General features: G+C 43.3%; 3 protein-coding genes across 4 annotated transcripts in view; 2 read left to right on the forward strand and 1 right to left on the reverse strand.

Annotated features, from left to right (window-relative positions):
• The first annotated feature begins 3,297 nt into the window (after positions 1-3,297).
• On the forward strand, positions 3,298-82,988 carry PDGFRB (platelet derived growth factor receptor beta). 2 transcript variants are annotated; one of them, XM_081180740.1, is made up of 23 exons: positions 3,298-4,022; positions 37,067-37,149; positions 48,349-48,621; positions 49,653-49,919; positions 50,443-50,585; positions 51,398-51,572; positions 52,544-52,736; positions 54,026-54,141; positions 58,998-59,124; positions 59,453-59,658; positions 62,135-62,229; positions 63,228-63,360; positions 64,229-64,333; positions 64,954-65,064; positions 66,438-66,591; positions 67,241-67,419; positions 67,688-67,797; positions 72,178-72,300; positions 75,649-75,760; positions 77,120-77,219; positions 77,598-77,703; positions 78,145-78,392; positions 78,975-82,988. In XM_081180740.1, the coding sequence occupies exons 2-23, from the start codon at positions 37,095-37,097 to the stop codon at positions 79,102-79,104; spliced, it is 3,261 nt and encodes a 1,086-aa protein (XP_081036866.1). In that variant the 5' UTR covers positions 3,298-4,022; positions 37,067-37,094; the 3' UTR covers positions 79,105-82,988. The 2 variants fall into 2 exon arrangements, with proteins under 2 accessions (XP_081036866.1, XP_081036865.1); XM_081180739.1 differs by lacking the exon at positions 3,298-4,022 and adding an exon at positions 36,688-36,826.
• A 10,430-nt stretch (positions 82,989-93,418) lies between these two features.
• On the forward strand, positions 93,419-139,914 carry CSF1R (colony stimulating factor 1 receptor). The gene is made up of 21 exons (XM_081180744.1): positions 93,419-93,661; positions 107,539-107,790; positions 109,123-109,395; positions 110,187-110,320; positions 112,085-112,250; positions 119,782-119,971; positions 120,306-120,421; positions 121,933-122,050; positions 122,367-122,557; positions 123,190-123,296; positions 123,836-123,962; positions 124,474-124,578; positions 125,149-125,259; positions 126,400-126,565; positions 127,503-127,585; positions 128,730-128,842; positions 131,099-131,221; positions 131,535-131,646; positions 132,537-132,636; positions 135,550-135,655; positions 137,083-139,914. The coding sequence occupies exons 1-21, from the start codon at positions 93,589-93,591 to the stop codon at positions 137,215-137,217; spliced, it is 2,901 nt and encodes a 966-aa protein (XP_081036870.1). The 5' UTR covers positions 93,419-93,588; the 3' UTR covers positions 137,218-139,914.
• A 2,203-nt stretch (positions 139,915-142,117) lies between these two features.
• HMGXB3 (HMG-box containing 3) overlaps positions 142,118-144,179 on the reverse strand; it is a 22,472-nt gene continuing 20,410 nt past the window's right edge. The window contains exon 20 of the mRNA XM_081180732.1: positions 142,118-144,003. Within this exon, the coding sequence (XP_081036858.1) occupies positions 143,536-144,003 (468 nt within the window). The 3' untranslated portion in view covers positions 142,118-143,535. The remainder of the gene's footprint in view (positions 144,004-144,179) is intronic.

Genomic DNA, 144,179 nt, shown 5'->3' on the forward strand with positions numbered 1-144,179 from the left:
TCCTTAAAGAGCTCTCTAGGGATTAGAAGGATCGCCTCCCCCGAACAAGCAAATTTATAGCACTGCTTTTGCTATAAAAAGACTCAAGTTCAGTAGAACTCCACATCTTCAAATACTGATATTTTAGTGTTCACTGTTTTTGACATCTGCTAAAAACCTTTTTGTCTAGGCAAGACATATAATTGTATTACGTACCTGTTTTTAAAATTCATTGGTTGTCTCTAATTGCAATATACCTATGCAGTGCTTGGAATGAATTAGTTCAGTTTAAGAAATTTAACTGCATTGGTTCAAAAATTAGTTCAAAAATATACTACACCTGATAATTGCCTGGTGAACTGAACAAGTTTGTCTGGGGGTAAAACTTTGACAAACTTCATAAAATTATTGGCCTAAAGCCTGGATAAATGAAAAAAGGCTTTACAAATTTCCTGAGTGCAGGTAAAGAGGAGAACATCCTGATTTCCCCTGAGAGAGAGTTCCATAGCCACACTACCACCACTGAGAACGTCCTATCTTAGGTCCCCATTCTTCATCCTACAGCTGTTGAGAAGAACATGTGCAGTCCTCAAACTGCAAATTTCTGACCAGTACCTTCTTTTAAGTACCTGGATTGCAAGATATTTAGGGCTTTGTTAACTGGGCTTGGTAGCTCACAGGCAGCCAGTGCAAAGTTGAAATATATATACATCAAGGAAGATATATGCTGGAGAAGTGAAGAGCTAGAGAATGCAGCCTTCAATAAGGCTAAAACAACCAAAAACAACCAAGAAGATCCATAAATGGAATTGTGTTGCAGATAGCATTTGATGGGATGGGGCATGTCGTTCTCCATAAATGATGTCAAGTACTGTCATGAGACGATTGTGACCTTTGCCCAACCACATTACATATAGTACTTGAAGCTGCAGTGGTCCCTCAGCATTTCCCCAGAACAATATATTGTGAGTCAAGTGCTCAGAGAATGCAATACCCACCAGATGGCCATGCTTCTTCAAAGGAAAACATGCAACAATTGAGCAATGACACTCCTTTTAAAAAAGGACCAACTCAAGAAGCTCTTTGACAGTTTTTATAAGCAAGCAGCTCAGCTGATTAGCATCTCAAATGCACAGTGCAGTGACTAGAATGTCAGGAAGGAAGTCTTGAGAAACTTTTGAAACAGCTGATAAATTTTCCCAAACCTTAAGATTTGCCTGCTTTCCTTATGAAAAACCAACAAGGGTGTGGCATGGCAAGAACTGTTTGCAAATTCTAGTTCCAAATCCAGAGTTCAACACAAGTACCTCAGGTATGGATGACATTGATGCTTTCCGTCATCCATCACCATATAAAGAGTCTTCAGAAAAGCTTGCTCGCTATATTGTGACATTTTGGTCTTAATTCCCAAGTATTGGCTGACTATGAGTTTTGGAATTTCACAGGATTATTTCATACATTATGCATATCTGAGTCAGCCATTGAGCCAGCCAAACCTGGGCTGTACCGGTAAAGAATGTACTTGTATGATATGTGTGTGTTTGTTGCATTCACAGGACCACTGGCATTCCAGTACACCAATGCCAGTGTACTGGAAGAAGCAAAGATCACCCGTGTCAAAGCAATGATTCTTCAACATCAACTTCGTTGGACTGGTCATGTTGTGTTGATGCCTGATTAATGTCTTCCATTAATGAAGGAGCGTCTCCACCCCCATCGTTCTGCCCGGACACTGAGGTCCAGCGCCGAGGGCCTTCTGGCGGTTCCCTCATTGCGAGAAGCGAAGCTACAGGGAACCAAGGAGAGGGCCTTCTCGGTAGTGGCGCCCGCCCTGTGGAACGCCCTTCCAGCAGATGTCAAAGCGATAAACAACTACCTGACATTCAGAAGACATCTTAAGGCGGCCCTATTCAGGGAAGCTTTTAATGTATGATATTTTAGTGTTTTTTGGTTTCTGTGGAAGCCGCCCAGAGTGGCTGGGGAAACCCAGCCAGATGGGCAGGGTACAAATAATAAATTATTATTATTATTATTATTCCAAAGCAACTACTGTACTCTATTCAGAACTTAAAAATGGAAAGCATAATGCTGGTGGTCAACAAAAGAGGTTTAAAGACTATCTCAAGGCAAATCTTTAAAAATGTAGTATAAACACTGACAACTGGGAAACACTGGCCTGCGAGAACAGTCTTTACCAAAGGTGTCATGGGCTTTGAAGACGCTCGAACTCAGGACGAAAGGGAGAAATGAGCTAAGAGGAAGGCACGCTTGGCAAACCCTCACCATGATCAGCTCCCACCCGGAAACCTACGTCCCCACTGTGGAAGGACGTGTGGATCCAGAACTGGCCTCCACAGTCACTTAGGACTCACTGTTTAAACTGTGTTTATGGAAAACAATCTTACTCGGCTACGAGTGATTGCCAAAGAAGAAGAAAGCAAGCAAAAATCACAGTGGTGTGTGCATATTGATAAATCTTGCACATTCTTCAGGTAGGGGAATAATGCACATCCTCAATATCCAGCAATGAATGTGCTTCGTTTCTCTTCCAGGCAACGCTGGCCCACCCATGAGGCAACATGAGGCGACTGCCTCAGGTGGCACAGTATCTACAGGGGCAGCAGACCCCGATATTGTAGATCTTTATTCCCCTCCCTTGTTCCTGGTGTAGCTCTTCAGTTACCCCTTCTTCACCTCAGATGCCGAATTCTCTTGCTTCCAGGCCTCCATCAGAAAAGAGAACCGCACAGTATGCTAATTTGCGGAGGGGCCTGAAGATGGATGGCTAAGCGGCCTCCTCTTGGCCCGCTATCAATCGGAAGCAGACGATGCTGAGGCACATGAGTCCCACTCGGGCCTGTGAACCATTCCACAAGCTCTATTGTTCGGCAGAAAAAGGAAAAAAGAAAAGCCTTTCAAAGGAGCTTGTAAACAGCGGCTCCGCCCAGCAAACAAAGCCGCCCTGTAGCAAAACGTTATCTCGGCGATAAGGAGCTGGTCGCCCCCGTCAGAAGCCCCCACCCCGCACGGCCCTTCCCGGGAAGGCTAGGTGCCAGCGAGCGCGGGGTAGGGGGGCCAAGGGAGGACTGGCGCGCGCAGGGATTTTAAGACGTGGAGGCAATTTTAAGGCACAGGCCTCTCTCTTCTTTAATAAAAACATGAGTCAGCGGCTGGCGTGGGCAGCGGATTTTCTAAACATCCCCTCATATCCTGAGAAAGGGGAGAGCAGAGAGAGGAGGGAAAAGGCGGGAGGGGCGGAGAGGGGAGAGAGAGGCCAGAATCGAAAGGAGGCGCGTTCACACGCACACACAAACAGCAGCGTGTGAGGGAAGTTTCACGGTCTAATTCGTAGAAAGTCCAGTCATGAATTAAAACGCGCACGCTTTTGGCTCCTCTTGTTTTTATTTTGCTTGGCGCCTGGAGCTTTCCCAGAGGCTCCCCTCGCCCTCTCCCGCCCAAATTCGGCGACTGAAGTTCTGCTGGTGTCTGTCTCCTCGTACCCCACCTTGGGGCCGACGGAGGTGTTTGTTGAAGCTTCTTTGCGTCTTCCCTCTGTCTTTCCCAACAAGAAAGAAGACTCAGCCTTATTCCCCTGCCCTACATCTTTCTTTGCGAGAGTGGACCCAAAAGTTTGAGCCAAGTAGAAGTTCAAACACGCGCGCACACCATTCGTGGCATCTTTTTTCTGAAGGAAAAGAGAAAAAAGGCTCCGGAGCTGCGAGAAAGCCGCGGAGCCTTGGATGCTGGCGAATGCTCTGGCGGGTAATAAAATGCGCTAGAGGCACCAGCAAGGCAGCCGGCGCGCTGGACAGCGGGGACACCCCACCCCCACCATCGCCCAGTCCCGCCTCTCCGGGCTGCAGACGACTCTCCCTCCCCTCAGGCTCTGCAAAGGGCTGCGCAGCTCAGCCGAAGGAAGCTGGGGTCGCGTACTCAAAGCAACGGGGGGAACTTCAGGAGAAGGATAAAAGAGAGAGGTGAAAGTCCCCGCAAGTTCTGGGCGCGATCTGGCGAAAGCCGTCCTGCCCCCTCTGCGAAGTAAGGTAAGCGCTAAGCGGTCTCTCTCCTTCGCTCCCAGCAGCTCGCCTCCTTTTCGCTTTTCCAGTCTGCGAATGGAAACTCTCCTTTAACAAATCCAGATGTGGAGAGCCCGCAGCCTTGTTCCTTTTCCCCATGACAAGTTTCCAAAAGGCCAAACCCAGCCAGTTTCCTTTGCAGACGCCTGGATCCTTCGCCTGCATCTTCCGCTTTCTTTCTCCGCTGCTTTCCCAAGGCGCCGGGCAGAGGGGATGCGGTGCAGGACCTCCCCACCGCCCCCTTTGCTGCTTCAGGGGGGCTGCCTCTTGCAAGAGGGCCGGAAAGGAGCTGAACCCCTCAGCCCAGCCGTCACAAGGAAGACGGTTCCGGGGATTGAAATGGGGCTGTCTCCTTGCCTAGCCTCCTCCTTCCCACCCCAAACTCCTGGGATGCCCCTCTATGGACGAACTGTTCTCAGCATCCTGCAGGCTCCAGAGTAGAGCCGGGTGGGGAGGAGGAAGCCTGTTGCTTCTTGCAAGGTCTGGTAAGGAGAGGCAGCAGTGCTCCTGCATCTCCCTCGCTGTGCTGTGTGTTGCCCATCTATCTATCTGTGCAAAGGATCTAAGTTAGTTCTAAGCTATGGGATGCACAAAGTGCTATTATTGGGTCTGTCTTTTTTCTTTAATCAGCAGAAAGAGAATGCCTGTGATCCTGATGCCTGAAAATAACTTTCTGATGCTCAAAACTTCTTGGAGCTTAGATTCCTGGGGTGGATGATGGATTGATTGGACAGAGAAGGAGAATCTTTCCCCATGACTGCCACTCTAACATTCACAAGGAACATCTGTCTTGCATCAGAAGAGGCTGTTTGTCTGTTGAAAGATTAGATTCTAACCCATGTCTGGGGTTAGAACTGTTTATCATTGAAGAGTTGCAGAGGGGCTGCAGCTCACCATTGGCAGGAACTCCCCAAAACCTGTAGGTGGGAGGGTCAGCAGATGTCAGTTGGACTAGTAGTGCACAATCAAAACGTGGTTAAGTGCTGATTTGGACACTTTGTTTACTAGCTGGAAAGATAACAAACAAATTTCTTACACACCCTTTCACACAAGAGCAAAAGCACCAAGCACTTTAAAAGATCTTAAGCAAAGTAGAAAGGAGGGACTCTGCTGCGCTTGATGTTACCTGCATTGGCAGAGAGTTTGCCTGGATGTTCCAATGCTGCACCAAATGTTACTATTACCTTTATGCTAAAAGCTGGCAAAGCCATTGGTCAATAACATTCCCCTCCCCAAATAACAATAGGTTGTTTCAATCAGTAGAAGAGCTCCTTTGGGAGGAAGGGTGGGAAACAAATTTAATAAATAAATGGATAGGTTTCCTTCACTATATCCTGCTTTTGGTGACTTTTCATAACCACAAGTCTACCTGAAACTGATTGGCACCTCCTTCGTAACCACAAAATGTTCTATCACGCTTTGTGTCTGTCTTGTTTTCTGTTCTAGCAACAGCTAAAATACTTCTAAAAGCCTCTCACTTATGCCAATATGATTTTCTATGCCTACAAAATCTAATAAACTTATATATAGGCATATATGTTGGTGCAAAATGAATAAAACCCATTCTTGTGCACTCTGGAAGTATCTCGCCATGGTCTCTAGGCAGAAAAGTATTCCATGTTACTTGCTTCTTAAGCTTTCCTTCCTTCCTTCTCTATTTTCAGAGGAACCATGACTCTATCTATGGTTCCTTCCAGACAGTTCTTATACATGGGACTAAAATTCCACTAAATGAACTCACACACTGGTGCTTATTAAGGTGTAAAACAGATATACTGTGCAGTAAGAGACATCACCTGTTGCTGTCATACCTTGCATCTCTGTGCCAGGAACTAAACTACTTTAAGTTTTAGGGGATAGGCTGTAGCTCGGTGGTACAGCACACGTTTTAAATGTGAAAGGCGTCAGGATCAGTTCCTGATATCTTTAGATAGTGCTGGACTCCTGACCCCAAACCCTGCTTTCCAAAGGGCCAGTGAGCGTTGTCGAAACTGAGCTAGATGGACCAATAGCCTGACTTGCTGTATAAGGCAGCTTCCTATGCCCTTTTGCGAGTCCCCCTTCTTATTTATTTCTGCTGCAGCCACTAGAAAAATGCCATATACTTCTTATATTATTGTTACTCAAAAGAAGGTTTGGACTAGAGTTCTAATAATTCGCAATTGCGCATCTCTACAACCCAACACTGATGTAGATACTGTAGACAACTTGCTTCTGCTTAGCGTGATCATTTTTACTGTTTTCACAGTCAACAATCCAAAAGCTATGTTTTTACTGAGCACCGGTAAATTGACCGACGATTTGCAACTATTGTTACCACATATGCTTATCACTGTTTGATAAGCGCGTTCATTGTGATCCTTACTGGAAGCAGAGTTTCTGTTGTGACTTTCTTGAGTGCCTACACTGTCATTTCATTATACAGTAATGTTACAATCATAACAATATGGTGAGGTTCTCTACTTAAAAAATAATTTTGGAAGGGACAGTAAGGACCATCTAGTCCAACTCCCTGTGATGTAAAGATATGCAGCTGTCTCATGTGGGGATCAAACCTACAACCTTGCTGTTATCAGCACCACACTCTAACCAACTGAGCTATCCACTTGGATTGGGCTATTCCCATCCAGCAGTGCTGTGCCCTTGACAAAATATCATGCAAGTATGTTAATACTACTCATGCTAAGGACCCAGCATATGTTTTGCCAACTACCCATATTATATATTTACATGCATAGAGAGTCACGTCTCTGAATACTAGCTACTGGGGATCCTAAATGGAGAGTGCTGGAGGAGATGAAGAGCGCCAGATCTATTCATTGATGAACCTCTTGTCTATCTATTGAGAAACAACAGAGAAGCAGACCTGGAATATTAGTTTCTCAGAGGCCAAGCTTACCCAGGACTCATTGCTGCTCAGTCGACTGAGCTACGAGAAATGGTTAACCCATTCTCTGATACTACTTGTATACATTTATTTATTCATTTGGAGTATTTAATTTGCCCCTCCTGGAAAAATTCATGTGTATGCCCATGAATGGTATGTATGTGGATGCATTTTAAATTGGACTTCTTGTGTGAAAGGTATGTAGCATGGACAAAAAATGCACAACTAACACATATTTGCATACACAAAACCTTTGCTGTATCAGAACCCAATCAATCTATATACAGATGATCAGCACTATCAACTGACAGTGATTATCACAAGTTTTGAGGATGGAGAGAAAAACTGATTGTAGCATCTGTTTCCCATTTTACACTTAAGGACAACCATCACAGACAGTGCTATACATCTGTTCAAAGGGCAGATCTTCATGCATAGCAACATCTCTGGATGATGACCTGAGTGATCAAAGTACTGAAACAGCCTCTAGTATTAATGTTTCAGCATGTTTATCACTCTCTTCAGAAATGGCATCTTTCTTTCTTTTTTAAAAAAGGTTTCTTTTAAAAATAATACTTCAAAACTGCTTGCCACATTTCAAATGAAAAACTGCCCACCACTATATGCTGTTGTATGATAGTATCAGCACATTCAGTACCATTTTGTTCTTGCATCAATAATTCATTAGTTCGTAAAACGTGTATCCTACTTTTTTCTGACTATATCACAACCAAGAAATACCATAATAGTGCCATCTGTGACAATGGCTGTCAATCACAATAATAATACCAGCAATGACAGCACAATGCAGTGAAAATTGGAATAGATATTCACACTTAATGGCTTTTTTAAAAAATAAAAGGGTGTTTCACCCTACTCTTCCAGCACATGAGTTATTCCAGATTAATTAGCGCAAAATTTTAGGATGTGGATTTGTGTGTGGTGTGGGGCTGTTTATTAGTATTCACACAATGCTTTTCTTCTATATGTGAACCATCTTGACCCAAATGCCCAAGCTGTAATAGGAAAACTCATGATAATAGATATGGCCAGAAACATTACCTGTGGCAATACAGTTTTCTGCCATGCTGACAGCAGGATGTGCCACAGTTGCTGAGTGATAGGACAGTTTACACATTACTTTTCTCCATGCAAATATGTTTTCTTCACAACAAGAAGAAAATTATTTGTTTCCAAGAGTTGTTTCCCAAATGAATAGATTGTACACTGTAGTACCATTGACTTCTTCCATTTCCTTTGACTCTGGTGTAAAAGGACATGTGGTTCCCACTAACCCCCCCCCCTTTCACAAAACATCCAGGGCGAGCTGTGACTCTGTGACCTGGGAATTGCGGTTTGTGTCCTTTATTCCTGTTACAGTTTCTCAGAATGTTCTCATTGATTTTAATGGAAGAAGGCTTTGTTAAAACTTTGGAATTATTTTGGGTTAACTTATTCCAACTCAAAAAAGTGAGGCAGAGGTTGGAGTTAAAATGCTGCTGGGAGTTTAATTCCATTTAAAGAGAGAGAAATCCCAAACAGAATATTTTTGATAGGAACATCATGAGCTGTGCATTGTTTCCTGAGATGCTGAAACAGCTCTAGAGAACCTTTTTGAACTGATGGATAAACAGGGCATAGTCTCCAAATATATATATCAGTGTAGCAATTGTTGCAATTGATAGACTTATCTTAGTAGAACTCATAAATCATAGGCCTCTTCTCTTATTCTCCTCTTCCTCACATTGCTAACCTCTCTGCTGACACTAAGCAATCCAAAGAGCCATTTCTAAAAGTCTACCACCACCCAGACATCTGGTATAGTGCAAGTAGCTGGTAGCTAGAAGAGAACATTGCAAAAGCTCTTCTGCATAATTTGAAATGCTTATGGGTGGGCATGGGGACTTGAATCCCATCCATTGTTTACACATGTCTGTTCAAGATGCAATAGTGCTGAAAGGTGTTCAGGGGTCTCTGGTAGTAATGCTCCTGGGATATAAAGCTCCATTTCAATGTCAATCTTCTAATCAGGCCTTGATTTGTGTCCCTACTCCATGTGAACTACTGTCACAACTAGAAGTAAAGCCTCTGTATCAGTTGCTTGAAGGTAATGGGGGAAAACTCTGTCCAGAAGTGTGTAGTGCCTTCTCACGGGCCTTTTGGGGTGGGGGGTGGGGGTGGGGTTGCAATACATATCATTTTCATGGACATATAGTCTTGTTTGTTCATTTTTTTAATTGGGCACTATTTTATGCTTGTTTTTTGGGGGGAGGGGTGGAAGCCACTTTGGAAACACAGCATTCAAATGTTTGGAATGAATAGGTAAAGGTAAAGGGACCCCTGACCATTTGGTCCAGTTGTGACCGACTCTGGGGTTGCGGCACTCATCTCGCTTTATTGGCCGAGGGAGCCAGCGTACAGCTTCCAGGTCATGTGGCCAGCATGACTAAGCCGCTTCTGGCAAACCAGAACAGCACACGGAAACGCCGTTTACCTTCCCGCCGGAGCGGTACCTATTTATCTACTTGCACTTTGATGTGCTTTCGAACTGCTAGGTTGGAATGAATAAACAACCATCTTTCTTTCAAATATGTTTTATTTTTATTTGTTGTAAACTGCTTAGAGGTTTTTTTTTTATTACAATCAAGCAGTGTTTCAATTTTGTGAAATGAAATGAACATGAAACAACTAGCTATATAGATAAATTGCTCTCACTGTGGCCCCATGACATGTTTTTTTTTGGGGGGGGGAAATAGAGCAAGGGAAACAATAGTTTCATTACAAACAAAGGAAGAACCTTTTCAAGAACTGATCTTTTCATTAGAGAAAAAAAAGCAGAATAGATAGCAAACATCATCCTAACAATGCAGTTATCTTCTACTCTCCTCAAATTTCCTGGACTAGGATAAGAGATCAGGATGACTCAAAAAAGTTTTCTGTCAGCATTGTTTACATCATTTGCTCCAATAAAGAACTGTCCTACTTGCTCAGTGTTTGTAGTGAAAGTTTGCATTCATAAAAAATCTAATAATAAAATGCCACAGAAGCTGCCTAGTCATAGGATCAGTGCTCTTGCAAACCATCCAAAGAAAAATGGCAAATTCATAATACATTTCAAAATAGCACAGGGCCATAATTCTAAAATACATTTTATTATCTGTATCTCACACTGTGATGTTAACAAGCAGGTTTTCAATTTAATAATAATAATAATAATAATAATAATAATAATAATAATAATAATAATACCCCACCCATGTGGCTGGGTTGCCCCACTGTTCTAATTCATCCTCAAGAGCCACACACACACACACTTATTTATAATATTGTTTTAAAGTTATATTTATTTGCACTTGAAAGCTAAAGTAAAAGTTGTGCATTTCACGAAACATGTTTAGTTTGCACAGTTTGGCCAAATACAGATTTTTATGGACGGCCTTTTTTATTCTTTCCAAGAACGCATAATATTTTTGCAAGGTCTGAGATGGTAAAGGAGAAAACCAAACTGAAACATCCATTGGACTGGGAAATGGTAGTGACAAAGGAGCAATGAATGAAGGAATGTGTGCTATTTTTCCATATTTGAATATTATTATACTTGAGGAACATGTATGGAGGATGATCTTGCAAGTAATGGGACAATAAGATCACAAGATTCCATAGGGCAGCATCCAAGTAATTTGTCTCATCAATGCAAGGATTTCTCCTTGTGCAAAGAAACCCTTCCCTTTGTGTGCCCCCCACACAACACAAATCTTCTCTGAGCAGTACAGCTTCCCTCCTGCACTCCACTCCATCCCCATGTATGCTGCTTACTTCGCCCCTGGCATCAGTGCCAGCTTCACCTTCCATCCTGGTGCCACCTCCCTTGTTGGATCAATGTCTTAGCTTGCTTAGCCATGTATGGCACCTGCTGCAAAAGAGAAGACCTGAGTTTGAGGCTATCACCCAGGGGAAACCAGGGCATTTCTGTCCCTAGGAGAAAAATAATTCTGGAAGATAATCCTAGAAGTTCCCAGTGGGATGGAATAGGTACTAATTGCTGATTTTTTTTCAATACCTCACCATAACCTGGCTTCCATGCTTGGATAAGCCTTTCTTGCATCTGCTTGTTTAGCAGAAAACTATGGCCAGCAGATAGACTGCAAGCTCAACAGGGCTAGTCATTGGTACAGGGCCACTTTTCTGAGCACTACCTTCTTTTTCTTGGTGTTTGCAGTATTTTAAGGAGCTGTGACTAAATTCTTAATGCTACCGAGAAACAGTAATTGGCACCAATTAAATTGCTACATTCATGTTTGAATTGCTTTAACTGGCGAGACACACTGTCTTATTTATACTGAAAGTATGTTTGCTTTGTGGTTTGCTCTGAATCAGGACCAGGAGAAACTAAACCATCTTGAGCCTCTTTCTCTGAAGGCATATTCTCCCTTTGCAAGCTGGATGCCACCTCAGTTCCAGAGTACTGATTTATTCATTTATTTTTGCCTCCAACAAGCTGTAAAATAGAATACCTGCTTGTCTGAGGCTTGTGCATTCTCTCTCTCTCTCTCTCTCTCTCTCTCTGTGTGTGTGTGTGTGTGTGTGTGCTGTCCCTCTTTCTTAAAGTACTGCAGATTTCCCCCTTCCAAACTTGGGAATTTTCCAATACATAGTTGCAGCTAAGAGAAGAATTCTTTCAAGATGGGGAAATCAGGGCATTAACTCTTCAGTACTCATAGATCCAAAAATCAGATCTTGATTCAAATGCTCAAAGTACAAGTACATGAGAAGAGCCCCGCCAGATCAGACCAAAGCCCAATCTAGCCCAGTATTCTGTCCCCACAATAGCACACCAAATGCCTATGGGAAACTCCCATGCTGTTTAATAGTTGGGATTGTGTACTAGGAGATTTGTGTCATCATTATGAGACCCAGTTCTGTTTCACTGTGATATCTGAATCAGGACTGGGCCAGTGTCTGCATGCAGTGCAGGCCTGGATGTGGGCTGAAACTGAAACTGAAATCTGATATGACAGAGGTCCTGCAACCAGTGGTTCTACTTTCCAGGGCAAAGGTCAGTTACCTGTTCTGGATGGGGTTGCATTCCCTCTGAAGGAATAGGTATGTATTCTGGAAGCACTATGTTGGGCTGCTTGGTCCAGAAGCAGTAGCTAGTGCAAAATGCAGCAACATGGCTTGTGGCCAGGATTGCCTTGTTATGTATCAGCACATAACATCATTGCTGAGGGAACTGCTAAAATGCTATTGCTCCAAGCCTAAGATTGGTCTGAGCTTAATATTTTATTGTTCGTGTACATAAAGCCCTAAAGAACTTTGGGCCAAGATAGCTGAGGTACCATGATACAGTGGTGCCCTGCAAGACAAATGCCTCGCAAGACGGAAAACTCGCTAGACGAAAGAGTTTTCCGTTTTGGAGGTGCTTCGCAAAATGAATCTCCTATGGGCTTGCTTCGCAAGACGAAAATGTCTTGCGAGTTCCTGCGGGTTTTTTTTTCTTCCCCCCCTTTTTCTAAGCCGCTAAGCCGCTTATCAGCTGATCCGATAAGCTGATAAGATGCTAAAAGCCGCTAATAGCGCTAATCCACTAATCTGTCAATGGGCTTGCTTCGCAAGACGAAAAAACCGCTAGACGAAGAGAATCACAGAATGGATTCTTTTCGTCTTGCGAGGCACCACTGTATACCTGCCTGTTCAATGCAGTTACATGTGCAGGTCTTTCTTGAAGTGCTGCATGAGGCCAGAGGTACATTCCATGGCAGTTTAGACTAGGGCCTTTAACACAGCAGTACCTGCCCTGCGCAACACACAGCCCATTGCAACTCCAATAATATTGATAACAGTTTGTCAGGTGCTAAAAAGTGCATTATTTTTACAGGCTTCCCCACAAGGATGTTTATTCGCATGAAGTAGCTGGATGCTTTTTAAGAACAGTTTCACCTGTTTCTAGTTGTTCTGTTTTTATTGTTGTATGCTGATGTACTATGATGATGATGCAAAGTGGGCTTATAAATATACCTAATAAACAAACAAGACCACAATTTATGAGTGCAACTTGAGCACAAGAGCACTCGCTCCACTTGCACTCCCCTGTAGCTGGTATTCAGAGACATACTGCTCTCTGACTGTAAGTATATACTAGAGGTAGTTGGTAAAGATGCACTTTTTTAGTGTTGAGAAAGAAAGGAGACTTGAGATTTGGTAAGCACTGAGAGTTAGATTTGTTTGTTTGTTTGCTTGCTTGCTTGCTTGTTTACTCCAAGGATGTCAGATTAGGAGGTCAAAAATAAGATATATTGCAGGGCTATGATGTCTGTGCTACCAGCTGAAGAAGAATGCAAATCACAGTGGTCTAGCTTTTTTCCTTATTATTATTTCCATACTGAGACAGTTAAGAAAAAGACTATAAGACACTAAAGCACAACACACCAAGCTTCTAGTTCCATGCTAGATGACAGAATGACTGTGACCTGATTCAGTAACTATGCCTATTAGCACAGAAAAAAAGAGTATTTCCCCAGTTTAAAGGACGTACTGTCTGATGGACCATTTGCTAATTATTTTGCTAACTTCATGTTTCACACCATTTTCTATTTCTGTCTGTTTTCATTCCTTTTTGGCTAGAATCTGCTGGAAGTTGGTGTCATGTTGCCTTCTGCTGTTTCACTGTAGGTTTTTCCCATGACACCCCTGGTGCATTTTCTCCCTGGAAGAATAGGTATTCATATCAATGCAGAGCACGCCATGAAACAGTGGCAGCCCTGTTTGAATTAGCATCCAAGCATTCACACCTGGGATTTCCTTTCTGTATCAGTTTGAACGATCCCCTCTCTTTCTTTCGTTTGCATTGATTTGAACAATGTTTGGGTGCATTTTAGTAAATCCCAAGCTGCCTTCACAATGGCATCATTACTATAAGGGAATTGTGAGTATGTGTGAAATGCACACTCTTCCTCTCTCCCCCTTCCCCCCCCCTCTCTCACACACACAACACATGGCTCAGGTCCAAACTAGATGCGACATGAAGGCATGGGAATCTTTCCCCTGGCTCTAAAACAACTAACCAACCAACAAAACCTTAAAAGACTGAGTTTAAATGGAAAAATAGAAGGTGGTGGGGCTGATTAACCCTTCCTTGGACGGCTAGTTTTCCACTCAAAATCACTACCCAAACTTCCAGGGCCAATCCCTGTTAGGTAGAGTGAAGTGGCCACCTCAGGTGTTAGATGCTGGGTGGTGGGGGGAGGCAGTGGTGAAGCCCCTTCAGCCATCCACCTGAACCCACTGACTGTTGAAGGTCGGAGCCATGTGTGCTTATGTGGTCTGAGCTCTTCCCCATCTTGTCCATTTCCTCAGGCAGCAAAGTATATTGGGCTGACCCTGAAAACAGCTTTTATATCTGAATTGGGGTGGGTGGGGAGGCACAGCTAACATCCAGTAACTATATCCCATCTGTCTGACTGAAGCGTCCTGCAAAAACTAGCAGCAAGTTTGCTGCTTGGCATTGTGCAAAAAAGCTGGAATTTCTGTGTGTGGCTGTGGCTGATGGTATGCCAGGCCTGGAATGAGTATATCTTGGCTTGTTTCCCCCTTTTCCTTCTTGTGGCTTTCGTATCCCTGAGAGATGGAGAGGCTCATGGAACTAACAGAATGTTCTCTGTGTACCAGGCCTCCTCCTGCTGCTACAGAGGGCTGAGCTTTGCTGAGGATGGGGCGGCTAACAAGCCAGTCATTTCAGTAGCATTTGCATTTTCTGTGCCACATAAGAAAAGGGGCACTTGTTGAATTGTTTCAGTAAGCAAGGCAGATGAGATGGTCTGTGAGCTGCATGCATGGTGAATAATATCCTTTTCCCTGTGGTGGCTAGTGGGGCGTGTGAAGAGGGTTGTATTGCTCTCCTGCATTCCCATTCACATTGCTGTTGCTTACTGAAAGGAGAAGGGGTGAGGCATAGGGAGCTTGGTGTCCAGACTGGCTTCACCACCATGCTCCATGCTGAGCTCCCCGTGCCTTGCGTCTCCTCTCAGTTAAGTTGCAACAATGCAGCTCTGTTGTGAAGGCAGAGGAGCAAGGCATTCTCACCCACCCCACAAGGCACTACTACACCTTTCTAGGAGATCAGTACCGAGGAGGACTGATAGAAGAAAGAGACAAGGATCAAGCAAGGTCTCCCAGTCAACTGCAAAAGCCATGGCAGAAACAGTGCCCTGCTTACTAGGTGGGTGCAAGCGTAGATGGCTGCATTGGCTCTACCAGTGCACCCATGCAGCTCCAACCTCCTCCCACCATCTCCAAGTAAGCAGCAGTGATGTCAAAGCCAGAAAGCTAGTGTCACTTGCTTCCACCCTACCAGGCAAGCAGCTACACACACACACACACACACACACACACACACACACACACACACACACACACCACTCCATCCTTCATACAGGCAAGCAAGAAGCATTATTACACTTCAAGGACACATTCCAGTTGGGCAAAACTCAACGAGAGTGCAGAGCAGGGCAGGTGATGGGTACGGCCTGAGGAGAGAATGTGGCTGGGGCAGATAGAGAGGCCTGGAGGGCCACACTTGGTCCCCAGAGCTGAGGTGCCACTCTGACCCTTGATGTAGAAGAGTGGTTTTGCTTATTTATTATAAGTATTTTTATTCCACCCTTCAATTGTATTTGCAGGGAGGCTTACAGAAATACCTTGTTCATACATAATTTGCATGCTAGTTGGGTCTGCACACCTTAAGTGAAGAGAAGGGGTACATTGTGCTAGGCCCTGTGCATATGCATATTTACTCGAAGATTTACTCTGTAGAGAAATTTAAAGTGGCATGGGGTTTTTTAAAGATTTAATGTGGAAAAGAACGAGTCACCGAAACACCTTCTTTTCAACCAAAAAGTTAGAAGCAGACCAGGAAATTAGGCCAGGCTGACACCTGACCCATTGCTTTTCCACTGAATAAAATATCATTGAAAATAATATATCCATGAATGTGTGGATTTGGGACATTGGGATCATGCTTGGTGATTGCTTGTACAGAGCCGAATGCTTGAATAGGGCCTACGTGTACATGATCAAGTTGCATGATCAAGAATCCTGGGAAAGGCAAACATCCTGTTCAGTTGCACAGCTCTAGGCTTTGGTCGGACCTGCGGCTGAACTCTCAGAGGTCAGGGGCAAGTCAGGGGCAGCAGGAGTGACCGCGCATCCTCCAGTAAATACATTAGTGCTTGCAGATATGTTCCATGCACAGGGCTCAGGGTTCTCCTAACTGGAAGCTGCTCATACATCAGCTCATCATATTGTTACATTATTGTTAGATATACAGTGGTACCCTGGTTGTCGAATGTAATCCATTCCGGAAGACCGTTCAACTTCCAAAATGTTCAAAAACTGAGGCGCAATGGGCTGTCAGTAGTTCAATGGAGAAAATTGAGAGATGCGCCTTGGAAGCTGTTTGACTTCTGAGGTGTGTTCAAAAATGGAAGCGGTTACTTCTGGGTTTTCGGCATTTGGGTTCCAAATCATTCAGCTTCTGAGACACTAAAAAACTGAGGTTCCACTGTACTTCCTTTTTCATCCATGTTCCACATTCCCAGGCTTTGTTCTGCATGGAAGACAAAGGGCACCTTAGCCATGCAGGAGACTTCATGGAACTTACGATCCTGCTTTTCTATTATTCTCATTTATACAGACAGAGTCTATGTGCATCTTGTACCCATGTAGGCTCTGTTTTGCTTTTATCTAATGGCGGGAGATCCAAGTTCCACCCACTCTCTGCACAGCCCTTCTGAATGCTAATCTGGATTCCTTTTAACCACTTAAAATACACTTCTTAACCTGAATGAAATGGGAACCCTGGTTAGTGTTAGTAATTGTTAGTGCACTGTCCACATAAACATAATGTTCAACCATGGTTAAGTTCAACAAGGAAAGTGAGCAGGGGAGTTCATATTGGTGAGTGCAAAATAGAAGGTGAGGCAGTGTATGTTCCTGGTGTTGGCTTCATGCCTTCCCCTGGGAAGCAGCATGAAGACATAGGGCTTTTCCAGATGACCTGTTCATTGAACATTCATCCTGATTTGTTTGTTGAAAAATTATGCTGAGGTTATATGACATCACTGTTTATTGAGCCTTCATTCTGATTTGTTTGCGTGGAACTTATATGTTGTTGCCATTATCCCACATTTCCACAGCACTTTCCTGCCCCCTTTCTTACCACAAAAATGCAGGGTTTCATTGGAAGCAGGTTTGTTTGCAAGAGCGCTAAATCCATTTTAACTGCGCAAACAAAATTTGCTGGGTTTTGATTGACTCATACGTGCAAAATAGTGACACTCTGGAAACAGCCACAGCACATAGCCTAACACGGGGTAGGCAACCTAAGACCCAGGGGCCGGATGCAGCCCAATCACCTTCTCAATCCGACCCACGGACAGCCTGCGAATCAGTCTGTTTTTGCATGAGTAGAATGTGGCCTTTTATTTAAAATGCATCTCTGCGTTATTTGTGGGGCATAGGAATTATTCTCCCCCCCCCCTTTTCTTTCCAAAATATAGTCCAGCCCACCACATGGTCTGAGAGACGGTGGACCGGCCCACAGCTGAAAAAGGTTGCTGACTCCTGGCCTAACACAAAGTATCCAGAAGGACTTTGGGCAGCAACTTGAAAGGGTCATGTTACGCAGAAGTTCTCCTATGGTACTCAGATTAGGTGAACAATTCATGCTGGGAACATACATTAATTTGAGTCTGTATATTCAGGTCAATTAGCGAGACTATAAGATCCTTTTTACTGCCTATATTTGTTTTCTTCACAGCACCCTCATCCTTGTTATTCTTAATGATGAGGATTCAAGGGAGGGTGGATGTTTCCTGACTTTCAAATTAGCTCCCTTCCTCTTTTCCTCTTCATCTGGTCTATCATTAAAGAACGACTGCAGCTGGTCGATACATGGGAGGATGTCTGAATCTGCTCCTAGTTTAGTTTTTACCACAGTGACAAAGTTGAAGTGATTGTAACTAAGCAGCTGAAGGATGTATCCCTCCCACACACCAGTAGCATATTGGTCTTTCTTCCTTTTTGTTCTTTCCTCATGTACTCCTTAGAAAAAACATTTTTCTTTAATTAATAAAAGCTGATGATGGATCACAGTTTCCTAGCAGTTTTGAATTTGTCTGACAACACAAAAACTTCTCTGTTCATTTAAAGGGAGTCTTCTTCTCACAACCAGATAATTTTTCTATCCTGTTCTCTGGTGTTTTGTTTTTTAAAGCTTTTTCTCACCCACTTGAATTTAAACCAGTAGTGCAGTATGGTAATTTTAGATTCTGGTTTAATAGACACTCCACACCCTTAGACTGCTCTTTAGACAGCAATGTGTATTAACTTCACTTGATCCAAAGTATATTTTGGATATACCAGCCAGCCCATCTGTGCTTGAACACACAGCCATGCCCATTCTGCTGATCTAGGTCCCACCCATAAGTCCTGATCTGATGGCATCATTGACCTAGGTTTCTTGCTCACCAAGGGTGAGCTGGTCCCAGAAACACAAGGGATGTCCTCATCACTCAGGATAGTTCCAAACTGCTTGCATTTATAGAGAAAGTGACTTTGCGAACCCAGGCAAACCTTATGTCCTAATTCCTGATGCCAAATATGCAGCGGGTGGGGGAGAGACAGTTGCAGTCTGGAGGGCAGACTCTGCAGATGCTGCCATGAGAAAGTGCTCCGTGCCATTAGAAGTGACAACACATTTCAAATGAAGTAGACATGCAAAATCAGCAGAATCAGAGACACGGACCAGCACTGATCTTTAAGGGCCAGTGAATGGGAACTTAGGAACCAGTTGGAGTAGTTTCATCTATAGAGACGGCAAATCTGGAATTACGGGATAGGAGAAGAGGGTTGTGATAAACTACAGAAGTAATCAAGTGGTTGCATGTAATTGCATCTATATGTGTGCGTTTCTCTAAAATGGACTAATAGCAATGGCTACAAAGTTGTGTGCAGGTATAACTAGTCCTTCCTCACTGTTTTTTTTGCTCCTAGCGCTATCTTCAGGAAAGCCATTATGCATCCTCTGTGCCTGCCCCATCTATATACATTAAGATATTTTCCCATGAACAGTTCCAAGATTTCTCGTTTTTCAGAAGCAAGCGAATGCACTGTGGGGCTGTTCTTTTAACATGAAGCTGGGGGCAGAGGAAGCATACACAGTGAGCGGGGTGAATAATATCAATGCTCCAAGACTGAGGAATTATTTATAACACTGGCAGCTTGCCAAACAGATGTTCCATTTTATTTTAAACTTAAACAACGCAGGCTCCCATTTCTACTGCCCCCATAGACCCGAATGGGGTCGGGGAGCATACTATGACTTGATCCCGCATCCCCTGGAAAGCTTAGAATAGGGATGCTTTGTGCTCTCCTAAGAAATGTGGTGAATAGACTCAGAGCAGCACTTTAGTATGGGATCACACATAACATATCATTCACGTGCCTGGCTTTACACTCAGACACACTTCCAGATTGGTGAGGCTGACCCACACACGTATGCACAAAAATGCAGAAAACCTTCACACACAAACTAATACTGAACACTTGTGAACCTCAGAGGCAGTCTGGTTTTGTTATGAGAAAATAACTAAGATCAGAAATGCTGAGTCACACAACTGGGTCACTCACTGCATAACACAAAAAAGTACCCATCATTGTTTCCAATAGTCATTTCCTCTATTGTAACTGTGTTTCTCATTACTAGCCCTTGCCAAGTGTTTTGAAAGGTCAAGCCCTGCACTTAGCAATAAACATTCGGAAACTTGGGCTTGTTTCACATGGCTGTCACTGCATATAATTACAGACAAATGCATGTGCCCACCTTGGTCTCACTTAAGAGCATGTGAATATAGGCAAACACCCCTTCTTTGACTTACTTTTGCCTCCTGTCAGGGACAGGCCATTGTAACCAAAGCTCAGTGTGAACTGCTATCCTTCACGGCTCTAAATATAGCATGGCTGTCAGTCAAAGCTCCTGAATCCCAGAATGTGGCTTTTCATCAAGGTGGAGCCTTGAGACTCCACGAGGCATGGGGACGGTGTGGTTCTTTTCCCAGAGTGGAGAGCAAGGACTGAGCCAGCCTAATGTGAAATCAGTCTTGGTCACAGATCCCTGTATCAGTAAGGGGCATGGATCATACTGTTTAAAGAAAAGAGCTATCTGTGTCCATGTGGAGTATTCCACTCGTTCTGACATGGAAGGAGGGAATGGCAGTAGAGGATAAACTGACACACCAGCGACCTGATCCACAACCCGTTGCTGTTAGCAGCAAGCCTGCTATGGGCGCTCTACCAGAGATTATCCATCAGCAAGCACATTCCAGCACAGTATGAAAGCTGCTCAGCCCTCATGATTCATGACCACATTTAGCCCATGAAACAAAGCTGTTTCTTTTCTTTGTTTCCACTGCTAGTCTTTGTGTACAGGCTGATGCTACTATTTTATATTCTAGGCATCAGTATCCTTGCCTTGGTTTTTAGTTCTCCATTACAATTACCCAAATTAAAGGAGGGTGAGTAGTGTCAGACTAGAGCCAGATTCAGCATGGTGCTGGACAGCAACAGGATCAGCTCCCCCAACACACGCATTATATATGTTTTCATTGGCATTTGAGAAAGCCTGCATTAATAAAGCAGCTCCCACACCTACATCAGCCTTTATGTGCATACTGTTGTGCTTCCCCTTTCCACAGGATGACAAATGGAGTCTCTTTAACAGGTTCATAATACAGGGCTGGTCCTGTACAGTCAGTGAGATAGGAGGTCTTCCTGAATTTCTTCCTGTAATTCAGCTTGCTGCAATTCAGCATAATCAGCAGAGGTGGAAACAGCCCTAAATGCCTAGATCCAGGCAGTGGCGTAGCGTGGGGGGTGCAGGGGGGGCCGGCCGCACCAGGTGCAACATCTGGGGGTTAGGGTTAGGGGGCGCAAATCCACGGGTTAGGGGGCGCAAATCACTTGCCTTGCCCCGGGTGCTGACAACCCACGCTATGCCACTGGATCCAGGATATATTAGGGACCTCCTTATTCCCTGCTATCGAACCTGCTCCCTTCAATCAGAAGGAGAGACTGTCCCTTGTGTCCCACCTAGGGTGGAACCATGTATGACTGGGACAAGAGAGAGGGCCTTCACAGTGGCTGAACCCAGATGATGGAACATCTTGCCCTGAGAAGTATGGTTGGCCCCTTCCTTCCTGTTTTTTGTATGTTCCTAAAGATTGTTTTTTTCTTGCAGGTTTTTTGTTGTATGTGGCAGTTAAGGCTTTTATGCTTGATCTTTTATACTGCTGATCTTGTCTCCCTGGCTGGCTGTTGTACATTGTTGCTTTTTGGGGGGTGGGGGAATCTATATTTAAATGTTGTAAACTTTTCTGAGTCATGCTTGTGCATCAGAATGGTGAGACATAAATGTTTTATAGAAATAAACAGTGTTTTTTTTCTAAAAAAAAATGTTTAGGAGTATTCTCATTTTCCTACTCATGTTAATAGTCATAATAATAATAATTTATTATTTGTACCCCGCCCATCTGGCTGGGTTTCCCCAGCCACTCTGGGCGGTTTCCAACAAAGATTAAAAATACATTATAATATCACACATTAAAAAGTTCCCTGAACAGGGCTGCCTTCAGATGTCTTCTAAATGTCAGGTAGTTGTTTTTCTCTTTGACATCTGGTGGGAGGGCGTTCCACAGGGCGGGCGCCACTACCGAGAAGGCCCTCTGCCTGGTTCCCTGTAGCTTTGCTTCTCACAGTGAGGGAACTGCCAGAAGGCCCTCAGAGCTGGACCTCAGCATCCGGGCAGAACGATGGGGGTGGAGACACTCCTTCAGGTATACTGGGCCGAGGCCGTTTAGGGCTTTAAAGGTCAACACCAACACTTTGAATTGTGCTCAGAAATACTGCCCCTCAATGAGGCCAAACTTAGATTCACAAAATGTTTAGGGTTATGTGTATCCCTGCGTACCCCCAGAAAAAAGCACTGGTCATAAATAACATTGGGTGAGGGAGGGGGGGTCTGTTTCCCTTTCCTCTGCTGTTAGCCTCACAATTTTACCAATTGCTTATACTATGGGCCAAGATTCTGACCCAAATTGCAGAATCTTCCTCACTTTGATTGTACAGGTTAGATAAGGTGGAAGTTTTTATCATTCTAAGTGGAAGTTATCCAGAAGCTGTATGCATGTTTTAAAAATCCACACAAAACCTGAAGCTGTTTATTTTGGTTTTTAAAAAATTGTTTTATTGTAATTGGCTTTCTGTTGTTCTGTTAGTTGCTTTGAGTCATTTCCATGAGTAAAGTGACTAATTAATAATCATAACAACAATAATAGAAATAGAAGATCCCTGAGACTTTGTACATACATGCACAGAGACCACCAGCCTCCTGAGGCCATCAGTCCCAGCTTAGTTTCAGTTTTCAGACATCTGCGTTTTATCATAAATTGTTTATGCACTTTCAAAGGCTCCCCACATGTGTCTGCTCTTCTGGATTTCAATGAGGGGATGGGAAAATGGCTTTCTCGTGATAATCTGGACTATGAGTAAACATGGTGTCATGGGACTCTGAAGACCCCAGAGGACAGATGTTGCAATAATGGATGTTTAAAAAACACACACACAACAGCCATAAAATGCTTTGATTTATTTAGATTATAGAGTGGGAAAGAAATGGACTTGGAGAGGAGGCCAGGTTGACAGGAAGAAGGAGGGTTAGTGCTTATTGCAAAGGCAGATCCACATGTTAGATGGGTTGTGTGTTTTTTTACAGTTTACCTTGGCTTGTCCCGGGAAGAATAATTGGTTGCCAAAAAGTGTGAAATGCTCAGAACTTTTTAATCAAACCAGAACCTTGCTTGAGACATTGGTACGTGCCAGAATAGTATTAGGGCTCTGACAGTGCTTCCTCGTTACACATGGGCATGTATGATCTCACTTAATGACTCAGATACATTTTTAAAAGCAAAAATAAAATGTATTTTATTTTCTTCTAATTTGTAACAGCTGTGCTCTGCTTGCTTGGCAGAGTCTCAGTCTAGCAAGGCATTATGGGAAATCCTGAAAGTGCAGGCAGTTAAGCAGCAGTTTCTAAAATAGACATTGTTTCCAGTAGATTAGAAGAAGGCAGGATCCAGGTCCAAATTCATAATTTTTAAATGGAGTTTAATGAAGTTTTAACTTGTAGCCTTTAGTGATATAGAATCATAGAATCATAGAATCATAGAGTTGGAAGAGACCACAAGGGCCATCGAGTCCAACCCCCTGCCAAGCAGGAAACACCATCAGAGCACTCCTGACATATGGTTGTCAAGCCTCTGCTTAAAGACCTCCAAAGGAGGAGACTCCACCACACTCCTTGGCAGCAAATTCCACTGTCGAACAGCTCTTATTGTCAGGAAGTTCTTCCTAATGTTTAGGTGGAATCTTCTTTCTTGTAGTTTGGATCCATTGCTCCGTGTCCGCTTCTCTGGAGCAGCAGAAAACAACCTTTCTCCCTCCTCTATATGACATCCTTTTATAGATTTGAACATGGCTATCATATCACCCCTTAACCTCCTCTTCTCCAGTCTAAACATGCCAAGCTCCCTTAGCCATTCCTCATAAGGTATCGTTTCCAGGCCTTTGACCATTTTGGTTGCCCTCCTCTGGACACGTTCCAGTTTGTCAGTGTCCTTCTTGAACTGTGGTGCCCAGAACTGGACACAGTACTCCAGGTGAGGTCTGACCAGAGCAGAATACAGTGGCACTATTACTTCCCTTGATCTAGATGCTATGCTCCTATTGATGCAGCCCAGAATTGCATTGGCTTTTTTAGCTGCCGCGTCACACTGTTGGCTCATGTCAAGTTTGTGGTCAACCAAGACTCCTAGATCCTTTTCACATGTACTGCTCTCAAGCCAGGTGTTTTCTTTTTTTCTATTGTGCATTAATGTAGTTATGATTTTAACTTATTGCTGTTTTAATCTGATTTGTAAACCACTCTGGGATTTGATAATAAATATTCTAAATAATAAATAAATAAGATGTTGTTTTAGGTCAAGTAAAACATTCTGCTGGTCCGTGAGCTTCCCAAATAAGAGAGAAATAGAGAGTGGCTATTCATAGACTCATTGGTTGTAGAGAGTGCATGTGGATCAAAGTTCTACATTTCCCCCCACCGTCTTCCCTTTGCTCTTGGATCCACTTAGCTGGAATAAGGGGTCATCTTAACCTTTGTAATGAGCACATACAAAGAGTTATAGAGTTGGAAACTGATACTTTGAGGGGGGGTTAATTATTTTTTTTATGACCATTGCCTAAGTTGTGAGAGAACTTGTTTGGTTGTTTTTCTTTATATGTATTTTCATCTTCCCTTTCAGACAGACTCTCGAGGTGCCTAACAAAATTTTGAAAGAAAAGACATATTGGAACTGCCAAAACATTTACAACTAGTTCAGTCAGTAACCAGTAACAAAACAACAATAAAATCAAATTATATTAAAAGTCAGAGACCATAAAAACATCTTTATCACTCAATTAAATGTATTGAATGTAGGTGCCTGAGAAATTGTCAGGGAGTTCCAGTCCCGCATAAGATTGTGAGGCTGTATTGGTGGCTGCAGTGGGGAGGAGAGGAACCCCATTGCATGAGCAGAAATCTTCGAAATGAAAAGCTGCATAGCTTTGGAGGTATCTTTTGGTGTTTGAGTAGGGATTTCAAAGGCAGAAGCTCAACAATTTTAGGGTCTTCCTAAACAACAACTTTCGTGAGTATCCAACAGTTTCTTCTGCAGATAGCATTGTTCGTTATGCTAGCTGGTTCTGGTTGGTAGTAATGGTTAGGGGGCCCTGCAGAGCAGATTTTGCAGGCATAGAAGGGCGCCTGCAGGGGATGGGAAGGGGAAGTACTAAATATTACCTTCCTGTTCCATTGACAGATGCCTTCTATTAACAAAGTGGCACCCATTGGATTTTACTCTTTTTGTGGTAATACTAACCCAGGAGTAGAAGAAAAGAGGCCACAGGAAAGAATTAAGCACTACATTAGGGTTTGTGTGTGCACATGTGCACATCTGGGTGAAACAGCTGCAGTCGAGAGATTTATCATTCATGTTGATCCTACTAATCCTCAGTCTGCCTTTTAGATAGCTGGGAGAAGTACAGGATTTGGCTAGCAAAGGATAAACATGGTGGTTGGCGTAGTTTCTACGTGGCTTAGAGGTGTTGGGCATGCTGAATCAGCATACCTGCTATTAAGAGAGGAAGAAAAACAACCTTTTGCCTCGAAGTGCCCTCCAAGTGGATTAACGTATTTCCCCCTCCATTTCAAGTTAACCTTTTCATTAAGCCCATATCTCATCATATTGATAGGTGCTGCAGACTAGAGGTTCAATAAATGCCACAACAATGGATGAACCCATGGTGGTTGTTGTTGTTGTTGTTGTTAACAATGGCCTAAAATTTGAACACACACTGGCTCGTTCAGGAAATTGAGATATGGATGATATCCATCATAAGATCATTTTTTAAAAAAATGGCCTTGCAATGGGGAAAAAGGGTCAGACCTGATCAGTGGATTAATCTACCCCGTATAATTCATGGCTCAGATTTCCGCATTTGTATATATAGACTAGCAGGGTCTAATAACTTAGAGTTGGATTTGTACCTGTTAGATTCAGTCCTGACATCAGATGGCGACTTACACATTGGCCTTGGGTAAATCATGACCTTTCAAATCATGACCTTTCAGGATAAGTGAGACAGAAATAACAATGAAGAACCTCATTGAACTGTGTCTAGGAAGGAGCTGGAAAAGAGGCATATTTAAAATTTTAGCCATATGGATAAAAATTTAACATAATAAATCCTGATCTGCATGTTTGCAGCACAGCGTCATTCATTATTGTCCATTATCATGTATTGAAGTGTTTTGCTGTTTTTATTAAACAGAAAATAAGTGTCGCCAGAGGCGCAACAAAATCAAAGTTGTTGCATTAACATAGCCCATAATACTATTTGGACTGTTGTGCCTAAACCCACGTAGCCTGTTTTGTGCATCAGCATGGACCTCATACAAGATCATGGCACACAGCAAGAGTAATAAATATGTCAAGCTGTGCACGCAATTAATCAATATGATTTAGGAACAATAATATTTTATAATTCAGTGGTGGGTTCAGAAAAAATTCTCATGGAAAAAGAGGCTTTTGCTTGAACATATGGAGAGAAAGATCCTAAATTACTGCAATACGTAAAATTATAAAGTTGAACTGTAATGTGAATGGCTAAGTGAAGTGTGCCACATAAACACATAATAAAATGTAAAAAATGAGCTGTATGTGCCCAGCATCTGCCCACACTTTGCCTACATTGAGGCCAGAATAATCTGCTCTTTGTTTATATTAATACTGAAAAAGGTCCGCCCGGCCCCCCCCCCGCTTTTTTGCAAGCTAAACTAGTCACACATCTCCCTCCTCTCTGGATACTAGTGACCATAAGCTGCAAACTGACATCTTCCATCAAAGGAAACTACCAAGTGGTTTATCTGTTGAGATGCAAGCATTTCTAAACTATGCAAGGCAGAGTGATAACGAGATTGGAAGAAAGGCAAGGCATTACAGTTTGGGCACAATGCGAAGTCATGCGTAGTAGTAGCTTGTACCCATATTCTTTTCCTAGTGCTGATAATTATTCAGTGCAGCGCCCGAGGGCTGGAATGAGCTCTGTGGCTACCCCTAACTCTTCCAATTAATTTTAGTGAATGATATGAAGGATTTTAATAATTTCCTTTAATTTAAGGGAAAGGGGTAGGTTTTTGACATTCATTGACCCATGGATATCCTTGAAAACATATTATAAAAATAAATAAATCTGAAACCAAGTTTTTAAAAAAGAGTAGTTTTCAGCTATCTTGGTTTCTTAGTCCTATCTCAAGATGGAATCCATTCTCTCTCTCCCTCCCCCCCCCCCAGTGCCGAACAAGTTGACATCACAGAAATAACCAGTCCCTTTCAGTTGGTCTGTTCTTTTTGATACAAGCAAAGAAACTCTACTAGCTTGATGACTGCCAGGGTAAGTGTTCAGGAGCTGTACATGTGTATGGTTATGCTGTGGGAAATCCTGTCTGACACTACTGTTGAGATAGTCCAAAACTGATTTGAGCTGTTCACTACATCTGGCACTGTGCTTTTCAGGGACTGAAGTGCCTGTTTCCCATTCAGAACAGACTGTACCCCAGAGTGAAGTGACCTCTCGTCTCCTCTTCCAGCCACATTCCTTTTTTACAATAACAAATCATTCCCATGATAGGCTCCCAACTATTTCCTGTTGAGCAGTTCTGTGGTAGGGGCAAAAAGGGTGACCAGAATCATTTCTGTTGCTACAGTATAAATCCTAAAGGAATAGTGGTGGTTGAGAGAGAGAGAAAATAAACAACTGGCAATGGAGAAAGATAAGGGCTGTATAAACATAATGAGGTTTTTTCTTGGTTTATTTGGACCTCACCATAGCTGGCACTTGGATGGATTATGAACGTATGCATATATTCTTACATTCCGAATATGTAGGGGGCTAAGGAGGGTACTGTGCAATCAGCTTGTCAGAGGATGCTCACTTGAGCTCCTTTCTTCAGTTCTGGAACAGTACTTTTCTAGTTCTTCTCATCCTTTAATTACATGGGGATGAGCAGTAACTGCATCATATTATACTTGACTGACTTGACTGCTACATTGTTAAGCTGTGTGTGAAAAAGACATTGTGCCTCTGCCTATTTCCTTGAAGTGAGGAGTAAAGAGGTGAGGTGTACCCAGTCCATGGGGCACAGAGACAGTCAATCTGCCACTGTACAGTGCCTACTGTTGATGCAACCTGCTGATGAGCTATGATAGAAATTATTCTGACAAAGGACCAGTTACACCTGCCAAGATCCCCTCGTCTACAGAGCAACAGTGTAAGATCCTCATTCTCAGTCGATTGCATATGGTCTGAAACTCTCCAGATGTTTTGTACTACAACTCCCGGCTCTGATTGGAGTTGTGGCCCACAGAAGCCAAAGGGCACTACACTGAGAAAGGCTGACGCAAATGTCACCCTTTAGTAATAACAGCTGCTGCAAAATGGGTTTTCTCTGTTAGAGTCTTAACAATGCAAGTTGAAAGGGCAGAAACACAAATACACAACACAGAGTCTGGATTCTTGAGGGTCACGTATGAGTCTGGATCACAGATCTTGCTGGTCACACATAAGAGATTCACAACTTCCATACGACAGATTTACAGCCAACTATTTGACCATTAAAGAAGGTGGACATTATTTTCCTCTTTTCTTACTTGCCTCTTGATGTAAGCAGGGAAAGGTAACATGTAAAGAGGTTCAAAAAGATAAAAAGGGCACACTCACTTTTGCAGTTCTGCTACAAACACTAACATGTTTTTTATTGCAGCCCCTCTCTTCCAGCCTAACCCAACTACAGCTTATCCTTTTAACCCTTTCTATCACCTCTTACTCATCCACCCCAACTTCTTGATATGCCTTCCTATCTCCAGATGCAAATGCATGGCGTTCATTATTTGTATTCCATCTGGTAAGTCAAATGTGTGGCATTTGATGGAATCCACATGGATTTTAAATGAAATGTAGTCTTTGAGTCAGCATGAAAGCCCTTTCTAGGAGTATGAGAACAGCTTTAGTGAGCAACAGAAAGATTTGTTCTCCAGTGTAGTACATTGAACCCTTCTGGAAAAGGGCCACGTTGAATAAACAGGAGTGCCCCCCCCTCTTATTTTCCTTTTATCTCTTCCAGTCACGAAGTCACAATTTGAAAGAAAAAGAGCTAGGAATGATGAACATTTTCACAGAGATAGGAAATCCCCAATATTTTCTTGAGGTATTCATGTTTAATCATTCCACCAAGGCAGATATACAAATGTAAAGACACCATTATAAGCACTACTTCATACACTCCAACATTTCTCAAATGAAAATCGGGATGTCCCATTCCATAATGATAATTTTACTATTTATACCCCACACATCTTACTGGGTTTCCCCAGCCACTCTGGGCAGCTTTCAACATATATAAAAACATCATTAAACATTAAAAAAAAATCCCTATACAGGATTGCCTTCATACAGGTCGAGTCAAATAACTCCATACCCTCCGACATTACTCCAATGAAAATAGGGACATCCAACCATACCCTCAAACATTTCTCCAATGAAAATAGGGACATCCTAATGAAAAGTGGAACATTCCAGGATCAAATCAGAAACCAGGATGGCTTCTCTAAATCAGAGACGTCCCTAGAAAATAGGGACACTTGGAGGGTCTGCTACTTTACTGCAAATTGTTCTATTAAAATGAGCTATGAACACAGATGTGAGAAGGTTGTCCGAAATAACACTATAGCAATTGCCTCTCACACTGCTGTTGATTCTAGGCTTCATTTTAAATGATGTTTTCACATGTGATGCTAAAATAAAAGTATATTTAAGCCTCTTTGGCTTCACAATGCAAAATGTGAATCTTGTTAATATGAACAGTTTAGGCAACATTGGCTCTGCATGCACATTATTAGATAGATTTAGAGCAATCAATTTCAGCCTTATTTATAAAATCTCTCTAAATTGGGATCAGTGCTGATTCCTGCTAATCAACAGGTCCTGAAAATTCCCTTAAAGGTTCATTTACATCAAGCAGCACTCTACTTTCTTCACTTTTCTCATTTCACATCATTTTCCTTTTCATGCTGTGTCCTACTTTATTCTGAAATAGATTTTATTCTCACAGACAAACCCCTTCTACCAAGATTGTATGTATAGGTTTTGTTGTCTTTCGGGGTTTTTTTTAAAGGGCTGGTATAATTTTAGAGAAGTTGTGTTCAACCTGTTCTGGGTGGAGTCACACTCCCCTTAAAGGATCAGATTCAGTTTGGTGGTACTGATACAACCATACCTCACTGTGCCTACAGGGGCTGCATGAACCACAGCCCCTCCTGGATAGAGATAGCCAACATGGCCACTCCAAAACATTGTACATGGAACTGCCTTTGAAGACTTCTATGGAACTTCAGTTAGTACAAACGCAGTGACTAGTTTGCTAAATGGTTTGGGAGCTGACTGCCTGAAGAACTGCCTTCTTCCACACAAGCCTGCCTGAACCCTCTGTTTTTCACTGGATAACATTCTTGGTGTGAGATTAGACAGAGGTGACTGGACAGAGACAGGCTCTTTGGTGCAATGAATGCCCTTCCTATGAAATGCAATCTGGCATCAATTCTGCTGTCCCTTTGGTATCAGAGAAGACATTTTTATACTCCCAGGAATGTAGTATAGTATAGCTCTGATAGATTTTACTGTTTTATGGCCTCTGTTTACCGGTATATGCTTTTATTTTTGGTTTCGTGCTTTTTTATTCAGAGCCGATCAGTTGTATGCTGTGCTAGAATTTTTATGCTGAGAGTGATCGAGAAATTATATTAGCTAAATAGGTCTAATTAATTATTTTTATTTTTATTTAGAATGTAGAGGTTGGCACTAGTGAAAACCATGTCTCTTTAATCTATAAATAGTCTTCATTCATAAACATAGAGTAAGAAACGTCACACTCCAGCAAAAATATTCAAATTATTTTATTTTTTATGTACAGTAATATGAAATAATTGCCAGATCTCCTGGCATACCAGCTCCAGTTTAAATCTATGTTCTTCACATGTAATTGGAAATTGTGACAATATATATAGAATTGGTTTAAAATTCAGATTACAATTAAAATAAATCTGAGCTTCCCTAGAAGAAAATCCTTACTTTCCATCAGGGTTGTTTTACAATGGAGATGGATATAAATGCAACTAGGCTGCTTAGATGGCATATGACTGTCTAAAAAGCTAAGTAAACAGGAAGTAAATTCTTCCATGTGAACAAGACCTGGGAAAGCAGGGGGGAAATCACAAGACATTGGGAAAAGTTGATGAATAAATCAGAAACACATTAAGATTTGCTGGTAAATCAATTAATTCAAGCTGAAGTGATGGAATAAGAAAAATATCTGGTGACCACACATAATTTAATAACTCATTTCCCCTTCAAAGCTGAGCAGGCAACCAGGAGGCCAAGACACAACGTCCTGGTTCAACAGCAGTTCTTGCAGCCAGACCTGGCACAATCTTTAGGAGCTCTGCTGATGCAGTGTAAGATTTTGGCATGACTTCTGGTTTAGTTTTTGCTTCTCATGCCATCATGGGAAGAAAGCTGTCTTTTTGCATTATTCTGTCCAGTAAATCCGGATTAGTGCTGACACTAGTGCTACTTCTCTTTATGTTGGATATGATGCTGCTGCTGCTGCTGCTACTACAACTACTACTTATAATTATTATTTCTTCATCAAGTTTAACAGCAGCTGCAGATAGCAGCTTCCCTCATGTGCCAAACAGTTTCAGCAGGGGCACGTTTCACACTGGAAAGTTTTACACTCCTATCCTTTTGCACCATAGTCTAGATCATGGGTAAGCAAACTAAGGCCTGGGGGCTGGATCCGGCCCAATCGCCTTCTAAATCTGGCCCACGAACGGTCTGGGAATCAGCGTGTTTTTACATGAGTATAATGTGTCCTTTTATTTAAAATGCATCTCTGGGTTATTTGTGGGGCATAGGAATTCATTCATTCCCCCCCCCCAATATAGTCCAGCCCCCCCCCCCACAAGGTCTGAGGGACAGTGGACTGGCCCCCTGCTGAAAACGTTTGCTGACCCCAGGGTCTGGATCCTGATCCCCACCACCAATGGCTACAATTTAACTTAAAAATGTGGAAACATTTATCACCAAACAGTATGCTTAACATAAAGTTTGGCCTGTAGTTGGGTTGGTATTACTATCTAGATATTATAAAATGGGATTTCTGACATGGTGGCAGTGCAGAATCTGACATTCTGCAGCCATAGTGCAGCCTACCAAATCCCATAGCCTTCCTACCTGGTGAATCTTCAGTATATGATTGCACCCTAACAGATTTATTTGTAGCATTCACTTTTATGGTCCTGCATCGGGGGGTCTAGGCTTTTCAAAAGTACGACATGTTAAATAGTTTAGGCTTTAAGGTATTTCCTGTTTGTCAGCCTTTTATCTGTGTACTGGAGACAGCGACTCGTCACTTTTCTCACGAGGATAAAGTTTGGTGACTGAGCCATAATGGCAAGGATCAGTGTTTAATTTCCAGGGAGAAAGCTGATTAAGTCTACTTGAGAGCCACATCCTGTGGACCATAAAAATGTTTTTAAAGTAAAATAAATAAATACTTATGTTAGTATGGTAACATAGTGCTGGCTTGATTTGCACTAGTAATGCAGTTTCTTAGTCCCACTATTAACTCCTTGCTGCAGTGAGAAATAGCTCTGTACTGTGCCTGTTTGCTATTCCACCCCACTTAAAACCAAAAATGAAACCAGAGTACATGCATGCTTCAGAGGTGACTACTGAAGAGGAGGAATGCAGAGCCAAAGAGGAACAAAACAGGAAGAAACTAGAGGGCAGGGGATGAAAGTGCAGTGAGGAAAGGTGCTAGTGTTCACCAGGATTATTTTGTTTTTTAAATGTAAAGGTTATATGAACCTGATAGTCTGGCAGGGCAGAGAAAGCTCAGCTTCTTAGAAAAACAATTTTAACCTGGGCAAATAGCTTTCCAAAAGGTGCCATGAGCAGCAGTGAGCAGGAGTATGCCTTTGGTCACCAATGACGCCATGGGCACCATCCATCAGCTGCTCATGACATCCAAGTGAGGTCCTTCCAAGGCACAATCAATCAAAATAGGAACACTAGCAGAGCGGGTGGGTGGGGGAACTTAGGAGGGGGTTGCATTTCCCAGCACCATTAACTTGTGGTTTGAGGGCTTGCAAAATGAAATTTCCCCACAACTGATGTACTATCTGGAGGGAAAACATTTGGATTTCCTGTGCAGCTGAGTGATGTCTGCACATTCCCTTGAAACAGTTGTCTGGAAAGGGACTACTTCTTGGGAAAAGAAAATTTATTTGCTTCTTTGTTTTTCTAGCCTTCAACCTGAAAGCTCAAGAGGATAATAAAAATATGTATTTTTAAAGAGTGAGATGTCATTATTAAAAGCTACCCTATGTGCACCTTCTGCCAGTTTCACTCTGAAAGCCAGCCCAGGCTGATAGGGCTCTGCTTGGATTTTATTACACCTACAGGGTGAGACTGTTCCATATCTAGGGAATGGCCACAGAGAATGCCTCTGCTGTGTGAGAACAGTATCAGAAAGAAGATGTTCTTGGCGGATCTTACAGATTGGAATGGAATATATGGGAGGACCTAGTCTTAACGGTATATGGGGCTTAAACCATTTAAGACCGTTTATGTAGGCTAAAACCAGGAAAGAGAAGGGAGCTAATGATCACGGCTGCAATATTCTCCAGGTGAGTTGTGCAAATCGCATAACAGAGAGACAAATCCAATTTTGATACAGCAAGCAGGTGTGCGAGTGAAGGGTGCTGGTTTCTTCACATAGTCCCCATCCCAGGTTGCTGAGCTAAGCACTCAGGGAAGAAACCTGGGGGAATAAGCCACTAGGGAGGAGAACACTGTACTCCTCAACCATGCTCCCCCTTTGCTGATAAAATCAGATCCACAAATGTTATTTAGATATATGATATGGGCATGCTCTCTTCAGGCAGAGAATTACTTCTTCAGGCAGAAAGTTGGCTCTTTCTATTGGCCCATATGAGACCAGCACGGATGGGCGGGCCTGGTGAACATTTAATATTCCTTACCCCTACGGCTGTGATTCGTGGGTGCCCACTTAATTTTATTCTGATTTTAAATGTGATTTTGAACTGTATTTTAACCAATCATTTGATTTTGTGTTTTTAATGTATAATATATTTGGTGTTAGCCACCCTGAGCCCGGTCTTGGCTGGGGAGGGTGGGGTAGAAATAATAATAATAATAATAATAATAATAATAATAATAATAATAATAATAATAATTAATTATTATTATTATTATTATTATTATTATTATTATTATTATATCCTCCCTTTGAATCCTATGGGAATAAAGGGAGCAGCTGTGCATAGAAAAATTGAATGAATAGGCATTTCCTTATAAATGAGATTCCCACCCCATTACATTTACAGTGGTACCTCTGGATGTGAACGGGATCTGTTCCGGAGCCCCGTTCACTTCCTGAGCAGAATGCAATGTGCGTGTGCGTGGGTCGCAATTTGCCGCTTCTGCACATGCATGTGACGTCATTTTGAGCATCTGCGCATGCGCGAGCGGCGAAACCCGGAAGTAACCCGTTCCATTATTTCCGAGTCGTCGCAGAACGCAACCCGAAAATGCTCAACCTGAAGCTACTTTAACCCGAGGTATGACTGTATACAGTTATCAAGCTACCATTGTGATATGAAGGTTAGTCCTTGTGGGGTATGGAGAAGTTCTCACTTCTGTTCAGAAATAGTAATACTCTAATCCTATGCATGCACATTGGGTTTAGTGTAACTTATACCCAAGTATGTGTACATAGAATGGCAGCCTAACTTTTCTGGAATTATCCATTTATTGTTTTACAACACTTGCCTATAATGCATATCCGTCATAATGGTTCACAAAGCACTTCACAATAAGAAAATGAGTCTTGTATCATGTGTTGTATCAAGGAAGGTAGACCAGGGGGGTAGGGGTAAGGAGATGTTTTTAAGAGTGATGTTTTTGAGAGCCCTTTCTCCAGTTAAACTGGTGTTTCTGCTGCCACTACTGCTGCCATCTCTGGGCATGTGGTATCAACCGATCAGAGTTCATAGAGCTATTACGAGCAAAGGTCACTGGAGTCATTATGGACATGTGATGTACAAAGACCCCAGCCCAGCCCTCTTGCTGCTGATGGTGGTGGCAAAGAAAGCTCATGAGGGAGGGAGGAATCTTCTTTGCAGGCCAACATGTGTCCCTATAGTTCCATAATTCTAGTCACTAGAACTGTGGAATGATAGAATTATGGCCAAATTGGTCTTCTTCAAACAAAGTCTTTTTAAAAAAAAACCTTGCAAAAATATTCAGTACATACTTAACACAAGAAATATGATAAACAGATTGTATAAGCTGAAATCTGTAGTGTACTGATCTCTGCATGCTGGCAAGGCACATATTTCATTTTGCTAAGGAAAACATATCACAGGAAGGGGCATACAAATTGCACCGTCTATTGGAATTTATTTATTCTTTCAGTGGTCTCAGCCAGATAGGATTCCATCCCAAGTATTGGTGGTGGGTAGGGAGCTGGGTGAGTGATTCAGATTCCAGCAAGGCAAAGCCAGTTTCCAGTTCTAGTAAGGCAATGCCAAATATGGTAAGGGTCAAGTTCCAGCAAGGCAAAGTTCAAGCAAAGCAAGTAGCACCCTGGATAGCTCCATGCAAAGCTCAGGCTGAAAGGTCATGCAAGCAAATTTGAAATGCTTCAATGGCAGGCAAACACAAAGCTAAATAGAGCTGCAGCTCTTTCCGGGGCAGTGATCTCCCCTTCCAGTGCTCAAAGCCTCTTCATTTAAAGGGGTCTGGCCCAATTCAGCAACCAGGGGAAATGATGGTTTCACTGAGGCAATGTGAACTCAACAGACTAGGGAGGTGCTGGCAACTCAGACTCTGCTTTTGCTAAACCTTCTGGTGCAGTGGGAACATATGGCAATGATATTTCCTCTGAATCCCTGGCCTTGTTCCTTGAAGAGTCATGATAACTTTCAAAGAGTCATAAGAAGACAATGAATTTCTAATTGGCCACTGCGCTTAGGAAAGTTGGGGGTTTTTTTTAATAGAATCAGTCACACACCATATCATATATAGGCAACAGCAAATCCAAATGCAACCCCATATACAGTATTTTAGATTTTTTAAAAGAAAGGATTTTAAATAAACTGTGAGTGTTAGAGATCAATCACATAACCAGGCACAGCACACCCATGAGGCAAAAGTGCTGATCTCACCAAAACCTGACAAGATATTGTGGAGTGCACAACATCTCACAAGATTTCAGTGAGATCTTGCTGGAAAACAGCACCACTTCTTCAGTGAAGGTGGCCTAGTGGGTGGTACGGTAGGGCAGGGCAGGGCAGGGCAGGTTGGCACTTCCTGTTTTGCATTGAGCGGCAATACAGGATGCATTGTCCTGCTCATAGTCATTCGCTATTTTACTAAAAGTACACTGAGTGGCATATTGAATATACATAAGAACATAGTAGAAAGTACTACAGCCAGTTTCTAAATAAAGGGTGTGGCCTCCATCTTCAGGCTCACTGTCTCATCTGTAAAGTGGGAATAAAAGGAATTACTCCACAGTTCTATAATTTGCTAACTTTGCAAAAAAAAAATATCACTGTATAAACCCCAAGTGTTATGATTAGTAGTAATCCTCACATGTACTGGAGAAGTGTTGTTGCTCAGAAGAAATATATAAAAACCAGATGAGTTGTAGTGGTTTCAAACATACACACTCTGTACACCTACTATATCCAGCTAGTAAAATAAATTGGCCCTTAGATGACGCAGGAAGTACCATGAGTCGTCACAAAGATGCTTCATAGCTCATTAATCTGGAATGCTGTGGTTATGATCCTATGCTAACGCTGTTCCAAAATTAAAGCTGAGGAATTATGAGCAATCCCTGGAGACTCTGTTTGGATCTTCAGCAATCAGCATGCACTCAATACACAACCAACCTATAGTGTGGAGGAAGATAGCATAGGCTGGCTGTTCACCAACATTGATCCAGTGCATGACCAGTCCAAGGATTTGCACTTTGTGGACTTGCCTTCTGTATGAGGCTTGCTTCAGTGTTCATTGTCAAAAGGTTGGCAGCCAAAAACCATATTGAACTTTTGATTGCCTTGGATTTCCCTTGCTGATTTCCTCTCTCCACCTACACTGGTGGTCCCTGTCTGGGGCTGAGAAAGAGGATGTTAGTAATTAAGTCTACAGGGAGAAGATGTCTCCTGTGGAATTGCTAGTCACATTTGTAATCTCATCTTTTCTCCAAAGGAACTTGGGTATTCTCCAGCTTTCTACTCACAAGAATTTGCTTTTTTAACAGGGCATTGCTTGCTACGAAAGAAACTCCCATGATGCGACTTCTGTTTTTGAAGATGCTCCTCTTCTTGCTGTTCTTTCTCACAGGTAAGCAAACACATGACTAAGTGTGTCTGTGTGAACTGCTCAAGGAATCCACACGGTGCACAGGATAGATGAAGAGAAAAGGAGGTGCAGATATGGCAATTCTCCTGTTGAGACATGTCCCCCTGTCTTAGCCATGTGCATGCAGTGTTAGTGTGCAGGCACAGTAGCATTTAAAAGAAAGACTTTTTCCCCTTCATAGGCTGCGACATGCTCATTTTCCTGTTCTTGTAGGGCAGGCCTGTACAACTTGCAAAACAGGAATAAATACGCAGCCCACAATTCCATTTAAAGCAGCTATGAGGAACTAGATTTAGGTTGAAGACAGAGGCTTGGATGAACCCAAGTATGTGCAATGTGCTTCTGTATCGGCAAGGGAGAGGCTAATTTTGCTTATCAGTGGTAGCCTCTAAAAACAAGAATGGTGAGCCTGTGGCTCTCTAGAAGTTGCTGGACTTCAACCCCTTTAATCTCTGGCAATTGGCCATGCAGGCTGGGAATTGGAATCCAACAACATCTGGAGGACTTCAGGTTCTCAAGCTCTCTCTTGAAGGTTGGAGGCTTTCTCGAGCATGTGCTAGTTTAATGTTTAAATGTTCTCTTTTCTCCCTATAGGGTGTTATTAATAGATCATCAATAAATGCAAAAAGTAAATAAATATCATTTATTTTATTGTTTATGATTTATTTAAAACATTTATATGCCACCCCTCTTTAAAGTAATTTCACTGCCTTGTAAGTGAAACAATTAAAAATGATTCAATATACAATTGCAAACAATCAGATAAGAACCGCATATATCACAATACATAAACAAAATGGGGTGGGATGAGCTGCTGCCACAGAGGGTCCAAAACCTTTAGGGAGATTTTAAGGGGCATATAAGGGTTGCTACCAGAAAAGGGAAGTTGAAACTACCCTGTGTTTAAGCAGAAGTACCCACATGCTTCTCTGAAGCTAAACCAAATTAAAGGGTTGTGGGGGGGGGTTCAGAAAGTTTAAGTCGCTTTTAAAAAGGGATGCTTCTGGTGGTTTGCTGTACACTCTTCCTGCTTTTTTCAGATGTTGTGTGGTATTGCTTCAAAAAATTGCAAAATTTCATCAGAAGTGACAGTGGGATGAAAGAAATGTTTGTGTGTGCATAGTATGATTGTCAGCTTTTCATCATGTTGCTGTGTCCTGAAACACAGCCAGATGGGCAGGGTATAAATAAATTATTATTATTATTATTATTATTATTATTATTATTATTATTATTATGCAGCTTTATGTGCAAACATTAGCAGACTGGCACATCCACTCAGTGAAATGCTTCGCTTGAAGTTGCCATTGCTGTTGGATGGACTGAGTTCACCTTGGTCGCTTATAAACAGCAATGTTTAAGGAATTAATTATTTGCGAATTTCAGTATGAACTGATCTGATCCACATCTCCTGGATTATTATGCAGATTGAAGTACAGTTATCCCTCAGTCTTTGCACCTTTCTTGGCTTAAAAAAAATACCCTAATGCATATAAAGATGGAGAAATATATTTAGAAATGTGTGTTTTGAGGGGGGGTTCAAAATGTATATTTATTAGAAAATACATTCAAAAATATGAATTTTGAATTATTTTAAAATTGGAGATTAAATGGAGAAATGGAGCACATGCAAACCAATACAGACTAGAAATAAAGTGATCTGTTCATCCCTATTTGCAAATTGTGCAGGTCTCTTAAAGTGTTTTTCTCCTTCTTTCTACACAAATGGAAGATTTCTGGCAGAGGTTTTCTGGCAGCTGAAGAAGCTGTCTATCTGACATCCTTCAGGCAAGGGACCTTCAAAATAAAGATTTTGTGCCTTGGCACCAAATGAAACAACATGAGTACCTTCACTTTCTTTACGCTCCAAGAGCAAGGCCAGAACTGCTTCCTAGATGCCCACGCTCAAAACTTACTGCTTCATAGTCTCCACTGCTGTCCCTCAACATCCTGTTTTCCCCCTGCTACAATTACACCTTTTATTCATGTTATTTTCTAAATGTCCTGAGCATAGTAAATCACTGTTGCTGTATTTGCGGGGAACATTTTTTTAAATTTAGATGTGGGCAAAATATGTTTAAAAAGCAGATCAGGGTGGCTGTTCATTTGTTTTAAGACAACAACAAAAACAAAAGTCTTTCAAATATTTTTGGTCCCTTTACTATATTTTTCCATTTTTGTTGTGTATTATTTCATTGTTCTTAACATTTGTAAGCCATCTCTTAATGGAAAGACAGGGTGCTGAAAAGCACCATAAATAAATAAAGTAATCCATATTTTGGAAGCTCAGATTGATCAGTTTTGAAATCCTGGAATTGGCAGTACTACATGGAGCCTGGTGATAAATCTGCAAGACTCTTTCTGTCTTTCTAAGGACAAGCTGCAGTGTGCATTTCTAAACGGAAGCATTTTGCACTCTCCTTTCATTGTCCTATGCAATGGGAAATGATTTGTGACTGTTGTACTTCCATGACCAATATAATAACTGTGGGAGCACAATTACACAATGAGAAGGAGGACAGTTAAGTGGAGTATAGCATATCCTTCTTATATGGCTGTTTTCACTCTCTGGTAGCATTGGGAAACCTCTCTGCAAAAGCTAGGAAGCTGGCAGCTGTGATGGGCTCATAGGAAGCAATTCAGGAAGACATTGTCTACCTTGACATTTCCGAAAGATTTCCTGGCAATTTTACTTTTAGTTTTGTTGCGATTTTCCTCTCACATTTGGAACATGACTAGATCTATCCAACACAACCTGCAAATGAAATCACATAATGGAAATAAGTGTCATGGAAGACACTTCACCTTTTAAATACATGATAGAAAAAAGCAATGAAATGCAGTTTGTTCCTATGAGTCTCCCCTTCTTCAACTTAGTATTAAAAAGCCAGAATATTAAACGTTCTAGGAGAAGAAAATACTGTATATGCATTATCCTGTGGCTTTCCTATGCCCAGGCATAGGCAAACTTGGCCCTCCAGCTGTTTTTGGACTACAACTCCCATCATCCCTTGCTAACAGGACCAGTGGTCAGGGATGATGGGAATTGTAGTCCCAAAACATCTGGAGGGCTGAGTTTGCCTATGCCTGCCTATGGCCCGGTGCTGATGTCTGACAGTGCAATCCTATTCACATCTACTCAGAAGTAGATCTTTTTTTTTTTTTTTTTAAATTTTAAAAAAGTTTTTATTATAGTCCAACATTTAAAAACACATATGCCATTATTGACAAAAACAAAGCAAAAAAGAAAATACAAAAATCAATATACAATCTTTTATATTACCTAACTTCCCACCACCACGACGTGACCTTTATCTCAACACTATATGCAGCAGTATCTTTTGTTAATCCGTATGCTCTACCTCACGGTTTTTATATTATACCAACTGTTATTTTAACCTTTCCTGATATCTTCTCCATGTACGAAAAAAATTTGTTCCAATCGTTAATAAATTTAGTATTTTTCTGTTGCCTAATCCTCTGAGTCATTATTGCCAAATCGATATATTCAGTTAACTTATTTTGCCAGTCCTTAATTGTTGGGATGTTGAGTTTTTTCCAATTCTGCGCTAGAAGTATCCTAGCGGCGGCTGTCGCATACTGGAATAGAGTTTGGTCATCTTTATTGATCTCGTTCCCCACCATTCCCAGAAGGAACGCCTCGGGTATTTTTGGGAAGGTGTACTTTAGGATCTTTTTTAATTCATCATAAACTGCGCCCCAGAACTTCTTTACCTCGTCGCAGGACCACCACATATGGAAGAAATCTCCTTCTTTCTTTTTGCATTTCCAGCAGGCATTGTCTCCAGATTTATACATTTTAGCTAATTTTGTTGGGGTGATGTACCAGCGGTACATCATCTTTTCCATGTTTTCTCGGATGCCAACACAAGCTGAAAATTTCATATCTTTATTCCATAGTTTTTTCCATTTTTCATAGTCTAAAGGGTGTCCTAGGTCTATAGCCCATTTAATCATGACCTCTTTTATTTCCTCATCCTTGGTATCCCAATCTAGTAGTTGGTTGTACATTTTAGATAGGAGTTTGGATTTCCCTTCTATTATTTCCAGTTGGAATTTAGACTTATTCTTACGCATGCCGGCTTTTTTATGTGTGTTCCATAATGAATTAATTTGGTGGAAATGCATCCACCCCGATAGTTTGTCTTTTAGCTCATCATAAGGTCTAATTTCCCATCCTCTCTCAGATCTTATCAAAAGGTCGGCATATGTCCACCTTTTACCTTCCATATTTAGTTTTTTGATTTCTAGAATGTCGACGGGTGACAGCCACAGTGGAGTTTCATTTTCAACCAAATTCTTACATCTATTCCACACCTCTAGCAGTGCCCCTCTTATGATGTGATTTGAAAAACTTTTATGCACTCTCCCCTTATCTTGCCACAGGTAGGCATGCCATCCAAACCTAGCATTGAAACCCTCTAAATCCAGCAGGTCGGTGTTGTCCAAAACTATCCATTCCTTAACCCAGCACAGACACGCGGCCTCATAATATAGTTGTAGATTCGGGACCGCAAACCCACCTCTATCTCTTTTATCAGTAAGCAGCTTATATTTAATTCTGGCCCTTTTGCCCTGCCAGATGAACCTAGAGAGGGTCCTCTGCCAGTCCTTAAACATTGTCTTGCCCCTGATTACTGGGATGTTTTGAAATAGGAATACCATTTTTGGGAGAATGTTCATCTTAATGGCCGCCATTCTCCCCTCCCACGACAGGTGTAATCTGCTCCAACTATCAAGGTCTCTTTTACATTCTTTCCAAATTCTGCTGTAATTATCCTCCACCAAATTTATATTTTTGGTTGAGACCCAAATACCCAAATATTTAACCTTTTTTGCTATTTTTATCCCAGATTCCACCTCAATTTTGTTCTTTAATTGTTCATCTAGGTTCTTTACCAACATTTTTGTTTTTGTTTTGTTTAATCTAAACCCCGATAGCTCCCCAAATTCCTCCATTAAGCCCATAACTATATTTATTGTTTCTAGCGGTTCTTCTATTGATATTATTAGGTCATCAGCGTACGCTTTGACTTTATATTCTTTTTTGCCTACCTTAATCCCTCTTATTTCTGATGTTCCTCTAATCTTATTCAGTATAACTTCCAGGACCATAATAAATAACAAAGGTGATAATGGGCAACCCTGTCTTGTGCCCTTTGTAATCGTGAATGATTCTGTTAAATTACTATTGATAATAAGTTTCGCCCTTTGATTTGAGTAGATCGCTCTGATGCCTTCTAGGAATGGCCCTCTTATTCCTACCCTTTCCATACATTTAATGAGAAATTGCCATGATACATTATCGAAGGCCTTTTCGGCGTCTATGAAGATTAAGGCGGCCGGAATATCAATTTTAAGGTCCAAGTATTCGATTATATTGACCACATGTCTTACATTATCTTTTGTTTGTCTACCGGGCAGGAATCCGGCTTGGTCTTTATGTATCGCTCTATTAAGGTATTTCTTTAATCTATGTGCCATAATTCCTGCGAAAATCTTATAATCTATGTTGAGCAAAGAAATTGGTCTATAGTTTTTTATATTAAGTGTATCTGAGTCTGCTTTGGGTATTAATGTAATATACGCCTCACCCCACGAGTCGGGTATTTCCCCTCCTAGGAGGATATTGTTAATTACGTCACGGAGTACCGGAATTAGGTGTTCCTCTAAAGTTCTGTAATATTTTTGCGAGAGGCCATCTGGGCCGGGGGTCTTCCCGGGTTTCATTTTCTTAATTGCATCCCTAACCTCATCTATTGTTACCGGCTCATTTAGGATTGTCTTTTCTTCGTCTGATAGCTGCACCCCTTCGTTCCTCTCCAGATACCTTCCTATCTCATCTGTATCCTCATCCTCTTTCTTCTTGTACAGGTTTTCGTAGTATTGGAGGAACTTCCCCTTGATCTCACTGGGGTCCTCTATTAATTGGTCTTCAAATTTAATTTTGTTAATCACCTTTTGTTTTTTTTTCTTCCTCAATTGCCAAGCTAGCAACTTACCAGTTTTATTTGCTGATTCAAAATACCTTTGTTTCATCGATTTTATTCCCCACTCTATTTCCTGATTCAGCAGTGATGAGTATTGAGTTTGTAATAGTTTACAAATTTGCTTGAGGCTCTCATCTCCAGGTTTTATTATTAATTTATCCTCTACTTCTTTTAATTGTTTGATTAGCTCTTCCTTCTTAGCCTCTCTCAAGATTTTCCTATATTTGTTCTGTTGAATCAGAAAACCCCTGAGGACTGCTTTGCTGGCATCCCAGACCACATTAATCTTAGTTCCTTTATTCAGGTTATGGTCAAAGTATTCCTTCAAGATGTTCTTTGCCCTACCAATAATCTCATCCTGTTCCATTAGGTAATCGTTCATTCTCCATCGGTATGTACCTGATGGGATACTCTTTATTTCCAAAAGGATTGAGCTATGGTCCGATAATGTTCTGGGCTCTATTATACATCTCCCTGCTCTTAATAAGAGGTCTCTGGAGACCCAGATCTGGTCTATTCTACCCCAGCTCTGATGTACTCCGGAGAGATGTGTGAACTGTTTCCCTGTTGGGTTTTTATGTCTCCAAACATCAAATAGGTCTAAATTTTCTTGAAGGTCCTCGAAGGTTTTGGGGAGTTTCCCCTGTTTCCCTTTCCTTCTTTTTTCGCTTCTATCTATTTCGGGTTCAGGGACTCCATTCAGATCACCTAATAAAATTAGTTTATAGTTTTCTAATTCTAGTAGTGTTTGTTCTAACTTTTTGAAGAACTCAGATTTGTTTGAATTAGGGGCGTAAACCGACACCACATTAAACCTTTCCCCTTGGTGGGTGATTTGGATCCCTAAAATCCTCCCCTCCTCATCTTTACATATTATTTTGGGTTCCAGTTTCTCTTTAGCATAAATGACCAACCCTCTCTTTTTATTCACCCCTGAGTTTATAAACTCCATTCCCAGCTTTTTATTAATCAGTATATGTTTGTGTTTTTTGGCCACATGGGTTTCTTGGCAGCAGATCACGTCGCATTTTTTGTTTCTCAAAACTTTCTCTACTTTATTTCTTTTTGATTTCTTATTTAGACCGTTAACATTCCAAGTTAAAAAGGTTAAAGACATAGTTTGGGTAGAGTGTCACGTTTATGACTAATTTCAATTCCTTGTTTCTTCCTCTTCCTCTATTTCCTCCTCTTCCGCTACGTCTTCCCCCTCTTCCTCCCTTCCCTCACCCTCCCCCTCCCCTCTCCTCAGCCTCGCCCTCCCCCCTCCCTCCCCCCCCCGACATCCCCTCTATCTGTTAATCCATCCTCCTTTCTACTGAGCTCCTTCTCATATCTTCTCAGGAACTTTTCTACTTCCAAGGAATTAGTCAGTTTAAATCTCTTATCTTTAAAAAAGAAAGCGATTCCCTCAGGGAATTCCCATCTGAATTGAATATTGTTCCTTCTTAAGACACCTAATATATGTCTATATCCTTCCCTCTTGCGTAATAATCTGACCGGAATCTCTTTCAGGACAATTATTGGTCTACCGCCTATTACTAATTTTTTATGATAACTTGTTTTAAGTATCAGGTTTCTCATTCCCATTGAGTTAAAAATTACTAGACAATCCCCGATGGGTTTCTTAGGTTTGTTCTGGTATGTTCTCATTTTAATTCTAAAGGCGTTTTCAATCGTATATGCGATCTCCTCTTCTTTGACTTCTAGCCAGGTTGCTAGTTCCTTGGTTATTTTTTCTTTAATATTCTCTCTCACTTCTTCTTCTATACCTCTAAATTTTAAATGCATTTGTCTTTGTCGCATTTCATTCATCGCTATACTGTCCCAGATCTGTTCCTGTGATTTATTAAACTCTCGCATCTCCTCCTTCATTTTCTCCGTCTCCCTCTTCTGTTCTCTCACATCTTTTTGAATTCTTTTGTTAGTTTCCTCAAATGTTTTCGCTTTAACTGTTAGCTCTTGGACTTTCTTCCCAAGCTCTCCTATGGCTCCCTCTATTCTTTTATCTATCCTCTCTTGCATTTCCTCTAGTTTATTTTCTATATGATTTTCGTTCTGCTTAAGTTCCTCCTTGATTTTTAACCACAAAAAATCCAGATCTTTGATTTCTTCTTGCCTAGAAACTTTCCTTTCACCTGGAGTCCCCCCTCCCCTTTTCCCATTCTTCCCCAACATTTTAATCCTAATTATTTGTTAAGCTCTTCAGGGGTAGTTCTCTCCCTTTAAGGGCTCACACTCTCCTTGATCCACTTCATACAATTTACCCCAGTAGTCCATATAATTACACCAAAAAAAAAAAAAAAAAAAGGTGCAATCAAAGGAGAAGAAAAAACTACTACGGTTGGCCGCTTCTATACCAGCCGCTATCCTATAGGGGGGATTCCAATTATACTTGTGTTATGACCTGTTCCGTCTTCTTTTCAAGGTTACAGGGAAGTCTTTACCACATTGTTCATAATTCCGGTCGTATTTCACAGTTGGAAACTTAACAGAACGTCAAATTACCAGTATTCCCCATTACTAAGAGGTTACTCAAAAGTGAACAGGGAGGGGCAGGGAATAGGAGGGAGGAGGTACACCAAAATGGCTCTGTATGTTTTACAGGTTAGGTAAAGGAGACAGACAGAAGGGACAGAAGAACACCTATAACTATAAAGAAATCAAGATTACCACTAATTTGGCTGGGGAGGGGAGGGGCGGGGGGAGGGGGGGTGACGATAGCTGGGTGGGAAGATATACAAAGATATCCAGGTAACCAAAAATTACTGTCAATTTAGATCACTAAAAAATACTGTGCATAGGTACATCCAATAATTATTTATCTTTGCCGTCAGTCCCACCGTTCACATAGGAGTCTTACATAAGTTCCAAAGATCTCATGTGTCCTTGACAAGTGAGGGAAGCGTCCTTTGTCAGAAGTCTATACAAAAGTCCTTAGTCAGAAGTCTATATAAACTCTCAGCAGTGGTTATCCTCAAGGGGCAATCACAGTACCTTTAGTCTCTTCCTCTCCTCTCTCTATACTCCTCCAGTCCTCTCTGTACTCCTCCAGTCCTCCAATCCTCTTATGGGTCTTTACAATAAACCTTCCCTCCTGTGTGGACTTGTTAAATTGCCAATGAAGAGTCACCGAAAGAACTTAGTCAGAGTTCCAAATAAAAATCCAAATGTAAATCAATATCGGACTGCAACAAGGTTCCAACCAATGTGCATTTAACTCAGGCAAACAGTCTTTAAATTTCTATAAATGGAGGCTCAAATAGTTCTGTAAATAAAAGCTCAAATAGCTCGTTTAGTCTTGTAAAAAGAGAAACCAGGAATACCTCCTCCTTCTGAGCATTCACAGCTCGGCCGTTGTGCACTACTCCGCTTTCTTACTAGCCGTGATTTCTTAAACCTGCGCCATTTTCGCTCTCCGTCGGGTGGGACCATACACTAAAACAACTGCTACCCGGACTCACCCATCTGTAATCACTATCTTCGGCACTACCCCGAGTCCAGTCATGATGGGGAATCCGTTTTTAAGCCTTTGGTAGTCCGTCGCCTTATTCGGTGGAAGCTTGAGGCATCGTATCTCGGAGGTGGCGTTCTCCCGATTGTGCGCCTGCGGCTCCGCCCTGTCTCTCCTCCACACAGAGAGGGACCCACGGAGATGGAAACGCCGCTCCTGCGCTGCCGGGAAACCTTCCCCCAGGGGTTCCCCCCCTGGGCTTTCGCTTTTTTTTTTTAGGGGGCGCAGTGCCTTTGCGACACCCCTACACACCGAGATACTCGGAAAGCCCTTAGCGAAGCTTTCCGCGCTTCCCTCGCCGTCCGCGACCGGAACCGGAAGCCTCGCTAAGTAGATCTTATTTAATGTAATGGTACCTGTCTCTTGGTAAGTGCGTAGAGGATTGCAACCTTAATTAACTATTCACACCATATAATCATCATTGAGCAAATCTGTGTTTTCTTTATAATGTTTGGTTTTGCCATAACAAAGCAATTAAGGACCAACACCAGGCTCTCACTTTTGGTTGAGAAATAGTAGGTGGAGAAAGAGGCCAATTATCTCATATATGCCTATGAATTTTTATGAAACATCTGTGATTGACCAGTGTGTTAGAACCACTAAAGCAATCAGGATTGCGGTTGAGCTTTGCATGCAATTCAAGAGTTAAAACAATGAATGCATTATTAATGATTAATATGCTGCTTCCATTTCTGATCTCGCTTTCTGAATTCACCACTGCACATTCTGCTGCCATGTATTGTAAGTTGCTTGGAGACCTTTGGGTAACAATGGGTGAATAGAGAACTAGGCCAAAACAAACAAGATGAACTTTAACAGGGAGAAATGTAAAGTATTGCACTTGGGCAAAAAAAAATGAGAGGCACAAATACAAGATGGGGGACACCTGGCTTGAGAGCAGTACATGTGAAAAGGATCTAGGAGTCTTGGTTGACCACAAACTTGACATGAGCCAACAGTGTGACGCGGCAGCTAAAAAAGCCAATGCAATTCTGGGCTGCATCAATAGGAGTATAGCATCTAGATCAAGGGAAGTAATAGTGCCACTGTATTCTGCTCTGGTCAGACCTCACCTGGAGTACTGTGTCCAGTTCTGGGCACCACAGTTCAAGAAGGACACTGACAAACTGGAACGTGTCCATAGGAGGGCAACCAAAATGGTCAAAGGCCTGGAAACGATGCCTTATGAGGTACGGCTAAGGGAGCTGGGCATGTTTAGCCTGGAGAAGAGGAGGTTAAGGGGTGATATGATAGCCATGTTCAAATATATAAAAGGATGTCATATAGAGGAGGGAGAAAGGTTGTTTTCTGCTGCTCCAGAGAAGCGGACACGGAGCAATGGATCCAAACTACAAGAAAGAAGATTCCACCTAAACATTAGGAAGAACTTCCTGACAGTAAGAGCTGTTCGACAGTGGAATTTGCTGCCAGGGAGTGTGGTGGAGTCTCCTTCTTTGGAGGTCTTTAAGCAGAGGCTTGACAACCATATGTCAGGAGTGCTCTGATGGTGTTTCCTGCTTGGCAGGGGGTTGGACTCGATGGCCCTTGTGGTCTATTCCAACTCTATGATTCCTTGATTCTATAAGTGACTAACACTACCACCTCAGCTTCTGAACTGTGGGACTTTAGTGTTTCTCTTATGATTTGTTTTTCTTCAAGGATTGCCACAAACCAGCTCCCTGGAGATTTCTCCTAATGACCAAGAAGTCATCCTCAGTCTCTACAGTGATTTTTCTGTGATATGCTCAGGGCAGAACGAGATTTATTGGAAAAAGGACAGCAAACCCGTATTAGACACTGGGCTGGAGAGAAGGGACAACACTTTTATTAGCATCCTTACACTCAGGAATGTGACCGGCTATGATACGGGTGAATATTCCTGTCTCTACAAACAATCCGCAGAGGAAAAAGCCATCTACATTTTTGTACCAGGTATTGGTGATTGCAGTGCTTTGCTCCTTTTAAGTCTCTGGGTTGGTGTGCATGCATGGAGATCTGGAAGAGTAGAATATATAGGAGGATGTTGAAGAAAGGTAATCTGTGGTGTGGTTTGGGCCTGTGAATGCCCAAAGGTTTTAACTTTGTGGCTTATGCAAGAAACAAACAACCCAAACTCTTGTGGGCAGTGTGCTTCTAGCCCCATTCCTCTTTTCTTTACCATGTCCAGTTGCCACAAAACCCTACCATCTCCAGAGATGGCCCACCTTAAAGAAATAATTTAACTTAGATATATATATAATCTTATTTTGCAACAACTCCAGTCTGACAAGAGGGAAACACTGCTTTGTCCAAGCTAGAGAGAAAATAGGACTGTAGTATTCCAATAACAGGGACGCAGGTGGTGCTGTGGGTTAAACCACAGAGCCTAGGGCTTGCCGATCAGAAGGTCGGCGGTTTGATTCCCCGCAACGGGGCGAGCTCCTGTTGCTCGGTCCCTGCTCCTGCCAACCTAGCAGTTCGAAAGCATGTCAAAGTACAAGTAGATAAGTAGGTACCGCTCCAGCGGGAAGGTAAACAGTGTTTCCGTGTGCTGCTCTGGTTCGCCAGAAGCGGCTTAGTCATGCTGGCCACATGACCCAGAAGCTATAAGCCGGCTCCCTCGGCCAATAAAGCAAGATGAGCGCCGCAACCCCAGAGTCGGTCATGACTGGACCTAATGGTCAGGGGTCCCTTTACCTTTACTATTCCAATAACACTAAACCTGATGCTGAGTCTCTTCCAATTCATCGTTATTCTGTATTGTTTTTAATATTAATAATATTTTAATATTCGGTTGGAAGCCGCCCAGAGTGGCTGGGGAAACCCAGCCAGATGGGTGGGGTATAAATAATAAATTATTATTCTTACTCATCGTTCAGTTTACAAATGTTTTATGCCAAGAATTCATCTTTTTTATTATTGCTACTGAATATTATCTGTGCCGTTGCATAATTAATTGGTTTCTCTCCACCTTCTACCTATAGACCCCTCTTTGCCATTTGTACCTAGCAGCCAAGAGGACACATTTGTTTTCACCACAGGCCATGGTGAAGACATTATCCCATGCCGTGTGACAGACCCCAACACAAGAGTGACCCTTTATGAAAAGAAGATCGATGACCCAATCCCCAGCACTTATTTTGCACAACAAGGCTTCAAGGGGTACTTTGAAGACACGTCCTACATCTGCAGGGCAACATTGGACGAGCAGGAGTTTGACTCTGAAACATTTTATGTGTACAGCATCCAAGGTGAACCTTTTCATAATACTTTCCTCATCTAATGCGGGCAAAGGAGTTGCTCTTCAGTTAAAAGTTACGGTCTTTCTATACTGAAATACAGCAACCTAATTTTGGGTTTTGGTGTTGAGTCTCACCCATTGAACAACATGTAGCAGATGAAGCCAGTCCACCCTCCTGCCCAAAGTGCAATACAACCTTTTGGAAGTGGACCTGCTCAATTAAAATTGGCCATGTCCGCAGAGTGTTCAGTGTGCTTTGCACCTGGAACAGTTGCCTGATGTATTACTCCATTGTGTTGCCATATTTATTCTTTAGCCTATGCTGGGATTTATTTTTTGAGGTGGCAGCAGGATTACTCACATCTTCATAGAGAGAAAATTAAACTCAATGTGCAAAGGAATAATCATACAACAACCATGAAGCCAGCAATATGAACTTGGTGCACATCCCATGTGCATTTTCAGTCACGTGAATCTGTCCTCCTGTAATTTTGGCTTCTTTTCATACTAATTTGAAATTTCCCCTTTTATAGTTTCCTCTTCTCCTACCTCCGTCATCAATGTCACTGTCAGTGCTGTGCAAACTATTTTGAAACAAGGGGAAAATATCAGTGTGACTTGTGCAGTGAGAGGCATTGATCTGGTCAATTATACTTGGAGTTATCCTGGCCAGAAGGTAAGTAAATGGCCGGGGGTGGGGGGTGGGGAGTGGCTGGGAGGGAGAGGAGGTTTGTTTTGTCTTCTCATCCAGACTGGACATAACACAAGTGATGGACTAATTGCCATGTTGTCTTCTCTGTAGAAGGGTGGGCAGTCATTATAGCAGAGAGGCAACTGTTTGAGTGTAATAACTGGGCTACAAAGCCAAATGTGGACACTCCCTCCCACAATCAGTAATTATTTTGGGACTGCATACTTTATGAGATGGTAGTATGTAAATGCTCCTATTAAAAATAAAATATAAATAAAAGAGTGAACGCAATCTGTTGCTTGAGTAGAAGAATGGGAAAAAGCATACCAAGCTGTCTTATTACTTATGTATTAGCACACTGCCATGGTGCTTTCTTCTAAGGGCCTTTCAACATCAGATGCGTTGATTTGTTAGATGGAAAATAGATGCCAAATGCAAGTGCCATATGAACAGCAGAGAAGTAATTTGCACATCCCTGCATGACTCCTATAGAGGCTCCTTTACCTATATATCAGTAGCTAGTAGTCATGATTGTTATGCTCTACCTCCACTGCAAGGGGCATTATCCATCTTTCAGGCTTTGCATAGGCACCTGGTCATCCACTGTAAGAACAGGATGCTGGACTAAATGGGCAATTGGCCTGATCCAACAGGCTTATCTCGCATACTTATGCTCTTACCTTCAATCATTTGAGCATGGCTACGTGGGTTCAACAAACCCGTCGACACACTTGAAAAAACTCCTGTAATGCTAAGCGCTATTTACATCATGTAATCTTTTTACCATTCTTCTGCAGGTAGGCAAGGAGGTAAAACCATGGACCGATGTTGGAACAAGGGGCAGTCGCGATACTAGTACCACCTTAACCATCCACAATGCAGAGTTGGAGGATGAAGGAGATTATATCTGCGAGGCCACTGACACCTATCATGGGCAAAAAGAAACACAAAGCATCTTTATCAGAGTGATTGGTATGTTTGTATATAAAATTCCATCAGCCTGGTGAAATGTAATTAGATGGTGTTGAACTGAGTCTATGAACCCCCCCCCTTTTTGAGCTTTGATTATTTTACAGAACTATTATCTTGCAAAAGAGTTGCCAACCTTTGTGGGGCCTGTGGGCACCTCTCCCTCTGGTCACTTATTTCCCTCTTCAGCCAGGTCATACATCAACAGACAGAAAAGCATAAAACATGAACACTTTTCAATGGGGTCTGGATATCCAGTAGAATTAAAGTAGATCCTCTTGACTGTATAATTTTCAGTGGGTTCCCCCAAAAGCTTGCACTGGTGAACTGTTAAAACCACAGATCTGGTGTTTCTGAGGAGCGCAAAAGCATTGTTCCAAAACACAGAGCCTCACATGTATTCATGGTTTTTATACTAAATGACAACAAAACCACCAAGAAGTCACAAACACACCTATGTACACAAAGGTGACTTATGTTTTGATGGTGGTTTTGGGAGGAATTGTAAAAATTACAAGGATCCCTAAGGATCCATGCCTCAGATTCATGTTTTTGCACCATGGCAGCATTGGAAAGTGTCAGATCTGTGATTTTGTTGTTGTTTCCATTAAGAAACAGATGTGAGCCGTGACTTGATGGTGGGATGTTGGTAACCCATGAAAGAAGTGCAATATTAAAACCATCCGTTTTACTGGATCCAACATGTGTGCACATGCACTGCCTTGGAGACTCTGTTCTTTCTCTTTTCCCCTTGTGACACTCTACATTCTCCCCTTGCTCCCCGCTGGTCACTCTGTTTTCCTCCAATCTCTCAACTTGATCCCATTTCCTTCCTACCCACTCAGTCACTTTGATTTCTGTTCAGCTGTTCAAACTGCAGAACACATAGATCTGAAAGAGGAAGCTGGAAAGATGGCAAAGTCAAAGCCACTCTGCTTACCTGTGAATTCTCTCTCCCACTTTTTCTTATCTAGAGCATGGCTTTGTGACCTTCCACACTATTCTGAATGACACAATGTCTGCTGAACTGCACAAAAGCCACACCTTCCATGTGCTGATTGAGGCGTATCCAAGCCCAACCATCGTTTGGCTTCAGAATAATCAGCCCCTGACTTCAGAGAGCAACAGTGAATTTGCCATCAGCACCAGGAATTCCTCAGAAACCAAGTAAGTGTCTGCTGTCAGATGAGCTAGCAAAATCAGCCAGGGAGTGTGACCCTGGTTGCTCCTTCTGGATCTTTCAGTGGCTGTTAATGCTGTCCACCACTGCATCCTCCAAGAACATCTCTGTGAGTTGAAGGCACTGATCTGTTGTGGTTCTGCTCCTACCTGCAAGACTAGTCTCAAAGAATGGTATTGGGAGTCTATGCCACACCCTAGCAACATAGCTGCAGGGTGCCACAAGGCACTATTTTATCCCTGATGCTACTTAGCATCTATATGAAGCTGTTGGGAGTAGTCACCTGGGGCACACAATCCTGATCACACGCAGCTGTGAGTCTCCATTAAGGCTGTGTGCAAGCTGAACCAGTGCCTGCCTGGATGCAGTGAATGAGGGCTCACAAAATGAATCCTGTTAAAAGCAGAGACACTGTGTCTAAGTGGTTCCTAGGTCCAGGAACTGGGCATTTCGTCTTTTCTAGAAGGGGTTGCACTGCTTCTGAAGGAATAGGTATGCTGTTGAGGCTTTGGGAGCACCTTTGCACATGGAGGCCCAAGTCTTCTCTGTGGCAAAGAGTGCCTATCACCAGCTTCAGGTGGTACATGAACTGTGCCATTTCCTGGGCAGGTGCCACCATCACTCATACACTGGCAATCTTGTTCAGAGAAAATGGCATCCATCAGAGCAACCAAGGTGAATTTCTGGCCCGAAACCTGGCCTGAACCCAGATTGGAATGGGTCCAAATAATCAATTTCCTCCAAAAGTTCCTGCAGCTGAACCACCACTCCCCTCATGAGCACCTTGCCCCAAAAGGGGATCTTAGTGACCAATCAGTAGTTATCAGCTACCTCAGACTCCAGGGATCATGTTTTTCTGGGGTGGATACACTACCACCTCCTTCAAAGTGGCAGGGACCATCCCCTCATACAAAGATGCTTTAACCATTGATCCACATGGTCACACACACCCTGTCAGCCTGCATGAACAAACCAGGATGGGAAAAAGATGACAGAGCAAGTACTAGGACTACAGTGTGCTTCGAAAACACTGTGGCTTTCCTTTTCTGCATATAGTAGGGGGGAAATTACTGCCTTGAAAGAAAGAAAAAAGTCTCTTTTAGCCCATGATGGGCAATTTTCTGGATTGCTCCAATAATTTTACAAGAGTCTTCAAATTTAGTTTGATTGAAGGGACTTGGCAGAAATGCCACTTTAACTGTAGCAGGTTTCGTGCTTCTACGAGCTGATCATCTGCTCCAGCATCTTAATTTACATAAGGTTCTAATTCCTCCAGGTACCATACTACTCTAACCCTTGTGAGGGTGAAACAGAGTGAGGGAGGTTTATATACTGTCCGAGCATTCCATGAAGATGACTTGAAAGAGCTCTCCTTCACCTTACAGATTAATGGTGAGCAGATTTCTTTGCAAAAATTTATCTTGCACTAGGAAATTATTTATCAACCCAGCTCATTTAAACAAAAGCAACACAAATGTCAAGGGCAGGGAACTAGCATTGTCCCACTGCCAAAGGGATTGACACTGCACTCACTTCTGTACCACTGAACAAATGAGTCTCTTTTCTTTTCTTTTTTGCAAATATGCTTTATTGTTTTGAAGTACAAATACAAAGCCATAGCACAGTAAACAAACAAAAACCAATTGTAGGGAACAGCATTGATGACAGAGGCACACCAATAAAATCAGAGTGGTGCATATTTCATATCCCTGGCTCCCTCCCACTGCACTGCAGACCTTGCCAAAGACTCACATGCAAAACTGGAGGATTAACTGAACACAGGTTTCTATTTGCAGAGCTTAGGAAAGGAAAACGTACTTTGTCAGACTGTTCATGTTTCATCAAGTCTCTGGCCACTTTGCTGTACTGTATTAAGCACTCAGAAAGAGTGGGTACATTTTTCATGCAAAAGTTACATCTGTGATCATGTTTACTCTGGCATTTACTCCGCCACCACATGTGGCATCCATACATGTGGAGTTTTAGCATGCTTGCAATCAGCAGTGCGGTTGTGTATGGCAGTACTGTGTGAGTGTTGCACATGAATGGGCCTGCCCATGTGGCAGGTGCTTTTTAACATGGCAGGCCAAGTATTCTAGAATGTTTTCATAGGTAAGTGCAGGCCACTCTCTCTTGGCCCTCTCATTCTGCTCTCTCTTTCACGGTGTGCTTGCTAAGTCCATAAGAATTGCTTTGCTGGATCAATAGAGAGCAAAAACCCTTGCAGATAACTCCGCCTCGGGACTTCAGAGACAAACAACCCATGGGAAACTCTGCTTCACTCCTATGACAGAAGATGCAAGGACAAAGTTCTCCACACAGGTAAGCAAGGAAGGGGAAGTCCATGCCTCAAAGTACGAATCCTGGACATGACATGACATGACATACCTTCCATGTTCCCAATTCCTCACAATGTTGGAAACTTCATATTGGTAAACAACCCTTCCCAGCAGTAGTATAGAGACATATATAGTGGGATCGAGCTGCAGAGACATACTTGCAATGCCAGCATTACTGCAGCATATCTGGGCAGGCCTATGACAAGTCAAGATGACAGTGAGGTTAGGGCCATATGGATGTCCCAGTGGAAGTAATGGAATGCTGGTAGCAGTCCCACCAGTGCCAGCATGGCCCTAATCTCTCCACTATCTCAGATAAGCAGTGTTGGGAGGGTGGCTCCACCCCACCTCACCCATTGCCACTGCTCAGCAGATAGCACAAATTTATTCCACACAGGGCACACATCATAAATAGGGAGGAAGAACTACACCAGACACCGTGAAGGCAGCAGAAAGCACAGCTATTTCTGCTGGAGAAAACCAAGCACTCGTTTCAACCACCGCGGCAGCTGCTTCTGGCCAAAAACACATGACCCCTTTTTCTTTGCAGGATCAGGACTTGGCACGTGAAGAGGAGTAAACAGTAGCAGCAGCCAGAATTCCACTACAGCTCCCCTACATGGGATAGGTGAGTTTTGTTTCTGTGACCATTGACAGATGAGTCTCTGAATGCAGTTGTCAGGCGTCTCCAGGGCGGGGGGGGGGCGGGTCTGAGGCACGGGACGTGGAAGAGCACTAAGGTTAAAGCATTTTGTTTTCATCACTTGCTCACAACCACCTGCTGAGCATCTGGGCACCGGAACAACATAATATTGACCATTACTCATCACTGCCCCTGTGTCTCTCTTTCCAGGTAACCCTCCAACAGGTGCAGATGCAAGTCTGGTTCCAAGTCCAACAGCATGTGGACTGTGATCGAGGCCTGCAGCAAGACCCGCCACAACAACAGCTGCCAGAGTGAATGCAATTGTTTCCACATGGGATCACCACCATTTGCTTTCACAGTGTTCCTGTACCTGTGCAAGCTGCTTCACAGACAGCCATGTAGCAGGTGCAGTCACACACTAGGATGCGGATGCAGTAACAGCAAAATATGTTCCTGGTACCCTGTTGTGTGTCATGCAGCTTTCAAAGGCCTAGGAGCCCTGCTGGAACAAGAAAGTTGGGAACCCCATGTGCCCATCTTAATTTCTGAACCTATTCTCCCACTGTGACTGTTCAATAAAAATTCGCTGTTGGACAACTGTTTCTGTGTGATAATAACGCAAAGCGGAAAGGGATTTCCCTCCCCCCACACCTGTACCCACCTTCACAATGGAGCTCCTAATGGAAGAGGGTCTGTGGCAGGAATGAAGCACTTTTGGCCCTCCAGATGTTGCTGGGAGGACTGCAACTTCTATCATTCCTGGCCACTGCTGATGGGAGCAGGAGTTCAGCAACAACATATTGAATGCCACAAGTTCCTCATCCCTAGCCTAAAGCATTAAACACTTCCACATCCCACCAGAGCTCAGGTTATGCATTGTATTCAGCTTCTGAATGGAGAGATGTAGAAAGTTGAGTCCCCTAAAGATCAGCATTAGGACCTGTGCTTTTTAACTTGTTATATAAATGATCTGGGGATAGGGGTGAGCAATGAGGTGGCCAGGTTTGCTGATGATACTAAATGGTTTGTGGTCATTAAAACAAAAAGATTGTGAAGAGCTCCGAAAGGACCTCTCCAAACTGAGTGAAAAGGTGTTAAAATGGCAAATGGAATTCAGCGTGATTCATGTTGGAGCGAAAAATCTTAATTTCACAAATATGCTCATGGAATCTAAATGGGCAGTGACTGACCAAGGGCAAGAAGTCATAGCAGATAGCTCAATGAAGATGTCAAGCCAGTGTGTGGCAGCTGTGAAAAAGGCAAATTCCTTGCTCGGGATCTTTAGGAAAGGAATTGAAAATAAAGCTGCAGATATCATACATGCCATTATACAAATCTATGGTGTGATTGCATTTGGAATACCATGTACAGTTCTGGCTGTCTCACCTCAAAAAACAAAATATGTTGTAGATAGGATTCGAAAACGGTTCAGCAAAGGGCAACCAAAATGATGAAAGGGATAGAGCAGCACTCCTATGAGAAAAGATTGTAGTATTTGGGACTTTTTGGTTTAGGGAACAAGTGAGTCAGAGGCGACATGATAGAAGTTAATTAAGTGATGAATTGCATGGAGAAAGTTGATAGAGAATTTCCCCCCTCCCTTTCTAATAATAGAACTCATGGACATGCAATGAAGCTGAATGTTGGCAGTTTCAGGATAAACAGAAGAAAGTACTTCTTCACACAGCACATAGTTCAACTATGGAACTCTCCCAGGAGGCAGTGATGGCCACCAACCATAGCCACAATGCCTATGTTCTACCTTCATTGTTAGAGGCATTATGCCTCTGAATACCAGTTGCTGGAAATTGCATGAGGGCAGACTGCTTGCAGGTTTCCATGGGCATCTAGTTGGCCACTGTGAGAACAGGATGCTGGACTATATGAGCCATTGGCCTCATCCTGCAGGCTGGCCTTATGTTCTCTAGCAAAAGGACAGCAACCTGGTATCTCACCATCTCCCGGGTGAACCATACAATCAGACTGTGTGAGGACTCTGCTACATTAGTCAAAATACAGCATTATAAATAACACTGTGGCACCGGATGGCGCTGTAGAGCTGAAATCGCAACTCAATGATATTTTCAATTGTGAGCTTTACAATGGTTTTTTCTTTGGCCTTTTTTTTGCAGATTGTTCTCAGAGCATTTTTTGTGTAGGTGTGTAGAATTCAGGGGTCAGCAAGGTTTATCTTGCCTGGGCCAGATCGGTCCTGTGGAGATCCCTCTGTGGGCCAGATTGCACGTGCGCCTGCGATTTTTGGCATCGGCATCTGCATCTGCACAGATGCGATTTTTGGTGCTGCGGAAGCGAGTCCCCACGCCGTGCTGCGCCAGTTTAGCGCAGCGCGCGAGTGGGCAACTCAGTTTGGGGGCAGCTCGTGGGCCAGTCAAACGACCTCCACAAGCCGCTTCCGGCCCATGGGCCTTAGGTTCCTGATCCCTGGTGTAGATCTAGCCTGAAATGAAGGCTGAAGGGGCAGATACATAACAAGATCTGCTGGAGCAATAAGCAGCAGACAATGGAAAACCACATGTGGGTGAATAGGATCAAGGAGGTGGGAAGGATGACAAGCATCCACAAGTCAGACCATGGAATACGGTAACTTCCTCTGACTGGCTATGGTGCTTTGCTGTTCTAGCCTCTGACCTCCCAGCCAGTTCTACCATGTGACCACATGTAGGCTTTGAACCTGGGATCTAATGTGTGTTAAACCTACAAGGCAACAGTTCCATCTGGTGGCTCCTAAGGCTTGGTGTATATGACTAGATTCAAGGGTTGGGCAGCTGGAAGGTCACAAATGTCCTGTGATGGGTGCTGCTCTGTTTGTTCTCTCTGAAAATGCACAGGATCACAACTATATATTGACACACACACCAGCATTAGCAACCTACAGTGCAGCAAAAGCACAGGATTTCTCTGTAACCAGTTGACTCACAAGAGCATCACAATTGTTAGGGCGATTTTCAATGAGTTTGAGCCCTGAAATTCAGCACACATGTAAATGCCCTGATTATTAGGTTGGGAAATCAGGAAATGGAATGTTTATATATACACCATCAAAATTAGGGACTCAAATTGGACTACTATGTTTCTGATTCTGGGTATTTATCAATAATAGTATCATTTGTAATACAAATGTTCCTTTCGGGTGGCAGAGGTGGGGGTCTGTTTTCTGAGAATTGTTTATTCCAACCACCACCTCCTTCCTACCTTTTAAGCAGCTCCTTGTTTTCTTGTGTTCTTTCCTCCAATATAACCAGTACCAGCAAAGGTGACCCATTTGAGAGAGGACAGCAACACGACCAGTGGGGAGCAAACAGTGACCTGCATCACAGAAGGAATGCCCCAGCCAGAGGTTGTCTGGTATACCTGCAATAATGCCAAATGGTAAGGAGATCACTTCTGAAGGGCCTGTTTGGTACATTTGTGCTTGGGACTTCCAGTAGCATAGGATGGAATTAAAATATGATGGAATAGGAGTCTCAATAAATGACCAGATGCAGCTTCAGCAAGGGGGCTGCATCATGTACATTCAGGGTCATACTTGATGTTGCACTGAATATCTCCAACTAGACCTCGCATACAATCATGTACACACTTACTTTTAAGTAAGCAGGCATAGGACTGGGTTGCAGCAGTTCAGATGGAGCATGAATGAATCAAACATCTGAAGAAGCTGGGCTGTCTTCCATTGGCTGGTTATCTTCAACAACAGGTGTGATGCAGAAGCCACCAAAACCCTGGTGAATGCCTCTGAAGAGATGGTTCTGGAAACGAACACCACTTACCGAGATGATATGAGGATTTACATCGTGACAAGCAAGCTGCACCTCCACAGAGTAGATGAGCCAGTCTTCCTCAGTTGTGCTACTCAAAACCTCTTGGGCACGGATACTCAGAACATCACCTTGGTCCCAGACAGTGAGTTTCACAGCATGTCTCGTATAATACGTGTGTGTGCATGCGCACACAGCAATGTTTATTTCAGCGTAGGATTGTAGGAACATCGTCATGTCCTCGACTTATGCCATATGTCCCATCTGATATCCCTAGAATAATATGGCAGTGTTTAAATTAACTCACAGGAGCACAAGTTATAGAGGCACAGTAAGAGAAAATGAAGAGGCATAGTTCCAAAAGCAGATGGTGTTAAGTGAGTGAGAAAATACTGAACAGGGAAGCATGAATGTGATAAATGCATAGCCTAGCTTCTCCTACAGGTTCAGTGCCTGCAAAGCTTGCCACCACCATTCCTTTTGACTGCAGTTATCCTCTGTGTGCCCCAAACCATAAAAGGTTTGAGAAAGGCAAAGGGGGTGGAAGTGTACAATCTTTTCAAATGTTTGTTTTCTCTGCCTCCCCAATCCCTCACAGGGATACACCGAGTCAGGCTAATGGTGCATTTAGTTCAACATTTTTTACTCACAGTCTTACCCCGGGGTTTCAGGCAGGAGCCTTTCCAAACCCTGCCTGGAAATGCCAGGAATTGAATCTGGGATCTTTCATGTGCAAAGCATGAGTTCTGCCATGGAGCTACAGTCCTTCCCATACCAGATATAGCAGCAAAGCAATCAGCAACATGCTGCAACATTGCATTGTGTTTCTCAATCCTTTGCTGTTCTCTGTGGCTCTATATAGCTATGGCTTCTTTGGCTTCTTTTTTGTGTGATCACCACAACCCTATATGAGCTGCTTTACAAAACTCTGAAGGAGACCAACGATGCAAGCTGAGCAATGAAGTTGAGTATGTGACAAAACAGTCAATGCAATTGTTTTGGCACATGCCCACATCCCAGTTATTCTTAATGTTCAATGATAATATACCACACAACTGCAGAGACTGATGAGAAGTAGCAGAGATGTCAGCCTGTGTTGAGAAATGGGGATTTGGGCATATGGTGGTGAGTCAGTCACACAAGACATTCCTCTTGCTCTTGAAGACACGCCTGTTTAGAAAAGCACCAACGCATGCAGAGGAAAAAGCAAAATAACCACTTAGGGCTTGGAGATGTACCATATTTTTTGCCCCATAGGGAGCACCGGCCCATAAGGTGCACCTAGTTTTTTTGGGGGGAAATAAAGGGGGGAGAATTATTTCCCCCCCCCCAAAGTGCGAGGCTGGGGAAGCCCAAGCTTCCCCTGACCCCAGCCCCCAGAACAGGCTGCTCTCGGCAAGCCGTGGGAGCCCTCCCGCGGCTTCTGCAGAGCTACCCAAACTGCTCAGCGCACCGGGGCTTTGGGATAAGAGGCAGTGCTGTGCAAGCCAGGGGAGGGCTCCCGCGGCTTGCGCAGAGCTACCCGGAGCCCTGGCGCGACTGCTCAGCGCGCCGGGGCTTCGGGATAAGAGGCAGCTCTGCATAAGCCGGGGGAGCCCTCCCGCGGCTTGCACAGAGCTACCCGAAGCCCCGGCACGACTGCTCAGCGCGCCCGGGCTTTGGGGTGCAGGCAGCTCTGTGCAAGCTGTGGGAGCCTGGCGGGAACTCCTGCGGGCTCCCAAGGCTTGCGGATAGCTTCATGAAGCCTGGAGAGCGAGAGGGGTCAGTGCGCACCGACCCCTCTCGCTCTCCAGGCTTCAGCGAAAGCCTGCATTCGCCCCATAGGACGCACACACATTTCCCCTTCATTTTTGGAGGGGAAAAAGTGCGTCCTATAGGGCAAAAAATATGGTATATGCTCAGGTGATGCAGGGCAGAGGTTCTTTTCCGACCTTTTTATGAATGCATAGAGGTCAGGCACCTGCAGTCCCATTCCACCTCTCTTTCATGTTGTTTTTTAAAAAAATAATGTCCACAATGGTGTCTTGTTGTGATCATAGTAGGACCCCACAGATTATGACAGATATCTGAGGTGGCTTCCCGTTATATATAAATAGTATCTGGCAGGAGTTGCAGGACCTTGGATAGCTCCAAGCAGGTAATTTACATTGATAAAAGTCGTGTTTGGGCATTTGCTTGGATATATGGGGTTGTAGTCAACTAATGTTTACTCAGAGTAGACCCACTGAAATGAATGGCCATGGCTAACTTAAGCCTGTTGAGTAAAAAAGATAGTTGACTCCAACCCATGACCTTCAGAATCAGACACACACAAGACCCACCTTCAAATGTCCCGGAGTGTCCCAGCACTGCCCACTCAGTTCTCGACATTTCCCTGTCGAGTGGGGAAGGTTTACAGGTTTGCTCATTGCTTCTGGTTTTATTTAATATGAGGTGAGCCTCTGGCAGTGTTTGTGCATCTTTGTTTTTTAAACAATGGCATGTTCTTTTTATTTCTCTTAGTGTAAGCATCTCTAGCTGAAAAGTGGCTTTAAAATATACATCTAAGCAAATAAAATGTGTTTTGGTATTCTCTTGATTAGAATGGGACCTTATGTTTCTGTATACATTTAATGTTTCAGATTTGCCCTTTAAAGTGATAATCATCTCAGTTATCCTGGCCTTGCTGGTGCTCATGTTTATTTTCCTAGTGATCCTCGTTGCTGTGTGGCGAAAGGTAAGAGCATGCTTGACTATTTTCTGTGTCTCAGTAAAAGTCCTGTAGCGAGCCTGGTAGTGATATTATTTCCCTACTGTTAAGCCTTTTTTGAAAGAATGAGTTCAAAAATTTGGAAAAGGGCCTGAAGGACTAGGGGACAGATTCCTGACCCAAACCCCAGAGATCTTCTGGCAGTCAGTGTAGAAAATATTGAACCAGACGGACTAATAGTCTGACTTGGTGCAAGGCAGCTTTCTATGTTCCTATGCCCTTGATTAGTTGGCTGAGCAACCATGAAGCTTTAGCTATTCAGCTACAGGGAACCTCAGAAATCTAGTGGTAATAGTTGATAGGCTGAAGCAGTTAGGTACCACTATGAACTGTCAGTAGGCAAGGATTTAGGCATGTGCATCTAGAATAAGCCTGGAATATAAATAAGGAATTATTCCCAGAAAATCCACTAATGTCTGTGGGAGAATCTTACTCACCAGAACTAGTAGGAGACACACAATATATTTTCCAGATTGTAAAACAATTTCCCCTCATTATGAATTGCCAACTTATTTTTAAAAAACAAAAAAATACCACCAGTTAGTAAAAATGGAAGGTTTCAGGAACCAAATGGCCATTTGGAAATTTGGGGGAGCACTTCTTTTTGATAAGATGATAAATAACAATGGAAGTGTAGCTGCTTTCATGTGGCTGTTCCATGGTGGGCAGGTGGATAAAGCTATAGAACAATTCAGGATGGCTGTGCCCACTTAAGCCTCATTGATTTCAATAAGAATTAGGTGTGCATAATTCTGTGTTCATTGTGTTCATAATGTCATCACTTCACTTGATTAGCCTTCCTGGAGAGGCAGAAACCATCCCTCGGATAGAGGTCTTGATATGTGGAGATTGGGGAAATGTGTGGATGTGCTTACTGAAAACTACATGGGCACCTAATCTTGCCAGGCTTCCTGGATACCAACACAGCACAGTCCTTTCTAACACCTTCCTTTCCCTTTCCTTAGAAGCCTCGCTATGAAATCCGCTGGAAGGTGATTGAATCAGTCAGCTCTGATGGACATGAATATATCTATGTGGACCCCATGCAGCTTCCATATGACTCCAGCTGGGAGGTTCCCAGAGACAAGCTTGTGCTAGGTGAGGGGAATAGCAGGCCATGGGAAAGGATTCGTGCTTAAATGGTTAGTGCCACTAAGCAGAAGAAGGGCAGATCTGTTCCAGGACTACTACCTCCATGTCTTGCTTGGACTACAACTTCCAATACTACAGGAGATGAGGAATGATTTTTGTAGTCCCTCGTAGAGCCACCTTCTTCAGTCCTCTGCATTTGGATACTGGAGGGTAGTACACAGAAAAAGCACTTCAAGTTTCCATAGCAGAATTCAATAGCTGCAGCACTAACTCAACTTCCAGGTAGACAATGCACCACTAGGGGGAACCAGAAAGCTGTGGCATGCTATTGCAACACTTGTTCAGCAATATCATTAATTTGCAAGTTGCTCCTGTCTTAGAAGGAGCGGTGCAGAAAGACTCCTGCCATGCAGAGAAGAGGAAGCAGCGCCATACAATAGCGGCTGGGGTGTGATCAGCAAATGCACTAATGGGGATCGGTTCCCAATTATACTGAGGCCACTAGGCACATATTCTCATAATCAGAGAATATGTAAAGAGATAAGCAGCTAGGAATGAGATGCTGTGGAATTTGCAATAAATTCCCCACCTAGTGGTCCCAAGTAGAATGCATCCAAGAAGAAAGCGTGGCTAGCGCAGGAGTCTTATCGGTCATGTGGAAACCATCTCTTGCCCAGACATCATAACTCCCAACTTTAGTCATTCCCCAGTGGAATAACTCATGCTGTCCAATCGTTCAAGTAAAGAGCTGAACATTTTCCACACAGCTGTTCTGCGGACTCCTCCCATTACTGTTAATAGCTGGAAAGTCCTAAAGTTATGGTTTTCTTATGTTGCTCCTGATGGAGAATATGCCTTCATCTTCCTGCTGCAGGACGCACACTGGGCTCCGGGGCCTTTGGGCGTGTGGTGGAAGCAATAGCCCACAGCCTGAGCCACTCACAGTCTACCATGAGAGTTGCTGTGAAAATGCTTAAGTGTGAGTTTGGAATCTTCTCTCCCCCTTGCTGCCAAGTGTTCGCACCCCCTTTCCATGCACCTTGTCTTTCTAATATATTTTCACCATCTTCTGCCTGTGTCTTCAGTGTTCACTGGCCTTGCTCATGTGACACGCATGAAAGCATGCCATTAAGCAAACTGTTTCCCCAAAGAAAAAATACATAGTAACCTTTAGCCATTTCCTGAATCCAAGGTGATGTGAAATCACTTGTGGTTTGTGGCTTGCTTATGTGGTAGCCACAATATAACAGTCCACAGTATGAAATACAGCCACACAGAAATCTACTTTTTGGTAGTGGCCAGGTGAGGTGAGTGATGCTCATACTGCAATCTATGCTCACCTGGATGTAATCTTCTTTGAACCCAATACTTCTGAGTAGTCACATAAAGGATTGCGCTGTCAGCCCTCAAGTGTGCAATCCAGAGGAGGCTTCCCTTACCTGTTGTCACCTGTTGTCTCTTTCTTCCCACTTCTGATCTCTCTGTGTCTATCCGATGTTAACATTTTTCTGAAGATGGATGTGTCTAGAGCACTCCCCACCCCCCTGTACTTCTAAGCTGCTGTTCTGCATTTCATAATTTGATCCACCCATCTTACAGCTACTGCCAGAAGCAGTGAGAAGCAGGCGCTAATGTCGGAACTGAAGATCATGAGTCACCTTGGGCCTCATCTGAACATTGTCAACCTGCTTGGAGCCTGCACCAAAGGAGGTACCAGCTTCATGACTGTGTTCCTGTGCCCTTGCCTTTCTCTTCCCCTCCATGCACATTGAAACGTTTATCATTAATAGGTCTTATTTTAACCTGAGAAAATAACAAACCTGCATTGGGGCAAGGAGAGTCAGGAGGGTCTCATGCTGTTCCATCAGCTAAAGTGCTGTTCCATGTGGTTGTTTTCCGGCAGCCGAAGAAAACCTGCCAATTGCCCTGTCACTATCCAAACCTCCATGTTATGGAACTGAAAGAAAAAGGTTCACCCACCCTCTCCACCTTTTTATTTTAGACTGCCCACCAGAATGATAGCCCCCCCCCTCCGCCCTGCCCCCTGTTGTGCACTTTTAATGGGTCCATTGTTATTTTGCCCTGATATTTTTAATCATTTCATTATTTTCAAAACCACATTTTCCCTCCCCCCCCCAGGCCTTTAGTACTATAGAGACTGATCTCATAACAAGACAAGTTAGACACAGTAGGGGAGGGGCAGCAAATAGCTGGAAGCAAAACAGTTATTTTGATACAATGCGTAGTCCTTCCACACTTCCTGTTGCAGCTTTCTGACAGCATTGTCACATTTTCCCCATTTTCAAAGCACTAAGTAGCACACCCATCAACTGCTACAGCTGCCAGGAGATGCTTGCATGCCTTTCTTTTTGGCAGTCCCAGATTCTCTCCCCTAGAGAATGCTCTGCCCCATTTGTGCCCACAGATATTTAATACATGACACTTATAGAAATGATTAGTTGTTTGGCCAGTCAGCCTGCATACTTACAAACATGGACCAGTGCTAGTGGAGCTCCGCACAACAACTTGCGCACACATCTATGCAACTCCTCAGAAAATGCCTCTACTTAATCTAAATAAATGAAAGCAGAAAGTGTGACATGTAAATGCAAACAGGCAGCCTTGAGCAACAAAAGGCCTGGTTCGCACACTAACCTAGCACGGGATCCATGCTGTGTGGTCAAATAGCAGGCAGGAGGCAACATGCAAGGCAAGTGCTTCAGAGGGAGCACTTGCTTTAAAACATGTGGAGACAAAGCAAGCAATGTCGCTTTCAACTCTGATAAAGAAATAATGCACACACACCTAGTTTTCACACTTGGGTGGTAAAATCTAGGTCTAGCTGCACCACTGCCAGCAGGGATTCACTTAACAGAATATCCCTCCTGGCATGCATGTTTTCAATGCAGAAGGTTGGCTGTTGTTGTTGTTGCTTGTAGAAGTATTCAGCAACATGAGCCCCACACTTGCAGTCTGAAGTGGGTTACCATTTCTGTAAGGCCACAATTGCCCTATTCTCGAGTCATAGTCAAGGAAAGCAATCCTCCTACCTGGATGGCTAGAGCTGTTCTTCTTCTCTGCAGGCCCTATCTACATCATAACAGAGTACTGTCGCTATGGAGACCTGGTGGACTACTTGCACAGGAACAAGCACACCTTCCTGCAGAGCTGCAGCGAGAAAGCCAAGCAGGAAGCAGAGGTGTATGGGAATGCCCCCACTGAGGACAGGGTGCAGAGGTACCTGCTGTTTGACACTCTCCCCTCTCTTTAGTGCATGCTACTGATATTCCATCGCCATCTACATACAGGAGTGTGGCCTTTCTGAAACGGAAACCTGTGAATTATAGCTTCTCTGTAAACAAGTTTAAAGGATAGCAAATTCAGCACAGAGCTGGCTTTCCCTTGCGTTTGCATGTGTGCTTATTTTAGTTCTACATTTCTAAGGCGGACTCTTTTGCAATCGGTATCAAGGGAGTTGACATCTAGATTCCAGTACAATTTTGTCCAAGTTGTTTGTTTTGCTCAAAGAGGATTTACATAACCTCAGTCATGGGGCTGACATTTGGAATCGCCCCAAGGTGAGAGCCACCTGGAACTCAGTTGCATGTAACAAAGATCCATATGCATTTGCCCCACATGTGACTCTTTACTACTTAATTCACTCCGTTGAGATTATCGTGAATTGCAGCACGTAGAAAATCAAAGGCCAACTGTTGATCCCATTCCAGATGTGCAAGGAATATTTTAGCAGAGCAATGCAGATGGTTGAAGCAATTCCCTCAAGCCAAACTAAAAATAAAATAAAATAAAATAATGCCCACTAAGGAAGGGGCATTCTTCAGGAAGATTCTTTCATGGTCTAAATAAACTTCTCCCCTCTTTGCAGCCATGTTTCCTTATCTGTGGAAAGTGATGGGGGCTACATGGATATGAGCAAGGATGAGTCATTGGATTATGTGCCCATGTCAGTGCCCATGTCAGATATGAAGGGTGAAATCAAGTACGTGGACATTGATGCCTCCAATTATGGTACTACCTATGAGCTGGACAGCTATTCGCCATCAGGTAAGAGAAGTGACAGAGGCAGGCTGCATGCATGGGTGTCCAGTCATACCAATGGAAAACAGTTTAATTGCTTCAAAATCCAATATGCAGAACTGAAGGTGTTGTCTGTGTCATCCTTAAATTGTATTTTCAGTGTCAGGAGAAGTAAGCATCTAATATTACTCCTGATATCTCTTGGTCCCATGTTTTAGCAAGGCTTTTATTGTGTGGGTGTAGGCGTAGTTAGACCTGTGTGATGTCTGATTGTATCTCTGCTCCTTGTTTTCAGCTTCTGAAAAGGTGGCGTTGATAAATGAGTCTCCTCTGCTCAGCTATGTGGATCTTGTTGGAATTAGTTTTCAGGTTGCCAATGGAATGGAGTTCCTTGCTTCCAAAAATGCAAGTACTTTTTATATTCAGAATGATGTAATAATACCTAGGGATGACTGGCTTCAAAGTCTTTTTGAGCATGTCTGTGGAATATGAAATTAATGGAAGCAGGTATAGGGGTTTAGGATCAGCTAGCTTTAGTACATTTCATTATAAACAGAGACAGGATGTTTGAGTCATGTGGTACTAGCCATCCTTTAGACATTGCTGCTTCTTCCTTCTTCTTGGGAACAGGCAATATTATCTCATTACATGAGGGTGCGGACCAGAGACATGACACAGTGAAGGTAGGCTGCATATCATGAAGTTAATTCATTTATTCATCCAGGTAATTTCTATCCCTTACATTTTTAGCAAAACCTCTTCAGCGGTTTATAATACAATGTAATATGAACAAATAAACTTATTATAATGCAATGATATGCAGTCTAGCTTCACTGTAAAATCAAAAGTATTTTGCGTGCACACACACACACACACACACACACACACACACTATAAAAATCCATCTCTTCTGGAGATATCTCATGTGCTCTGTGACATCAGAATGGAGGCAGCAGAATGGGCAGGGCATCTATGGGGGCATTGCTTCTTAGGCTTCTGCTGCCTGAGGCAGCTGCCTCACCTCACCTCATAGAGGTGCTGGCCATGTTGATATGACTTGTAGTAGGGAAGGTGATCTGTTAGGTACCCTGGCACTAAGCTGTTTAGAAGAGAAGAAGAGTTTGGATTTGATACCCCGCCTTTCACTCCCCTTCAGGAGTCTCAAAGCGGCTAACATTCTCCTTTCCCTTCCTCCCCCACAACAAACACTCTGTGAGGTGAGTGGGGCTGAGAGACTTCACAGAAGTGTGACTGGCCCAAGGTCACCCAGCAGCTGCAGGTGGAGGAGCGGAGACACGAACCCGGTTTCCCAGATTACGTGACTACCTCTCTTAACCACTACACCACACTGGCTCTCTTTAGGGCTTTATAAGGCAGTAGTATCTCTCCTTGGCTCAAGGCAGACCAAAGTTTAGTCATGCAATACTCAGTCCCTATTTCATATCTTTTTGGTGCTAATATGGACTATGGAGATACCATTAAAAATGCATCTGCCAGTACTATTCCTGAAAGTAATCCTCCTCCATGCTGAGGAAGTTACCTTCCCCATTTCAATGTAGAAATCATTGTTCATGTAAGACTGCTTTAAAAAAAATGGTCTAAGTTAAGGTGACTCAAGTTCTGTGCCAAGAAAACCTACATTTTGTGACTGGTATAAATTTTACAAGTTAATAAATTCATGTATATTTTCCATGGTTTATTTTGGTTCTCGTAGTCATGGGGGAAGGGGGGAAAGCAAAAAGCTATGCAGCCACTGCAGTCCCACCTCCTGGCCAATGCAAATACTGCTTTGTTCCCTTACTGGTTTCTGCAATTTCTATATACTTCCTCTGACTCTTTGAGGGCTAAACTTACTTTAAAATTGAAAGAAAGAAAGAAAGAAAGAAAGAAAGAAAGAAAGAAAGAAAGAAAGAAAGAAAGAAAGAAAGAAAGACCAAGGCTCTCAAGGTGATTAATTGCACTGCCAGTCTGAATGTATGCCCTTGTGATGTATAGTCACACACTAAACACAGCCCCCCCCCCACCTATGTGGCATAGCATGCATTGGGCTGCCCTTAGACAATGTAAGTATTCTTAAAGCTGAATTGCAAAGTAATGCTTGCTGCCACAAACTAACACAATTGCCATTTCACTGGGATAACTTCAGACTGTACATCACCCAATGGCATTTCAGTGATGCTGTATTATTTTTTATCGTTGCTGAGTCATCCTTTTCACAGAAGGTATTTAAAAAAACCAACAACTTGGAAAAGGAAGCATGGGGAAAGTGGTCAAACTCGTGCAGACCAAGTTACTGCTAAGAGTTACCACACCTAAGCCCTGTGGTTATTTCCCAGAGAGCATTCCCGCAAGCCACAGTTGTTCTGAAACATTACACATACAACACAAATGCCACAGGCTATTAATGGTACCGCAGGTAAGCATACTGAAGCAGTGCTAATCTAAAGGCTTTTGTTAGGCAACAGACTTATGCAAGAGAATGGAGAAGTGAAAATGCAAGACAATTGCATGCAAGAAAGGTGTCATCCCTCAGGAGAGGTTCCATTCAGCAATGAACTCTGAGACTAAAAGCACAAAGGTTCAAGAAAACACAGCTGATTAATTCCACAATGTTAGATTCTCAGGCTGTGTACAATTATTATTCCTTTGCAACCATCATCATATATAACATGGAGAACATATTTTCACTGCTTTCCTGCTCTGATTCCTAAACTGCAATTTCTTGCCTATGTCCCGAGTCGGAAAGGTAAATTTGGTTCAGTTTGCATTTCAGGGCAAACTTACCCAATCTGCACTTCCTACAACAATGTGTGAGCCACAACACAGCCACCCTTCAAAATTCACAAATTCTGCATTGCAATTCTCCAGCCAAATAATGTATACAAAAATACTAAGGTAAGATGTGCATAAAAATGCATATATACTAAATGTATATATGCAAACTAAAATGTATTATTTTAAGGAAAATTGCATAAATAAAATACATACAGATTTACAGTGGTGCCTCGCAAGACGAAATTAATTCGTTCCGTGAGTTTTTTCGTCTTGCGGTTTTTTTTGTCTTGCGAAGCACAGTGTCGGAAAAGTTTTGGAAGAGCTTCAAAAATCACCAAAGTCTTCAAAAACCTCAAAAAAGGCTCCTCGAAGTCAAGTCGCAACTGTATTAACAGTTTTAAGAAAAAGGAAACAAACTTGCAAGACGTTTCCGTCTTGCGAAGCAAGCCCATAGGGAAAATCGTCTTGCAAAGCAACTCAAAAAACCAAAAGCCTTTTCGTTTTGCGAGTTTTCCGTCTTACGAGGCATTCGTCTTGCGAGGTACCACTGTATACATTAGAATAAATCTACAGTAAAAAGCTGATGAATTTTCATGAACACTTAAAAAAAATATCACAAGTTGATGTGGAAATGTGGAGAACTAAATTTAAGATTGGAAAAATGAGAAATGGAAAAAACCACCCCAGGCAAATCAAAGGTTAGAGCAGGGGTAGTCAACCTTTTTCTACCTACTGCCCACTAATGCATCTTTCTTGATAGTAAAATTTCTTCACCGCCTACCAGTGCTCAATGGCAGGAGGATTCAGCTTGTGCCGTAGAACCCTCTACCACCCACCTAGAATCCTGAAACGCCCACTAGTGGGCAGTAGGGACCAGGTTGACAAATCCTGGGTTAGAGTGTGATGCTGATAACGGCAAGGTTGCAGGTTCGATCCCCATATGGGACAGCTGCATATTCCTGCACTGTAATTCTATGATTCTATGATTCTGTGACAGTCGTCAGTGTCAAGAATAAAAGGGACACTACAAAAAGAAAATGTTCTGAACATCAGGCCCTACACCCCCTCTTCCCGCTTTGTAAAGCGGTTGGCTATGCATTTGCATTTCCACATCATTTCGAATCTTCCGTTCCTGGGTAAGGTGATTGAGAGAGCGGTTGCTGAACAGCTTGGTGGGTTCCTGGATGAAACATCGGCTTAATAATAATAATAATAATAATAATAATAATAATAATAATAAGCTGCTCAAAACCTGTATCAGTCATTTTAAAATATGTGTGTATTCTGCATTAGAGCTGATTGCATTCAGGTTTTTCAGGGTCTTCCTTGAAGCACTGCAAAACCCTGCAAAACTAGAAACTGCAGCCTGACAGGAGAAGAAAAGCCATACAATTGTATGAACCTCAGGCAACAGCAGGGATGAAATAACACCAGACTGGCAGAGACTTCAACACTGGCGATGGGATTGTGTCCTCTACTGCATCTGAGGACAGCATGCTAGCTTAAGGGGTGTAGGGCAGGCTACATGGAACACACAAAGTTCTGTTGTCTGTCACCTCACTGCTCCTTAGTATCTGCCGTCTGAGATCTGCCTAATGGAAGGGATGGTCCTCAAAGTCTGTAAAGCTATTGGGCGGGATTCACCTAACAAGTCCTATTAGCGGAAGCCCTGTGCAAAGATTTCCATTAAGGTTTTCCCTCCTCTATTCCCCCGCATGCCCCCAGAATTGGTTTGTGAGCTCAGGATAATTCCCAGACTAGTGTATAGCGGGGGGAGAGGGGAATGATTCTGTCAGGCAAGCTGAAACACTTGCACTGATGGAACAATTTCCTTAGCATGACATTGAATTCCTCCCATCGTTTGATCACAGTGCACTCACTGCTATTTCACAAAAATTTCTTGTTGATGCTGCTTTGGTCCGAAGGCGCTTCCTGCAGAAAGCAGCAGATTTCTTGAAAAATCATAACTGTTTAACAGTTTGTACACTGTGTCTTTTCCCTATTCCACAGTGTGTGCACCGAGACCTGGCTGCAAGGAATGTGTTGATCTGCGAGGGGAAACTGGTGAAGATCTGTGACTTTGGTCTAGCTAGAGACATAATGCGGGATTCAAATTACATCTCCAAAGGCAATGTGAGTGACTTGATTACATGGACTCTGAGTGTCCCTTTGAACTTCCATGAGTCTTGTCTTGTGTAAGGGCCATATGACAGATGTCTCCAACTTCTGACGGAGACTTACAAAACTGGTTCCTGATCTCTTTACAGAGCATCTGCAGGCTATTTTCTGAGAAATGGATCGCCAAGCTCCAAGTTATATATGGCCCATGAATTATTTTCATGCTCCAAACAAGAATTTCACCTTCTTTTGTGATTCACTGTCTCCATCTCATTCAGCTCCTCCAACTTTTGTTTTAAAACCTCCTTCAGTCCCCCTGAGAACTTGCTTCTGCTTCCCTAGATGATCATGATTCAGTTTCCTGAATACTGACTTAGTCATCGGCTATGAGTAAGTCCTCTAGTCCAAAGCTCCCATGGTTACTATGTCTCTTAGAACTTAACCTCCAATTTAAACACAATCTCTAGAACTTCACTGGACCTACTGAGCAGCCCCATCTCCCTCATTTGCCAGTGCATGATGAACAGACAACAGTGCTTCCAACCACTCGTCTCTTATAGCTGCTGAGCCTCCTAAGTGTATGAAGTAAAAGCAACCAGAGCTTCCCACCTTTCTGCAATTTCCAATCATTCAAATATTTCAGGAAGCCCTGAACCCTTCTAGGACACTTCTTTCACACCAAAAATTCTGATATTGACTTCACGGGAAAAGAATAGCTGATGCTGAGACCGCAGAAGTCATCAGTTGTAAGGAACTGGGCCTTCATTATCTTATCTACATTCACAAGGAACCCCAGCTAAACATGGTTCCTTCTGACCCCAGTAGTCTGCATAAAGTAAAGGTAAAGGTACCCCTGCCCGTTCGGGCCAGTCTTGCCAGACTCTAGGGTTGTGCGCTCATCTCACTCTATAGGCTGGGAGCCAGCGCTGTCCGCAGACACTTCCGGGTCACGTGGCCAGCGTGACAAGCTGCATCTGGCGAGCCAGCGCAGCACACGGAACGCCGTTTACCTTCCCGCTAGTAAGCGGTCCCTATTTATCTACTTGCACTTAAGGGTGCTTTCAAACTGCTAGGTGGGCAGGAGCTGGGACCGAACGACGGGAGCGCACCGCGCCGCGGGGATTCGAACCGCCGACCATGCGATTGGCAAGTCCTAGGCACTGAGGTTTTACCCACAGCGCCACCCGCATCCCTAGTAGTCTGCATACCCCTTATTTAACCCCATTTGGTTTTAAGGACGTAAGAAGAGGCTGCTGGATCAGGCCAATGGGCCATCCAGGCCAGCATCTCATTCTCACAGTGGCCAACCAGTGGGAAACCTGAGCCCAAGAGCACTCTCCCCAACTCCTGCTGTTTCCAATAAATGGTATTCAAAAACATTACTGTCTCCGACTGTGGCAGCAGAGCATTTATTTGGTTCTGGAATGCAGGATATTCCACCCCTCAAATCCGCACACCGGACATCGCCTTCCTGGTTCTAAATGCAAGGCTGTGGATGCACCCTCTCTAGCTTTGGGTTCTTCTGCTCCATCTCCTCCTCTATACTACATTGACTGGCATGTCTCAGCTCTGGGCCTCTAACCTTCTCACAGCACAAGGCCCACATCCATTTCTTGATTCTGCACCAAAGCCCTTCATGACCTGTGTTCAACAATGGATTGCTTCACAATGGTGTATGCATTTCCTCTGTCCCCTTTTAATTCCATGAGTCATCTTACTAGCTACTAGGCAACAAAACTCCTTGCATCTAACTGATCCATGCTAGCCTTACCAATTTTGGTTTCCCAAATTTCTGGGAATCTGGGCAAGGAGGCTTCTCAGCACAGACGGCTATGGTGGATGGGGCATGGAAAGAGTATTCTTCAAGAACTTTCTAGAAGCTCCAGTCTGCAGTCTGTGCTGGCACATTCCTATATGTGGGACTATCCCAAACATCCACTGAAACAACCATTGCATATGCTTTTTTCTCCTTTACATGGCAGCCACTGAGACATTTGGCTCCTGCTGTCATTGGATAGCATCTTGTTCTAATAAAAAAATACCCATATACACAAGGCTCAAAGCACTCTGCAGTTACCCTCAAGAGCCACATATCTGATTCTTTTTGTCTTGAGCTGATTGTGCGAATGCACAGGCTGAGGTTTTCAGAGGCTTAAATAATCTAACCACTGTGAGTCACCTTGCACATCTCAGAATCTCCCTTACGCGACCCTTCTCTTAGATGAACAGGGAAATGAAACCGTGGTCCTTCGCAATCCTTCCTGGAGATTATTTTTGATGCTGGTTGCACAAATAAGCCCACTAAGAGTTCAGGGAATTGTAATAGGAAAGCAGCACGCAAGCTGCTAGAGAGAAAACCAGAAGCAGGCTAGTTTCATATGTCACAAATAAGTATGGTCTGGAAACTGCGGAGACAAGTACAGGAAATGAGGGTAGCAAGAATTGTATGTCTGTCCCTTTTGCCAGAGCCTCTTATGTTCATCATGTCCATTGTTTTCTATCAAGCACACTGCCTAACCTGACTGTTCCTGCCCACACTGGGCGTGTTTCTAAGCATTTTGCTCCGACTATTGGAAACTCACTAACTCCCTTCACACATTATAGACATGAAGAGGACTTGCCATGTTGAAGGGGATTCTATGTGCTAGCTACAGGCCCTGTCCTTGGTGTTTCACTGCTCTCTGGTGTCATCTCCTCCCTCCCCCCACCGCCACCCCAATGCTCATGCATTGAACATGGATGTCTGAGCAGGGGAAGCCTATACACACAAATTTCTATGCAGGGAAGTCTATGTGCATAAAATTCTCCATGCATATATTTCCCCTGGAATATACCATAATCCTAAATAGAATACCTGGTGGCTTTTCCCATGCTACAGACTAAAGGTAAAGGTAAGGTAAAGGTTCCCGTGCCCGTACGGGCCAGTCTTGCCAGACTCTAGGGTTGTGTGCCCATCTCACTCAAGAGGCCGGGGGCCAGCGCTGTCCAAAGACACTTCCGGGTCACGTGGCCAGCGTGACATCGCTGCTCTGGCGAACCAGAGCCGCACACGGAAACACCGTTTACCTTCCCGCTTGTAAGCGGTCCCTATTTATCTACTTGCACCCGGGGGTGCTTTCGAACTGCTAGGTTGGCAGGCGCTGGGACCGAACGACGGGAGCGCACCCCGCCGCAGGGATTCGAACCGCCGACCTTTCGATCGGCAAGCCCTAGGTGCTGAGGCTTTTACCCACAGCGCCACCTGCGTCCCCCAATGCTACAGACTAGGTTTCATTAAAAGTCACATGGAAGGCCCTCACTGTTAGCAAACAGATGAAAATTCATTGAAGATCACTGCATTTCTGCTGTGTCTTTTGGTTATAGACCTTCTTGCCATTGAAATGGATGGCACCTGAGAGCATCTTCAACAACCTCTACACTACCTTGAGTGATGTGTGGTCCTTTGGAATCCTCCTCTGGGAAATATTCACTCTGGGTAAGCAACTGGTCAGTGTCACCCAGACTCTGTTTGACCCATCCCACTTACTGGATTTCCTGTGTACGGAATGAAAATAATGTTTCTCACTCTCTTTAATCTACATATGCTTCATATGCCACACTATAAGTACCTTCACACAAGCCCAGAATCTTTCAAGCTAAGGACTAAACTATGCATGATGTCCGCTTACCCTCTTTCAGGGATGTAGCAGCTTTGCAGGAAGGCCAGCGCCTCCCCTCCTGCCTACAATGCAGGACTGGGTGTCGGGGTCTGATCCCTGCCGGAGCGCGAGATTCAGAACACCTGACTTGAAATCCTGCTTTGCATCAGCCTGCCGAATTGGCCAATGGCAGGCTGGCACGGAGGGCTGGTCTCTCTGGGGGTGGGCTTGAGGGGACAATCAGGCTTCCCTTAGGTCTGCTCCCGGGGGACTTAAAACAGCCCACGCCAGCCCCCGATGCCCAGCTCAGTGGCGGTTTAGGCATTGGGTAACCTTTGCCTAGTTGTACCCTCGCCTTCCCCTCCAGAAATAGGGTATCCCGTTAAAGGGATCTGTGCTTCTGTCCATTTGCCCAGATGGGGGGCTTGGGCCTCAGCGCTCCTAGAGGCGGGGATCCCTGTGAGGATCCCCCTATTTGATGTAAGTCATAGGAATCCCTGCTGCCAGGTGGACCCTGGTGTCATTTCCGGTAGGCAGCCTGGAAATAAATGCTTACCCAATGCTTACGCCAAACCACTTCATCTGTAGTCAATAAAGGTGTAGCCTGATTCAGTCTCATTCAACTGTGTTCTCCTTTATTGGTAGCTCACCTGAAAGGTGTGTGTGTGTGTTTGGGAGTGCGCAGCCTGGGTTTGCAAGTTAATCACATCATTTGTTAGTTCGTTCACTGACCACGTTCCTGTGTGTGGGCTAGACTGGGATCATGGCATGGGCTTAGTAGGGCTATAACCCTTTATCCATCCAACTTGCATTGAGGAAAAACTCAGAGTGGAGTGAATTTGAGCTCTTTTCCCCAATACAAATTGCAGGCACAGACCCCTTGATCTGAAATGAGACCACAGTAGGGGCAAAGGGATAAGTGGGGGTGGGGCAGGGGCAGCATTCTGATACATGCTGGGATCCCTGTACTGGCAATTTGTGCCTGAAGAAGTTTGACCTGAAAGTCCATGTGATAAATTTCATGTGTACTGTCAGTGCGGTCCTCAGAGGGGCCACCAAACAATAGCCTGTTGCCATTACCATTGCTGTACTGGTAGTGAGAAAGAGACTAGAATGAGGTGGTGCTGGCATTGGCATGCATTATACAGAAGTTTCCCCACTAACTGGTTTTGCTTAACCTCCTTTTTTATCCCTAGGTGGGACTCCATATCCTGAACTGCCCATGAATGAGCAATTCTACAATGCTATCAAACGTGGCTATCGTATGTCCAAGCCTACACATGCTTCTGATGAGATGTAAGTGTTAACAGCATATGTTTGCCTATCTTGTACAGAAAAAGTCCCTTCCTTTCTCTCAGTATAAAAAAGGTAAAGGGACCCCTGACCGTTAGGTCCAGTCGTGGACAACTCTGGGGTTGCGGTGCTCATCTCGCTTTACTGGCCAGTCATGACTAAGCCACTTCTGGTGAACCAGAGCAGTGCACGGAAATGCTGTTTACCTTCCCACTATTTATCTACTTGCACTGCGTGCTTTCAAACTGCTAGGTTGGCAGGAGCTGAGACCGAGCAACCGGAGCTCACCCTGTTGTGGGGATTCGTACCGCCAACCTTCTGACCGGCAAGCCAGTATTGCACTTCCCAAATTATTATTATTTGCTTTTTGTGTCTCTCCAGCTATGAAATCATGCAGAAATGCTGGGATGAGAAATTTGAGATCCGACCTTCTTTCTCTCAACTGGTGGTACTCGTGGGGAACCTGCTGGCAGACAGCTATAAGAAGGTAGAGTTGGGTTGGGCTGAGAGGATAAAAATGATAGGAGGAGAGCACAGAAAACAGCCTCATTTCTAAACTCTTCCATGACTGTTGACATCAGTGTGCAACAGATTGTGCAAAAGATTGGGAGTAAATCTGATTACAGAGGGAAAGTGGTGGGGAAAGTGGGCTGTCTAACATTATAGTATTTTCTAGTATGATTCTGGTTTCTTCATTGCCATTTTCAGTTCCAGATCTGGAGCTAGCCTTTTTCACAGACTTGTGCTCTTAAGAAACTGTAGATTCATCAGGGCTGTCCTTATATTTAGAATCAATAAAAATTCAGCATTGCCTTTATCTTATGTAATAACCTTGTCCTTGTATGAAAATGCCATGTGCAGAAACATTACGTGTGGTATTCATGCACTCACAAGCACTTTCTGTCCTATCTGCCTTATATGAGAGCAGAAGTACCAACAAGTCAATGAAGAATTCTTGAAAAGCGACCACCCTGCTATTGTCCGCACAAGGCCCTGGAACTCAGGTCTCAACAATTCCAGGTCCACTGCCATCAATTCCAGCGCCACCTCAGGCACTGTCCTTTATACAGCTGTTGAACAGAATGAATTAGACAATGATTACATCATTCCTTTGCCGGACCTTAAACCAGAGGGAGCCAATGAAAACCCGCAGGAGGCCTCCAGCAGTCGGGCAAGGTTAGAATCTTAATCTTTCTTCCACTGTGACATTATTCACTCCCAGACCTCCATTATCTATGTTCTACCAATTGGTTACCTGGCAGGTGAAGTATATTAAACTGTTTTTATACTCAGTAGCCAGTATGGAAGCTGAGTGGATTAGTCTTGGCTCTGTGTGCCTTGAAGTGGTGGTTCCCAAAGGTTTTTCTCACCTATTGCTCTTCCTTTTGAAGTATCCTGAAATATCAGGGCGCTGGAACACCCTGAAGTGGTGGTTGCCGAAGAGCCAAATGATTATGAAGTACAAATGGAGAAAATAATCTTAGGTAGAATGACTGCAGATTTTGAAACCCATATTTTGAAGTACCTTTCAGTATAGTCACTGAATGGCCCCCATATATTTACTCCATTTTGGAGATGGGGAACATGGTTGTCCAAAGCTTCTTATGGAATTTTCTTTAAGAAGAAGAACAACTGGTTTCAGAAATCAGAATGGCAGCCCACATGGCACCCAGCTAAGGCTTTCGTAATGTATTGACTCCTGATTAAAGCTGAAACTTGATTCTTTCTCTTTCTCTTCTTTGCTCTTTCCACCATTAGCTCTTCACTGAATGAAGCACACACATCGTCTACTATATCCTGCGACAGCCCTCTAGCCCCACAGGAAGAAGAAGAAGAAGAAGAAAAAGAAGGGGAAGACAAAGCACCAGAACTAAAGCCAGACTGCTAGGATTGTTAGAGAGGTGTGAGAGAGAGAGCATGTTTGTGTGCATGCATGGTGGTGCCGGGGAGTTCTGGTCACAAATTGGTGCTTCCCTCTCCTTCAGCCCTACTGCAATATGCCATTATCTTCCATTCCTTTCAGCCCACAGCAGAACCCAGAAACTGTAACACTGAAGAGACTTTCTGCAGCCAGGATTGAGTAGAAGTTTATATGACTCTTCACGCTTCATAACTGAGACTATTTTCGTTCCATTGCCTAATGCAGAATTTATTCTCCATTCATACTTGTCTCTGCTATCCAAGACCATCATGATGAGAAATGTCACTCTTTGCTTGACAGCCTCACTACCTTATTGCTGGAACGGAATGAACCTTCGTATAAGACTCTCCACAATAAGGCATGTTCCCCTTGTATCAAGCCAGAGAAAAACCCCCAGTGGTTCTCTTGAGCAGTGCCTTTACTCTAATTGTTTCACTTTCTATTTTTACAAGCTGATTTTGGAGGCCAGCAACTGTTCAATGAATTCTCTAATCAATGGGTTATTAAATTACACCTTTTAAAACTTATCATGAAAGTGTGGATGGGGTATGAATGTACGTATGTATGGACAGTTTTTTTGTTTTTGCTTTGCTAGCGAAGGAGACACCGAGAAGTGATCTGCCCACAGTTTTATCCAATTTACAGACATTGCATGGATTCTCTGTTCAGGGCAGCATTATGATGATGACCAACAGAAGAGCAATATCAGGCATTTCACTCGGGTTGTGCTCTTCATTGCCTGGGTTCTCCACTGCTTTTGCTGAGTAGTTCCAGGATCACGAGAATGATGGTACTGATACAGGTACCGTGGATTACAGGTACTAATAGATCTCAAGGATAAGAGATTGTCTAGACTACACCTAAAGCCACAATTTTATCGCCCAAGGACATATTGAGCAAATGGAGACCATCAACTAATGACTCAGCTGTGGCAACAGCAGGACAGTCCACGGCTACATTTCTCTGCATTCTATCTTTTTATCATACTTCTCATTTTAAAAGGAACAAGTGGGTCTTTCAGAGGCCAGTAGGAGGATGCTAGTGTACCTTGTGAGGAAAGGCAACCTGCACTATATTTGTTTTACCTTGGAGGTCAATTGATAGCCGTTGTCGTTGGTCTGTCCCATTCTGCCTCTAAGGGGAAAGGATTGTTGGCAGGTTCTTTCAGGAAAAATGCAGGTTGTGCATATGGCAGCCTTTGCCAACCTGATGCCCGCCAAATGTTTTGGACTACAACTCTGTTGCACCCGAAGGGGCAATGGTTCTTTTTGGATTCAGAACACAATGGGGTGAAGGCTGAAGATTTTATTAAACAGCTCAAAGAAAACCACAAAGCATTGCCCTTTTCATACATCCATGATGCTGTTAGAGAGCCCCTCAACAGACAATGGGCATGACCTGGAGCTTGACCAGTATACAGCACTTTCCAGGTAGCCTAGTATAGAGGTTCTGACTAACAAACATGCTCTTGGGGGTATATATACACAGCTAGAATTTGGGTGATACATCTGTTTTCCACCAGAGCAAAAGACTAGCTAATACTTGGCAGGAAGTCAACATAGATCACTTCCAGAGCTAGCTAATGCCCCTATAGCAGGTGTCAGGATGATATCCCTGTGAAAGCTTATCTAGAAGGTCATGTTTCCCACACAGTGCTGTCTCAGCATGATGAACTGTGAGAAACTACTAGTTTGTGGAATAAACATAATTAACCACCTAAAGGCCCAGATCCACAGGATTTTTAAACATTATCTGGGCATGAGAGGGGCAATTGCTTGAGATAATAATTGTCTTCTGCAGTTTGGCAGTAGAAACTCCCATCAACCGCAGTTCACATATGCTGGCTAGAGCTGATGGAAGTTAGTCCCAAACAAGTGGAGGGCACCAGGTCGCCAAAGCCTACCATATGGCATAGCCTGCATCTCATATCAGACTTATATAGAGAACCTTTACTTTTCTTGTTTTAAGCACAAAGCATTGGGAGATGATGAGGATGGGCAGAGGAGATTCTACTCCAAAGATGAGCAGTAGATGGTAGGTGAGGTTCTCAATATATTCTATTTAAGAGAATCATGAAAAATTCCTGCCAGTGTGCCTCAGAGCTAATCTACATTTTAGACAGAATGAGCTAGCAGAGTTCTTTCCCATGCTACTTCAAATTACAGGTGGGGGGGGCAGCACACTTTGAATATTCTCCCTTGTAAAAAAGAAAATCACTATGTGTAGCACAGCAGAGCTGTGTAGCCGCCTTTTTGGAGTTACATGCAAAGAGCTTCAAAAATATGGTTTCTCACTGTGGTCATGAACTGTCAAATTTGGTTCTCACTCATCATAATCTGTAGATCAACTCCAAACTTGCCTCAGCCAGAAATGCCCCAGTAGGAAAACTGCTTTTTCTCGAAGCCTTCCTTAACAGAAGCAATTCCTGGCAGAGTTGACTCTAATGTCTCCTACAATTCACTAAATATGCATTCTGGTTGGTGTTAAAAAAATGTTGTTTATTTTGTTTTGTACCATATCTTTCACTGCCTTCCATAGATATAGATGGGGGAGGGGGTGGTGAGTCAAGTTAGGGATTTTTAAGAAAGAAAGAAAGAAAGAAAGAAAGAAAGAAAGAAAGAAAGAAAGAAAGAAAGAAAGAAAGAAAGAAAGAAAGAAAGAAGGAAGGCTTTTCAGTACATTTGCTATAATGGTGACTTTTTAAAAAAGGCATTAGTACCTACCACTACCCCACTCCCAATGTTGTATTTAATAATTTTCTGTCCATTTTCTTGTTATACATTTAGATTTAAGTACTAGTAATTGAAGCAGGGGGTGTTTTCAAAATAATGTGGCACTTAAAAGGATTAGTGTTATGGCAGCGAGAAAGTATATTCCATAAATCATGGGCAGTGCCAAGTTTATCTCTTTCCAACTGAAAGACACATCCTTTTCAATCAGTCTTTGAATTACACTCGTAATTCAAAGTAGTTACCTACTAGATGATATTGCTGCCTGTAGAAATGACCTATTGGCATTCTACTTTAGGACATTAATATGATGGAAATATCTCTGGGTGGGGATGGGTAAGACCACTATGGCGTAGCTTCTTTTTAAGTGCTATGTAGTATAGTAACTACACCATGTTCATATATTACCATAGCATGGACAATGTTTTATCCCAGCTGGCTTAAACAGTATTAGCCCAATGGGCTTAGTACTTTTCCATGGTCATGTTCCCAGTGGCAACAGCACACGATGCTTTCCATGCAGACGGTCTCCCTGGCATTGGCCAAGACATTTACTGAGATCCCGGAGAGCTATTGCCAGTCAATTTAGTCTGCCGTGGTGTCAGGCACCTTCCTATGCTTGTGATGGGATTTTGGTGTGACCTGAAATACAAGCCAGCATTTTAAAGAGCACAGTAATCATATATAATTATATAGCTCAATGGGCTATAGTTGTAACTGGGCAGATATGCTCTGCTACACCTAAGGTTCCTTGACAAGGATGAACAAACTGATTTGCCTTCTGTTCCACTAAGCTGAATAATTTTTCCGTTTCGCATCTTGGTGAGGCGGTGGTTTAACAGTGTTGCTGCAAGCGAAAATGACTCCAGCTGAGGCCAGTGGAGCAGCCAAATGACACTGCCAAATGCCAGGGTACCCACCCACCCCATCCTGGGTTGAAGCAGCACCAGTGGATGTTCTCATAGCTTGTATAGCAAGGACACAAAACAATTGAAATTGAGGATTAGGTGTCACTTTTTGCACAGAGCCAAACTCCTCACCAACAAAAAACAGATAGGAAATTTGAAGTCCCTGGGCATTTCCATTCCACTGTTTCAAACTGCTGGGTACCATGACCCCCCCCCCAAAAAAAACAACAACAACACTGCAATTCATTCGTACCTGCTGGGCCCCAGTCACCAGGTGGCACCAGCTGCAGTGGGTTCTAGGTAATAAAACTTTCACACTAATATAAGACAGCTGACCTTTGCGGATTAGACCCCTGACATTGGCAAGAGTGGGAGGCAGGAGGAGGTACTTAACCAAAGAACTCTTCTGTTTTCACAACTTTTATGGCCATGGTTTGACCTATGAGTCTCCCTCCTCCAGGGGTCCATTGCTGTTTTGTCTTTTTGCATTACTGTCATTTGGGTTTGCTTGGCTTTATTTTATATTTTTAGAATATTGGCTAACCAAATCCCTGACTGAAACATGCTAAATTTTAGAAATGCCTCAAATCCATTTTTGCAATCTTGGTCTCATTTCTAGTCTAGCATATTAGTATAGTCTCTGTAATATTTTAATCTACAGCTGTTTCACTGTTATCAGTTCAAATATAAGCACCTTTCTCCAGCCACCCACTACTGCTATGTAGCCAGAATGTACCAGAGGAATATTGTCACATTACAAAATTATGTTTTTATATATATATTTTCTGCGCTTTGAAATGCTTATGAGATTGATATGTATACAGTTTTTTTGTCTCTGCCTTTCCATTTCTGTTTGACTGTGTTGTTTGTATTAAGTGAGGGATGTAGAGAATGGGAGAGTTTTACTTTCTGTTGCTGTTGTGTGATCCACATTATGGTGGACTTTAGTTGCCTTTAGTATGGTGGACAATGAGTTGCCTTGTCTACTTTTCCAAGGGCCAACATGTCCTTCGTAGATCGAAAGACAGGTGATAGAAGTGCAATTAAGTCTCACCAGCTTTCTGAAATAAGCAGACCATTCAAAAACAGTTTGGAAACCAGTAAACACTAAATTGAGGACTAGAGAATCAAACCAGTTCTGTTTGATTTGTAAAGCATTGCACATGTTCCAAGCAAAAGGGAATCCTTTCTAAGATTACTTTCTTTACAGACACTCATAATGCAAATCTTACTGACAATTATTATAGGCAGTTATTATATGGTCAGTGTTAAGATAATCTGAACACTTCTAAAAGGGTCAGTTCCATGTTATGTTTCTTCGATTAAAGAATCTGAGACAAAATGGCCAACATTGCCACTGATTCTGATGAATCAGATAGAAGAACTTTGCCATTTGTGTGTATCAAACTTGGATTTAATAATCTTTTGACATCTACAAAAATGTCCACTTTATTCTTATTTTGTTACATGTATCTTAAAGTAATGAATAGGGGGGAAATAACATTAGAAATGAATCACAATGTGTCTCTTCTTCTTCATCCATCAAATTTCCTCTTTGTGGAGGAAGTTGTTCCACTTTCCAGGCACCTTTTTGGCATTCCCAATCCTTGTCTCTGGGCAGAGCCATAGAGACTCTTCCTTATAGCAACTGACAGCAGTCTCTGAATGGGAAGCAAAATCCATTTCTTGTCTTTCTAATCCTTTGCACACCATCATGGGAGTGAAAGACAGAAAGGTGTCTTGAACTACGGTACCAAAGATTTAATGTTATCCTAGGTTTACAAATGTATGTTAAGACTCTTATTAAGCCACATTTATACCCGTGAGATATTATTTTTTATGCTGTAAACTTGTCATATGTGTTTTCTAAAAAGATTTTTAAAATTAAAAGAGCTTCTTTTTAAAAACCCTGGGGCGTCTCTGTGATCTTACTGCAGCCTACATTTCTTAGAAAACATGGGGGGTTGAGGAGGTTTCTCCTGAATTTCTTAGCAAATGAATTAACAGCATTGAGAGGAAGAATGTTAATATGCTTAGGTGCCACAAGACTCTTTGTTGAACATGGTTAATATAACTCCAGGGCTTAGAGAGAGCTTATCTGCAGTACCAAGGAGAGAGTGTACATGACAGAGAGAGAAAGAAAGAAAGAAGACTTATATAGCAAAAATGATATGTCACTGGAGACCGAGTCTGTGAGCAGATGAAGACTCAGAGGGCTGTATGAAAAAAGGTAAGTGGAAAGAAGAGCTTACAGGTGCTGTCTAGGTGTGTAAGAAGGCATACAAGCAGGTCTGCCAACAGCATAAACCTGGTCTGTTGTTTGTACGCACCTCTGAGAGGTGTGAGCCAAGACTCTTTGGGCTCCTCCAATATCTGGAATCCTACAGATTAATTTACCAGGACCTATATTGCCTGCAGCAGTGCATTCAATGAAAATGCATCACCTGAGAGAACATACAAGCCTTGCCATAGCATAAATCAACACTGGAGGCTAGCCTGAAAATGTTTCTTCCATCCAACGTCTCTGAACTTTGAGAGCTCTTCTCCACTTCCATGGGGGAAACTAAATGCAAAATGTGTGTTCGTCATCAGGGATGATTATCCTATACATTCATTTGTATGCAGTCTCCCAGAGCATGTGAACAGCATACGGACTCTGCAAATTACGCATATGTATGCTATTTCCTATATGGAAATGCCACCTGTAAAGAGAATGTTCATGCTTAAATTGCCCTTAAGCTGCACATTCTTCTCCAGCTGAGGAAAAGTGAGAGGTGTGATACACCAAGCTTATATTTTACATCAAAGGTTAAGGCTCATGGTGCTGCCCTGGGATGGCCAGGCAAGGTGAGGACCTTGCTAGGTCTGGATCCAGCCAGTCCTTGGATGAGAGACAGCGTGAGAATTCCATGTATCCCACTTTGAGTTCCATGAAGAAAGAAAATGGGTGGTGTTATAAATTGCATTAAATAAATAATCTCCCCACCTGTCCTGGGGAAAGGAGGGGCTGTTGCTTTTTGCATGTATTCGTTTAAATTCTACACAGTCAACTAACTGTGTGGCTCACCTAAAAATGCAACCCAGCCACAAGGCAATAACCAAAAGTAACCCAGAACCAGGAGATTGATCTTTATCAGGGGACACAAGGGACTCAGCTACATTGGCAAAGAGAAAGTGCTTTTTATGCATTGTACTGTATATGCATTATAACACTGTGACACCAGATGGCGCTGTGGAGTTCCGTTTTTGCCAACCCGATTTCTCATACAAAGTTTGCATTGTGTTTAACTGAAATGCTTCTTCTAGATCCAGCCAAGGACAGCTGCAGAAAGTATCGCTTGGTCTGCAGGCATCTCATGCCTGGTCTAAATCATTTTGTGTTGCCCAAGATTCCCCCCCCCCAATTTGCAAGACCATCTGTATGCCTATCCTGGTTGGAGCGCTCTCACATTTCCTGTGCCGTGTTTCAGCTACTGCAGATTATCCGATGCAACAGCTGGTTCAGCATTTTGTCAAACACTTAAATTCCCTCTTCCTCTCTCTTGTATTTCTAATTTAGTAAAATCATTCCCTCTTGTAAAACAGCTGTTTTAATGCATCTTCATGAATGTCTGCTAGCAACCTGGGTGCAGGTGACTAATGAGATGGTTTTCTGAAAAGAGGAGGTAAAATGAGCATCCTTGGCACATCCAGTTAACTGAAACTCTCAAAACCCATTGCCTTTAAAATCAATTTGATGTTGTGGCTACAGCATGCTGTGTTTTTGTCCTCCTTCCTGCTTGTGTCAGCTAGTAAACTGCATTAGCCAATAGAAGATTATTCATGTGCATGTGTAAAATGAGCCCACTTTAAGACCCTGAAATGTACCATAAAGGTGCAGCTTCAGTCCCAAAGCTAGAAGACATCCCAGTCAAAGCTTCCTGTGGCTGATTTCCCTGGATACAGATGAACTGCTACTAAGCTGAGGAGAACAGCTTGATGGCTTTTTCATTGGAGAAGGCATGATTCATAGGGGGAGGCTGAGATGTTGTCAAGACTGGCTGCTCTGTCCACTGACAGTCATTAATAGTTGAGTCAACAAAGAAGGAAAAATAATCACCCTTACCCCGTCAAAAAATATTGCATATATACAAGGCCTTTTTATGTTAAGCCTTTGGGGAAAGAAAAGAACACAACAAACTTCAGTGGCTGTGGGGAAAATCATAGACATCCATCAAATGTAAGCAGACATGAAGTTACCTGAGCATTAGGGCCGTCCAAACAAAAATTACCTCAGAACCAGTCTCAGATTTATGCACAAGCTAAGTAAGCTACAGCTTAGGGGCTCCATTTACGAAGGGCCTCCAATTATTTTTACTAAATTTCTATGAGTTTGCTCTCAAAAATGTCACCAAACAGTTTTAAATTTATCTCTGCTTCCATTTAGTAAGTGCAAACTGCATGTGTGTGTAACTGCCCCTGTGTTGCTGAACATTAAAAGTCAAGCAAGAAATTGTAAGCTATTTTCTGTTAAAGATATTTCAAAGGCAAATAGGCCTACTGCAAGATATATATGTTTTTAATTGCAACCTTGCCTATATATGCAAATATAAAAGTTTATAATTTCTGCTGGAATAACACACACTTTCTGGTTCATGTTATGGGGCCTCTTATACCTGACACAGCTTGTCATAATTGGATCTTGATCAGAACCCACCTGCTTGGCTTGAATAATAAACCAGAACCTGCTTGGAGGCTGACATTGCAGGCAAGTTCTTTTTCCTCAGCCCAAACAAGAAGCATCCCCTTCCGATGGAAGTGAGGGTCATTTTCAGTTGGCAGATTCCCCCCTGGAGCAAACTGTTCATATTAAACTGGAATTTGCACCTTGGATTACACCTACAGTGCCACAAACATTCACATCAGATTCAGACCTCATCCAAGGCTTTGACGGAGCCTTACTGGGTATGTTGACATCTTTATTCAATAATTTTATTCAATAATTTTCATTACTTTTGTTAAGGATTTAGATTTACCGGCACATCTTGTTTATCTTACCTTTGCTTTTCATACTCAGGACCTACAGACATCTTGGCTGGCCACTAGTCAGAAGAGGAGGCTAGACTAGCTGAGCCTTTGGCCTCATCCAGCAGGATTCTTCTTATGTTCTGAACAGAGCTGTCAACTTTCCCCGTTTCTTGCGAGGAATCCTATTCGGAATAAGGGAATTTCCCTTTAAAAAAGGGGGAAATTGACAGCTATGGTTCTGAATGGAAGTTAGTTCTGAAATGTTACCATCACCTATTATGAGGTGCCTCTTCAGTTTCATCATTATAAATAATTATTTGGCTTGCAGTTGCCTTTTGCTTCTATTTCCATGCAATTAAAAGCAAAGTTTTGAGTGGAATTCCTTCAGGTTACCTGGTACTCATCAGGCTCCCCATGGGAAAGATTTGTTTGCCCGACCTTAAAGCATATATTTAGTTTCAGAACACCATGAGTGCACCAGCATTCAAGTGCAGAAGATTCACTTAACCCCCAAGGCACACTCTTACATCACACCCTCCAATATTTCTCCGATGAAAATAGGGCCATCCCATTCCATAATGATAATTTTACTATTTATAGCCCACACATCTTACTGGGTTGACCCAGCCACTCTGGGGAGCTTGCAACATATATAAAAACATAATAAAACATTAAACATTTTTTAAAAACTTCCCTATACAGGATTGCCTTCAAACGGCTTGGGGGGTCAGATAACGCCATACCCTCCAACATTTCTAATGAAAATAGGGACATCCTAAGGAAAAGGAGGACATTCCAGGATCAAATCAGAAACCAGGACGGCTTCTCTAAATCAGGGACGTCCCTGGAAAATAGGGACACTTGGAGGGTCTGCTACATTGTCTTGCAAGACAGACAGATGAAAACAGTTAAATGTATGGTGGTTCTGTGACCACATTCTAGGTAATTATTTCCAGTTATTGAAGTGCTCGATGCTGACACAGTCCTCATAAACTAAATGTAACCCCAGACCCTTTAATGAAAGTAACATATGAACTGCTAATGCCAGTTTTAAGACCTAACAATTGTCTGGCATTCATCTGTGGATAGAAATGATTGACATACCACTGAGAGATAGTTTCCCCTCTGGGCAAGCAATTTAATATTTGTTCCTTCAAAGCGAATCAGTTCCTTTTGAGTTGGCATTTGTTCCTGGAAAAATGGATAAATAAGGAAATAAACGTCTTTAAAAAAAAACAAACCCTTCCGTTTAAAATATGCGTTGGTCGAGATTTTTCAGCAGTGGAATTACCAGCCAGGATGGTATCCTTAACTCTATGCTCAAAGAATCTAGTAGTAAAACAAAGATTGTGTTACTGTTCTCACAAATCACTCCTTGTTTCCTGCAGTTCTGGTGCACAAATCATAGAGTTGGAAGGGACCCAGGGGTCATCTAGTCTGACCCCCTGCAGTGCAGGAATCTCAGCTTAAAGCATCCATGACAGATGGCCATCCAACCTCTGCTTAAAAACCACCAAGGAAGGAGAGTCCACCACCTCTTGTGGGAGTCTGTTCCACTGCTGAACAGGTCTTACTGTCAGAAAGTTTTTCCTGATGTTTAGTTGGAATCTCCTTTCTTGCAGCTTGAAGCCATTGGTTTGAATCCTACCCTCCAGAGCTCCCTCCTCCATGTGACAGCCCTTAAGATATTTGAAGAGGGCTATCATATCTCCTCTTTTCCAGCCTAAACATACCCAGCTCCTTCAAGTGCTCCTCATAAGGCTTAGTTTCTAGACCCTTGATCATCTTGGTCGCCCTCCTCTGCACACGTTCCAAATTATCAACATCCTTCTTAAATTGTGGTGCCCGGAATTGGACACAGTGAGCAAATGGGTAAATGTGGACAGGATTGCAGCATAAATAGGACTGGCTGCAATTTTAAGGGGCTCTCGTACAAATATCCTCTGGTGGACTCTGATGAGCATACCTGACTGTGGTGGCAATGCTCACATACTGAACTGGGCAACTTTTTAATTTCTCACTATGCCCCACAGTGAGACTAGGTCAGCAGCATTTTGGGAAATTACAAGGGCGGTGAGATCCAGCTGTGTGGTACTTCTTGCAAGACCCCATATTTTAAAGACCATCTAGGCTGTAAGTCCTGGAAGACCTGCTCTCTGCCTTACAGGCCTTTTCCCACCTGGCCTGGGAGGGAGGGGCCTTGATTGACTCCAGCTGCAAAAGCTGAGGCTGCTGAAGAAGCCAGAGGCCATCTTGGCTGTCTCTTAGTGCAGACCCAGGTCATGGAGCCAGAGCTTCCACAGCCACCGCCCACCATTGGCAGCAACAGCAGCAGATAGGTTCAATGCTTAAGTTAACATTTTATTCTCTTACTGATAATGCTGTTTTAAATGTGTATTTATATATGACTTCCTTTAGTGATGTTTTCTTCTGAAATGTTTAAGATAATTGCTTTTGTTAACTTTGCTGAATTCGATGTGCATTCAGTAGTTGAAATCTTTAAGATAATAGGAAACTAAAATATGTAGCTTTGAATGTATAATTTGCATTTGACTTTCTTCAGTAATGCTTTATTCTGGATTGTTTTATTTGATGTTTTGATATAGGTTGTAAACTGTTTTGAGTCCCCTCCCCCTAAAAAAATATAAAGCTGTATAGAAAGGAAATGAATAATAATAATAATAATAATAATAATAATAATAATAATAATAATAATTAATAATAGAGTGTGGGGGTTAGGGCAGGTATCAGCAGGGCATAGTGGCCCTAGCAGATGCCCAGTGATATGAGGTGGCTGACTCCAACAGCTGACAAAGGATTCCTCATTGCTTGTTTTGGAATCGGGACAGAGTTGTGTGTCAAAAGCCAGCCTGCTCTTGATTTTTCACAACACTGACAACAATTCCCTCATGGGTGACTCATTGGTTTCATCAACATCAGGCAGGAAAGCATGGATTCCTCCGGGCTAGCTTAGGGGTGATAGGGGCCATTGCATTTTGGTCCTAGCTATCATTCTGAAGTGTTCCTGCTGAAAATGAAAGGAGCGTTTCTGCAACTATTCAAAATTTGCCAGAATTTCAGATTTTGGCTTTCCAGTTTCCATCTGAAATGTCAATGTTGACTTTGAAATGCAAGTGCTTTATTATGTATTTATTACATTTATGGCCTGCCCGTTCCCCAAGGAGCTCAGGGACTTCATGCCCTGTTTGTCCTTACTCAGGAAGCATCTTACTGGCCAGGCTGCTAGATGAAGATAATTTGGTCTGGTCTAGCAAGGCTCTTCTTACTGCCTTAGGGCAGTATCCAATTATATCCTTACAACAACCCAATGAGGTGAGTTAGGCTGACAGGTGCAGTGATTGGCTCAATGGTCACCCAGTGAGCTTCAGGGCTGACTGGAGATTTAAATGCAGGTTTTCCCCTCACCCAAATCCATTGCTCTAACTACTTCACAATACTGTAATCATTTTATGGGGTTTCAATGACTAAATTCCATCAGTTGAAATACTGCTAAATGCAAATAAGCCACACCTGTCAAATATAGGGAGATAATAAATAACACTGTATGCCAAATCCCCTAAATTACAATTTTAGGTCTACGAGTGCTTCTCTGGTTGAATGCAACAATGGGGTGTGGCACATCATTTGGGAGTCAGAAAAAAATCAAAACAATACCAAACAAAAGTACAACCAAGAGAGACTCAACCATGAGATACACTGATCCAGGCTTCCATACACATATTCCTAGCAGGATGAGGATCCTTATGCACAAATTCAGTGATTCTTTCCAGTCCAGCGTTATTGAACCTATCTGTGGTTTGGGAAGGGGGAAACAGAGGGCTGGGTTTAGTCGTCGTCCCAAACCTCCTAATCAGCATAGTGGCACAATTACTGGATGTTTCAGGGTAGTGGTGGAGCTCTCTGTACACAAAGTCGAAGCTTTTGTGCATATGCATAGACAGATCAGGTCCCATATCTATCGTTGTAAACAAAACCCTTAAGGTTACTGTAAAGGAAAGATGCTTCCTCCCACTTACTTCCCATTTTGCTAATGCTGACCAATCTGAAAATCCACCAAGGAAGGTAAAGGGGGGTCCTTGGCCTGTGCTTCCATCCCCATGTCAGCCTTTTCTTTAACCGCAAGCTGTGCAGAGCTCCACCTAACTAGTTCATTAGTGAACCCAGACCAAACAATATATAATAAGAACATAAGGCAACTCCTGCAGGATGGGACCCAAAGGCCTCTCCGACATACCGCACCTCCTGTTCCTTTAATGACCATCTGCCCTGCCATTCCTATAGCGTTTGTGTCAAGAAATAACTATGTCCTGGTGGTTCTCCATTTCACCAGATTTCCATTATGCCACTATTCCTATGTTCCCCTTTAACACCAAACACCCCAGCTCCCTCATCTCATATTGGAGGCTCCTATCATTACCATATAAAAGCGGTTACTTCTGCAGATGTTTGCAATGAGCATTTCCCTCTGCAGATCCTTGGCTGGCTATTAAGCCCTACTATGCACTCATTGGGACGCGGGTGGCACTGTGGGTTAAACCACAGAGACTAGGACTTGCCAATCAGAAGGTCGGCGGTTCGAATCCCCTTGAAGGGGTGAGCTCCCGTTGCTCGGTCCCTGCTCCTGCCAACCTAGCAGTTCCAAAGCACATCAAAGTGTAAGTAGATAAATAGGTACTGCTCTGGCGGGAAGGTAAACGGCATTTCTGTGCGCTGCTCTGGTTCACCAGAAGCGGCTTAGTCATGCTGGCCACGTGACCCGGAAGCTGTCTGCGGACAAATGCCGGCTCCCTTGGCCTATAGAGTGAGATGAGCGCACAACCCCAGAGTCGGTCACGACTGGACATAATGGTCAGGGGTACCTTTACCTTTATGCACTCATTGCCTAGTTCTGCCCTGTTCCCCATCTGAATGTTCCCCATCACCTCCTGCTCACACCAACTTTTCCCCAGGGGTCGGTTTAAAAGCTCCCTCTGCAACGTTTTTATATTTGTTCTGCGATGAGAGGTCAGAGAAGTTTACTAGTTTGCAAGCAGGAATGGGAGAGAACTTTGGTTCGGTTCACATATTAATGCAAACCTACCTGATTTACACTTCCCTAAACAACATTCAAATGGAAACACAGCAATCCTTCAGATTTTGTGATGCAGTTCTCCAACTTAAAAAAAATGCATATTATAGGAAAGTGTGCATAAAAATGAATACATTGGTGTAAACAGCATACAGAAATGCATCATCTTAGGAGGAAATGTGTGCAATGTTTATTAGGAGTGAGGTGCACTAAAATGGATTTTTTTTATTTAAAAAATTGTAAATTGATGTGGAAATTTGGTGAACTGAAGTTAATGCTAGAATTTGAGAAAGCAAGTGAAACCAAAAGTGATATATTCGTCCATCCCTATTCACAAGGGATCCTTTCTGATTGTTGTCTATATGGCAACATAGGCAAAGCTCACCTATATGAAGGGTTAACCCTTTAAATGGGGCATCATAACGCAGCTGCACCTCCCCTCCCCATCTACGACTGGTGAGTTTTCGTGACACACATGCCTTTGCTCATTTGCTTCTTTTTTTTTTAGCTAAAAAAACTAGGAATTTCCTAACTTGTGGTCATTTCAGAAAAAGGAGAAGTTCCCACTCCAAAGAGAGAAACAGACACAGAGAACACACAACTGAAAAAAGCTTAGCAGTATTTTCTGCCTCATCTCTCTCTCTTTCTCCTAAAGAAGATCCACTGGACCAAAGCCCTGGCACGATTCTAATACCACAGCACACCTGTCCTGTGCAGGATGGGCACCTTTATTCCAGGGCCAGTGGGCCCAGCCATCCTGATGCTCTTGGTAGCAGCTGATATCTGGCATGGTAGGTTTGTTTTTTGTCTATTGCATGGACACCAGGGTAGCTTTGGGCGGCTCACGAATGGTCTAGAAAACCAATCATGTCGCATAGTATAAGGGAGCTTCTTATATCAGTACGCATTAGAGACAACTCTGAATTATTGCAATAACAGTAATCTTATCTGCTGAAACTGCATGATTCTGTCAAAGTTCGTTCTTTTTCCACCGTTACTTGGGATTTGGTTGCCAGTTCATATTTGTGTCATATTTCAGAAGTTGTTTTTAAGATTGGCTTCACTTTTCCATAGTTAGGTCATATCAGCCTTTTGTCCACAAACTAAATACTCAGGTGTGAAGTTTATTCCCCCACCACCACCCTGTACGATAGTTCTAAAAAGTGGCTCTAGAATTTCTCACAGTTTGAATGGTAGGCATACTGTGGAGATTACATAAATTGACTCGGTGTACGTTCTCGGAGAGGATGAAGTCCATCAATGTTGCATTATTTCTGATTTTATTTAATATATTCATGTACTGTTTCATACATAAGACAGTCTCTAAGCAGTTTAAGATGGTCTCTAAGATCAGAGACTAGGTTTACGCTCAAGAAAGAGAACTGAATTTGATACTTCCCATCTGCTAGTGACCAGAGGTTTTCTTTGTCAGACGTCTAATCATGTTTGTTCTTATTTGTTGTTTTTTAAATAGCTAACCACTGGACTAGGGCCAGAGTCAATTCATTATATCTTCATATGTTTTTAAATTAATAAATTAGAGAGGATCTTGGAAGGTGCCCTGTGGTTAAGGCATGGGATGTCTACTCAGTCCCATGTTTTCCCAAACCCTACAATTCAAAGTGCTGCAGCTCTTTGCAGCTCAGGACCTCAGTACTTCAAGGACAGCCTCAGGGAGAGATTCAGGTAGGTAGTCGTGTTGGTCTGACGTAGTCGAAATAAATTTAAAAATTGTCCAGTAGCACCTTAGAGACCAACTAAGTTTGTTCTGGGTAGCTGAAGAAGTATGCATGCACAAGAAAGCCTATACCAAGAACAAACTTAGTTGGTCTCTAAGGTGCTACTAAACATTTTTTTAATTTTTTAATTTATTTAGCGTTAGGGAGAGTGAACCAACCTGGACCCTGCATTCATCGTCTGAGGTCCTTCACCATGTGTCTTCTCTGAGGGAGGTGTATAGGGTGACAACATGAGAACAGGCCTTCTGGGATTCTCTCCCCACGGAAGCATGCCTGGCACAATCATGGTCAGTTTTTAAGCATTTATCCAGTCTTGAGGTTCCTAAATTGGGGTGGGGGTGGAGGTAGCTAGTTGCTGTATGTCTGTGGCCTCCTTCTTGTGCTCATCGTTTTAAGAGGGGCGTGGGTAGGATTTGAGCTCTCTCTCTCTCTCTCTCTCTATATATATATATATGGATAAGCACCTGAAGTCCTGTGTTATTGCTGCTTTTATATTTGGCTTTAATTTTGTTTTGTTTCGTTGGTTTAATGTTTTTATCATGTAAGTCACTTGCAGACACTTTGCTGTAAAAAGCAACTAATACATTTAATAATAGTGAATAACCACAACAGATTTTTTTTCTGCTTAACTGACTTATTTCCCTTCAACTTTCTATGAATATCACTCTTCCATCTTGTTCCTATTCCCATCCCTTCCACATGCACACTTAAAAACTAATAGCAACCCCATCATTTCTCAATTTTTGCTTCCACCAAAGAAAGAAAGCTTCCGGTCACGGAATTCAGCATATTTATTGTTCGTGAATACATAGTGCACATCAATAATGCACACAATTGTAGATGCCCTCAAAAGGCAGGCGCAATCAAAGGTTTGCTGCAAAAGAGAGTAGCATTCATATGCCACCTTTAGGGTGCAACCTATCCAAGTTGGCTCCTAATACTGTAGCAGCAGCAACAAAAAAAGCTAAGAACAATGTGGGCAGCAATGTAACCAAATCATTACTGTATGAGCTGGAAAACTTTTTGGTTAAGGTAGAAAATGCAACTGCAAACAGCAGGGTACAAGAGTTATATGCCTGGTTGAAATGGCTTCACTGGAAGAGAGGGTGGGGGTGGAAATGGGCCAGCAGGACAGTAACTGAAGGTCACTTATGCAATGTGGTAATGTGGTAAAGTGATAGCCAGAAGTTACTGAAAGTATAAAGGAAGTAGGGGAGGAACAGGGTCAGTGACGTTTTCTGAAAGTTCATGAGAAAATTCATTCTCATCAGCTTAAGAAATGGCAGCAAATATATTTATCCGTATTTTGAATAAACTGCAGAAGCTGACTATACATTCTCATTGGTGTCCTAACTACTACTACTACTTATAATGATAACTCTAAATCCATGATTGAATGACACCAGTATAGCTGAATATCACAAGTTGTGTGCATATACACTAATAGTTAATACAGTTGGTCTACAAAGTATACCTTAAGCTTGTAAGAAGAGTTAACTACATAAATACCCCAAAGTCAGCTTCTGCCCCCATCCCAATTCTGAGTAGGCAAGGGATGTAATATCCTCTGTATGCTTTTGATGTGTCCCGCTTTCAAGCAGGAGAGATCAGTGGGACTATGAAGACATTCACTTCCTCCCCAACCCCACCCTTTCTGCCCCTGCTGGCCAGTTTTGAGGTTAGCAAGGTGGCTCCCTTTCAGGACCCTTCACACCTGGTGTTTCCGAGCCCCGCTTTAATATCCTTTGGCATCAGAGACAGGAAAGGGTAGCAATAGATATCTGTGTGCTCTCCTTTTCTGAGGAAGCATGGGCGAAGATGTTTCCATCTTCTCTAAAGCTGTCCCCTCCTTGGGAACATATGTGCACTCAGCCCAAGAAGACTGATGTGTGTAAACTCTCCCTGGCTCATCCATGCCTCTGAATTCTGAGAGCCAGTGCTTTTTTTCAGGGAGTACTCAAGCATACACAGTATTGGCACCTTTTGTTGTTGTTAAAAAGTGTGGCACTTAGTGTAACATCTTCATGGTGAGTACCAGCGCCCATTTTTCTAGGGGAAAAAGCACTGCTGAGAGCTAATATATAGTCAACTTGTAGCTGGACCAAGGATGTTTTATTTCCATCTGGAACCAAAGGCCAATCCATATATAAACTATCCGACCGATGGAGGGATATCTCAGTGTTTCCCAACCGGTGTTCCACGGCACACTAGTGTGCCGCGAGACGTTGCCTGGTGTGCCGCGGGAAAAATTAAAAAATTTGAAAGATAGCTTCATATTCGGAGAGGCGGCCTTCAGGCGAGTTTTAATTTTAATTTTCCTTCTCCCACTTAATGCCCCACGCTTGCCCGAGCAGCTTGCAGTCCTCGGTAACCACGGCGACCCGAGGGAGGGGAGGGAACAGGGAAGTCAAGGGTGGCGGCGAGCCGCGATGACGTCAGTGGGCCGCGCCGCCTCGCCCTGGCACGGTGTGAGAGCCCCGGCTAGTGGCGCGAGCTTCGGAATAAGTGGGATCCGCATGCGCGAGACCGAGATCGCGGATAAGGAGCTCAGCCCTGGGCAGGAGGAAGCGGGGCCGCGCGTGCGGGCCACATCCCCACAGAGAGCGAGCCTCCCCCGGCCCACCACTCCGGGCAGGTCCACTCGCATGAGGGGGCGGCGATGGCGACGGCCGGCAGCTTGCCTGCAATGCCATCCCTCGAGCAGGCGAGGAGCCCGGAGGCTACCAGATGCGAGTCCTCTTTCCCACCCTGCTCGGGAGTCCAGAGCACTTGGTCGCATTCAGGATCTAGCGTGGGGAAGCGGCGCTTGTGTCTGGGCTGGACACATTGGGCTGCCTGTGCCGCTCGACCTGCGGGGAGAAATCAGGGTGGGAGTCACGACCGTGAGGCAGGGCTGCCAAGTGTGGCAGAAGAGGACACGGCCGTCGCACCTGTCCTTAGGTAGGAGCTTCTTCCGTGTCGACCTGCTGCCCTAAAGTCTTGGCTTTTTTCTTGGCTTTTTGGTGGTTGGCACAGAAGGAAGGCAAGGGGGAGGGGAAAAATTGAAACTTACACTTTCGTGCGTCCCTCCCGGCGTGACGCTGCGCGCTGACGTCACGGGGCTGTAATGGTGGTGTGCCTCGAGATTTTTTTCATGAAACAAGTGTGCCTTTGCCCAAAAAAGGTTGGGAAACACTGGGATATCTGAAGAGTCTGGACCAGATGACAATAAATCATTGTGCTCCTCCACTTAACAATGACTGAGTCACCAGTATCTCACATAGTCACTCTCTATCCCATACCACCTGCAGTCATAAATTTAAAAATTACGCTGTTTCTGGCTATGGCCATGAAAACAGATGTTCCACAGTTAAGGAGCAGAGGCAATTCCCAGTTAGGGAGGGGGAGAGACTGGCCACCTTCTACTCCTGCCCCCAGCAAAGCATTCACACATCCAGTAGGCAGTACCTGCAAAGCCGCCCAACATTTTGATGTTCTTGCAATCCCCTGGTGTAGCATCACTCCACAGTGGAAATGTAAAACTGGCAGGTGTGCTGGTGCCAGGTGTGCGAGAGCCTCCAACTCAATCCCCAATGCCGGTGGGTCACTTCCAGGGTGCTGAGCATTGGGCAGATGTCTGCACATGATGGCAGGCACTGCTACCATCCCTGGTTGAGGGCAAGGCACCAAGAATCCCTCTCTGTGCAGTCCTGATTTGCTGCATAGATAGTAAGCTTAATGATTGCATTCTCAATCAGTCATCAAGGTTTTAATGTAACATGAAGTGGAGGAAATTATTAGGATTTACTTCTGAATACATATGCTTAGGATTGTACCGTGCACACAAAATTGAGAGAAGTTTGGGGCATGGGACGGAAGGGCAGGGAGAAGTGAGATAGCATTGTTCTGGGAACATTCCTGCCATCACAGAGCCTTCAAAACCAGTACCGGTCTATGCACCTGATTTCTCAAGAGTCAACAGCTAGAAAGGTTTCGGTACTGTTAAAATGGATCCATTCTTCTGCATGAGAAATGTGCGGTGCCTAGTAGATTTTGTTATTCATTAGACTTTTGCCCCACCTTTCTGCCAACATTGACCTAAGACCAGTGCTTTCTTTCTGGGGGGGACACACGGATACGCATACCCTAAACATTTTGTGAATCTTTGTACTTTTGTCCATTTACTGTATTTATTTTTCCTGATTTGAACTATAAAATGGTGATTTTCTTGAGTCGAAATGAGAGTACCCCTACCCTAAACATTTTTTTTTTAGAAAAAAAGTACTGCCTAAGGCAGCTGCACAAAAAATGAAAACAGGTGTGCGTGAGAGAGAGAGAAATACAAAAAAGAAATGCAGATAAAAGCACTATGAAATTCCCAGAGTAAACAGAGTTGCTGATTAGTAAAACAGAAGAATTAAAAAATCTCTTCACCTAAACTCCTGGTGATTTTTTAAAATAAAAACACACATTTATTTAAAAGTTATAATACAGCTTTGTCTGCTGCCATAATACAGTGGTAGCTCGGGTTAGGTACTTAATTCATTCCGGAGGTCCGTTCTTAACCTGAAACTGTTCTTAACCTGAAGCACCACTTTAGCTAATGGGGCCTCCTGCTGCCGCTGTGCCGCTGGAGCACGATTTCTGTTCTTATCCTGAAGCAAAGTTCTTAACCCGAGGTACTATTTCTGGGTTAGTGGAGTCTGTAACCTGAAGCGTATGTAACCTGAGGTACCACTGTATCACAGAATGATCACTCCAATCTTCAATCCCACATTACTTTCATGTTGGCTCGCCAAAAACCTTCCATAGAAACCCAGCTACCAATCTGGTTTACTAGACATTTTGACTTCTAAAAAGACTTTGTTTCTTAAAACTATACACTCTGGGGGCTGAGCATATTTCCCTGGGGAAGGAGTTCCAGAGTCTTTTTGGTGGGAGGCATTAAGGAATCTGCCCCATCCCTGGTCACTCTAATTGGGGTGACATTTTGTCAAGTGCTTCCATTTCAGAGGAACGTTTGTTTTCTGGCAGTCCTGGCACTAAATCAAGTCACTGGAAAAAGACTGTCCTTCACACACATGTTGCATGCACAAGCGCCGTATGAAATCTGGTTGCAAAAGTGTCACAGCTGGTGCTCGTGAACAGCAGCACAAGTCTTCCCCACCAATGCCTCTGCAATTTTATGCACTTTTTCAAAGTCCTGTTTTGTTTTTATTTTTTTTTATTTTGCTCTCAAGGCTTAGGCTCGCTGTGCCACCGCTGTGGAAAAGCACTAATCGAGCCCTTAAGATAACCCTTTCCCAAACGTAGCAACAAATCGCTAGCAACTCTCTCTGTATAGAACTATTCCACTGCTTCATAAAAGTTCACCTCCTATCAAAAAGATGGATTCTGAAGTGAATTTTGATCAGGAAAGTGGTGCAGTTAGATTCTGGACTTGTAGTCTTGCCTGTTAGATGGTGATTGCGTATTACTTCATTTACTTCAGAATTAGATAAGCCAGCCATGTTTTCATTCTCCTTTTTTTGCGCCAAAGTCCTGACTTGATAATACCAACAGACCAGAATTTCTGGCTCTTTATCCAGAATTTGTAAGTTCTTTACTTAAGCTGCACACACACCAGACATTTACAGCACACCGCCACCCAAAGAATCATGGGAGCTGTAGTTTACCCCTCACAAAGCTACAATTCCCAGCAGCCCTAGCAAGTTACCGTTCCTAGGATTCTTAGGAGGGAGGATGTCCTTTAATTGTGGCTGACATGTATGGTGTGCAAGCAGCCTTAGTCCAAGTTTAATTTGCACAATTTAAGCAGTTTTCAAACTTTGTTCTGGAGAACTCTGGGCTTCCTTAGAATTGTATCAGGGTTTCAATGGCAGCAAACTTCCTGAAAAGAAATGTTACATATTTTCCTCTGAAATGCGCAACCATTGGGACAGTTTTTACAACAAAAAGTGGTTGTTTTTTACTTGCTTAAGGTCCAGGACAAAGTGCCGCCTTTCGGAAATTCCCCCTGGACGTCAATTCCGCCACTGAAATCCTGGTAATGTCTGGAAAAATCTGGACATGTAGCAGTCCTAGAAAGTTGGGGTGTTATTTTTAGGGCACGTTCTCAGCTCAGACAAGGCTGCGAAGAAGCTACAGACAAGGCTTTTAAGGAAAATTGATGTGGAAGGAGTATAACAACAACAATAATGATAATGAGACATAGAATGATTGAAAAGCCCAGTTCTAGACTTGTGTGCCAAGTTGTACAATTAAAACATTACATACTTAGAATAACTGGAAGAGACAGATGCTGTTAAGATACGGGATTATTTTTTATTTGACAAATTGTGGTGGTGGTTTCAACTTGTTCATTGTGATATTCACACAAGAATGCAACTGAGTCAAAATTGACTCATGGAATTAGTTGTGTGCTTTGAGCTTCTTCATCATCATCATCACCATTAAGAGTAGATCTATGCTGGGACTTCCGGGTTAGTGCCTCCGGCAATGGCGGATTTCCTCTGATTGGGAGGAATCCGCTCCGTGGAAATTAGGGTCTGGACCGCCACGGCGAGGCGGAGACCCACTAAAAACCACAGGCGGGAGAAGCCTGTGGACATGGGATTCGGCTGACACCTTTTGCACCTCCCCTACTCGCAGGGAAACCCGGTTTCGGGGTTCCGGAGCAACGTGGGGTGAGTGGCGTGGTACTTTGAATCGACTGCTTCTTTCACGGAGTGAAGCCGCATTGCTGTTGCCGGAGAGCGCTGACTTTTTCCTGTGGACACTTGGACTTTAAACAACTACCCGTGAGTAGAACGGAAAATTGGATCTTTAAACACCTTAATTTGGCATCGAAATGGGAAGGTTTCAAACAGGAAGTCCGCCTTCCTCTTTTGTAAATAGATTGAAGCAAAGACGTTGCAAACTAAAGTCTGGAAAGCCTTTTGTAAAGGATTAAATCTCCATCGGTTAAAACTACTAAACCCCCCTTGGAAGCAGGAGAAGAGGGGGGAAATTTTAGATCGCCTAAGTCTGCAGGAGAGAGAGCGAAGGAAGATAAATTACCACCGTTTTGAACCTGGGAACGGGCTGCCAGTAAGATCAACGTTTTGGGAAAGTTCATTGACTGTGAATAGAACGCATGTTGACAGATAGTTAAATAAGAGAAATATATTGTTTCCATTGTTTCCTTTTGCACTTGAAAAGGAGCAAATGTAACTGAAAATCGAACTAACTTTGTTGCTGGATCTGTGTTTAAAAGGACGGATACAAATAGAAATTGTTTCCCCTAGAGGGAGTTTTTGAAACTGTTGCAGGAGTGGAGCTGGGGAATTTTCCAGCTGTAGAGATTAAAGACCGTGAGAAACAGAGATTGACCTTGGACAAGAATGTTGACAGAAGAAGCCTTAGTGATTGCATTTTGCAAGACAAGTGCTTTATTGGAACAGCTTCATAAGAAGACGGATGTGATGATTATTAAAATTGACAATATGGGACAAAAAAATGACTGATTTGGGACAAAAAGTGAATACCTTTACAGAAACAACTGAGGATTTGATTCAGGAATCTGTTTTGACATGGCAAGCTGTGGAAAAGACGAAGGAGAAAGTTGTTGTTGAACCTCAAGTAATTCAAGTGGCCTTACAGAGGCAATTTGATGAACATAAGCTATTGCCCTTTACGATTGAATCCAGAGAAAGCCAGATTTGGAGGGATGGAGTCTCGCTTGGATTGGAGAAGGAAAGTTTGATAGATCCCCTTATGCAGGTTTGGGATCTGGATTTGGGTCAGGGGGTGATTGGAGTTGTGGGGGCCTTCAGCTTTGGAGGGATTTTGAAACACGCTCTGAAATATCTTTTGGACTTTAGTTCTGACTATGGAGAATGGGCTGACCTGTCGAGAAGGAATAAAGACATTGTTAGGTTGGAGTTTCCCCGAGATCTACTCCTCAGTGCCAAAGGAAGGAAAGTAAGAACAAGATCAGCAGAAGACAAAGTAAAGCACATGTATAAATATGAAGAAGACCTGCAGAAGGGACATGCAAAAGAGTTAAGAGCCTCGGATAGAAGATCACCAGGTTGATGGACCATATGGAATTGATAGAAAGGACTGACAGAATCCGAGACCAGGGAGAAGAGACGGTGGAAGAAGATTGGAAAAAAGTTTTTAAAAAAATTATTTAGAGAAATATTGTAAAATTAATGAGTGTTAGAAAAATGTTGGAATGAAATTATATGGCTTTAGTAGAAATGTTATAAGGAGTTAAGTATAAATAAGTTTTAGGGTTTTAATGGTAAGATAAGGTTAAAATAAATTAAGATAATTAAATGACAGAAAACAGTGAAAGATGGAAAGGATTTGCTGAAATAATAACTAGAACACAAAAAGGGAGGTGTGAGGAGGTCGATGAAACAAGTTAATGAAAGATAAAGATATGGAAATATTGGATGTGCTTTTAATTGTTTTTGCTTTTGTTTTTGTTCTGATGTATTGTGTCTTTTGTTTGTTTGTTTGTTTGTTTGTTTTTATACGTACTGTAATGTATTGATTTGTATTGTTTACTTTTTTTCCCTTTTCTACTTTGTTCTGTAATTCTTAAACTTTTAATAAATATTATTTCAAAAAAAAAGAGTAGATCTATACTGTTTTTGATACCGTAATATTATACTTCAATTTCTATTTCTATTCAATTATTCTTTCTTTGCTACTTCTAACAGTCATAAACAGTCATAAAATAGGATGGTGATTTCACATCTGTTATACTATTACATTGAGCTTTGTGAAAGGTACCAGGTTTAAGATCTCCTGTTGTCCCATTAAGGACATCCTTTTAAAAAAAAAAATCTTGAAATTACTTTAACCTTTTTAGTTATTCATTCATTTAGTAAATTGAATAAAAACCCCCCACTTTTTAGAAGATTCCTCACAATGTAGAAAATACAAGATTGAAGCTGCAGTCCCAACCCCCTCTGCATAGGGCTAGGTGTGTGTGTTCAATCGGACAAAGGTGCCCTAGCCTCTGCCAACCACTGCCCACATATTGATGGCAGTGCCACTCCACCGGAACAGAGCTCCTTGCTTCACCCATCCAACAAGCAGGTGGAAGTACTATTGGTGGGATCTCCCCCCACACACACACCAGCAGAAGCTCATAGATACCCGTCAAATGGGGACATCAGGCCCAATTTGGGCTCAATCACTGCACCAGCTCCAGGCTGGGGCTTGAACAACTGAAACAATGCAAAAATACAACAAAAGAATTTTAAAAGATTCTAAAATATATTTTAAAATCTTTAAAATAGTCCATGCAAGAGAACAAATATTGCAGCATAAAGCTGAACACGCTACAAACAGATCAAATAGAAACACCCCTTTTGCATTCCTAGGGATTATAGTGATTAGGGTATGATCTGGATTTTAATTTATACATTAATATATTTTGTATGATTTTATTAGGAATCCACCAAATGTTTTCCCATTTTAATTTGAGAGCAAAAATATATCTACCCCTCACTAAATCTGCTTACTGTTCTTTATTTCCCTTTTGTCATATTGCCATTTTGTTCGGAGCTTCTTTCTCCTCCTGAGAGTGATCTCAACAAACCAGAGATCCCACTGTGAACACAATGAGCATAGAACCTTAGAATCATAGAGTTGGAAGGGACCCCTAAGGGTCATCTAGTCCAACTCCCTGCAATGGAGGAATCTCAGCTAAAGCATCTATGGCACATGGCCACCCAACCTCTGTTTACAAACCTCCTTGGAAGAAGAGTTCCCAACTTCATGAGGGTGTCACAGAGCTGCATAGCCAGTCAAATTTTGCTATGTGGTGGCATTTCTTGAGGCTTAACACATTTCAAGTAAAGAAACTCTTCTTTTAGCAACTAAACTAGTTTCCCCTAGAGCAGGGATGGGGAACTGGTGGCCCTCCGGATCGGTCCCAGCCAGCATGACCAATGATCAGAGATGATGGGAGATGTAGTCCAGGAACATCTAAAGGAATAAACTATTATAAACAAATTGGAAAGGAAAGGTAATAACAACATACTTTAATGGTAGCACTGTAATGTTTAATCAATCAATTAAACAGATTTATTTTAAAATCTTTTTATAAACCAAAAATGTGTCCCAATTACTGTAACTGAGCAGCAGCTTTTCTGAAAGCTTTTTTATTTTGGAATTTTTCATTTTATATAGCAAGAAAAAGTATAATTAACAGGACCTAAGTATTATTGAGCAGTCACTGCCTCATTATTAATTAAGCTTTCACTTTAGTTTTTTGTTAAGCTTTATAATTACTAAATTTATTTAATCATTTGACAATGATTAACATTAATCAACATAACTGCTCCAGAAAAAATACTTCATAATATTCTGCAAGAATATAAGACTTGTCATAAAGTTGCAGTGTTTCTTCTAAAAAAAATTAAAACCTATTTGAATTTGCTTTTGCGAAAGGTCATTATTTTAATGACAGCATTGTAAAATAGGGCAACCAGTTTTCTCATAATTTATTTCAATATTCACTTGCAGTTCTCACTCTTAGGTGTTATTTTTGCTATTATAGCCAAATCCCAAACTGTATTAAGCCATTATTTAAATAAGGGAGTAATGTAACTTTCCAATTTTGAGCCATTAACATTATTGCAGCTGTTAAGAGCTGTTAAGGTCTTTCTTTATGATAGGTGGCATATTGTTCAGGAATAGCAATAATGGATCTAAGGGAACTTCATGTCTCAGTATATTTGTTATTATTCTAATAACCATCTTATAGTCTTTTTGTGCATAATCACATGTCCACCAAATAAGGTAATACGTTCCATTCTGCTTATTGCACTTCCCACATATTTTTAAATAAGATTTATTGCTCTAATAGAGTTTTGATTTGATATCCCGCTTTATCACTACCCAAAGGAGTCTCAAAGTAGCTAACAATCTCCTTTCCCTCCCTCCCTCCCTCCCTCCCTCCCAACAAACACTCTGTGAGGTGAGTGGGGCTGAGAGACTTCAGAGAAGTGTGACTGGCCCAAGGTCACCCAGCAGCTGCATGTGGAGGAGCGGGGAAGCGCACCCGGTTCACCAGATTACAAGTCCACTGCTCTTAACCACTACACCACACATAATTACAGTTATGTTGGTTTATCTATATGAGAGTGTATGCAATTTTAACCAAGAGTCTAATCAATTACTTGACTAACAGCACAACCCTATACTGTACATGTCGAATCAGAAGCAAGCCCCATTTAGATCAGTGGGACTTACTGCGATTCAGCTGCAACTTAAAACTCCTAGGACTGTGCCCTGCAACCCTGGCACTAATGACAAAACTTTATTTGGCAGAAGCTAAACGCAGAACCATGTTGAGATCATTTGAATCAGAGCTAACACACTTCCATGACCCAAGTGTTTTCTTATTTTACTTTTTAAACCTAACATTGAAAGAAAGCCAGAATTCATTTTCAGTGGATTGCCACGAATGTGACAAGAACATTTGACATAGTAATCTTGGGCTTGTTTTCAATCTGGAGTAAAACGCAAAAAGCAGAAGTGGAAGAACAAGAATACCAAGGGGTTAAACGGCAGCGATGAGGAGTGGGAAGAAGAGAGAGGAGCCACAGAGCCCAGAGCAGAGAAAACCATCTTCAATGTGTTTCCTCTGTTATTGAAGGGCACTTCAGAGTCTGTCTCTCCGCAACTATTATTCACAATGCCTTCCTCAGCACATTTGAGGTGCTGATTCACTTCTCACTTCCTCATCCTTGTATTATAAATATGAACAGCGGTCAAAAGAACTTGCTGACGCTGCAAAAAAGGCAATTGGCTTCAGCTACGGTAAAAGCCTGAAGATGCTCCTTTCTTTCTTTCACCTCCCATTTCATTCAGCCTGAGGAAGAAGCCAATTTGGATCCTTAATAAGAAAGCTGGCATTTGGGGCTCGGATGGCCAGGTGGAAAAGAAGACAGGCCTCCTGCACCTTTCACTCTCCCTTCGGCACAACTATTGAGCTCTGCCCACCCCAATGTACAGTGGAAACTTGAGTTATGGACGTAATCCATCCAAGAGGCACGTCTGCAACTCGAAGCGTTTGCATCCAGAAGCGCTGAGGCTGTGCATGTGTGCGGCGCGATTTAGCGCTTCTGCGGAAGCGGCGAAACCTGGAAGTAACCATTCCGGTACTTCCAGGTTGCCGTGGGACGCAACTTGAAAAGACATAACCTGAAGTGGACGCAACATGAGGTATGACTAGATCCAAATGTCAGATCCATTGTAAAAAAAAAAATTCAGCACACAGAAGCCCCTGTAGACAAAACCCCTGCCTTTCAGTCATTTGGAATTAAAACCTGTGATTCACAAGGCAACTGCGGCAACACAATAAACCAACACCGTTGATTAATCTATAATAAATAAATAATACATTTTTATTTATACCCCGCCCTTCCCAGTTCAGAAAGCCAGGCTCAGGGTGGGTAACAACAAATTTAAAACAATTGATGCAACAAAAAACAGCATAAAATACAGTATAAAACGTAAATAACAATAAATTCAAACTCTAGGAGTGCTTAATATCTTTGTTTCCATCTTGCCACAGTCCATGCAATGAAACTTCTGACTACACAGCCCATGCCAGATGATGAGTGCATACGCCTGGCCCATTCAGGAAGAGCTGCTAGGAGAATACAGAGGATTGTGTTTGCATACCATATGGCTGTTTTTCAGAGTACCAGAGCCTTATCTGGGCTGCAGTCTGGCAAGGCAAAGAAGTCACAGGGCTCACTGTCAGCTTCATTTATTTTACTCATTTCAGAACTAATCGGTGCAAGTTGTTTGGTTGTAAGTCGCTTAGGGTTGCCTTGGGCAAGATAAAGCGACTAACAAATTTAATAAATAATTAATAAAAAGATATGCCAATGGTACCTGAAGATACACAGGCTGCTCACTCTCTTTCTTCTTTCTAGGTTCAGCCTCTCCTACCATCAGCCCTAATCTCCCCACTGTGATTGTGGACAAGGGAGACCCGGTAAGCTTGCATTGCTCCGGGAATTCTAGTGTGGAGTGGGTCGGCATAAGGAATGAGTCTAACATCGTGGTGTACACCAATGGCACCCTCTATATACCCAAGGCCAGTTACAAGGAGAAGAAAAGCTACCAGTGTGCTTATGTTAACCATACCAGTGAGGAAACAGCATCTGTATCTCTCTGTGTGAAAGGTAACCAGACTTTTCTTTTCTACTTCATTCAGTTTCAATCTCTGTTCCCACTCTATGCTTCCAAAATATCAAACAAGGGCTATGCACTTAGGGAAACCCTTTGGGGGCACTGACTCAATGCAGCTAACAACGGTTTGAAAAGGAAGAGTGGGGCAGTTTCTCCCAGAAACCTCCCTCTGTCCCCAACCCTCTGCAGCCAGCTTACTGTACAGGCATAGTCTCTCCTCATGATTTGAAACTGTATCTATACAGCAGGCTCCCCTCTATAGATGTTTCCCTCAATGCATGGATGTCTGCTGGTTACCATAACGAATGGATGGTAGAGGAGCATAGTGAGTGCAAGCCAACTCTCTCCATCTGTATATTTGTTAATATTGTGGATTGACTGCATGTGTTGGGGAGGGGCAGTATGTCTGGTGGGGGACACGACGTGCTCCTTCTGGGTAGTTGATCCATCTTTGGCCCCCCTGCTCTCAGCTCTCACCTGTGGCTCCTAGAAGCTGTCTGCATGTGACTGGGGCCACATCTCAGGAATGGCTTCATCTGGCTGGCTAAACCAGGTGAGGATAGCTGATGGGTCTCAGTGAGTTAGGGATTTCCCCTGCACATGATGACAGACCAATAAGTGAGTTCAACGGTCAAGAAGGCAGTTTCTGCATATGCTGTAGAGGGAAGTGAGGGCCAGATGGGGCTCGTCAACCTGGAAAGAATGAAAACTCTGATCCTAAACCTCCCCTACCTTGTGACTACACTCGCTTTGGAGTGAGAAAGGCTTTGGGAGCAAACCCACAAGGAAAATTCTGTACCTGCTGCTTTGCGGGACATCATCAGGAGAAGAAAAGGAGTAAACCCTACACAAATCCAGAGTGGAGTCCTTAAGGTGGTTGGACGGCATTTTGTATGCCTCCTTCTGGCAGCTCCTGCTGCCAAGCTGGTGCCAAATGTACTGCTGTTCTTTCCTTTGGACCACATCCATAAGGCCCAGGGGAAGGATCTTATCGTCCGGGCAGCCCAGGACCTCCAGACACGCTGCCCAGGCTTGCGCCCCAGAGAAGGGAGGTTGTTCAATGAATGTGTGTGAAATGGTGCCATTCTTACTTCAAATTTTCAACCCATTGGCTCAGCTATACATGAACATTTTTATGTGGGTATATAGCAGAGGATACCTAAACTCAGTTAGGGTCATTTCCCCAAATAATTTGGCGTGAGGGAGCCTAGGTAGTTGCTTCCAGTTGCTTCTAATGTATTCCAAGTTGCCACACGCACATCTGCTAAATGCTGGCCTCAGCTTCACAATTGATTTCTGACCCTTCTCTCCACCCCCCTCCACAGATCACAGCACAGCCTGGTGTGTCCTTAAATACTTCATTAGGGTGACAGAAGGTGAGGATGCGGTGCTGCCATGCTTGATCGCTAACCCAGAATTGGCAAGCAATGTTACCCTGTGGACGGACTCGCGCAACATCTCCTCTGGGTTCTCTTTCAACGCTCAAGAGGGAATACGTATGCACAGTGTAAACATGAGTGATAAAAACTTCTATAAGTGCCGTGCCCTGGTGCAAGGACAGTGGATGGATTCAGCAAAAATAGGCCTTATTGTTGAAGGTAGGTTTGCAGTTGCTCTTTCTACAGTGGCGCCACAACAGCAGCAGTGGTGGGGACCAGGGTGGGGTGAGGTATTTCTAAGTTGCTGGTGTAGTTATTCTGATAGCACAGTGCTGGAAGAGTGCTAAAGGTCACCTCTTGTTCCCTCTCACGACAGCTTTGTGCATTGGGTGAGGCTAAACTATGGAGACTTCAAGGGCACGGTGCAACTTTCATGTCTGAGCAAGGATTTTAACATCAATCCCTTCTTGCATCCAGACTCCACATCCTTTTCTTGCTGCATTGCACTGGACCTGTGCTAAAGATGGGAGAAAAAATTGGCTCAGTTCACATTTTAATACGAAATTAGCTAATTTGCATTGTCTGGAACAATGTTTGAACCAAAACTTAGCTATCCATCAAAATTGGCACTTTTCCAAACACTGACTAGTGTGTCTGAGCATGCAGCTTTGTGCAACACACAATAAATGCAACAAATTATAAATAGCAATGGTGGCAAACCAACTCCTAGCCAGAGTGGCAGAACTTCATAGAACAGCATAGCTGCTGCCACATCTGCACCCATTCTGCTTATGCCAGCCAAAGTCGAAGGGCACTGCATTTTTGCTTTGCCAGCTCTTAGGCAACAGGGCTGACTTTGAATTCATGGTTTAAAAAAGGTGGGCCACACATTCAAAAAATGATGGCACAAGCTGAAGAAATCTCGACAGACCTGAAAATGCTGCTTGTTACTTCACTTAGTCTGTAGCTAATCGGCATACTTCTTTTCTTTTCTTTTTTGCTTGATTTAGCAAGCACCTTATCTGTCACAATTGAAACGAAAGATCATGTGAGACTACGAGGAGAACCTTTCAATATCACCTGCAGAATAAGTTCCCGCTCCTATTCCTATGAGGCAAAGTGGACCTATCCTTCCACTGCAAATGTAAGTCATTTTTAAAAGGTATTTAGTCAGAACTGTCTGATATGGCTGAAACAGCAAAGACCTGGGATAACAGAGAGATTTGGTGGCACGGGCTAATTGATGCATGACTTTAAACTGGATGTCATATGTAGCCCTGCTGATCTGGTCTTTGCTGAGCATGAACCTTAGAGTTTTATGGAACTGAACTCACAGTTGAGTCTGTGGAGTGGTGAAGGCTTTCTTGAAGGATGGAGTAGGGTTAGCCATGCTAAATGAGGTGGTGGTACACCTTCTACTCAAAAAGCTCTCCCTAGACACAAAAGTGTATGGTCATTATTGCCTAGTTATGAATATTCCCTTTTGTGGTGATTAGGTTCTGGTGCACCTGGAAGAAGCTAGTTATCTAAACCAGAGCTTTCCAAGCTGCGTGTCCTGACACATTAGTGTGTCAGCTGCAGTGTGTTGCACGAACGCTCCCCACACTCCTCCCAGGGCTGGAAAGGGAGCGGGCAGCCCGCCGGTTTGCTAATAAGACTGAATTACTGTGTCACAAAATGATGCATGTCTATAAAGTGTGTCACCAACATGAAAAGTTTGGCAAGCTCTGATCTAGATCAGTGTTTCCCAACCGGTGTTCCGCGGCACACTACTGTGCCGTGAGACACCGGCTGGTGTGCCGTGGGAGGGAGGCGGGCGAGAGGCGGCGGCGAGAGGCGGCGGCGGCGAGGATCCGCGTCGAGCCGGGGCGGCTCCGCGGTGGTCGTGCCGAGCGGCGGGGCAGCGCGCGCAAAAGGGAGGCGCGCGAGACAGCGGAGGAGGAGGAGGCCGGCATGTCCGGGCAGCAGCAGCAACAGCAGCAGCAGCAACTCCCGGCGACGGCTCCTCCTCCGCCCGCTATCGCAGCCGCCGCCGCCTCAGCTGCCGCCGCCGCCTCAGCTGCCCTCGCTCTGCTGCCTCCTCCCACCCCGGCAAGGGGGAGGGAAAAAACGTTACTTTTGTGCGTCCCTCCCGGCGTGACGCTGCGCGCTGACGTCACGGGGCGGGGCTTTAATGGTGGTGTGCCGCGAGATTTTTTTCCGGTAAGCAGGTGTGCCGTTGCCCAAAAACGTTTGGGAAACACTGATCTAGATCATTTTCAGGCTGGATTCAGACTTAGTCTTTGCACCAAAGTTGCTTTGGCTGCCCTGATTGATCAAGTGCATTGGGAGAAGGGTGTGTGTGTGTGTGCACGTGCGCGCATATGTGCAATCCTGCTCCACCTCCTTGCTCTCTCAGTAGATGTTGATACCATCAAAACATGCTATCCTCCTGCTAGACCAGCTCTCGGGGTTGGAAGTTGGGGCACAGTATTGCTGTGGTTGTGTTCCTACCTACAAGGCTGAGACAGCAGGAATAGGAAATTTCTGCTCAGCCCCTTGGCAGTTGTGCTGTGGGGTCCTGCAGGGATCCATTCCCCCAGCCCCCGTAATATTTAACAACTGTATGAAACTTTTGATGTCAGCCATTTGGGGAAGTTGAATTTGCTTGTGCACTTATTTAGGTGAATACTGCCCATAGTTTCATACGCCATTGCCATTCTCTAGGAGCAGTCATAAGCACAAATAAATACCCTACTGTGTATATTTACTTTATGATTTAGGTCTAATCCTTTGGGTGATGATGGAGCAACACTGGATCTAGGATGGGCACTAATGAAATGAGATAAATTAAAGTGAGGATGGTGACAACTAAAACAACGACTTGTCTACAAAATGTGCCATCATTTCTAACTTTCCTGGCTTACAGGTCAACTTGTTTCCAATGGAAGCTTATGATGTGACATCTAGAAAATACTTCACAGACCATACCCTGTCCATTCCAGCAGTACGGTTAGAAGACACTGGGGAATATACTTGCTTGGGAACCAATTCCGCAGGAACTACTAATTCTTCAGCCACCCTCCAGGTGATAGGTGAGCAAGTCTTGATGTACACAGCCTGGGAAAATGAGCCTTGAGATTCTGCTTTTCCCCACTGAGGTTTCACTGGGAATCAAACTGGGATCCCAATTTAGTAATGGAGCTATCATCCTTCACTTAACACAGTGAAAGCAGCAATGCATTAAAATAATTTCATAGAATGTTTCTCAGGGCCTTGAGAAAATCTTGCATCTATTTGATGTCCTAGTCTCTTGATGAAGGAGATGAAGTACAAGGGCAGAAATTATTACGTTTTTCAGGATGCGCAATGTTATAAGGAGAAGAAAGAAGTTTGTTAATGAATTCAGAGAGACACACAGTGGTAGAATCACAACCTCCCCCACCCCTTTTATTTACAATTTCTATTTTCCTTTTAAAATCCTGGTTAATTAATCAATATAACTACTTGTAGCATTTTTCCAGACTAAATGTAGCATATTCTCCGTACCCCCTAAAAACTCATTCTGATCCTTCTAAGTTACCCAAGTTTTCGTAAGCAGATTTTTAAAAATTAGACTGCAAAACAGCTGGTTTTTCCAAGTCTCATATTTCCATTCATTGTTAATCACATCTTCCCCTTCAGCTGCAACCTAATTCTCTGTATTTTTACTCCATGGATTCTATATTTTCTGCTCCTACCAATTTGTTCCCAGCAGCATTTAAGACATCCGTGATGGATCATACTTATTCACTCATTTGCCACTGTGAGGGTTTGATTAGCTGCTTGTGCGTGAAAACGTGCTCCCTCAGAGTTTGTGCGCCCCCACAAACCTCCGTGTGTGACGGAGCTCCTCTGACATGTCTGCTCTAGTCACTAGTAGAGTCCGACAGTGGCTGTCTGCGGAAGCGTTTCCAGCAAAGAAGTTCCTTAACGGAAACGCGTCTCCTGGACTCACGGCGTGACAGTTTCCTGCGAGGTATGGGTCTCCCTATGGGAGACTCCGATACCTCACCACTGTTCTCGCTGGAAGCCTCCCTGAGCCCTCCCTCCTGCTCGCATTCCCTCAGAGACCCACTCCTCCCCCTGCTGGTCCCTGCTTCAGCAGTTGAGTCTCTTTCATCCTGCCTGAGTCCCTCCACCACCTGATGCTCTGATGGCAGTTCCCTGACATCCACCTCCCCTCCAGGGCCCCCCTCACCCCCTCCCAATTCCTCCCCCCTGGGAGGTGAAGGGCTAAAACCCCGAAACGAATCTTCCTCATCTTCTGACGTCTCGAACAATTCTCTCCATCGATCGTCGTCCTGGCCAGCTGAATCCTCCTCCTCTTCAGAATCTGGGAACCCCTCCAACTCCTCTTCCTCGTCGGTGGTGGCAAAGTATTCCCTTCGGAACCTCGCTACAGGCTGAGGTTCGCAGTGAGGGAACCTCTGATGAAAAGTCTCTATTAAAACCTCGTCATTGACATCCTCTGCCCTAACCCAGGTGTTTTCCGACTCCGGTTCCCCTTCCCACATTACCAAATACTCTACTTGATCTCCCTTCCACCTGGAATCGAGGATCTCCGCTACATGGTAGCTGTGTTCCTTCTCCTCCATTGCTGGTCCCCTAGTGACCCTCCCCTCACTGTCTCCTCTATACGGTGACAGCAACGACCTGTGAAAAACTGGGTGCAGCTTCATGTGGTTCGGTAACCGGAGCCTGAAAGCCACTGGATTGACCTGCTGTATGACTTCAAACGGACCCAGCCTTTTGGGTCTTAATTTCTTACAACCTCCTTTGAATGGCAACCCTTGGGTTGACAGCCACACCTGGTCCCCCACCCTGATGCTTTCACCTTCCCTTCTGTTTTTGTCTGCTTGCCTCTTATATTCCTCCTTAGCCCTGTTTAAGTTGAGTTGGAGCTGGCGATGGATCGCTTCCATTTCTTCCACGAACTGTTCCGCAGCTGGAACGCTCCAGTTCTCCCCCTCCCCCCCTGGGAAGGCTCTGGGATGGCACCCGTGATTAGCCAAAAAGGGGCTCATCCCCGTGGACACGTTCTCTGCATTGTTGTAGGCAAATTCTGCCAACGCCAACTTCTCCACCCAATCATTCTCTCTGTCATTAACATAACACCTCAAATATTGTTGGAGAACCCCATTTGCTCTTTCCGCCTGCCCGTTGGTTTCAGGATGACGGGCCGTCGAGAAATTAACCTCTACATGCAGTAAGCTCATGAGCTTCCTCCAGAACCTGGAAGTAAATTGTTTCCCTCGGTCTGAAACCACCCTCAAGGGGGCGCCATGCAACCTAAACACATTCTCTACAAACAATTTGGCGGTTTCTTCTGCTGTAACCGCATGTGAGCAGGCTATGAAGTGGGCCATTTTAGTTAACAGGTCTACTACAACCATGATGGCTGTTTTCCCTCTAGACCTTGGCAGATCAGTCATGAAATCTATTGCCACTGCTTCCCACGGTCTCTCAGGTGTGGGCAGTGGTTCTAATAAACCAGCCGGCGCCTGCCTCTCCCCCTTGGCTCTTTGGCATTGTTCACACCCTCTCACATACTCCCGCACATCTTCCCTGACCTTGGGCCACCAAAATTCCCTGGTAACCAGCCACATGGTTTTGTGTTGCCCAAAGTGCCCTGCTGTGGGGCTATCGTGCAGCTGCTTGAGTACTTTCTCCCTCAATTCCCCTTCAGGTATGTATAACGCTCCCTTATAATACAATGCCCCATTTCTCTCCTCAAAACCACCGGGTTTGTCTTCCTCCCCTCTGAGATCCCTGAGTTTCCCCTGGGCGTATGCATCCTGCACCGTACCCTCTACCAATTCCCTTTGCCCCACCAAAGTCGCCCCACACACCCAGCGGTCCTCTGGAATGATATGGGTTTCTTCGGGTGCTCCCTCCCCCTCCAAATATTCAGGTTTGCGTGAGAGAGCGTCCGCCCTAACATTCTCTGGGCCTGGCACATAACAAATCTCAAAGTTAAATTTGGAGAACTCTTGGGCCCATCTCAACTGCCTTTGGTTGAGCACTCGCGCCGTTCTCCAGTACTCTAGATTTTTATGGTCCGTGCACACTTGCACTTTATGTTGTGCACCAACTAGCAGATGCCTCCATCTCCGGAACGCCTCATGAATAGCAAGCAGTTCTCGGTCGTACACCGTGTAGTTCCTCTCGGATTTGTTCAGCTTCCGCGAGAAGAAGGCACACGGACGCCACTCCGACTCCTCCTTCCCCGGCTGCAGAAGAAGCACCGCCCCTATGGCTCTGTCAGATGCGTCTGTTTCAACCCTTAGCTTCTTTCGTAAATCCACATGCAGAAGTTGTTCTTCAGAGGCGAAGGCCCTTTTCAGTTCCTCAAACGCTCGCTCCGCCTCCGCCGTCCATACAAACTTCTTCTTACTGCTGAGACAGTCAGTGATGGGCGCCGTCAGATGGGCGAAGTTGCGGATGAACTTACGATAAAAGTTTCCAAACCCTAGGAACCTCTGCACATCCTTCTTGGTTTTGGGTGTTTTCCATTCCAGCACTGCCTGTACCTTGCCGGGATCCATGGCCAATCCCTTGTCTGACAGGCGGTACCCCAGGAATTCCACCTCCTTGGTATGGAACCGACACTTCTCCAGTTTGACCCACAGCCTGTTGGCTTGCAGTCTGCTCAACACTTCTCTGACGTCTCTCACATGTTGCTCCTCATTCTCAGAATACACCAACACATCATCTAGAAAGGCAACGCAATTCTTGTAGAGCAAAGGGCCCAGCACGTGGTTCATAAAAGATTGAAAACACGCGGAGCCTGCTTGTAATCCAAATGGCATAACGAGGTATTCAAACGCCCCCAAAGGGGTAAACATGGTGGTTTTCCATTCATCCCCTTTCCTTATGCGTATCAGGTTGTACGCCCCCCTTAGATCCAGCTTTGTGAAAATCTTTCCCTTCCTCACCATGGTCAAAATATCATCAATTCTGGGCATAGGGAACGCCACCGGTTCAGTCACTGCATTCAGCCGCCTAAAATCACATACAAGTCTCGGCTTGTCCGCATTTTTTTTTGTCCACAAAGAACACTGGGCTCCCCCCTGCTGCTTTGGACTCTCTGATGAAGCCTCTCTTCAGGTTCTTGTCAATGAACCCTCGCAACTCCTGCATTTCCCTGTCTGACATGGCATACAACTTGCCCACGGGAAGCTGTGCTCCAGGGAGTAAATTGATCTGACAATCAAAGGGTCTATGAGGTGGTAGTTGGTCAGCTTCCTTCTCGCTGAACACGTCGCTGAGATCTGCATACTGTGGTGGTACCTTCACCTTCCCCATTACTTCAGTCCCTGCTAGGGTGGCTTGGGCCCCTACTGAACCCTTCTCCCCTTTGCAGTGTTCTAGGCAATGTGCTGAACCAAAGGACACCACTCTTTGATGCCAGCCAACCAGCGGATCATGTAGAGCTAGCCAGCTCATTCCCAAAATAATGGGAGCGCCTCCCAGGGTGGCCACATTAAACGCTATCAGTTCTGTGTGCCTTGCCACCCTCATTATCATTGGGACAGTCTGCAAGCGGACTCCTCCTCCCAACAACTCCCTGCCATCAATCGTGGTCACCTGCAGGGGGTTGCTTAAAGGGATGGTCTGTATCTGGTGTTCAGCAGCAAACTCCTTGCTCATAAAATTGCAGGAGCTGCCTGAGTCCAATAGCGCCTTTATTTTTAGGGGATGCCCATTCTGCAGCTCTAGCGACACTTCAATCACTAGAGCAGGTCGAGGAGCTTCTGGCACGGGCACTTTCACTGCTCTTTGGCCTGGCTGCAGTGCCCCAATTGTGGCAACCAGGCGTTGGCTTTTACCTGCTCCGCTCCCCCTTCTTCTCCCCCCTCAACAGCTCCCACCATCCCTTGCCATTCCTTCCTCTGGGGGCAGACTCTGGCAAAGTGGCCTGGCTGTTGGCAGAGATAGCATTTCCGGGGGCCCTTTCCCTCCTTCTTAGCTCCCTCGCTGGTTTTTGAAAATGCGCGCGCGCGCGCTGTTCCGATTTCCATCGGCTCTGCCGGCGGGAAAGCTGGCTCAGGAATGTCTGGAATGCGGAACTCCTTCCAACGTTCCCCTCTCCCTTCCCGCCTCTCCAAGGCTCTTGCCTCCTGCCGCGCTCCTATGGTCAGCGCAGATTTGGTCAGCTGATCCATAGACTCCGCCCTGGGGCTCCGTGCCAGCTCGTCTTTCACCCCCGAAGAAAGACCTTCTTCAAATAGCATTTGAACGGGTGCCGCCGATAAATCCCAACTCAGTCTGTGAATCAGCATGGTAAACTCAGTCCAATATTCACGGACAGATCGACTCCCCTGCTTACAAGCCATTAGCTGTCTGCGCACCACCCCTTCCTCAATATCGCTGGAAAACATGATATCCATTGCACGAAAGAACTTCATTGTGTCCTTTAGTATGTCATTGTGCGTTGCCATTAGGGGTCGAACCCAGTCTCTAGCCCCTTTCTCAAGATGCCCAATTACAAAAGCAACTCGCGATTCCTCATCAGGGAACTCATCGAACTGCACATTAAGGGCATATTGCATCTCTGTCCTAAAAGCATGGTAGTCCTTGGGGTCCCCCCCAAATTTCTGCACCAATCCTGGTACCTTTCTGGGGAATTGAGTGGCTCTCCCCTTCTTGTCTGCATCCTGAGCCCTTCTCTCCTCCAGCCTCGCCGTCTGCAGGGCCAGTTGAACCTCCAACGCTCGGTATCTATCTTCCAAGCTTGGACCAGCTCCAGCCCCTGCTCCTCCGGTTCCGGTTGGTTCGCTCATGATGCCTTCTCTTGCACAGGCAGCGTACAAAGACTGTCGGACTGCTGTGAGGGTTTGATTAGCTGCTTGTGCGTGAAAACGTGCTCCCTCAGAGTTTGTGCGCCCCCACAAACCTCCGTGTGTGACGGAGCTCCTCTGACATGTCTGCTCTAGTCACTAGTAGAGTCCGACAGTGGCTGTCTGCGGAAGCGTTTCCAGCAAAGAAGTTCCTTAACGGAAACGCGTCTCCTGGACTCACGGCGTGACAGTTTCCTGCGAGGTATGGGTCTCCCTATGGGAGACTCCGATACCTCACCACTGTTCTCGCTGGAAGCCTCCCTGAGCCCTCCCTCCTGCTCGCATTCCCTCAGAGACCCACTCCTCCCCCTGCTGGTCCCTGCTTCAGCAGTTGAGTCTCTTTCATCCTGCCTGAGTCCCTCCACCACCTGATGCTCTGATGGCAGTTCCCTGACAGCCACCAACTTTTAAAGTTACTGATATGCCCCACAATAAATCAAATGCTGCAAAGCTTGTTCATATCTAATGGGCCCAGTTCTCAACATCATTCACAACCCAGCAGCCCAACAATACAGCTCACCCAGTTTTAATATGAAAACAAACCTCAGTCAAAGGAGGTGTGTGTTGACCCTTCCTACAGGTTTTATCTGGGCAAAGGTTTCTGATTCTTCCATTGCAGGTGGTTGGACTAGATGACCCTCTGTTTCCCTTCCAACTCTACAATTCTATGACTTTATGATCATTGCACACTTAGTCTGGTGATAATGCACACATTTAAATGAGTGCCTAAGCTGGGCTTTGTTTCAGGAATAATAATAATAATAATAATAATAATAATAATAATAATAATAATAATAATAATAATTTATTTGTAACCCGGCCATCTGGCTGGGCTTCCCCAGCCACTCTGGGCGGCTTCCAAAAAAAATATTAAAATACTCTAATACATCAAACATTAAAAGCTTCCCTGAACAGGGCTGCCTTCAGATATCTTCTAAAAGTCTGGTAGTTGTTGTTCTCTTTGACATCTGGTGGGAGGGCGTTCCACAGGGAGGGCGCCACTACCGAGAAGGCCCTCTGCCTGGTTCCCTGTAACTTGGCTTCTCGCAGTGAGGGAACCGCCAGAAGGCCCTCGGTGCTGGACCTCAGTGTCCGGGTAGAACGATGGGGGTGGAGACGCTCCTTCAGGTATACAGGAAGCATTTAAAAAAGGAGCATTTGGGTTAACATGAGAACAATGGATTCAATACAATGGAGTCAATACATAACCCAACATATGTCCCCAAGTTCACTGCTCCCCATCAGATTTCTAGGTGAAACACCACCACAATTTCCTACAGAGAATAACTCTGTCCTTTTGATGTCCTTTTGACTTCAATATTGCAGGCTTAATTCACCTATCTCGAGCTCTCATCCAGGCAGAAGACAAAAGGATGAATCATCTTCTTGCCTTTCTGGTCCATCATTTATGCCTTCCTGGACCTATGTGGCCTGGGGAGAGGCATGGCACAGGGAGAGTCCCAGACAAGGAAGCCTGTAAGACCACATTTAGCCCATGGGCCTATGCTTCTCCATCCCTGCATTAAGCAATTTGGTTATGACATTGGAAGGCTGCTGCTTTGCTATGTGGAGGTCCAATTACTGTGATTATTCAAGTTGCCAAATTCCATGTGGATACCACAAGGGAAAAACCACACTGATCCTAGTTGTGTCTCAACCTTTTCTCCTAGGAGAAAGCTTTAAAAAACAAATCAAAAAAAGAATTCCTCTGTGCAACATCTTCATTCATTCATTTTCTTTTCAGAGAGTGGCTATGTGCATTTGTCCACCATACAGAACAGAAGCCAAGAGACAAATTTGCACAGCAGCCTGAACCTGCATGTGCTCATTGAGGCTTATCCTAGACCTCACACACAGAGATGGACATACATGAACCCATCAAGGAGCTCCCAGAATTTCACACTCAATATGGAAATGACTTCTGGCAACAACAGGTAAGAAAGAATGTGCCTCCTCTTTCCTAAATGATTTTCCAAACTATAAATTAATTGCACGAGGGATGCACAGAACTCCTCCATTGGCCAAGCTTGCTGGGGCTGATGAGAGTTGTAGCTCTATCATCTCGAGGACCAAAAGTTTCCCACACTTGATCTAAGGTATGATATGAGCAATGCCCTTTTTCTTGCTTCTACATAGACTATTTATGAAATCTAACAACACCTGTCCATAGATAATGCAAAATTATCTCTGGTCTCTATTTGAGAGGCTTCCATTCTGATTGCTTCTGAAAAGACCCTACCCTGTGCATTTGTTCTTTTTGTGTGAAAGGTACAACAATACGCTCAAACTGAACAGGATGGAGGAAAAGAATGGTGGAATATACACATTTTTTGCAGATAATGGTGAAGCCAATGCATCCATCACCTTCAACATCTCAGTGAAAAGTAAGTGTTCCATCCACCACAGTTCTTCCAATGTTATGTCTGTGTTGAGAAGGAACAGCAGAACATTCAATCTCAACCAACAAGCTAAAGTGAAGGATGCAGGTGACCTTTCTGCTCTTCCTGGAAGCAAATGTGATGTTCCAAAATAGCTAGAACAATAAAATACACCGAAAGGAATTGTGATTGCAGTGATACAACCACATACACTCAAAGCAGCCCCCAAGAATAGATCAAGTGATCAAGAGTGAAGTATAATTGCCAGAAGTAGCCTTTCCTAGTGGGAACTAGAATAATCCACACCAAAAGGAAAATATTGACTGTGCTTTTGCTTGGATAAAGTGGTGACCAGCTACATAATAGATTGACTCCAAAGGCCACATCTGAGACACTGGTATAGAATCATGGAATTGCAGAGTTGGAAGGGACCCTGCAATTGTCAAACCCTCTGCAATGCAGGAATCTCAACTGAAGCATCCATGACAGATGATCATCCAACCTTTGCTTAAAAACCTCTCTTGGAGGAGAGTCTACCGCCTTCTGAGTTTGTTCCACTGTCGAACAGCTCTTATTGTTAGAAAGTTCTTCCTGACATTTAGTCAGAATCTCGTAACTTGAATCCATTGGTTCCTATCCTCCTGGAGCAGAAGAAAACAAGCTTGCTCTCTCTTCCTGGTGGTGGCCCTTTAGATATTTGAAGATGGCTATCATATCTCTTTTCAAGTCTCCTCTCAGTCTCCTCAGTATACCAACTTCCTCAACTGTTCCACTTAAGGCTTGTTTTCCAGACTCTCTTATCATCTTGGTCTGCACATGTTCCTGCTTGTTAATATCCTTCTCAGATTGTGGTGCCAGGTTTGGTCTGGCCAAAATAAAACATGGAGTGTATTCTAAGTACACGGCATAAGCAGGGCTGGGGTGGGATTGTAAATGTTAGAAGGTTCTATTACTTCCCTTGCTCTGGACACTATACTTCTGCTGACACAGCTTAGAATAGCATTTTTGTTTTGTTTTGTTACTGCATCACACTGTTAACGCATGTTAAGCTTGTGGTCTACTAAGGCCTCTAGATCCTTTCCCCATGTACTATTGGCAAGCCAGGTGTGTCCCCTACATTGTATTTGTGCATCTGGTTATTCTTGCCTAATTTTAAAACCTCACACATTACCCTTACATGTTACCCACTTTCCCATACGCCAAGTTTCACTAGATATTATTTCATGATGCAATTTCTCATGTTGCCTATGTTAAGCATGGGGTGGAAAATGAAGACTGCATATGCATCATACATTTAAAGCGCCCCCCCTCCAAGAATCCTGGGAATGATAGTTTAGGTAAAAAGATAAAGGACCCCTGGATGGTTAAGTCCAGTTGCATTGGACTATGGGGTGTGGCACTCATCTCCACTTTCAGACTGAGGGAGCTGGCGTTTGTCCGCAGACAGCTTTTCCAGGTCATGTGTAGGTATACAAATGGCTGCTATACCTAACAGCTCTTTTACCTTTGCTATCCAGCTCCCCCTACAGCTAAACTGATGGACAACAGCTCCGGCAGCCTTTGGTGCGAAGCCAGTGGTTATCCTGCTCCACACATTGAGTGGTATAAATTGCCTCGCTATCTTCATCCAGACAGGTGAGATAAGTTATAGCATTCCCTACAGTTTCCAGAAGTAACACTACTGAGTTCACTAGGGAAGTTTTTAATCTTTGATCTTTTATTGTGTTTTTAAAAATCCTGTTGGAAGCTGCCCAGAGTGGCTAGGAAGGCTCTCCCAGATGGGTAGGGTACTGATCCTAAGGTCAAAGGCCTGGCAATCCAGTGAATCTACCTGAACACAGCTCAATCCTTCATAGAGCAGAATTTAGAAGCTGATAAATAAAGTAACAGATGAAGCAGACAAAATTCTATGAGCATATTAATATCTCCATCATCTTTGGCTGTCCGGCAGATGTGACCAAGGTGGAATGCTGCTTATGAAAGACACCAGCCCGGAGATAACGCATGAAATTCCCTTCGGAAGAGTGACATCGAAGAGCACCCTCAAAATTGATGAGATGCTGGACAATGTGACATACTGCTGCCTAGCAGTTAATAACATGGGGAATGGATCCAGTTTCGGTCCATTGGTTCGGTACATAGGTGAGACAAATCTGAGCATCTTGTTCACTAAGAACTAGCGTTTTACCTTTCATCTCACCAAATCCTGGTTGTGGCTGCATTTACGCTAATATAAAGTGATCCTATGTGATTCTGTCCCTTGAGGGTGGCCTGGCACCAGCATTGTACATTGTTTGGCCCCAGGCCTTTCCCCTCTGACAGGCATTTCAAGTTCCTCTGGAACAGATGGCTGAATTTGCTGTTTGATAATTCCACTGTTTTAATTTAATGTGCTTTGTCATTTTTTAATTGTATTCTTGTTATCTGTCCTGAGATCATCTATACTGAAGCATGGGAAAGAAATTACATAAAGAAACAAGCAAACAAACAAATGTCAGAAATGTTGTGCAAGTGTGCCACAGGACTTTGGATGTGGCAGTGGTTCTGCTGCCCCTTTTTCACTCTGCTGCTGCTCCTAGTCAGGGAGTGGGATTGCTCTGTAAATCGGCTCTGCTATCACTGGGTATCTGTGCCTTTGTTTTATATAGCAAAGCAGGGAGGAAGCCAGGTATCTCTCTTGCTCTACTGTTATGTTTGATCTGATAGCATGGTTCTCATGAATGTTCAGGAATGACTGATGCACTACAAACTTTTATTTTCTTTCCCTCCCACAGCATCTGAACCCCTGAGGGAATTCCCCAAACCAATTCTTATTGCATGTGCTGGGACGATGTTTTTCCTGCTTCTGTGCATCATCATCCTATTCTACAAGTATAAACAGGTCAGATGGGTGTTCATGGTCTGTGTGGAAAGAAAAGTAGACAGGGAAGAGGTCCAGAGGTTGAAAGCAGCTCAACTCCTGTAACTCTTCATGTCTAAAATGGCTCTCTCTCAAAATGCGGTACAGGAGAAGACCCTGCTGAGGGAAAGATTTTTTAAACCTTAGTGTCATAGTGGCATAAAAATAATCCAAGCTAAATTGTGAAGGGGCATATTGACCCAATTAAACCAAACTACAGCCTTCAAACCCACCCAAATTTAACAAAACCACATCCTTAATCAAACTGGGACTGTATGCCATGTGTTTGATTTTAGTATGGAGGCCTCATTTAGTAAAATTCATGGGCCTCTTCAAACTTATAACAGTCGCAACATCTATGGAGAAGGCTGCTGGGAGTTTAGCAGGCCAATCCTATGTATGTCTAGTTGACATTTAAGACCCACTAAATTCAGTGAGACTTATTTTCCAGATAATATGTTGAAGTGCTAAAATGCTATTGAACAATGCTTTTCTGATGCATGGATAATTTTTCCTTGCAGAAACCAAAGTACCAAGTCCGTTGGAAGATCATTGAGGCCTGTGAGGGGAACAATTACACTTTTATTGATCCCACCCAGCTTCCTTACAATGAGAAGTGGGAATTTCCCAGAAACAACCTGCAATTTGGTGAGGAGCAATCCTTGTACACTTGCTCTGGTAGTAGTAAGTCATTCTGTTTATCTACATTTGTGGAAGGTCCAAATTATTAAACTGATACACAGCAGTTGCATAATACTATCCTGCTTATATGAAGGACTCCACAATTTCCCCCCCCCATCATAATTCTTGGGATTTTGCAGAATGAGCAAAATGGCATCCCATAGCAGCTACTGACTCAATGGAAAAGGTCTCAATGAAAAGACCAGAAAAATCAGAAGCAGAGAAATCAGGGCTACAAATAACAAAGAAATGACATTGAACTGTGCAAGGCACAGAAACTGCTCCTGTTGTTGACTGCAAACCTTCTCATAGCCTGCTGTGGCTTATTGAACTTTAGGAGATATTACTTGTCTGCTCTCAAGGATATGTGCATGTGGGACAGGCAGGGACACACGCACACACAATGATCACTGAATCAGTATCAAAAATCCTCCTCCTGATTCTGTTATGCTTCTAAACACCATGTTTGCTTTCATAGGAAAGACCCTTGGAGCTGGAGCTTTTGGAAAGGTGGTTGAGGCCACTGCTTTTGGACTTGGGAAGGAAGATTCTGTCCTGAAGGTGGCTGTTAAAATGCTTAAATGTAAGTGCTGGTTAAAGCAGTTCTTCGCCAGTGCTCACTAGCTAATAATCATTCTAAAGGCCTGCAAATTGAAAACCAGCTCCAGCATTGGAATAAATGGGGGGTGATATAAGTAAGGAGCAAGAAGCAAGTCCTTCTCTATCTGTATACTTATATTTAAGTACTGAACATACTGATCCTAGGTGACTAGCTGGGATGGGGGGGTATCAATTCAATGTGCATTTATAGGTGAACTTAACCTAATACATACTTTATGAAGCAATGTGAAACACAGCCACTTTTTGAAGTGTGCACTTATCTTAATTTCGCAATGTAGTTCTCCAGCCAAGTAATGTACACAAGAGTGATTATATTCTATGTATATGCATATAAATGCATATATTAATGAAAACAGCATACAAAAATGCATTATATTATGGAAACCTGCCTTGCAAAAGAAGAGTATACATTAGGCAAAGTTGCTTTTGAAAAATGTGTGTACAACAGGAGAAATTTGCACAAAAAGGCTGTGCATTTTCACAAGGACCTGCATAAGAGTTTGCATACAACTAGTTTCATTTCTGGTTTCAGCCACAGCGCATACTGATGAGCAAGAAGCCCTCATGTCAGAACTGAAGATCATGAGCCATTTAGGTCACCATGACAACATCGTCAACCTGCTGGGAGCATGTACACATGGAGGTAAGAAGCGGTCCCTGGTGCCACTACAGTCCCCTCCATTCTCGTTCCTATGGTTTCATTCTTTTCAGCAACATTTCCCCATAATGGAAGAGTCATAGATTTTCAAGTCAGTATCACAATCATGACAAGAATAAACATTTCTGCTTTGAGAATGCTGGCTATTAAGACCTTAAGGGTTACAATACACAGTCTGTAGGAAATTAGAAGTGGCCTGAATTTACAGGAAACTATATTTAGTTGGGGTGGAGTGGCGGGAGGTAGACCTCATTTCACAATAGGTGGGCTATTCTCACTTTTTAATCTGCCATCATAGTGCTGCTTCAGACTACTTTCTCTTCATCCTATTTCACCTGTTTCTGGTTTCATACCTGTCATTCCAACACCTGAGAGTGGAACTACACAGTCAGTAAAATCATGATGTGTAGTTTTTGCTATACTGTACCACTTTGGCTTGCAGGTAGAGGAACACATGCTTGAATTTTCCTGCTATAAAAGAATTTCAAAGAGATTTTTAAAGCAAAAAAACCATGCATGTCAGAGTTTTACATGAAGCTTCTCCAGGTGGCTTTCTATCTATAGGGAACCATTTTACACGAACAGAGCATTCAATTCCCCCTTCCCTCTCTGAAATGGTGCTGTCCAGCAAGAACCATGTCACGTGATTCTACTGATTACATAACTTGCCTTTGAGAGCAAAACTACACTTTACATTCCAGTTAGGAATTACTTTCCCCTGCTTGGTTTTCTGTTGTTGTTTTTTAAGCCCAGGTTAGTCTTGATAAACCACAATCCAGTCACAATCTGACTGCAGGAAAAGCAAGAGATAGTGTTGCTTAGCCCTTTCTCTTGTGAGACCTTTCTGCTCATAATTCCTTCATCCAAGATGCTTGTCTACCTGTAGAAAAAAAAGGCAGCTTGAATAGGTAATTTTGAGTGGTAAAGAAATCTGGAGGGAATGGGGTGATGCACATCCTGCTTTGCGTTAAAAACAATGTGGAAGCCCTGTGTGGCACTGCTACAAAAACCAACATCCTTTAAACTGAAATGGTTAGTGTTGATCAGTCAGACTAAGCTGCTACCTAGCAGAAACAGAGTACAATGATGCCATTTTCTGATCAGGTTTATTTTTTTCTTTTTCAGGCCCTGTATTTGTCATCACTGAGTATTGTCCTTATGGGGACTTGCTGAATTTCCTGCGAAAGAAAGCAGAGTGTCTCATAATCCAGGATTTAACATTTGAGTCTTCTCTTGATAGCATGGCAGCAGACTATAAAAATATGTACCTTGGGAAGAAATACGTCCGGAGGTAAGAATCCAAACCAGTACAGATTCAACAGAGGGCTAAAACCCAACAGAATTAGGGCAAATTTCCAACCTAGCATACCTTCACAATACAGTCCTCATCTGAGAAGTCAATGAGAGCAAGAGTAATTTTGCTAAGCTTTCATGACTGGGATTTGTACACAAGGTAATTAGCTCATGTTTCATATAGTGTGAGAGATAGTGGCTACATGATCTGAGCACTTCATTCTAGGAACCAGACAAAATGGCCAAGGGCCTCACATGTTTCTGTCCAATGGAATGGCCTACTCTATCTTTAAAAGGGCTTTGTGGCATGAAGGAAGTTGACCAGAAGCTTTATTTACAGATGGGAAGAGCTGGTACCCACATTCTTCAGCACCTTCCATCCCACATACGACTGCTCTCCCTTCTTGAAATGCCACAACACACATTTATATTTCTTGAGATAAGCTCAAGAAATATAGTGTTTCTTGGAAAGAGGCAAAGGGATTGATGCCTCGTGCCAGGATGCCTGCCAATCATTCTTATTTTTCGCTTACATTCAAGGGCTTTGTCCCACCCTAAACAAATTCCTCACACACTTACACCATTTCAAATAATGACATACTTAATATTATTAGCAATGTGTTAATATGCGAGGAAGTCCCTACAGCATTTTTTAAAGGACACTGAGAAAGCATTTGATAAGAGTTGAGAAGCCCCATTTGAAGTTTTTCATAGATTTGGGGGGGCAGTTTGTTATACGACTTTAAAGTTTTAATGCTGCATCTAAAGCTAAGTTCATGATGATAGCCAGCATCAATTGGACTGGAACTTAAAATTACAGATTTGCACCTTTAGCGCTCCTCCATTATCTACATGATCTCTTATTCAGGATGCTAGATTTGATGCAGAGATTAGATTGTTAATATTTTTTTCTTTTTCTGTTTCCATTGATGCAGTGACAGTGGAATCGGTACCCAGTGTTTGGACAGTTATTTGGAAATGAAACCAGTAACAGCATCAGGCTCTATGCCACCAAACGGTAACTAAGCAAGGAATGATGCTTTCAATTATTATTTCCAGAGGAGGTAGTTCCTGCTGCTGAGGTTTTCAGTTTTTGCCAGTATTTTTATATGATGGTTTGTTTATTACATTAAAATAATAATAATAACAGAAGTGAGCTCAATGTAGCATCTCCTTTCTTTTCACAATAGCCCTTACAGGTTGGACTGAGAGATGTATAAAAATATCTGCTGACACCATCCAACATTGGCACATTTGTGTATTATCCCTGTGTTCATTGCATCCTAAACTAGACTTTGATTGTCCACTATTACAGCTGCCTGAATGTGCATAGTTTTCAGGATGACGACCCTTACAGCAACATATTGTGCCAAAATTCAAATAAATTAGCCAGAATGTGAATTATTATGGGGAACTACATTTTTAGATATGCAGCTTTTCATTAATCACCATGAAATCCTGTAAGGGCAGATTCTAATTTTATTTATTAAATTTGCGATTCTAAATGCAGAATTTGAACACCAATTAACAGAATGATACATTGCTTTTTGTAACTGGAACTCAGCTCCCATGTACAAAGATCACATGAGCAGCATTGCTAAGCGCATCTATGTGTATAAAATAGGAATTGCAGCTCTTGCATGGAAAATCAATGCAAACAAATGCTCAGTCCATTCATATTTCCCACTTCAGTATATTCTGCAACCACAACTACATACATTATTACACAGGTTAGCATCATAAATAACATGTGCATAAATTTTGTACCGAACAAAGTAGTCCTATTAGTTGTAGGGACTGGGAACAGCTTGCACATATAATCCAATTGTATTGAACAAATAGAACTGGGCCACTAATTCTCTTCCTACTAGCAGACTTCCAGTTCAATCATAGTCAAAAGCAAGCTCATCTGAGTTCAGTGGGACTTAAATCTTGGGAAAGTGTTACAACCTTCATTGTACACTGGAAGGTTCAAATTCAAGTGATTGCTCTTTCCTTTCTCAAGATGCTTAACTGTTAACCATGGTTCAGTGTTATTGTTCCCATTTCTAGACTTCATTCATCTCCCTATATTGGAGATATGGTTCAGTTAGCTTGAACATTAACTTCATCCTGTGGTAGAGTTGCCCTTTGTTGATTACCATGAGTTTTCCCCATTCCAGGGAGGAGCTCAGTGTCAGGAGAGGACATGGACGGCCATCCTCTCGACCTGTATGACTTGCTGCATTTCTCCAACCAGGTGGCCCAAGGAATGGCTTTTCTTGCTTCAAAAAATGTGAGTGCACGCTCCCCTGAACATAGTTCTCTTTAGAAAATATTTTCAGGATCAGTTATTCAGAAACCAAGGCGTCATTTTCCATTACTATGCAGGAAACTGACTTGCATACCAAACAAAAGGCCTTGGCCCAACTTTTACTCTACATATGTGCAGCAGTTGGAACCCCACCCTGCTCTGTACATAAGTATATCCTGCATGCTACCCTTGAATAATGAACGCATAGGGCTGAAGCCTGAAAGAAACAAAAGAACACCCCAAAGACTAAGGCTTAGTTCTCAGTGAGGTGATAAGCTGTGTCAAGGCTGTACCATTTCATACCGTTGGTAGGGGTTCACATGATTGAATGTTTCTCTATTAAAATAAATCCCATATAACGCCCACCCACTGACTAAAAAAACACCAACTTACTAGTATGGCAGGGAGAAGGCTAAGTTCCCTTTCCCCCAGCAGCTAGTTTTCTGTGTGGAAGGTTGTTGTGAACATGGAGGAACATTCAAATGTGTGAGGTGGCCTGAAGTGTTTCTTATCTTAGATTAAGAACCTGCTTTTGTACAGGAGAAATTTATTATTACAGCATCTTAAATATATTATTATTATTTTGCCTTTTTAATGAATTCCATATCAAACAAAACTTAAAACTAAAACGATGCGAACAGAAGAGGATCCCTAAAGTAAATAAGAAGTGGCATTGTTAACATAGCGAAGAATTATTCCTTAACTGACTTCCCATCCCCTTTCCATGGTTCCTCTTATCTCCTCTTTTTCTTGCATCGTCTTGGTTCACCCAATCACAACTACTTTTGTAAACTTAGGTTATTTCTTACACTGCTGGAAATCTTACCATTCTGCCAAGCCGATTGTTTGATTATAATACTTTTCCATATAGGCAATTAACAGTATCCAGTCCTCCTTAAATGCTTATGGCTTTTGATAGAAAGGAATCCAGGTGTGTGTGTATATCTCCCTATATGGTGAGGAACCATTTCTCTGCCCAGGGCTGATTTCTCATGGGGATCATCTGTCAGAAGGGAAAGATGCTGGCAAGTGGGGCACTCCTTCCCCTTTGATTTCCCCTCCTTGCCCCTTGCATGAAATTAGGGGAGGGAATTGGTGCTTCCTAACCCAATCTGTACCTGTGTATACATATGGATGCTGTACAATAACATGAACTCTATTTTTCAGCTTGTGCAGTCCCCTCTTCTCCAACCAGCAGACGTATTACCATTTTTAAACATATTTTCCTATCTGAATGTTCACATTTGTTTAGTGGTTTGAGCCCAAAGCTATAGATTTACAAGATTTAGGGTGTTCTTTATGCCTCCCATTCCAGGAATAAGGAACTGAAAGTGACGGTTGGGGCTTCTGACCCACCATGTTATAAATATAATTAGTGAGCGCAATCTCACTGGCTGCTCATCACAGCACAGATTGTACTGTGCCGCAGACACAGGCTTCCACAAAAGGGTACCTCCCTACCTTTTAAGCTTGTACAGCAAGGAAATTGTGTAAGAGCTATAGACTCCATATGTGGCATTCTATAGGTTGAAAAGGTTTTACAACCGTTACAAAATTAATGTTGTTGGAGTGTTTAACCTTGACATTACAGGAAAGGGAAACATGGGCTATAATTATCCAATTACTTGGATGCCCTGAGCACTAAGACTGTTTTAACCTAAATCAATGCAAATGATTATCAAGGCTGATTCAGGCATGACTACTTCTGTAGTGGCTTAATGAAATGGTTAGTTTTGTCATGTGCTCTATTCTTCGTGGAGGTGGCAGCACAGTCTCACAACCATCTTTTACATGCTGTGTCCAAAGTACAGTGTCTTCCTACCTGTATCACCAATGGCTGGAAGCTCATACTAACTACTGGAGTTCCATAGGGGACCAGTGGAGTGAGAATAAGAAAGCCCAAACAAATACTCTAACCCACCTGTCTCCAAGCCTTAAGATATTTTTGGCAACAGCTCCCATCAGCCCTGGCTGTTGACTGTGCTGGCTGGAGCTTATGGAAGTTGTAGATCAAAACATCTGGAGGACGTGAAAGCAACTGTAGCCTCTAGTCTCACTAATCCAGCCCAGGTGTCTGCATCGTGCTGCAGGTCACCAGGAGGAACAGGCACAAGCACAAATTGGGTTGAGTCCATCATGCTCAACCTGTATTTCTCTATGGCCGTATGTTGAAATAAGTCAGGAAGATCAAGAAAAACTGATAGGCCATTTCTCACCCTTGCTATCTGTTTAATCTAGTGCATCCACAGAGATTTGGCAGCAAGAAATGTGCTAGTGGCTGATGGACGAGTGGCCAAGATCTGCGACTTTGGCCTGGCCAGAGACATCATGAATGATGCCAACTATGTTGTTAAAGGCAATGTAAGTAATGGGGATGGCAAAATGTGCACTGGGTACACAGGAAACTGATTTACAGTCAGACCATTTATTCCTCTATTGCTGACAGTAGCTTTCTGGGGTTTTTAATACTGATCTCTTCTATCCTCACGTGGAAATGTTGGGGTCACAAACATGGGAAATTTTTGAGTGTGTGTGTTCTTTGTCAGTGAGAAAAATGCTGCTGCATGTAAATTCTGGCAGAGGCTACTGAGCAAAATCTGGTGGAAAGAAGTGGCACAATATCTGTATATCACAGGCTGTTTCCTCTCTAAATAAAATATTTTTTTAATTCCAGGCTCGCCTGCCAGTGAAGTGGATGGCACCTGAGAGCATCTTTGAATGTGTCTACACAGTACAGAGTGATGTGTGGTCTTACGGCATCCTTCTCTGGGAGATATTCTCCCTAGGTAGGCAATGATGCGTTTGCCCATCCCCAATTTTCTGTATGGAAAGGCTTTAGATCAGAAATGGGGCTTAGGAGAAAGCATAATTTGAAAATTGGGTCACTACTGACTGTAGAGCTGATTCTTCAACGCCATACATTGCCATAAGAAACCTCAGGCCTTTGGAGAAAAGTCATACTAGACTACTTAGAAGTTTGGCTTGGCACCAGAAATTGGGGGATGACCTCAGGTACTTAACAGGGCCCAGATCCATAGAGAGCCAATGCCACCATCTTGGCTTTCACTTGATGTAGGGTCTGCCCTAGTCAGAGGCACTACATGCTACAGTACTTCTGACTTTTGCAGCAGAGTACTAAAATTGCTTCAATAACCCAAAGGCCTATAGAGTAACACACCTACTCCCCCAACTTTTCCTCCCTATTCACCAGTCATTGCTTCCTTCCAACCTAGCAGTTTGAAAGCACATCAAAGTGCAAGTAGATAAATAGATACCACTCCGGCGGGAAGGTAAACGGCGTTTCCGTGCGCTGCTCTAGTTCGCCAGAAGTGGCTTAGTCATGCTTCCTTGGCCAGCTTCCTTGGCCAATAAAGCGAGATGAGCACCACAACCCCAGAGTCGGCCACGACTGGACGTAATGGTCAGAGGTCCCTTTACCTTGACCAAAATGGCTTCGATAATCCAAAGGCCTCTAGAGTTACACACCTCCTAACCCGACTTTTTCTCCCTATTCACCAGCCATTGCTTCAGTGCTCCCACACAGTTAGGGAGTTCACGTAGCATTATCTTCAGCCTCTTAGATATTGACCTAAGAATCAGGAGCCAGTCCTGTAGGAAAGCAACATGAGAACAGCATGGTGACCGTAGAGTGTTGTGCTTCTTCTTATCACTATAGGCAGGAGCCCTTATCCTGGCATGAAAGTGAACAGCAAGTTTTACAGCCTGGTAAAACAAGGATACCATATGGGCAGACCTGAGTTTGCACCAGAGGATATGTAAGTAAACGGATTTCAGAAATCTCCACTGTAACTGTGCGACACACACAAGCATTACAAGGAAGCGACGGACGTTCGCTCCAGAGTGTCACTGACATTTTCTGTGATGAGCATACTGCATGTTGCTGCTGTAATTCCACCAAGGTGTTTCAGATGCATTTCACAGCTCACGAAGTTGTGTTCGGTGACAGGCCAAGATTTATTTATTTTTTTAAAAAAAAATTTTATTGGTTTTTCACCTTTTATGAAAACATAACACACACAAAGAGACAAAGACATGTATAGTTTCAGAAAATCCTACTTTCTTAACCTTGTTCCTTGACTTCCCCCCACCCCCCTTCATGCATCCCAATTCCCATGATTGTGTCAGCAAATTATTATTTCTCCTCTTAACCATCTTGATATTACCTCTTTTATAAAAAATAAGTTTTTTCTAAGTTGGACTCAAATTCTCTTCCATCAATTTCCCATTTTGTCTTGTATAAAAGTCATATTAACTAAACCCAAAAGACCTGAGTGCTTTTAAAGTTCTATTCTTCCCTCCCTCCCATCCCCGGTTTTCGTCCCTTCCCCAATACATGTCCAAAACAACAGTTCTTAGCCTGGATTCCTCACATCCGAGGCTTTCAAGTCTCTTTCAGTCCCTCTCCGCCGGTCTTGTTGGTAGTCCTTTATGTTGGTCGTCGAGTCTCGAAGGAGTTCTGTCCCCATCAAACCAGGTTCTCTTCCCACAAGGGCATTTAAAAACAACTGCTGCAAAAGTTCCACAGGCCATGCATCTTCAGAATCAGAATGGAGGTCCCAATCATATTTCTTCTTTATTTTAATTTCCTGTATTCCATATACTCCAGGGGCCTCCTCCTTCATCTTTTGCATCTTTCGCAGATTTGTAGTCGATGTAATCCAAAAGTCTCCTTGCTTATACTCCACTGATGTAAGCTTCTGGTTGGTACTTTCCGTATTTGCTTTCTCTTTTCCTTGTTTAGTCTCCTCCACTTCTTGGGATATCATTTCCGATTCAGCTGCAGATTCTTTCTCATTCAGGTCCTCAATACATTCAGCAGAGCTGTTTATTCCAGAAGTCAAGGTCATGAGTTGTTTATTCATAGCCAGACTCTGCTCTTGTAAGATTCCCACCAAATAAAACGTTCTTTCAATTTCCACTAGTAACTTTCCATCCACATCCATTGTAATGTCACAGAATTCCCCCTAGAGGGAATCTGGTTACTTAGTAATCTTTCTCCAACAAACCTCTGACTTGTTATTGTTACTTTGTTTCCAACGATTTTAGTTCAATTGTAACTCATTTTAATCCAAAGGGATCTTAGATAACAATTTTTCAGCTTTAAACTGTCCGTTTGACAGCCTTGACAGCTGTCAAACTCCGTATTCCTCTTCCAGAAGCTCAGACACAGGACGCTCCCGGGCCCGGGAGGGGGGGTTGCATACAACAAAAAGAAAACTTTTAAAATTCCACTCTTTCACTCCAGCTCAAAATTTCATTTTGCCAAATCTTGGAAGTTAATGTCTTTTTTAACTCACCCCACAAAGGGTAGGCTCTCCAGCTTAGTTCTTCTATTGTTGCTTTAGATCGTCTGCAAAAGGGGGGGTGCAGACTTCCCTTTAACACACCCCCCGGTCGTACCGAATTCACAGGTAACTATTTTAAAGTCCCAATTCCACTTTACTCACGGGTTGTTTCTTTTCCAGCCGAATTCAGGGAAAAAAGTCAGCGCTCTTCAGCCATGGCACGCGGCTTCGCTCCACTGGAGTAGCGGTCTACTCCCAGCACCGCGCCGCTCTCCGTACCCTTTCCGAAGCCTTTAAAAAGGCTCTTCGTGGGTCAGAGGGGGCGTTTAAGGTGCCCACCGAGTCACCAGGTCCGCAGGCATCCGCGCCTGCGGTTTTTGAGGGTCCCCGCGATGCCATCGCGGCAAGACCCGTCTCCAGCGGAGCCGATTCCCTCCGGAGCTCGGAGGGAATCCGCCATTAGCTGTTCGCGCTAACCCGGAAGTCCGACAGGCCAAGTTTTAGGCACTTTAGTAACAAACATGCTTCAGCCACATGAGAACTGCTTACCTGTGACAGGATTGCATGCACTGGCAGAATGTCAGAAGTTACCCAACCATGTGGGCAGGGCTCCTTCAAGCGCTCCTCTTAAGGCTTAAGTTTCCAGAGCCTTGATTAGGTTGGTTGCCCTTCTCTGCACACATTCCAGCTTGTCAACATCCTTCTTAAATTGTGGTGCCCAGAATTGGGCACAGTATTCCAGGTGTGGTCTGCCCAAGGCAGAATAGAGTGGTAATATTGCTTCCATTGATCTGAACAATATACTTCTGTTGTTGAATCCTAGAATAGCATTAGCTTTTTTTTTGCTGCTACATCACACTGTTGACTCATGTTAAGTTTGTTAATCACAGCATCCTTTTCTAAATGCTCACAAACAGTTGAATTATTTGTTCTCTGGTATAGATGTCCAGCTCACCGGTCAGTAGTCACCTGGGCCTTCCTTTCCCCCCTTTTTGAAGATGGGGACAACATTTGCCCACCTCCAATCTGTAGGGACCTCACCTGTTCTCCAAGAATTCTCAAAGATAATAGATAAAGGCTCTGAAATTACACCCTCAAACTCCTTTAGTAGCCTTGGATGCAGTTCATCAGGCCCTGGAGATTTGAAGTCATTTAAAGTAGTGAGGTGTTTCCTTAATACCTCTTTTCCTATCTTGGGCAGCAGCTCCCTCCTGACAACATTTATTCTGTTGTCACCAAGTCAGGCATCATTATAGGATCTGCATTTAGCCCTTGGGAATGATCACAGACTTGTAATTATTTTAGTTGCTTTTACACAGAATACCACAAGTTGCTGCTGAATGGGTAATATGCAGATTCCTAACCCCCCCCCCTCCAATCCAGGTACAACATCATGACTGCATGCTGGAACATGGAGCCCACTCAGCGGCCAACCTTCAGTCAGATTTCCACTTTCCTTCAGAAGCAACTGGATACCAGTAAGGAACAGGTGAGATGCTAAAATTACTAGTAAAAAAGCAAGGTGAAGGTAGTTCATACCTGAATGATCTGTATCTTTAGTAATTGTGTCTTTCCTTATATTTTCACATAAATGCATTTGTATTATGTCGGGTAGAAACTGCACCCCCCTAAAAATATTCTGGGATTTCTCATACTACTTCATTATTTGCAGAACGTTTGTTACCCCTCCCCCCCTTCCCCTCAAGGAATAGATTGCACTATATAAATTACACTGGCCACAGTATATAATCCAATTCCCACCCAGATTAGATTTAACCCACTGACCTAATTGGTCAGGGATAAGGATCTTGTGATCCTCCATTAATTGCTGGACTACCACTCCCAGTATCCCTGAGCATTGGCCATATTGGAGTCCAGCAACATCTGGAGAGCTGCAAGCTACCCTTCTCAGATCTAGCCATCCTACACAGTCATATAATCATAGAGTTGGGACCACATTGGTAATCTAATCCACATGGGTAATCTAAACCTTTCGCCCAACATGGGGCTTAAACCCACAACCCTGAGATTGAAAGTCTCATGCTCTGCTGACTGAGCTATCCCAGCAGGATGTCAATACTGGCATCAAATAGCAGAACAGGGGTGAGGAATAGGATGCAGCCAGATGACCATGTCCAGAAGAAGTGGCCCAACCCCTCTGAGTGACTCTGTCAGGTGGGCAGGGCCACCCATCTTATGTCAGGGGACTGAAACTTCAGGCCACTGCTGCAAAGGAGGTTTCTCCCTTTCACTTGTGGCTTGCTGGGCGGTTGGGGTTGGGGAAGTTTCCTGCAAGTCCAGGAAAAGTGGGCACGCCAACCTCAGAAGTCTGCCAGGTCTAATCAGGTCTGTGAGAGAGGTTCCCCACCTCCGTAGCAGAGTTCCCACATTGCTGAACATACACTAAAATGGCACTTGTCGCTGGCAAAATCAAAAGGGGATTAATGCCGTGTTCAGGTGTTTGGAAACCATAATACATGAGAAGCTGTAGAAAGCAGCTGTCTCTCGGTGACCATTGCAGTCACCTTCCAAGTCATGGACGGCAACTTTGTGAAGTTGGGGGGGGGGGTCCTTCCTTCATGGAGGGCTTCCCACACATTTTTAAAGCCTGATTTCCCAGAGTAAAATGCATGGGGCCCAGGAGGCTCCCTGCTCCACAAGGTTACCCTCCATGAGTCTTAAGGCGACTGGAACAGTGACAGGGAGGTAGAGCCTAGCACACTCACCTCCTTGGTTGTTAACAGGCTTTCCAAATGGCTGAAGAGGGATCAAGAGGCATCAAATTGTTTAGGAGCTTGTTTTATTTATTTTAAATGCTGTATTTCTCTGAATGCAATTGTTAAGAAGGCTTTCTCTTCAGATTATATACTCCAGGCACTAAAGTTTGTGGTTTCCCCCCCTCCCCTTGCTGTGAAGGGTTACACCAACTTACCAGCCAGCACAGAAGAAGACAGCGGATGTGAGCCTTCCAGCTACTGTGAAGATGAATCTTGTGACACTGGAGAGAGCATCCAACCCCTTCTGAACAGCAACAATTACCAGTTCTGTTAAAGGGTATACAACTGCACCCTACTTCTTGGTTTGATTTCAACTGAAATGTAGTTCTCACACAACCATCCCTCTGGGAGCATTTCATACCAGAAAGCCTAATGTAACTGGTGGGCTGTAGCCTTGCACTGCCCTGGCAGCAGACTTCAAGACATGAAGCATTGCCTGCCATTACACATCTTCCCCCCCCCCCCAGTTATTTGCAACTGGTTTCCAATTTTTATCGAGCTTAGCTTAGAGCATGCAGGAATCTTGGGCAGAATCATCGTATAAAGTCAGCAGATTGCCATAGCCTACTAAGCACCAGTCTTCATATAAGTGTGCTTGTAAGAGTGAGAGAGTGGGGAATGTGGACTTTAAAAACAAGTTTTCTATATCTTGTGTACCTTTCACTGCTCATCCATCAGTATAAGAGTTTAAAATGGACTCCTTTCCCTATCTTGACTTCTTCCTGGGAAGGAATACCACCTTGATAAGATTAGTCCAAAGGAAATGGACAGATCCTATCCAATTTGACTCTGGCTCAGGGATTTTGCAATGGTCAGGGTGGGAAAAGAATCATAACCATTCCCCATCTGTGAAGTCACATCACAAGAGGGGAAATGACCTCAGCTGGAAGAAAGGTTCTCTCTATTTTGCCACAGATAAGAACTCCAAACAAGAAAGTAACAACAACTCTTTCTCTCACTTAGGATTACCACTGTACCATGTGCTAATTGAGCAAACAAAAATTTAAGTATTAAACTGTGATTTTTAGTAGTATAGCCAATCTATTAGCAAAGCTTTAGATTTAAAACACATTACTAATGAGTGACTTACAGTGCAGTTCTATACATGTCTACGCAGCTGTAATCAAGTTCAATGGGGCTTACTCCCAGGTAAGTTGATACAGGATTGCAACCTCTCTTGCTCAACTGATTTAAATGACTGCTTTTTGTTTTGGAGACATCAATATGTGAAAATTTAGTGCTGTGACCCTAAACTCGATTAAGCTTTCGGAAGGGATCAGCATGGGTGACCTTACCTACAAAGATGAGGTTGTAAATGTTATGTCATTCCCAAATATGAAGGGACTGCCACCGAGCTGTTGAGGATCTCCCTCCCCATTTATAAACCAACCAACCCAAAACATAAGCAACTGCCTCACTTGAAAGTTCTGAGAACTTGTCCACACACACCCCCAAAAGTCATTAACATTCCCACTACCACCTTCAGGGGCCAGGTGGTGTCACAAAAAAGGAAGGGAGGGCATTTTGGCCAAGCCTTAGTCAATATAGTTTAATACTGGGCCCAGAGATAATTGCAGCCATCATTGTAGCTGAATGTTTGATCACTTAACCAGTTTTTATAGTTTTTAGAAACTGGTAATTTTTATTTGACAATTTTTGGTTAATGGAGAGAAAACACACAAGGCTTAATTCATTCTTACTTGGCAATTCAAATGAAACAAGAAGCCAAAAGGAGCAAGAAGCTAGGGAATGTGCTACATTAGGAATAATTTGCAACAGTATTAGAAAGCAAGTTATTAAATATGTGATAGCAAGCATTGAAATAATAGAAACAATGTGAATGGCTTGGAATGGAACAGATCAACAAGACAGGAAATGACCTAGAATAGTACCTAAAGTCCCACTGATTTTAATGTGAGAGTTAAGAAATTGTGAAATGTTCTCCTTTAGGAAAGACTGGGTTTTGTTAGCGACTGGAACGTACCAGTAGCTCATGAAGTCCCTACATTTACTACAGCAAACACAAATCACCATTGCTGGAGGCTTTGTCCTTAGGGACAAACAATATTAGTAAAATTAGAGAAAATAGAAAACAAAGCAAAATTAGAGCTCTCCAATCTTTGCATCTAAAACTTTGTCTGAGTATATATAAAGGGCATTGCAGCAATAGAAAGTAACGTTTATTGAGGCAAACACTCAGCTCGACTGGTTGTAATCAATTTTATTTTTCTGAATTTAATCACTCTTTGGCATTGTTGCTCTGTAGTTTATAACACTGAGGTTTTATTGCATTTGTGTTAATATGTAAGCTGCCCTGGGCGTTTTACACTGCAAGGTGGCATTAATGTGCTAAAATGAATTGTTGCAATGTATTAGTTTTTGGGTTACAAGCGGGTAAGCAAATCTCAGGCAATTTTATATTAAGACTACTGACGTTTGATATTTTTTCTGAAATATGAAAAAAAAAAATATTGTTAACCTGCTGCAGAATAGATGGGCAGTCTCATCTGAAGTATCTAACTCACATTCTCAACTAAGTCAACTGTAGCAAACGTGAATTTGTACTGCTTGCGTACACAAATTGTCATGACAACTGTTTTATGTATTATTTGTTATTTTTACATACACTGCAGTTTTCAAAACCAAAACTAGAAAGCAGCAGCTTCATAATGGTTTTCATAATATTTTGCAAGCCACTGATTTGAGTTTTATGTAAAGGTTACTAGCTTTGCTAAGCAGCTATCTTTGAAGCCTTGTGTAAATGAAAAAGGAGCATCTCTCTTACTGGATAAGAACTAGCCAGACAGTTTTCCAGCACAAACTACCACCATTCAGTTGCTGCAAGATCGCTTTTAAATACTTAACTGCTATGTGTTGAGTTTCCAAATGAAACCATTCTTCCAAGTACATAAATCAGTATGTTCACATTTAACTGCCATTCAAAATAAAACAATTTGATTAAGCAAAGTAATTAGAACTCTTTAGCTGTTTACTTTTTTCCTAGGAGACAATTGAGCATTACCTAAAGCATTGAGCTTTAGGTAACATGTCCCCTTGCTGATACCATCCAATTAGAACTATATTCTCTTCTCTCTGGTGTCCAATTAAACTGTTCTCTCTTATTGGACATCAACTACAAAGAAGGATGCTCTCTCTTTCTTTTTCAAGTTTCCCAGCTACAAAATGGTAGGAGGGCCGAAGCAGACAACATGGGGGACAGTGAAGAGAAACTTGGACTATGTCAGCACTGAAAATCTGCCCTGAAGGTGATTCAAGAAATTCCTCTGGTGCTCTGGTAGGTCTCTGAATGCCGTGTCGGAACCTCAGAGCTAGAGTTTCAGATCAGGACTGCGGTGACCCAGTTTAAAAACTTCATCTCAGCCATGAAGCTCACGTGGGTGACCTTGAGCCAGCCAATCATTCATCCATCCTAGCCTACCTCTTAAGAGTTATTGTGAAAATAAAATGGGCATGGCAAAAGAACCATCCATGCCACCTTGAGCTGCTTATAGGCAAGGTGGGGCATAAATGTAATAGTAGTAATTCATGTGTTTCCCCCCTGATAACCTATGCCCCACCCTTATAACTAAGTTGATAAAGGATCATTATATAGCTTCTGCAATGTTCTACACATCTCAATACTCAGTTTCATCAGATGTTTGAAATTACCGTAAATTTCGCTCCATAACACGCAGATTTTTCCTCCTAGAAAGTAAGGTGAAATTTCTGTGCGTGTTATGGAGCGAATGCCTACAGATGGCGGGGGAATCTGCTGCAGTCGTGAGCAGTCCGTGGCTCACTTTGAAACAGCAAAGCGGGTGTAAGCGGCTCCTGTCAGCTAGCGGAGCCGGGGAGGAGGGAGAGAAGCAGAGCGGGAGTTGGCTGCTTTAAAACAACCCCTGCTCTCTGTCCCTGCCTGCAGTTTTTTGCTGTCCGATTTTGGATTAGGCACTGTGGGGGCTGTGTGTGTGTGTGCTTGAGCTATCGTTCGCCTCCTCCTGATTCCCCTTCACTCTCCCTGCGCCCCTGCGACTTTAGAATTGACACTCTGTGTGTCTGTGTGTGTGTGAGGGCTGCTTCTCCCCTTGCTTCCCGTTCACTCTCACTCTCCCTGCGACTTTAGAATCGACACTCTGTGTGTCTCTGTGTGTGTGAGGGCTGCTTCTCCCCTTGCTTCCCGTTTACTCTCACTCTCCCTGCGACTTTAGAATCCACACTCTGTGTGTCTGTGTGTGCGTGAGGGCTGCTTCTCCCCTTGCTTCCCGTTCACTCTCCCTGCGCCCCTGCGACTTTAGAATTGACACTCTGTGTGTCTCTCTGTGTGTGAGGGCTCCTTCTCCTCTTGCTTCCCGTTCACTCTCCCAGCGACCCTGCGACTTCCAGCGCCCTGCGACTTTAGGGTCAGTTCTCTCTCTGTGTGTGTGTGTGTGTTGACCTCACTGCGCTTGTTGGGGGAAAGTGTTGGTCGCAATTTTTCTTGATTTGTCTCAGAGTGGTTACTATCGTGGTTTCCTTGCTGGGGAGGAGGGAGAGACGCAGAGCCTGCTTGTTTTAAAGCAGCAAAGCCGGAGAGGAGCCTCTTCTGTATTATTAGCAGCATCCTTCTCCACACCCCCCACGTGTGCTCCTTGTCCCTTGAGTGCTTTTCCTTCCCTCCCCACTTAAAACGTGGTTTCAAAGCACGGATCCACATGGATCCTCAGGATTTTTGCACTGGGTCACCCCAAATTCACCATCAGATCACATAGCATGTCCATGGCTACAGCCTGCACCAAAAAATACACGCACCCACTGTTTCATGGGGCCGCAATGGCGCAAAAACGTGGTTACAAAGCATGGATCCACATGGATCCTCAGGATTTTTGCATTGGGCTACCCCAAAACCCACCGTCAGATCACATGTCTGTGGCCACAGCATGAACCACAAAAATCATACATCCACTGTTTCGCTTAGAATATTTTTTTCTTGTTTTCCTCCTCTAAAAACTACGTGCGTGTTATGGTCAGGTGCGTGTTATAGAGCGAAAAATACGGTAATCTTAACATGATACAGACCTCACAAAACCTTTCCCTTCCACATCTTGGGTAACTATGATCTTGAACTTTGGAGCAGTATTTCAAGTCACTTTCAACAGCCTTAGGATGCCATACAACAAATTCCACAGTAGGCCAAATAGTTTCACCCTCCAAACACTGGAAGAGATAATTTATTAAAGTTTTCACTGACTGTAAAAGTGTCATTCATAAATTAGCATTTTTAACAGCAAATCACAAGCTTTGCTTGAAAATTCATTATGGTGGTGGTTTGTTTTACAGCACAATACACACTAGAATCCTTCATGGAAGGAAGTTTTTAAAACCACACCACAAATCTGAATAAAACAGTGGAAACTCTTCCCCTACGTTCCAGAATTTCCTGCTTTCAGCTATAGTGGAAATCCATTTTCACTTTCCAGATTTATGGATGGGCAAGAGTGAATGGGAATCAGTGGGTAATAATGCAAAGAGTTGACACACCACATTTCAACATATTACACAGGAGGAAGAATGCTGGTCTCCTCAAGACAAAGTGTTGGAGTGAATATAACCATATTAAATTCGCCCAAGTCAGTTTTGTAAATGTTGGAAATGGAGCATACATAGTGGTTTGCAAAGAGCCCAGGCAGTAAGTGTTGCACACCTTCCCTAACAGGTATCAGCTGGGGAAATAATAAAAGCATCTCATGTTGGGCCGTGTTCATCCCACTACCAATGCACAAATACTCTTTAAAAATGTTACTAGAAATAGCAACAGACAATCTTCTATCAAGTCCATGGATAGGATGTAAAGTGCCTGAAAATCCTCTCCTGATCCAGATGCTTCATCCAAAACACAGAAATCCCTGAAGAACCTTTATAATAACTATGCTAGCCAGGATAATTATAACCTACGGCAGAACAGCTCTTACCTTAATGCACGGAGCCATTAAAACTTCAGCTCACTCTGGATTTCAACCACTAAATAAACATAGAAGCTTCTCAGGTAGGGCCAGAATGAGTTAGAGGAGCAGATATGTTCTCACACCTTCAAACACTGACTGGTGCTGAAAGTCAGTCTAAGTTCAAGTCTTTTCAGAACGGAACCAAGTAGCAGCTGGGGCTCCAAATGCTCATTGATCTATTATGGTCACCCACTTCAGGGTATAATATTGGGAGAGTCACACAAGCTTGCGGCTCCCTGTCGTCTCCTGTTATGATCCCGACACCCAGCAACATACACACTTCGAAAAACAGGTTCGATGATCCTCTGCAAATCCATTTCTGCAAATTTCAGGCCACTGGAAACCCTTTGTCTTCTCCCATTCAGCACGCTATCCCAGCGGGCTTAGGGATTCAAGTAGCTCCTGGGGAGAGGAGAAACCTGCCTGTTTTCAGCTAGCTGGTCTGCAGATCAAAAACCCAATCCAGATTTTAATGGAAGCACACAACTCTTTGGTCAGCATAAGCTGTCAAAGCTGCTCAGGCCTGGGGCGTATCTGAGTGATAGCTGCCCAGAGTATCTGCAGCCTAGCTCTCTTTCCTATGGCTAAAATGACCACCTCAGACCATGTTATTATGCAACACCATCCTCCCCTTGGATCTCCTCATCTTCATCCATTTCCGTCTTGATCTGGGCCACACCTAGGCGGTACAAAGTATCCCGGATCACCACCTCACCTGGCTGGCAGCTTTGTACAATCTCGTGAATCTGCTTGTTCACAATCTCACGGCTGGAGAGGAAATCCATCAGGCGATTATAAAGATAATAGTGCGTTGCGTTGTCAAAGGTTATAGGCCTCTGACGGACGTTATTGGTTTTGCTGTCATTGATGGCTGTAATGATAGCACCATAGGGTTCCAGTTCCCGGCAAACGGAGAGGGAACGGTACTGAGCTGTTGCGTCCCCCTGAGTGCTCTGCTCTGTCCCGGTGTGAACCACTCGTCGAGACGCTGATTTGGTGACTGGATGCTGAACGGAATGCTCAGCACTGGTCATATCTACATTGTAGTGTTTGTCAAGAAGTTCTGGGCAAGACACAAACTGATGAAAGAGAAAGGGGGGAAGTTACCTTTCATGTATTAGAATAATGTTTGCAACTTCCTCCTTCAGAAGTGCCTAAGCAATAAGAGAAATATCTTAAGAAGAGTCAGCATGGTATGATAGGGGCAACTAGATCTGAACCTCTAATTAGTCCAAGATTCCTTGAGTAAATCATA

The sequence above is a fragment of the Podarcis bocagei genome (assembly GCF_964188305.1).
Source record: "Podarcis bocagei genome assembly, chromosome: 2".
NCBI lineage: Eukaryota > Metazoa > Chordata > Lepidosauria > Squamata > Lacertidae > Podarcis > Podarcis bocagei.

Coding starts and splice junctions, on each gene's coding strand:
- CSF1R (XM_081180744.1), top strand. CDS start 93,589: ATGGGCACCTTTATTCCAGGGCCAGTGGGCCCAGCCATCCTGATGCTC. Junction 122,558..123,189: donor TCCATTGGTTCGGTACATAG/GTGAGACAAATC, acceptor TCCCTCCCACAG/CATCTGAACCCCTGAGGGAA. Junction 127,586..128,729: donor AGGCTCTATGCCACCAAACG/GTAACTAAGCAA, acceptor TCCCCATTCCAG/GGAGGAGCTCAGTGTCAGGA.
- PDGFRB (XM_081180739.1), top strand. CDS start 36,795: ATGAGGCTTGCTTCAGTGTTCATTGTCAAAAG. Junction 50,586..51,397: donor GGAGTTATCCTGGCCAGAAG/GTAAGTAAATGG, acceptor ATTCTTCTGCAG/GTAGGCAAGGAGGTAAAACC. Junction 63,361..64,228: donor CAGAGACAAGCTTGTGCTAG/GTGAGGGGAATA, acceptor TTCCTGCTGCAG/GACGCACACTGGGCTCCGGG.